A 143,610-nucleotide genomic window follows, 5' to 3' on the forward strand; every position below is an offset into this window, starting at 1 on the left:
CTCACACTCGAGGGCAGGCCAACTTGAGAGGACCCGTGTCTGCATGCAGCGCCGTCTCTGCCCCCAGCAACTGAGTGCCACCTGCTGAGCTAATATTTGCTGAGCCATCGAGTCATGGATTCCTTCCTGACAGCGTCGCTCAAGTGTTTATCGGCTCAAGGTTGCCCTCGTCTCCCCACCTCCCTCTGCAAACACCATTCAACTGCCAGCAGTGCCCTTGATGCCCCGTGTCCAGCTCCTCCGAGTGTGGCTTCCTGGCTCAGAGTTCCCCAACGTACGGCATTCCTTGTGGTGAACCACAGGGCTGGCCCAGGCTTTCTAGATGTCGGAGGAGGCGAAGATGCCACGTCCAGCAGGAAGCGCTGCACAGTGGCAGCCGTGTGTCAGAACGGCAGCTGTGGGGGGCTGTGGAGCAGGGGGCCGCCAGTGGGTTATTTACGATGAGCTCTGCAACTGTGCCCGTGCCTGTTTTTTTTTTTTCTTTAATGGAATGAAGCAAACACAAGAGTGCCATGTCCCTACAAGGACACAGTAGGGGTCTGGGTGATTTAGGGCCCTGGTGAATTCACACCCTCCAGGACACGAAGCCCTGTTTTCTGCACCATTTCACTGATGAGAAGCTTGAGGCTGAGAGAGGCCACCGGGGCAATCCGAGGGGAGGCCGGATCAGTGCTGAGCCCTGCGGGCCTCACTTCCCAGGCCACAGCCTCCCTCACTGTCTCTCCACACCCAGCCGAGGCCCTGGGTCCACCCCACATCCGAGTCATGCTCCAGGAAGGGGTCAGTGCCGATCTAGAGCCTGGCGACAGAGGTCCTGGCCCGAGGCCTCCGGGAAGGAGGGTATCTCCAGCTTGCCGCCCACTGGCTGACAGCGGGCCAGGGCATGACTCCCATGCGCACTCAAGTGCCGTTCTGCCTCTGTGCTCCATGAACACAGGTGCCCTGAGCGCCTCCCGAGTGCCATGTGCAGAGCAGGCGGTGCCATGGGGCCCACTGCCGTCCACAGGGCTTGAGGAGGATGGGTGCCTCCCAGATGCCCTGTCCGGGCCTGCACCCCTGTGCCAGGCTGAGGAAGCTGTGTGCCTCTTTGGGAGATGCCTGGGAGGTCACGAGCCCAGCCTGTGGGTGACCCAGAGCCAGTGACTGACAGTGGTGGGTGCGACGGCCACCCTGGCCTCCCCGGGACCAGCACTGGGGTGCGGGTCACCGCCCAGAGGCCCCGGGCACCGGCTGACAGGGACCCCTCCTGATGCCTGGTACTGCTCGCCTCGCCCCTCGCCCTCAGGTTTCTCCTGCAGGAATCCCCACGGGAGTGCTGGCTGCTGACGGACAGAGCTTCCCTCATGGGGGGCTACACGGTGAGGAGGGCTTTGCATGGTGGAGGCGGCAGAGGGAACGGCGCTGTGAAGGTGCTGGCAGAGTGAGAACAGGTCCACCGGGCGGGGGGCATCGAAATAAGTGGATGAAAAACCGATACGATACAATACAGTCCTTTAAATTATGCATCTGCAGCACTTTTATGACATGGAATCGTCTTAAGAAAATACCAGGTGACAATGAAGGACGCAGAACTGTGCGACCTCAACCCCGAGGAGACGCAAACACGGAGGAAAGCCCCAGAAGGCCGGTGGCCATGGTTTTCAGCTTCTTCCTTTCTCTCGCTGCCTCTTCCAGTTTTGTAGGGTTAGCACGCATTGCTTTCATAAAAAAAAAAAAGTGTGACGTAGAAGGTTCGACTTCTTGAAATGTTGAACTCTGGGTAACTGTTTGACTCTAAACTTGTTTCTGGAAATGATTTTCCTGTTTCTCATGAACTGCTCAGGTGGGCAGAGGCCACTTACAGTTGGCAAATGGCAGAGAGCCCGGGCGTGGAGCTGTGGCCAGGCTGGTAACGGGGAAGCTCCTCCGACTCCTGGCGAGGTTGTTCCCAGTGCATTTCCGGGCACGCCCACCTCCCTGAGTTGTTGAAACCTCTGTGCCTCCCCCTCAGGTGAAGCCCACACTGCACTCCCCTGTCAGCTCAGGTCCTGTGGTTTTTACCTGGGGTGAGCAGGGCCCAGCCCACCGCGTGGGTGAGAATTCGGTGAATTCCCTGTGTGCGGGTTTCTGCGTGCCCCACGTGCGTGCACCAGGGCCAGGTGCTGTTTCACTCACAGCCAGGAGCTCTGTGGCCCTGGATGGTAAAAGTGTGTTTCTCCCCAGGGCCTGACTCTGCCTTGAGATGCTGCCTTCCTCTAGGGGCCCCTTGGAGTCCCTGGCTGGGTCCCTATGTCCAGCTGTGGATGACAGAGCTGGGGGCTCAGCAGACAAGTGGGGGCGTGGTGGGGTGGCAGAGAGTGCCAGGGAGCGTGGCATCCTTGCCCTATCCTCCCAGGCAGGAGCGGTCATGTGGGCATGTCTGAGTGCCGGGGCACAGAAGCCATTGGCCCTGTGACGTGGGAGGGAGTTGGCGTGGCCAGCACGCTGCCTTGTTGCTGCACTGGCGCCCGAAGCATGGCTCCTGATCGGTGTAATAAATGCCAGCTGCCATGGGGAAATGTCTCTCCAAGTGTGTGCTTTGCTACACCCAAGAACAAGCCACTTTCTCAGACAAAAGGAGCATATCCCAAGCGTTTCAGCAGTAATTGGTCTCACGTCTACTCCTATCACATCTGCAGTGACTTCCTTCACGGAAGGCTGGAATCCCTCAAAGTCATCCATGAGGATGGGACTGAACCTCTTCCAAATGCCTGTTCATGTTGACACTTTGACCTCCTCCCATGAATCATGAATGTTCTTAGTGGCATCTAGAATAGTGAATCCTTTCCAGAAGGTTTACAATTTACTTTCCCCAAATCCATCAGAGGAATCACTAACTATGGCAGATACAGTCTTAGAAAATGTATTTCTTAAATTATAGGGCTTGAAAGTTGAAACGAGTTCTTGGGCTGTGCAATGGGTGTTGTGTTAGCAGGCATGGAAACAACATTTATCTCCTTGTTCATTTCTATTAGAGCTCTTGGGTGACCAGGTGCATTGTCGGTGAGCAGTAATATTTTGAAAGGAATCTTTTTTTCTGAGCAGTAGTTCTCAAGAGTGGGCTTAACATAGTCAGTAAATCATGCTGTAAATAGACTTGCTGACATCCAGGTTTTCTCATTGCATCTGTAGAGCAAGGCAGAGTAGACTGAGCATGATTTTAGGGGCCCTGGGATGTTCAGAATGGTCCATAAGCATCGGCTTCTAGTCAAAGTCACCACTGCACCAGCTCCTAACAAGAGCATCAGCCTGTCCTTTGAAACTCTGAAGCCAGGCACTGACTTCTCCTCTCTAGCTAGGAAAGTCCTAGATGGCGTCTTCTTCCAATAGAAGGCTGTTCCATCTACATTGAAAATCTGTTGTTAAGCGCAGCCACCTTCATCAATGATCTTAGCCAGATCTTCTGGCTGCGGAAGGTAACTTGCTGCAGCTTCTCCATCGGCACCTGCCGCGTCACCTTGCGTTTTTATGTTATGGAGACCGCTTCTTTTTTTTTTTTTTTTTTTTTTGAGACGGAGTCTCGCTCTCTCTCCCAGGCTGGAGTGCAGTGGTGCGATCTCCACTTACTGCAAGCTCCGCCTCCCAGGTTCACGCCATTCTCCTGCCTCAGCTCCCGTGTGGCTGGGACTACAGGCGCCCGCCACCTCGCCCGGCTAATTTTTGTATTTTTAGTAGAGACGGGGTTTCACCGTGTTAGTCAGGATGGTCTCGATCTCCTGACCTCGTGATCTGCCCATCTCGGCCTCCCAAAGTGCTGGGATTACAGGCGTCAGCCACCGCGCCCGGCCGGAGACTGCTTCTTTCCTTAAACGTCACACACCCACCGCTGCCAGCTTCCACTCTTCCTCTGCAGCTTCCTCACCTCTCTCAGCCTTCACAGAACTGAAGAAAGTTAGGGCCCTGCTCCGGACCAGGGTTTGGCTTAAGGGAATGGTGTTGCTGTTTTGATTGTCTATCCAGAACACAAAAGCTTTCTCGTATTAGCAACAAGGCTGGTTCACTTCCCATCATCCATGCACTCTCTAGAACAGCACTTGTGACCTCCCTTAAGAACTTTGCCTTTGTCTTTGCTACTTGTCTCACTGGTGCAAGCCTCACTTAGCTTTCAGCCTGTCGCAGCTTTCAACATGCCTTATGCTAAGTTTAATCTTTTCTGGGTTTTGATTGAAAGTGAGATGTGGTGGCTTTTCCTTTTACCTGAGCACTCTGCAGTCACGGTAGGGTTACTAACTGGGTTAATCTCAGTATTGTTGTGTGTCAGGGAACAGGAAAGCTTGGGAAGAGGGAGAGAGGTGGGGGAACGGCTGATGGCGGGCAGTCAGGACACACCAAACATTTATTAAGTTTGTGTCTTGTATGGGTGCAGTTCATAGCACCCCAAACAATTACACTGGTACACTGAAGACCCCCGATCACAGATTGCCACTACATAGATAATAATAATGAAAACGTTTGAAATGTGGCAAGAATCACCAAAATGTGACCCAGAGCCATGAAGGCAGCACATGCTGCTGGGAAAACGGCGCCCATGGAATTGGTCCACGCGGGTTGCCACAAACCTGCGATTTGTAGAAAAAGCAACATCCAGGCCGGGCGCGGTGGCTCAAGCCTGTAATCCCAGCACTTTGGGAGGCCGAGACGGGTGGATCACGAGGTCAGGAGATCGAGACCATCCTGGCGAACATGGTGAAACCCCGTCTCTGCTAAAAAATAAAAAAAAAAACTAGCCGGGTGAGGTGGCGGCGCCTGTAGTCCCAGCTACTCGGGAGGCTGAGGCAGGAGAATGGCATGAACCTGGGAGGCAGAGCTTGCAGTGAGCTGAGATCTGGCCACTGCACTCCAGGCCAGGAGACAGAGCGAGACTCCGTCTCAAAAAAAAAAAAAAAAAAAAAAAAAAAAAAAGCAACATCCATGGAGCAAAATCAAGCAAAACACCACAAAACAAAGCACGCCTGTAGTGCACTCTACAGATCTACATTTTAAATACATAGATCTATATAATTTATATAATATTTATATCTATGTAGTATATATTAGATACGCAATATTGATTACACAGAGCTACATGTAGATCTCTAAATTATATACATAGCCAAAATTTTAAAACATGTAAGAATTACTCTTTATAATGGCTGAAGACATAAACGTCTCCTCCTTTTCTATCTATGAATCTGGAATCTGACAGATAAACCCACCCTAACAAGCTTTCGTCATGTGATGGGCCTGGCTTCACCAAATCCACGTCTTACGTAACACTTACTGCCCACAGGACTTTCCTAGTGACAGTTAGCTGCCCTTCGAGTGGGCTGGCACCAGATGGAAACTGGACACAAGCTTTCGTGAGGGATCGTGCGCAGTTCCTGAGCTTTGTGTTACCAGACACTCGCTCATCTCAGACACTCGCTCATCTCAGACACTCGCTCATCTCAGATGAGGGTCGAACTGAAATTTCATTACAGAAACCACCAGTCACCACTGCTGAGGTTCAGAAGGAGTCCACCTGGTAAGGAAGGAGACCACTACTACTCCTACTGCCCTCCTCCCCCCACCTTGCCTAGTTCACAAGACAGGAGGAAAGAGAGAAAGCAAAAAGTCAGAAAGAAACAAAAGTAAGATAAGTAACCAGACAACCTTGGCACCACCACCTGGCCCTAGGAGTTAAAAAATAATAATAACATCAACCCCTGACTAAAACTACTTGTGTTATCTGTAAATTCCAGACATCGTATGAAAAAGCACATGTAGCCCCTAGTCACGTTCCCCACGCCTGCTCATTTATCGCAACCTTTTCACATGGACCCCTCAGAGTTGTAAGGCTTTAAAAAGGCCAAGAATTTCTTTTTCAGGGAGCTCGGCTCTTAAGACGCAAGTCTGCTGACGCTCCCGGCCGAATAAACCTCTTCCTTCTTTAAGCCGGTGTCTGAGGAGTTTTGTTTGTGGCTCGTCCTGCCACACTGGCATGGCGTTTTCTGGATCCATGAAATGCGAATTCAGTGAGTCAACTTTCAGGGTAACAGGATTTTAAGACATCTTCATTTATGGAAAAGAAATCTTATTCACTAACGTTCCATTCTCAGTTACTGTGTTCATTGTAAATGAGTCTTGTACAGTCAGTCACTACAGCATCGCAAAAACATTGGCGTCTGGTTTTCTCACTGATAGATATGCATGAAAGTCGTCTGTTTCAAAGATGCAGACAAAGATACAATGTTCCCTAATCCAGATTACATGTTAGCCTGATTAATGGATTATCACTAATTAGATTTTATTCTTAGTTTTGTTACACGCCAATTTATCTCAATGAAAAACAAACTCAACTAAATACTGTGCTTTACTTGCTCTCTTGGATAATAAGAATGTGGAGGGAAGGGTGAGGTTGCAGCAATGTGGGGATAAGGGAAAGGTGGTGGACAGACCTGGAGCTGGCAGAGGAGGAAGAGGAGGAGGAGGAAGTCAGAGAGGCCCCTCATCTTCCCTGGTGTCCTGCACGCGGCCTCAACTGTCAGCTCCTGTGGTCTGGGTGGATCCTGGGTGCACAGAGAGCCTGGGACAGAGGTCCTGGGGACAGAAGGTCCTTGTTTCAGAGGATCCAGGGTGAGTCTGCGGCAAGTTTGCAGCAGCTCACTCAGCACGATGGGGAACGGCAGGGCTGGCTCCCTTTCTCGGGTTGCAGCTTTTCCAGGTCATGACACTGGCCCACTGAGCACAGTTCACACAGAGGAGCGGCCAAGGCTCCAGGAACATGGCTGGGCACTGAGTCATTCTGTGTTTGGGAAAATATCTTTCTTTTCACAAGGAATGTGGTATACATGCACACACCCCCCCCTCCCCCAGCAATACATGTGTGTTAATCTGCTTGTGCTGCTGTAATGAAATGCTTCTTGCTGGGTAATTGATGAAGAACAGGTTTTTTTCTTGCACAGTTCTGGGGGCTGGGAAGTCCCATATCAAGGCACCAGCCTTAATCCACCCTCCACCTGCATGACCTAAGCTCCTCCCAAAGGCCCCACCCGCAACACTGTTGTACTGGGTATTAAGGTTCCAACACATGGATTTCGGGGGACCACTCAGACCACAGCAACATTCATACACACAAACTCCTACCCTTGAAAATTAAAAACCTCACATTGAACTTACGCCCTGAATCCTCTCTGCTCCAGACTCCACTCAGCTCAGCCTCAGCCCCAGGACTTCTCGCTCCCGGGGAGTTCAGTTCCCCTCCTCGCCCAGAATGGGCTGGGTTGCTTCAGGGCCTCCACGTGCTCGGCCATCACCACGCTTTAAGGAGTCTCCGGAGGTAGCAGGATGCATCGTGCCACTGGTCATGCAGGTTTCACCCTCCCCAGCCCCTAGAGCAGCGGCCCTAAACCACACTCTGTGCCAACCGCAGGCCCGGTGAGCACAGAACACAGGCAGCTCTCGGGACGAGAAGGAGGCTTTCTGGAAATGCCTCCCTGGCTGAGCCTGGTCAAGCGGCTGCCAGCCCATGCCAGGCAGCTTCCAGGGCCCAGGAACTGAGGCTGCATCTGGGACTCCTCCCGTCAGGAGGCTGATGCGGCCCCGCCTGCTGGCTGGCCACGTGCGGGAGGTCTCCGGGGGCTGCTGCCTCGTGTCTCTGCCCCTGCTTTTCTGGAGGACAGGCCCTAGACGGGCTCCTGAGATGTGGCCGCCGCTGCCCCCCTCACCCACCAGAGAGGACAGGCCCTAGACAGGCTCCTGAGATGTGGCCGCCGCTGCTGCCCCCCTCACCCACCGGAAGCTCACGGTCTGGAGCTCACCCAGAATCCTTGGGTGGTCTTCACCCACAGCCTGTAGAAAAGCCACATGGATTCAAGGCCAGGCCTCTGCACTGTGTCCTCTGTCCCTGAAGGCGGAGGGGACTTGGAGCCGGCTCCAGCATGGCCATCCCAGCTGTGCCCCGGGGCCGCCTTCTCACATCCAGTTGAGGGCCTGGCACCCCCAGCAAGAGCTACACAAAGAGCCCCTCTGGCCAGCCCTGCCCCCCACCTTTCCTTGTGGAGGGTCCTCAAGTCCAAGGTCCTCAGGGGTTTGCTAAGGCCTGTCGGGGGCCCTGCTCTGCAGAAGCAGCCTCCTCCTGTGGACAAGGCTAAAGGCACCCACAAATGCCAGAAAGCAGCAGACCCTGCAGGCCACAGAAGCCACGAGCCAGGGCAGCTGCAGGCACTCACCTGGTGACAGGAACCCTGATCCACCGGCATGAGATTCTCCTCCACACCTCCCCCCGTCCTCCTCATCTCCACCCATCCTCACCTCCCCCCGTCCTCCTCGCCTCCCCTATGTCCTCACCTCACCCCTCCTCCTTACCTTCCCTATGTCCTCCTCACCTCCCCTCCATCGTCCTCACCTCCCCTATGTCCTCCTCACCCCTGTCTTCCTCACCTTCCCTGTCCTCCTCACCTCCCCTCATCCTCCTCACCTCCCCCCATCCTCCTCACCTCCCCTATGTCCTCCTCGCCTCCCCTATGTCCTCCTCACCTCCCCCCATCCTCACCTCCCCCATGTCACCTTCCCCTTCACCATGCCCCCGTCCTCCTCCCCTCCCCCATGTCCTCACCTCCCCCCATTCTCCTCACCTTCCCCCTCACTGCGCCCCCTGTCCTACTCACCTCCTCCCATCCTCCTCACCTCCCCATGTCCTCCTCACCTCCCCCCGTCCTCACCTCACCTCCCCTATGTCCTCCTCACCTTCCCCCCAACTGCAACCCCCATCCTCCTCCCCTCCCCTCCATTGTCCTTACTTCTCCCCCATCCTCTGGGCTGTGACTTTCCACCCTCGTGGTCCTGGCCCAGTGTCTGGCCTCCCAGCGAGGGGCGAGGTTGAGAGAGGCTGACTGGCATCTCAGACATTAGTCAGCCCATTCAGTCCCTTTTCCAGGGGCCACACTGAGTCGGCCCATTTGGTTCCTTTCCCAGGGGCCACACTCGAAGTCCCAAGAGCCTTGATGTGTTGCAGTGACCGCCTGCTGCTAGGGCTGACTGGCTTGTGACCCCGGCACCTGGACGCCTGTCTCAGATCCAGCCCATCCTGCCCACCACATTTTCTCGACAAACCCTTGTCTCCAAGGAGACAGTGGCCACTGGTCCCTGAGTTTCTCAGGGAGTTAGGCCTGCCCTTGGGATCTGGAGGCCCCTGCAGCATGGGAGGAGGGGTCACCCCCAGTGTCACAAGGGAGGGAGCTCAGCAGGCAGGGGAGAACCTCGCAGAGGCTCGGAGCTGGGATGGGACGGGCGACGTGTGGCTCTTCACAGGCGACTGTGGCTGTTTGTTCATTTCAGAATATCCCTTAAGCAACTCTCCCCAGCAGGTGAATTATAAAATCAACACAGTGCTTTGAAGAAATCCCTAAAAGGACGACATGAAAGTGCTGTTTATTTATTTATTTTATTTTATTTTTTGAGACGGAGTCTGGCTCTGTCGCCCAGGCTGGAGTGCAGTGGCTGGATCTCAGCTCACTGCAAGCTCCGCCTCCCGGGTTCAGGCCATTCTCCTGCCTCAGCCTCCCGAGTAGCTGGGACTACAGGCGCCCGCCACCTCGCCTGGCTAGTTTTTTGTATTTTTTAGTAGGGAAGGGGTTTCACCGTGTTAGCCAGGATGGTCTCGATTTCCTGACCTAGTGATCCTCCCGTCTCGGCCTCCCAAAGTGCTGGGCTTACAGGCTTGAGCCACCGCACCCGGCCAAGTGTTGTTTATTTTAATCAATTCCGCTAAATCTGTGGATGGATAGAGGCCATGCTTTAAGACAATCTCCAGCAAATTAAGGCGAACAGTTCTGCAGAAGAATGAAGATCACGCCTAGAGTATACCTCTGAGGTCCTGGGAGTCCTGGGCACAGGCAGGACCCAGAGGACAAGGGTGAGTCCATCCACAGGCGGGTCTGGGCGCCGGTGAACCTCAGAGTGCAGGCGGTTCCCGGTGTCGTCTGGATTTCCAGGCTTTACTTTGCATCTTGCCTCCCTCTGGCCCTCTTGCTCCCAGTCTGGCTCTGGCTGCCCCTCCATGCAGCGCCGCCCTCTGTCCAAGGCTCTGAGTGGGGCTACCTGGAAGAGGAGCCCAAGGCCTCCTCACCCCTCCCAGAGCTGGCAGCTGGGGGTTCCATCCAACATCGCCCCATGGGCATCCTGCCTTCCTCCACCTGGTGAAAGTTCTGTGGGAGGCGCCCTCCATCCTGCCAGGCATTTATCATACCATGCTCTGGGCAATGCTTTTGTCAAATAAGATAACGTGAGCCCTCCCCAAGTTACCTGTCCTGCAGGGTGCAGGGTGGCGACGCACGCCCAGAGGAGTGACCTTCACCGGCTTGTGCTGGATCAGCAGGTGACTGTGCAGGACATCCGATTGTGCAGCTTAGGGCCAGAGCCGCTGTGCAGGGTGCTACCCCCAAGCCATCCCAGCGCATCCCGGCGTGGGGCAGGGTCACAGCTGGATTAAGGGGAAGGTGAAGTGGGGTCAGCGTCCTGCTCCCTGGACACACAGTGGGGGGCTGCTCCTGGGCATGGCTTTGGGGTGGGAGGGGCAGCTGGCTACACACACTGGCCAGGGGAGGACCCCTCTTCGCTTCCACACCTCACGCCCCCTCCCTGGTTTCTCTGCGTTTGCTTCCTGACCTGTGTCCCCCAGCACACACCTATCAGCTGGAGGGCAGAGGAGCCCTCTCCCCAGTAAGGACTCACCCAGGCCGAGCAGCCCAGGTGGACAAGGTTGCCATGAGCCGGGGCTTTCCTGAGTCCAGTCCAGTCCCCCTTCGGGGTATGTCAGCCTGGTGGGCAGAGCTCTATGCCCTTGAGGCTCACCAGGTTGGGAGGCTGGACAGGTGAGGACACCCCGGTGCCATGTGGCTGAGCAGACGTGGCAGGCAGAGCGAGGACAGAGGGAGGGACACATGCTAGTGCCAGAAGGAGGCTGCCCACGGCCAAGTGGCCGACACTGGTCTTCCCAGCCAGCACGGAGAGTGCCAGAGGCATCGGATGGCCCCTGGGGAACATAACTGGCCAGACGATGGGCTGGAGCCAGGGAAGGCCTGGGCGCCTGCCAGACCACCCTGGAGATTCCCATCATTGTGGCCTCCATTGCTGCATACTGGGCCCCGAGAGTGCCACACCCATGGCCATGGGCAGCCCCGGTGGATGGCGAGGGGCGGCCCACACTGTGGGCCCACGTCCCCCGTCCTGGAGGCAGCAACCATGTGCCGGGACCCACCTCAGGGTAGGCTGTGGGGGGCATGGGGTCAGGATTTTAGATGCACCTGGCCTCCAGACACACAATTTGGGGAATTCCTCTCGCTCACTGGTTTGTGTGGCTGGGCAGTTTGTCTGTGTCTTGCTGTGTGGGATGGGACCAAGAACCATGAGCACCAACTCAGTCAGCGGGCCACCTCCCTGGAGCTGGCGGTGCAGACCCTGCGCATCCTGCCCAGAAGGCACCAACTGTTGTGATGCCCAGAGCCCCGTTCAGGAGGCCTCTCCACCTTTCTCTCAGGCTCCCTGGGCAGTGCAGCCTGACTCTGAAGGGGACTGCAGGCATGGCTTTCCCAGCACCCACAGCCCAGCTCATTTTCCCCACCTGGGTGATGCAAGGTGTGTGTGGCTCTGTCTTTTTTGGAAGCTTTGGTGCTGGCCGATTCAGCTCGTCATAAAAGGCTTGAAACACTGGCTTGGGACAGCATCTGTGGACCTCCCCTCGGACTAAAATAGCATCTTGGGGGTTTAGCCCTGTCCCATCGATCCCCAGGGCTGCATGTTCTCCATTCTTCCAATGGGGGTCTAGGGGGTTAGAGATTATTCGTTTGGTGGGTTACAGGGACTGGAATCTAGGGGATTAAAGATTATTCGTTTGGTGGGTCAGAGGGACCGGGATCTAGGGGGTTAGAGATTACTCGTTTGGTGGATCAGAGGGACCGGGATCTAGGGGGTTAGAGATTACTCGTTTGGTGGGTTACGGGGACCGGGATCTAGGGGGTTAGAGATTACTCGTTTGGTGGGTTACGGGGACCGGGATCTAGGGGGTTAGAGATTACTCGTTTGGTGGATCAGAGGGACCGGGATCTAGGGGGTTAGAGATTACTCGTTTGGGGGGTTACGGGGACCGGGATCTAGGTGGTTAGAGATTACTCGTTTGGTGGGTTACGGGGACCGGGATCTAGGGGGTTAGAGATTACTCGTTTGGTGGGTTACGGGGACCGGGATCTAGGGGGTTAGAGATTACTCGTTTGGGGGTTACGGGGACCGGGATCTAGGGGGTTAGAGATTACTCGTTTGGGGGGTTACGGGGACCGGGATCTAGGGGGTTAGAGATTACTCGTTTGGGGGTTACGGGGACCGGGATCTAGGGGGTTAGAGATTACTCGTTTGGGGGGTTACGGGAACCGGGATCTAGGGGGTTAGAGATTATTCGTTTAGTGGGTTACGGGGATTGGGATCTAGGGGGTTAGAGATTACTCGTTTGGGGGTTACAGGGACCGGGATCTAGGGGGTTAGAGATTACTCATTTGGTGGGTTACGGGGACCGGGATCTAGGGGGTTAGAGATTACTCGTTTGGTGGGTTACGGGGACCGGGATCTAGGGGGTTACAGATTACTCGTTTGGTGGGTTACGGGGACCGGGATCTAGGGGGTTAGAGATTATTCGTTTACGGGGACCGGGATCTAGGGCGTTAGAGATTATTCGTTTGGTGGGTTACAGGGACCGGGATCTAGGGCGTTAGAGATTATTCGTTTGGTGGGTTACGGGGACCGGGATCTAGGAGAGATTGGTTGCCCCTTTTTGAAGGTGAACTGGGTCCTTTCTGTCCTGTTTTTAAGTAGCCTAAATAACACATGGCCAATAGGCACAATTTTCACAGACCCTTAACTTATGACAAACATATTTATTTTTTACTGTGTAGCTCTTTTCCTAGTTAAGGGAACTACATTTTAATTCTAGCTTGTTACCATTAATGGCTGCACAAACATCAAATTTTAAAGTTACTTGTTTGGGAATTTCTTTTTCTTCTGTTCTAGTTATTATTTTACTTGTATCACCAAGGAAAGGACCAGTTTTTAATTTTATTTTAAAAATGGTGGTTGCAGGGGGCTTGGATGGAATTTAACACACATCAGATTGGTCATTTCCTGGGCTACTGAGTGGTGTTATACAAGCATGTTCCTTTTAACGTTCCTGTACATTTATAATAACTATAGAATGAAGGGAGACAGCCCCTCCACGCCTGTGGGTATTTCTCATCAGGTGGGATGAGAGACTGAGAAAAGAAATAAGACACAGAGACAAAGTATAGAGAAAGAACAGTGAGCCCAGGGGACCGGCACTCAGTGTACGGGGGACCCGCACTGGCCCCGGTCTCTGAGTTCCCTCAGTATTTACTGATTACTGTTTTCACTATCTCAGCAAGAGGAACGCAGCAGGAGAGCAGGGTGACAGTGGGGAGAAGGTCAGCAAGAAAACATGTGAGCAAAGGAATCTGTGTCACAAATAAGTTCAAGGGAAGGTACTATGCCTGGATGTGCACATAGGCCAGATTTATGCTTCTCTCCACCCAAGTATCTCAGTGGAGTAAAGAGTAACAGAGCAGCCTTGCTGCCAACATGTCTCACCTCCCGCCACAGGGTGGTTTTTTAATCTCAGAACTGAACAGATGTACTATCAGGTTTTATACCAAGACATTCCGTTCCCAGAGGCAGGCAGGAGAGAGGCCTTCCTCTTTTACTAATCCTCCTCAGCATAGACCCTCCACGGGTGTCAGGTTGGGGGACGGTCAGGCCTTTCCCATCCCACGAGGCCATATCTCAGGCTATCTCAGTGGGGAGAAGCCGTGGACGATACCCAGCTTTCCAGGGCAGAGGTCCCTGCAGCTTTCCGCAGTGCATTGTGCCCCTGGTTTATCGAGAATGGAGAATGGCGATGACTTTTCCCAAGCACACTGCCTGTAAACATATTGTTCACAAGGCACATCCTGCACAGCCCTAGATCCTTAAACCTTGATTCCATACAACACATGTTCCTGTGAGCTCAAGGTTGGGGCAAAGTTACAGAATAACAGCATCTCAGGGCAAAACAATTGTTCAGGGTACAGATCAGAATGGAGTTCTTATGTCTTCCTTTTCTACGTAGACACAGTGACAGTTTGATCTCTCTTTCTTTTCCCTACGTTTACAAACGCCACAGTGAAGAAGTTTGTTGTAAACACATTCAGACTGTGAAAAGAACTCTGTGCGTAAAGTCCTTTCATTTCTTTGCCAGAGTTTTTTTGAGGCAGATTCTAGAATTGCTGAGTCAAACGGCAAATGCCACATAGTTTTGTTAGATGCTGCCAAATCCTCTTCCACGAGGCTGCAACGTTCTGCATTCCACAGTGAGGTATAAGAGTCCTTGTACCCCACAGCTTCATAAACAAAGCATGATGGCAAACCTGCACGTTTACCAATCACACAGGTAAGAAATTTCATCCTAGTTTCACCTTTTTTTTTGGTTAGCATTTTTATTACCAGCTTTTTTTTGGTGTAATGCACAGAAGGTAATGAACACATTCTACCTGCAAGCTTCTTCCTGTGCCTTTGGAATCTGCTCCTGCCAGTCTGCAGGAACCACGGATCTGCTTTCTGTCACACAGGAGGCATTCTTGACACCCTCTGTACACAGCATGCACTTTTTTATTTGGCTTCTCTTACGCAGCATAGTGACTTTCAGATTTATTCAAGCTGCTGCATGTGCCAACAGTCCACTCCTTCCTAGTGCTGAGGCCCCATCACATAAGCACAACTGTTTCCTCTGCGTGATGTGTTGTTCTCTAGCTGTGCATTGCCAAAAAAGGTATCATTAAAAAAAAATCTAAATATAATGTAAAACCTGCCTTGCCTTAGGAAAGTTTTTCTGGCAGTGGCTCACACCTATAATCCCAATACTCTGGGAGGCTGAGGCAGGAGGACTGCTTGAGCCCAGGAGTTTGAGCTCAGCCTGGGCGAGATGGTGAAACCCCACCTCTGTAAAAAAATATAAAAATTAGCCAGGCATAGTGGCTCACACCTGTAGTCTCAGCTCCTTGGGAGGCGGAGGCTGGAGGATTGCTGGAGCCCGGGCGGTGGACGTTGTAGTGAGCCGAGATCACACCACTGCACTCCAGCCTGGGCAGCATGGCAAGACTCTGTCTCTACCAAGAAAAAAACAAAAAATTAATAGAAGGAAAAACAAAAGGTTTTTCTTACCAAAAATACACTTTAAGGAACAAATTTATCATATTAAGTTGGTGCAAAATTGTGGCTTTTACCACTGAAAGTAATGGCCAAAACTGCAATTACTTTTGCACCAACCTAATACTATTTTCTAATGACAAACTTGGAAATAATTGTCATTGTTCTCTAAAAAGAACAGCCTAAAAATAAAGAAGCAGCCCATTTACTTCTATGCCAGTTCTTTTAGTATTTGGTTATTTAAACTGGCGGTCCCTAACCAGTAGATTTACGGCCTGGGAACTTAAAGGTATTTGCCGCAGTCTTTTCCGATAACAAATTCAACAATGTTCCACGTGCGCAACAGGGGACTGTAAATGGCGGCAGATCCCTAGAGTGGAACAGAGCGACGAAATGACCCTGTGCCAGATTCTCAGTGCTTTACAAAAATGCTCCCGTCATGAAAAGTGGGAGAACCCTTGTCTATACCGAGACACTGTATGTTTAAACTACCTACTTCCAGTTCAAAGTAAATATTTACATAGGTTGAACATCCCTAATGCAAAAATCTGAAATTCTCCAAAATCTGAAGCTTTCTGAGCACCAACATGACATTCAAAAGAAATGTGCTATGGAGTCAGATCTTCTGATTGGGATGCTCAGACAGTAAGTATCATGCAGATATTCCAAAGTCTGAACAAGCCTGAAATCCGAAACACTTCTGGTCCCAAGGATTTCAGAGAAGGAATTGTATATTAAAAATGCACACACAGGAAAAGGTAGGCACATACACAAAGAAATTTAAACCATAATGGGTCGTCTCTGGTTGTGAGCTCTTATTTCAATCTCTTTGTACTTTCTGAAATGAGTATGTATTTCTTGAAAAATCACTAAAACTGGCTGAGTGTGTTGGTTCATGCCTGTTGGGGAGGTCAAGACAGGTGGATCACTAGAGTTCAAGACTAGCCTAGGCAATGTGGCAAAACCCCGTCTCTACAAAACATACAAAAATTAGCCAGGCATGGTGGCATGTGCCTGGGAGGCTGAGGTGGGAGGATCACCTGAGCCAGGGGGAGGTTGAGGCTGCAGTGAGACAAGATCGACCCACCACATTTCAGCCTGGGCAACAGAGATGAGACTGTCTCAGAAAAACAAAAAACCCGAACCCGGAAACATTAAAAATAGACTTGTGCTAAGCGAGTGAGGTGTAATTTCTATATACGATCAGGAAATGGCCTTCATGATAAATTCTGAAAATGACCTACTGCCTGAGTTACAGACACACTAGATGATAGTGAGAGTCCACAGGTAACTTCCACAGACACAGATAAGTGATTATACGACTATCTCTTACAAGCTACGAAAAGCTTAAGGGTAAAAGCTTTCTATCTTCATTATTTCTGAATCTTAATGCCCAGCGGAAATGCCACACAGGTGAACTGTGCTTGTGTGGAACAAGGCTGCAACCCCCCTACCACACCCTTGGCTGGCTGTTCCCAGGACGCTGCTCACCACAACCCCTCTGCTCACCCCAACCCCTCCTCAATTTCTGCCCTTCCCTTCTCTGCTTGCTCAGTGCCCAGGGGATGCTAAGCGCTGCACCATATCCCCTCGGCTCCCCTGCAGATGCTTCCAGCTGGGCCAGCCCAAGGGAGGAGAGGGGAGGGGTCTCTTCTGGGCTCCCTTGGCTTGGGACTGGTTTCTGGTAGTGGCTGTGTGTCCCCACCCCACAGACGCTGACTTTCTCCCTAAGTCCACAATCCTCATCTCCTCCCCGCTCACCAGGCCTTGGACACTTGCTCCTGCCCAGTGACTTCCATCTGGCCCACACCACGAAGCAGCCCTTCCTTAAGGCTCCTCTGAACCACCTGCAGGCGCTGGATTCTGTTTCCAGCCAGAAGCCTGACTGCTGTCAGAGGCCTTTTTCAGTGGTGCCTCAAATCTGTCAGGAGTTGATTTAAATCTGGCCTGCTCCTCCCCGTTCACCATCAGCAAGGTCGGCCCGTGAACCTGGGCAGGGCCGTGCGCATTTTGGGTTGTGGTGAGAACGAGCTCCACACTGACCTTCCCAGTGCTGACGTCCACATAGGACAGGGTGTGCTTCCTCCAGTGCTCCTCAAAAGGCTTCTTCTGTTGCCCCTGGATGGGCTTGGAGTAATCGTACTCATCAATCCACACCTGAGGCCAGAAACACCATCACATATCTTATTACTCTAACAGAGCAATACAGAAAAAACACAGCAAACATTAAAATGATCTAAGAGACAGATGCCCTAGAACTCATTCCATTTCCACTTCAGCCCTGGCACCATCAACATGTTCAGAACCCACGGAGGCCACATGGCTGGTCGGGGGGTGTGCAGCCAGCAGTGAGTCTAGAGTAATCCGTGTCCGCACGTTCCCTTAGACACCCTCTATGTACCTAAGAGTTTACCAAATACTTTGTCTTTCTGCTGCATGCGCTGGGAGACTACCTACTACCTCAATCTTTTCTTTCAGCCTGTTTTTATTTAAAAACATTTTTTCTTTTGAGACAGGCTCTCGCAATGTCACCCAGGCTGGAGTGCAGTGGTGTGATCACAGCTTGCTGGAGCCTTGACTTCCCAGGCTCAATCATCCTGCCTCAGCCTCCTGCATGTACCACCACGCCTGGCTAATTTTTTGTGTAGAGACAGGTTTCGCCATGTTGCCCAGGATGGTCTAGAACTCCAGGCTCAAGTGATCTGCCTGCCTCAGCCTCCCAAATGCTGGGATTACAGGCGTGAGCCACTGCACCTGGCTTCTATTCTAATTAAAACTCATTGTGACCAACTAAATTTATACTACTGGCCAGGCGCAGTGGCTCATGCCTGTAATCCTAGCACTTTGGGAGGTTGAGGTAGGTGGTTCACTTGAGGTCACGAGTTCAAGACCAGCCCGGCCAACATGGTGAAACCCCAACTCTACTGAAAATACAAAATTAGCCAGGCATGGTGGCGTGCGTCTGTAATCCCAGCTGCTTGGGAGGCTGAGGCAGGAGAATCACTTGAACCCTGGAGGCAGAGCTTGCAGTGAGCTGAGATCGCGCCATTGCATTCCAGCCTGGGGGACGGCGACTCCATCTCAAAAAAATAAAAATAAAAGTGATAAATTTATCATTATTCTGTATTCTGGCAAACACGGATTCATATACTTCGCAGGAAAGACTCTTAATATGTACAAGGAGGCAAGAGCAAGTTCCGAGCAGTGATCACAGCCATCAGCATATTCCAGTGGAGGGTAAATCGGTGAAATTTCATGGTGAATAAAAATGATCTCCCACTCACCGCGCTCGGCGGGCTGGAAAGGTCACCAGCCGCCGCCCACACACGGTCCTGAACCAGCCTGCGTGCCTGCCTCGTGCAGCCTTTGTCCTTTCGCTGATGTGCTTCATCCTGAACCTGCATTTGTGCCCCGAGCTTCCCTTTCCGTGTTTTTCTGCTATCGTATGTGAGAAACTCTTACCAGGCAGAATCCAACACGTGTGCTCTGCACAAAAATCAGTTCACCTGAAGAACAAGTGACCACAGGGCAGGCTCTATAACACCTTTTCCAAGCCACAGGGCAGGTCTGAAACGGTGGCTTACTCGTTACTTAATAAACTGGCATTTCCTCCACAGGGCAGGTCTGAAACGGTGGCTTACTCGTTATTTAATAAACTGGCATTTCCTCCTTAGGGCACGTTTGAAACGGTGGCTTACTCGTTACTTAATAAACTGGCATTTATTTCCTGGTCATGCCACTCTGGCTGCACTTCTAAACTTGGCCTTCTAACAGCAAAGCACATTGGCTTGGAGATGCCACTGCTGCCATCAGTGGACGCTGACCCAAAGCAAGGAAAAGGTCACAGTGATCCAGAGGATGGCAGGAACCCAGGGATCAGAGTTACCAGGGGGAAAAAGGCGTTTTTTGGATTTACTTTTGGGGAAATGAAATAAAATGCAGAGAAAATGCAGGGGTGGGGCTGAGTCCCACCAGGTGGGAGGAAAAGGCAGGTGCAGGTGGGTGTGGCGAGAAGGCGCACCTTGTAGTCTTCCCTGGCGTGTGCGCCCCGTGACTCCTTCCGCGCCTCTGCTCCGTAGATGGTCTGCAGCGCACACAGCATCAGGTTCTGCAGCTCCAGGGTCTCCACCAGGTCCGTGTTCCAGACCATTCCTGGGGACACAAAAAGTTCCATCAGGGGCAGGCGGGACCCGTCACAGGGGCCTTCTGAGCTGTCAGCCTGGGCCTGCTAGTCCGTGGAGCCACTGGTTGTGGCTTTATGGCTGTGGATCCGGACAGCAAGCATGGAACTAAGTCAGCACTGACGGCACAGACACCAGCCCACCCTACAGAAGGCAGGGCCCAACACTGCACAGAGCCCGCTGTGCTGTCTGCTCACCCCGGTCAAACGTCTTCAGGTGCTTCAGGTCTCCGTAGAGCTTGCTGATTTTCCCACAACCTTCTTGCAACACGCTTCCCACACGGAACACGGCAGCATGATTTTGCATTGACTGTGACACAAAATATTATTGGTAAACTTTTAATTCATAGAAGCAGCCACACCAAGAACTGCTTAACTTTTAGACTTAACTGTTGTTTTGCATTTCATTTAAAAGTTACGTAAATTAAACAGAAAAATTAGGAAATTCAGATGAGTTTATTACTCTGAACTTAAAAATGAAGTTTTGACTAAAGCTTCTGAATACTGTTTCTATTACATACGCATCTTAGACCCAGACACATCCTTTCCAGTGGGATACAGCCAGGCTCCAGGACTCCAAGCAGACTGCCTGTGAGGTACCATGTTCCACATGGCTCTGCGGCCAAGCAGGAAACGCTGCCTCCCCACGCCCCTGGCGGGACTCCTGACGTGGGGTCTGGTGGTGAACGTGACACAAGCCAGCAGCCCTGTGGTGACACACACTAGGAGGAGCTCAGCAGAGCCCTGGTGATGGTGGGGTTGGAGCCAAAGGTCTTCAGTGAGAGGGAGGGGCGTGGGTGGCTGGGGCCCTTGGCCCATCTGGCTACTGTCTTCTGCCTATTTTGTAGAAGCTTCTTGTACACTGACTTCCTTCATAGTTTTACTGTGACGAGAAACGTGCCATGCAGTGGACCTGAAGTTTACCGTAGGTGTGCTGGCAACCGGGCGTCAGCTTTTGCTTCCTGTGGGACAGACAGATACCACCTCCGTGATCCCTCCTCCTCCTTGCTTCTCCCTCTAACTCTGCTTTGCTCCACTGACCCTAATTGTTTCCTCCTCTACCAATGCACCTTCATGGTTTAATTTGGACATTTCATCTGATTTTCCTTAGACTCATACATAATCATGACACTGCAATGCACATCAACCTAATGGTTTTTCAGGAAGAACAAATGAAAAAAGTTGCATCTCAGAATCTAGTATTACATTCTTTCATGTCCTTTAGCAGCCACGTTTTCATATCCTTTCTTGTATTTCTGGTTACATTATTTCAAGGCATTTTTAATTTTTTGTTTAAAATGTGAATGAGATATTTACTGATGTCTGAGCAGATTACTGCTGGCACATCGCAAAGCTACTGATTTTTAGATACAAATCTCTTATCCAGACACCTTACTGCATTCTTGTTTTGTTTCTGTTAATTTTTCAGTTTATTCTCTGGGAATTTTTTGGAAATTACATCTGTAAATAATAGCAATTGTATTGATTCCTTTTCAATATTTACTGCCGAGATCAACTCGGTTGGGGAGACCCTAACCCAGCAGCACTAGAGGAATTAAAGACACACACAGAAAATAGCATGTGGAGTGGGAAATCAGGGGTCTCACAGCCTTCAGAGCTGAGAGCCTCAAACAGAGATTTACTCACATATTTATTGACAACAAGCTTATGACTATAAGATTTACTAAAAGTATTCCTTATGGAAAACAAAGGGATGGGTCTGGCTAGTTATCTGCAGCAGGAACATGTCCTTAAGGCACAGATCGCTCATGCTACTGTTTGTGGTTTAAGAAACACTTAAGCGGTTTTCTGCCCTGGGTAGGCCAGGCGTTCCTTGCCCTCATTCTGGTAAACCCACAACCTTCCAGCGCGGGCGTCATGGCCATCACGAGCACGTCACAGCGCTGCAGAGATTTTGTTTATGGCCAGTTTGGGGGCCAGTTTATGGCCACACTGGGGGGGCCTGTTCCCAACATGTCCCCCTTCTTTGTTTTGCAAAGCGATAAAAGCAAAGGCTGCTCTGTCACAGTGAGCTACTTCTCGCAGGCGTCAGGATCTGCAACTGCAGACTATACAGACAAACAACACAGATTAAAAGCACAATCAACACTGAAATCACAGAGCTTCCAAGTGGTTTTATCCATTTTAATGGATTACTAGCTGCTAATCTGTCTGCAGCTCCTTCAAGCACTCCAGTTCCTGGCAGTAAGGTCAGGTGTGCCTGGGATGCTTCAACTATTTGTTCTTTTAATTTTGCAACATCCAAAGACAAGACTGTAGAGTGTCCTTCTAGATGCTTTTTTATTCTTTCCCAAATTCTGATCTTATTAAAAGCTATTAATAGTTTCCACAAATCCTTATGTTTAGCTCCTACAGTGGGCCATATCATTTGAGGTTGAGGTGCCACTACATCGCCACGGTTCCAGATAATAGGAACTCTTGCCGTATTTCTAACCATTTCTACCATCTGACCATTGTGTTCAGACCAGCTGAACACAGTGTGGCCGGGGCACGCAGACTGAGATATGCAATTCAAGCTACACATCCCCTTAGGGGACCAATCAATAATGATTCCATAGGAATCATTGTGCAGCACCTCTGCCTATTTTGCAAAGCAATCTTCCCAAATAAGCATGTTCATTTTCTCTGAGCGGGTCCAATCCTGTTTACAAATAGGTTTTTGAGGGTGGTATGCCCCAATTATAGGAGATTTATTAAGCATGTGTAACTGTGTCATAGAGTGATTACATCCAGGCACTACTGCCAGCCGAGATTGATAAATATGCCCAATAAGTACAGTTGTTCTCTGTGTCAGCCCTGGCTGAAGGAATACTCACAGCAATGGTGATCACCGCTGTCACAGCTACCATTAAATTACTCATTGTGACTGGCTGTCCCGCTTTCCTCAGGGTTTCTTCCGCCATCTGTGACGGCTTCTTGATCTGTTCTGAGGTGGGTGGCTGTGTTTGACAGGCGTTGCTCGTGACAGTTGGGGTCCTCCTCAGTGTCAGTCTCGACATGGCTGCAACGAGGGGGTCCTCAGGATCCTCCCAGAATCTCTTCCTCAGCATCGGCTCATGATAAGGTTTCAAGTGTCTTGATGGTTCAGTCCTGGAGAAACAGAAGAATAACCTCTACCCCAAGTTACTATTTTACCTATTTCCCAACTTTTGGTTATCAGGTCTCTCCACCAAGCCAGTCGTTCTGCTTCCGTCTTTGCGGCTGGTTTCTGTAGATGCTGTTCAGCTGCTGATAACATCTGGCCTTTAGGCAGGCTCAAAAAATTTAAAGTTAATACTGTGATTCAGTTGCATGTGGGGTGTCCCGTAGTCCCTGTTTTCCACCCTCTGCTTTTGCAACTGCTGTTTCAGGGAGAGATTCATTCTTTGCACTATGGCTTGTCCTTGAGAATTACATGGGATACCAGTAACGTGTTTAATATTCCATGTAGAGAAAAATGTAGCTAGAGCTTGAGAATTGGGTTCCAATCCTTGAGAATTAACTCCTCCTGTAAAAGATGAGGAATGTACCATTTAGCAAGTTGGGCATCATTGGTAATAGCGTTAGCTTCTTTCTGGGTAATGCTGTATCTGCGTTTGAGACCAGAGGCATTAACGTGGGTTACATTGTGAAAGTGTCTGGCATTAGATATTGCAGTAGCAACTAGGCGATCGGCCATTTGATTCCCTGCAGTCAAAGGTCCTGGAGAGGTGCATGAGCCCTAATGTGAGTGATGTAAAAAGGATGCGTTCTACTCCTAACTGCTGTTTGCAATTGGGTAAATAAAGTCATCAGTTGTTCATCTGTATGAAATCGTAACTGAGAATTTTCAATTAACTGTGTGGAGTGAACCACGTATGAAAAATCAGAAATCACATTAATAGGCATATTAAAAGCAGTCACTACCTCAATTACAGATACAAGCTCCTCTTTTTGAGCTGAAGTATAGGGCATCTGGAAAACCTTACCTTTCGAGCCAGAATAAGAAGCTTTACCATTACTAGACTCATCTGTAAAAACATTCTCAGCACCTTCAATTGGTTTAAATTTAGTTATTTTAGGGAGAATCCAATTAGTTAATTTCAAAAATTGAAAGTTTCATCTTAGGAAAATGATTATCGAGAATACCCACAAAGTCAGCTAAATGGGTTTGCCAAGTAAGACTATTTGCAAAATCTTGCTGTATTTGTGCCTTCATGAGAGGGACAATAATTTTTCCAGGATCATATCCATGTAATTTAACAATCCGAGTTCTCCCATTTCCTATCACAGTAGCGATTTGATCCAAATGAGGGGTCAGAGTCCGTGAATTAGGATGTGGAGGGAAAGCCGCTGTACTCCGCAGATCGGGACGCGGGGGGCGGTGGGGGAAGCCGCTCTACGCCGCGGGGGAAAGCCCCTCTACACTGTGGATCAGGGTGCGGGGGGAAAGCCGCTCCACGCCGTGAATTGAGGATGCGGGGGAAAGCCGCTCTACACCGTGGATCAGGACGCGGAGGGAAAAGCCGCTCTACACCGTGGATCAGGATGTGGAGGGAAAGCCGCTCTACAAGATCTTGCTGTTGGACACTAACACCAGCAGGTGAACGCGAGTTGGAAAAATGAGCAAATCGAGAGTCTTCTCTGGATCTGTTCTATTTATTTGAGCTTTATGGCCTTGCTTTTCGATTAGCTGCAGCTCTGCCTCAGCTTCTTTCGTTAATTGCCGAGGGCTAGTGTGACTAGGATCTCCTCTAAGGATAGAACATAGATTACTCATGGCATAGGTAGGAATGCCTAGAGCAGATCGTATCCTGTTAATGTCCCCTAGTAATTTTTGAAAGTCATTTAATGTTTTCAATTGATCCCTACATATGGCTACTTTCTGTGGCACAATGGTAGTGTCATTTACTAAGGTCCCCAAGTAGGAGTAAGGAGTAGTAATCTGAATTTTGTCAGGACCTGTAATTAAACCAGCACCAGAAATTGAATTTTGCAAGTGATCATAACATTGGAGTAATATTTCTCAAGTGGGGGAAGCACAAAGTATATTGTCCATATAATGAATAATGTAACACTGAAAATTTTTTAAGAGTAGGTTCAATTGCTTGCCCTACATATGTCTGGCAAATTGTTGGACTGTTTAACCTGACTTGTGGCAACACTTTCCAATGAAAACGCTTAGCAGGCTGCAGGTTGTTTATTGCAGGAATTGTAAATGGAAACCATTCACAGTCTTGCTCAGCTAAGGGGATAGTAAAGAAACAGTCTTTTAATAAATCTATGACTATTAAAGGCCAATTTTTTGGAATCATAGCAGGAGAAGGCAATCCTGGCTGTCATGTCCCCATAGGTTGTATAACTGAATTAATGGATCTTAAGTCAGTTAACATTCTCCATGTACCCAATTTTTTTCTTAATTACAAAAACTGGAGAATTACAAGGGGAAAATGTTGGAGCTATGTGTCCCTTTTCTAATTGTTCATTAACTAAGTCCTCTAAAGCCTCCAGTTTCTCTTTACTTAGCGGCCATTGTTCTATTCAAACTGGCTTCTCTGTTAACCATTTTAAAGGTATAGGTTCTGGTGGCTTAACAATGGCTGCCATCAAAAATGATACCCTAAACCTTGGCGGGAACTTTGTCTTCCCGCTTCAAGCAGTTCTTTCAAAGCTTGGAAATGTTTTCCTAGTCCCATACCAGGGACATACCCCATTTCATGTATCATATGCTGACTTTGAGGGCTATGTAATTGTTCTGGAATTAGAACTTGTGCTCCCCACTGTTGTAATAAATCTCTCCCCCATAAATTTATAGGTACAGAAGTTATAATTGGTTGAGTAGTCCCAGGTTGTCCACTGGGCCCTTCACAATGTAAAATATAACTACTTTGATATACTTCAGGGGCTTTACCAACTCCAACTATGTTAAAGTGAGCAGGTTGAATTGGCCACGCGGACGGCCAGGGCTGTAGAGAAAGGATTGAAATGTCCGCTCCTGTACCTACCAAACCTTTAAATTTCTTTCCCTGAATAGTTATTTCACAGGTAGGACGTTTAACAGTAAATTTGATTCACCCCATAAGCTGCTCTGCCTTGTTTATTTGTGCTTCCAAATCCTCCTGTTCATTTAGTTTCACTTTTCCCCGTTCCCACATACGGCACAATCAGGAGCTGTGCTATGCGCTCTCCTGGTGCAGCTTTCCAGGGAACAGAAGTAGATATAATAATTTGAATTTCCCCATTGTAATCTGAATCAATGACTCCTGCATGTATTTGTACCCTTTTAAATTTAAACTAAATCTTTCTAAAAGTAATCCTATCGTCCCCACTGGCAAGCGTCCACAGACTCCTGTTGGGACCTTTTGCAGGGGCTCCCCAGGCAGAAGGCTCACAGCTATTGCGCAGCATAAATCTACTGCGGCACTACCGGCTGTGGTGGGGGACAGACATTGTACAGGGCTGAAGGAGTGGCCTGAGCCGGAAATGCCCTGGTTTGGAACGGAGCCCAGGACGGGCTCCTCATGGCATTTCCCGAAATTGGGTTCCCATCTTTATCAAACTTAGAGTGAGTGATTAGCCCAATGTTTTCCTTTTTACATTTTGGACATATTTCAGGCTCTGCAGTTTTCTTTTTTCCCCTATCTGGCAGCCTGATTCGCTGATTTTTTCTACTTTCTTGTTTAGTATGACCACGCTTCCCACAGTTAAAACAAGCTCCAGAGAACAGAGGATTTCCTTTATCCACTCTCAGTCCTGTCACTGCCTGTGCCAACAATGTAGCTTTAACTTTATTACCTCCTATACCAACACAGGCCTTGATATAATCAACTAAGTGTGCTTTCTCTCTAATAGGTCGCAGAGCAGCCTGGCAGCCGGGATTAGCATCGTCGAAAGCAAATAACCGCAAAACTATACCATGAGCAGCCAAAACTGCAATCACCTTTTTAAGAGAGTCCTATAACTGAGCTATAAAATCTGCATACGGTTCTTTTGGTCCCTGTTTTAACTGCACTAAAGGAAGGGTACTGCTCTCCACCTGAAGTGATTTTTTCCCAAGCTCTAATGCACACTCCTCTAAGCGGCTCTATGGCATCATCCTGCATGACCACTTGTACATCTAAACCAGCCCAGCTGCGACCCCTAAAAGTTGGTCTGCAGTCATATTAATTTGAGGTTGGGCCTGGGCGTTGTGAGCAGCCTGAATGGAAGCTTCATCTGCCCACCAAGCTTTAAATTGTAAGAACTGAGCAGGAGTTAGACAGGGTCGAGTAAGAGCATCCCAGTCAGTAGGAATCATCCGACTGGAGACAGCAGCATTCTTTACCAGTCCCGTTACAACAGGAGAACCGGGTCCGTGCTGATTGACAGCCTGTTCAGACTCTTCAAGTAATTTAAAGGGAAAGGCTCAAATGTAGCTAAAATATTTCCCTGTTGACCTGTGGGGTGTGTTCTGACAGGGAACTGACAAGCTTCTGTATCACCCTCTCTTCTAACTTGCCGAATTCCTGCCTGAATAGAACTGAGAGCGGTCGCTCGAGGCGCTGCTCGAACAGTCACTGGAGCAACTACTTTTCGCCCAGTGTCCTCCGGAAAATAAAGATCTGGAGGGTCAGGTCACTCTTTTTCTTCAAAATAAGAAGGGGGTGCAGAAGGGTAGGGATGAACCTCTCCCTCCTTTGCCACTTTAGCTTTAGCTGGCAAACAAACCTGCTCTGTTACTTCTTCTGCTACTTCGTTCTACTCTCCTTCCCCCTTATTATTAGCGTGAAAAGGTTCCAAGGTAACGAACCAGAGCCCACACTTGTCCCATTGTTACCATGATGCTTCCGAGCTCCCCTTCTTATTCACCATGGGGATGGCTTAAGAGTACTCGGGTGTCCTCTAGCTTAGTTGCATGTTCTCCGTTGCTCCGGTGACCCTTTGACCTGGGTCTGAACCCCACATATGGGTGCTGCTTGCTGAGACTAGCTTGGTCGTGGAGACCCTAACCCAGCAGCGCTAGAGGAATTAAAGACACACACACAGAAATATAGCGCGTGGGGTGGGAAATCTGGGGTCTCACAGCCTTCAGAGCTGAGAGCCTCAAACAGAGGTTTACTCACATATTTACTGACAGCAAGCCAGTCATAAGATTTACTAAAAGTATTCCTTACGGGAAACAAAGGGATGGGTCTGGCTAGTTATCTGCAGCAGGAACACGTCCTTAAGCACAGATCACTCATGCTACTGTTTGTGGTTTAAGAAACACTTAAGCGGTTTTCCACTCTGGGTGGGCCAGGTGTTCCTTGCCCTCATTCCAGTAAACTGACAGCCTTCCAGCGTGGGCGTCATGGCCATCACGAGCACGTCACAGTGCTGCAGAGATTTTGTTTATGGCCAGTTTTGGGGCCAGTTTATGGCCAGATTTGGGGGCCTGTTCCCAACAATTTACCTCATTTCTTTTTTTGATTCTTACTATTAATAGCCAGAGTCAGCAGAAAAATCCCTTCCCCCAACGAAACGCACTTCCACAAGCACAGGAAGCTCTGTTTGTTCAGTGCTGACTCCAGCATCTCACGGAGCCTGCGATACAGCAGGCACCAAGACACACCTTGTTTGGTGAGAATGTTTCTAGTATTCTCACTTCAAACTGTCTCACGGATTTGCCATTTCTGTATCCTAAGGCATGTTCCCATTCTCTAATGCAATGGTTCCTTCTCTCACAGCTGGCCTCCAACCCTACAAAAGTACTGCAGGGCATCCCTTAGCCTTCTGTGCCTTAGTCACACCGTTCTCACCGTTTCACAAAGCCTCCTTCAAGCCCAGCCTCACTTGAAGACCGAAGGGCACAGGCCTCTGAAAATGTCAGCAGGGAACCTGTTCTCTTGTGTCTTAACACCAAACGCCTTTCAGAATAGGACTAAAGCAATGGACTTCTTTTTAGAAAATATGCAGAAATTCTTCCAAATAGTAGACAAGAGATCTCATTCATGGACAAGAATCCTTGTTATTAGAGGAATTCAGTTTCTTAGACTGACTATATATCAAGTTCTCCACAGCCCTCTGTGGCTAATGGCTGCCATACTGGACGGCAAACACTCGGAACATTTCCATCGTCACAGACGGTCCCACTGGACCGACTCCCAGCAGCACAGGCCACACACATCAGTTTCCACCTGCTGCCCACTCTCCCTCTCTTCTGAGTATATTCAGGGGCAGCCACAGGCCCAGCTTAAAGACATTTCCAAGCTGCTGGAAGTCAGGCATGATGACACGATCAATATGTGGGCCTGAGATATAAGCACCAGTATTGTGTTGAACTCCAGGAAACCTGCAAAGAGAAAGCTGCCCTGCTGGGGACTGAGCTTCTCCCGCGGTCCTGCTGCTCCCTCTCTTCCACGCTGTGACTCATCCATGACAGCCTGCAACGGTCAGGGCACGGAGGTCATGCCCAAGCACACACGAGTGAACCGGAGAAGGCTGTCCTGGATGCTAAGCAGTCACTAATTCTGCCCTAGCCTGCTGACCTTCTATGTGGAAAAGTGCACTTCTGTATAGTTCAGGCCTCCTGGTCTCTTTCATATTCTTGATACAGTGAGGAGTACATCCTACTGCTGTTTACCTCGATACTGGTGCAGCCTCGTATGTTTATCGCAGCACTAGTCACAATAGCAAAGTCATGGAATCAACCTAAGTGCCCATCAATGGATGACCGGACAAAGAAAATGTGGTACATAAACACCATGAAATACTCAGCCATAAAAAAATAACGCAATCATGTCTTCTGCAGCCATGTGGATGGAACAGGAGGTCACTCAGAAGGTCAAGTGTCACATTCTCACTTGAAGTGGGAGCTGAATGGTGAGTACACGTGGCCACACGGAGTGGACTAACAGAGACTGGGGGCTCCAAAAAGCGGGAGGGGTGGGGATGAGCAATTACCTGCTGGGTACAACATACATGACTTGGGTGATGTGAAAAGCCCAGACTCCACCACCTCATGGTACATCCACACAAACTGCACCTGCATCCCCCTAAATCTATTTTTAAAAAAACAAAACCAGTGCAGGGCCAGGTATGCAGCCAGCCTGCTCACTCCAGAGCGAGTCCAGGCTCTTACCTTCTGCATGCAGAGTCGAAGTTCCGACGTTCTTACGCTTCCGTCAGCAAATCTCAATTTGTCAAGATTCATGAAGATTCTTCCCCAGCATTTGGTTTAATTGGAGGGAATTTATCTCCTAAAACAAAACAAAAAAGCTAGAATTTAACTTTTCAAAACCGTTCTAAAAAACCAAATGGATTTAGAATGACACAAAAATACGTAGCCCGGCCGCTCAAGGAGCTTGGAAACTGTGAAAGTCCCCTCAGCTAACACACTGCCAGCCCACCCTACATCTGAGGCCATCTGTTGAGTTGGGGCCAATTTTAAAGAACATACATAAAGGCAAAATTGTTGGCACACAGTAGATATCCATTAACTTATCTTAGAGTGAATAAACTAGAAATCATCTCTAAAATTAAAAAATTAAATGAAGGCCAGGTGCGGTAGCTCTCGCCTGTAATCCCAGCACTTTAGGAGGCCGAGATAGGTGGATCACTTGAGGTCAGGAGTTCAAGAGCAGCCTGGCCAACATGGCAAAACCTCATTTCTACTAAAAACACAAAAATGACCTGGGTATGGTGGCACGCGCCTATAATCCCAGCTACTCGGGAGGCTGAGGCACGAGAACTGCTTGAACCTGAAAGGTGAAGGTTGCAGTGAGCTGAGATCGCGCCACTGCACTCCAGCCTGCACAACGGAGTGAGACGCTGTCTTTAAAAAAAAAAAAAAAAGTATACAAATTTATACATATTAAGTGTATATAAATGTGTGTATATAACGGGAATAAGTGTATATAAGGGGAAAAAAAAAAACCACCTTCCAGATGGTGGTCCCAAGGGGCCGGCCACCCCACCGTCCTTCGCATAAGGGGGAGGAAGGTGGCTGCTGTGTGCTTGAAAGTCACCTGCTGATTTGGACTCTTGTGTGCTCTCACCTACACTTCAAGATTTGCAATTTTTTTTTTGAGATGGAATTTTGCTCTGTAGCCCAGGTTGGAGTGCACTGGCACCATCTCGGCTCACTGCAACCTCCACCTCCTGGTTCAAGCAATCCTTCTGCCTCAGTCTCCGGAGTAGCTGGGACTACAGGAGTATGCCACCATACCTGGCTAATTTTTGCATTTTCAGTAGAGATGGGGTTTCACCATGTTGACCAGGCTGGTCTCAAACTCCTGACCTCAGGTGATCCACCTGCCTCGGCCTTCCAAAGTGCTGGGATCACAAGTGTGAGCAATGTGCACAGCTGAGATTTGCAACTCTTGTGTTTCTAAGATGTCTTGAAAAAAGTTTTAAAGTTCTTTTTATAATATTATATATATTTTCTTCAACAGGTAATACATGCAGAAGGTAGGAGGTATGAAATGCAGGAGTCAAACAGGCCCCGCCCCGCCCACCGCCTCCCCAGGGGACCAGGGTGTGGGTCTCTTGAGGGCCTGCTCAAATGCTTCTAGGATTGCTGGTGTTTCTTTTCCTTTTGATTATAATGCTTTAAAAATTGATCATTCAGTAAAATTGACTTTTTTCTTTCAGTGGACCGTTCTACAATTTCTTTTTTCTTTTATTTTGAGACAGCGTCTCCTCCCTCTGTTGCTCAGGCTGGAGTGCAGTGGTATGATCTCGGCTCACTGCAACCTCCGCCTTCAAGGCTCCAGCAATCCTCCCACCTCAGCCTCCCAAGTAGCTGGGACTACACTGGTGTGAGCCACCATGCCCAGCTAATTTTTGTATTTTTTGCAGAGACGGGGTTTTACCACCTTGCCCAAGCTGGTCTTCAACTCCTGAGCTCAAGCAATCTGCCTGCCTCGGCCTCCCAAAGTGGTGGGATTATAGGCATGAGCCACTGCGCCCAGCCTCAGTTCTACCAACTTTAACACATGTATAGATGCATATAACCACTTTGGGAGGCTGAGACAGGAGGATCACTTGACGCCAGGAGTTCAAGACCATCCTAGGCAACACAGGGAGACTCTGTCCCTATGAAACATTTTTAAAAATTAGCCATGTGTGGTGGCGTGCACCTGACCGTACCACTGCACTCCAGCCTGGGCGACAGAGGGAGACTATCTCTAAAAATATGTATTTTTGGGGGTGGGGGGGTGGGGGAGAAGTAGTGATGCTACAAGCATTTTTTCTTTCCTTTCCATTTTTAAAAATTAAAGCATAAAGATAGAGTAAAATAAACTCATCATTTTTAGTATAGGGTTTTTCAAATTTTGACACACACAGAGCTGTGTCTGTATTAGCACAATCAGGAAACAGCCTCTGGCAACCACCAATCCCTTTTCTTCCCTAGATGTGCCTTTTCCAGAATGTTGTATCAAGAGAGCCACAGGTGTGCAGCCTTTTGAGTCTGACTCCACAGCATTCTGCGTGAGATGCTGCATGCGTGAGCGGTTTCTCAGATGTAAAGTATAGGGTATTCTTACAAAATGTTCTTTTTTGCATTTTCAAAGAAAGAGAAGCTCAAAATTTCTACATTGCTCTGAAAGAAGTGGTATCAGTCCCCACTGCTACAAAGTGCAGGGCTATGGAGTGAGACAAGCACAACCTGTGGCATCAGGAACGATGGACCTGAACTCCGCCTTCGTCCATGATTAGCAGCGACTTGGGGTAAGACTCCAGCTCTGCATGTGCTGGCCTCCCGAGCTGTGGTCAGATCCAGAGACAGAGTGGCTGAAGTAAGCTACCCTTTTAGTACTCTCTGTATTTTCTAACTACAGATATAAAAGGGGGCATGTTTATAAGTTACGGCAGTCCTAGCTTTTATTTCACTTGAATCCATACAAAAACCACCTGTTCTATAAACACAGCAGAAATGATGCCAAACAGTTAACATGAGAGAAAGGTAACGGGAACAATGTGGGCCTGGGGTCCCACCATCCTTGCCACACAAACATCCACCGGTGCCCCATCCACCTCACACTGTTCTGAGCACACGAGGCTGGATAACTACCGGGAAGATCTCTGGAGGTGAGAGTGATGCTAATTGTCCTGTTCTTAGTGTACATGAGACTCACACTCCCACACATGGTATTTCTTCTCCTACACATTATTTGATGCTATCATGAAAAGAAAACCAGCAAGTGAAATCCAATCTGTCCGTAGAGAGTGAGAATCCTGTTCACTGTAAGTCATCCTTTCTCCTCTAATAGAGGCTAGCTGTACTTTGTTTTTAGAATGGCCTAAATTATTTTTCTAAGTACCAAGTTACATATTTGTTCATGACATGTTATTTAAAAAATTTCATTGCAAATAAGTGATTTTTATCAGGCAAGTAATATGTAATGAACTTCCCCTAAAAATAACAACTTCCTAATAGTGCGTTTTCTAAGCAGAACATAATGACTACAAAATAATTAAAAAAAAAAAAGTAACCCCAAAAATGTCACCTTAACTGTTAAGATCCCCAACCAGCCTCTATCTAGTCTCAACATTACCACCATATAACCTCCGGATTTCTCAGTTTAATCACTTCTAGGGGAAAAAACCCAGACTACCTCTATATGACCACTAAGCAAATTTCCAGTAACAAATCGAGGCTTTGTAACCTGGCTGGGTGCCGTGGCTCATGTCTGTAATCCCAGTACTTTGGGAAGCTGAGGCAGAAGGACTACTTGGGTCTAGGAGTTCAAGACCAGCCTGGGCAATATTGTGAGACCCTGTCTCTACAAAAAAAAAAAAAATTTTTTTAAATTAGCCAGGTGTGGTGGTGCACATCTGTAGTCCCAGCTACTTGGGACTCTGCAGGTGGAGGTGTTGAGGACTGCTCGAGCCCGGGAGGTTGAGGCGGCTATGACTGTGCCATGGCACTCCAGCCTGGGCTGACCTGTCTCAAAAAAAGGAAAAACGACTGTAACCTCCTGCGCCTTCTCGAACAGTCTGGCTCCTGAAGAAAACACTTACCAGGCCTGCACGACTCTTCGATGCTCAGGGCACATGCCCGACCAAAGACGACCAGGTCCAAGAGGGAGTTTGCCCCGAGCCGGTTGGCACCATGTACCGAGGCACAGGTGGCCTCCCCACAGGCGTACAGCCCGGGCACAATCTGATCCTGGCCATTCACGTGCCTCAGGACCTGTGGAAAGGAAGATTTCAGGTGAAATGTCAAGGTGCCCATACCTCCACCAGCCCACCTCCCCCAACAGGGTGTCTGTGCTGCAGACCAGAGAAAGAAAGGGAAGTAGGCCAGGCGCGGTGGCTCACGCCTGTAATCCCAGCACTTTGGGAGGTTGAGGCGAGTGGATCACCTGAGGTCAGGGGTTCGAGGCATGTTTGGCTAACATGGTGAAACCCCGTCTCAACTAAAAATACAAAAATTAGCCAGGCATGATGGCAAGTGCCTATAATCCCAGCTACTCGGGAGGCTGAGGCAGAAGAATCGCTTGAACCTGGAAGGCGGAGGTTGCAGTGAGCCGAGATTGCGCCACTGCACTTCAGCCTAAGCAACAGAGCGAGACTGAATCTCCAAGAAAAAAAGAGGGAAGGAAAGACCATATCTAAGAGGGAGGTAAGGACCATAGCTCCTCTTCTTCAGAGGGAAGCTTCCGAATGTCCCCCCGTTTCCCTCTGCCCCGAGCACCTGCTGTGACCAGTAGATCAGAGGACCCCCAATGTCGGCATCTGTAACTGTCCCCAGGTCCCGCATTCCTGAGGCCCTCACCACCTGTGCTCTGATGCTGTTACAAGTAGGTCAGAGGACCCCCAATGTCAGCATCTGACACTGTCCCCATATCCCACGTTCCCGAGGCCCTCACCACCTGCAGAGGACCCCCAATGTTGGTACCTGCGACTGTTCCTGTGTCCCACGTTCCTGAGGCCCTCACCACCCACAGAGGACCCCAAATGTTGGCATCTGCGACTGTCCCCGTGTCCCACGTTCCCGAGGCCCTCACCACCTGCAGATGACCCCCAATGTCGGCATCTGCGACTGTCTACATGTCCCATGTTCCCGAGGCCCTCACCACCTGCAGAGGACCCCCAATGTCGGCATCTGTGACTGTCCCCGTGTCCCATGTTCCCGAGGCCCTCACCACCTGCGCTCCAGCTCAGACCCGGGAGCACGGCAGGTGGAGGAACATCAGTAGGTGACACTGATGTTCCAGACTCTTCTACCCCCCGTTCACCTCTTCATCTACGTAGGGAAAGTAACAGCTGCCGCCCACCTCGCCCAACAAGTAGCCTAAGTGACTGACAAGCTCTGTGTGAACCGCAAACTACTCAAAGGTAGGAATTAGAAAGATCCCTTGATGTACAAGATCATTAGAAATAACACAAGATCATATAGGAAAGTAATTATAAAATGGAAAAAGCTGCAAATGATGTATCTATGACAATTTACTAAGGAGGAATAAATTATTAAGCCCCCTCCATCCTCCAGTAATAGAAATTTAAAGTACAATCTAGAAAACAAGACAGAACTTTCTTGAAGAAAACATCTGTCTTTTCATCTAAGATCAAAAGAGACAACTGCAAGGTGGGCCCCGTTGTCCCAGCCTTCTTTCCAGCTGTGGGAGGGCAGCCAGCACCATCACCTGCCCCTTGTAGTTGGTGGGAATGCCGCCCATGTTATAATGCACGGTGGGGAGGACAGGGATCGGCTCCTTCGTGACGTCCACACCAGCGAAGATCATGGCTGTCTCTGAAATGCCGGGCAGGCGTGTGGCCAGCTGCTCCGGAGGCAGGTGGTGCAGCTGCAGGTAGACGTGATCTTTCTCAGGGCCACAGCCTCTGGGAAGACAGAACAAACACCATCACATAAGGCAGAGAACGGCCTCTGGGAAGACGAACAAACACCATCACATAAGGCAGAGAACGGCCTCTGGGAAGACAGAACAAACACCATCACATAAGGCAGAGAATGGCAACGGCAGGAGACCTCAGAATACGTCATCTTGGAAGCATGTGAGTTTCAATATGTTTTGATACTGAGGAAAATTTCCCCTCATTTATGCTCACCCTCTCATCAAATCTTTTCTAAGCATCTACTGTGTGCCAGGGACAATCCTAGGTGCTGGGACACAGCTGAGACCCAGAACAAAAACTCTGCCCTCCCTGAACTCACACTCGTCTCAGGGATCACAGCCTGCTGCGGCTGTCCTTGGTAAGTGCATTAGAAAGGGCTCTATGCCAAACACAATCGTCCCTGCGTATCTGTGGCAGGTTGGATCCAGGACCCCCATGGATACTAAAATCCGTGGATGCTCAAGTCCCTAATATAAAATGGAAGAGTATTTATATATAACCTATGCACATCCTCCTCTATACTTTACATCATCCTCATTTAAAGTTTTACATTTAAGCTTTACAACAACTCCAGGATTACTCACAGTACCTAATACAATGTAAATGCTACGTAAATAGTTGTTAAACTGTTGTTTAGGGAACAATGACAAGGAAAAAAAGTCTGCATATTTGTAAGGATGCAATTTTACTTTCAATACATAGCTGGTTGAAACCACACATGTGGAACCGATGTGTATGGAGGGCCACCATATTTCTTTTCTTTTTTTTTTTTTTTTTTGAGACAGAGTCTCGCTCTGTCGCCCAGGCTGGAGTGCAGTGGCGCGATCTCCACTCACTGGCAAGCTCCGCCTCCCAGGTTCACGCCATTCTCCTGCCTCAGCCTCCCGAGTAGCTGGGACTACAGGCGCCCGCACTGCGCCCGGCTAATTTTTGTATTTTTAGTAGAGACGGGGTTTCACCATGTTAGCCAGGGTGGTCTCGATCTCCTGACCTCGTGATCCGCCCGTCTCGGCCTCCCAAAGTGCTGCAATTATAGGCGTGAGCCACTGAGCCCTTCCAGGCCACCATATTTCAAAAAAAAAAATTGACTTTTCTTTTTTTTTTTTAATAGAAAAATGTAAAACCTCTAAAGGCCATACCAGCAGATATTACATTAAAGAACAGGGTCAGGAATGAAAGAGCTGCAAACTGTTTTACTGAAAGCCAAGTAACCCACACCCTTTGAAAAGCTGCCAAAAAACACCTGTGGGCATCAGACACAACACCCAAGGCTCACGTGCCGACTTCAGATTGCGTGTGCGTCTCTCTCTCCCGTACTCTGTCACATACTCACCCACACTAAGAGAAACTCTGTTCCACAGATCTGAGAAAGAAACTGGCTAAAATTTTTAAAATGTAGGTCTTTAAGAAAATACCACAGACTAACAGACGCCTGTCAGCAGCTGAGAGAGGTGGCTGTGCACGTGTGCCTGCACACGAAGGTGAGGGCGAGCGGTGCTGGAACTCACAGAAGCAACCCCGGCCCGTGTGCCCACTCAGACAATGCTGGTGGTAAATCACACGGACCTTCCTTCGCGGATCTCCAGAGTCATCGACCGAGACACCACATCTCTAGACGCCAGGTCCTTCGCCACCGGGGCGTATCGCTCCATAAACCTTTCGCCTTGACTGTTAATGAGAATGCCTCCCTCTCCACGACATCCTTCCGTAATGAGACAACCGGCACCATATATGCCTGCAAAAAACCACAAACATTTATAACCTAACAATTGCTAGGACTCTATTTCAAATGCATTATTTTTTTCAAGATTTTTTTGGGGGAGAGAGGAAAAAGATATGCAGAAGGCATTATATGCAAAACTGAATAGAAAGAACAGTTAAGACACAGTAGAAAGTCTGGATAACAAAAAGCACTGACGAGGCTGACAGCTGCAGCAGAGGTTGGGGCAGAGCAGTGTCCCCAGTGAGGAGAAAGGCCAGCCCACAGACCTCTGGCTGATACTCTGATTAACGCTGAGTGTACGTTGGATGCCTCAAATTTTGTTTTAATTTTGGAACATTCTTTGGTACTATGATACTGTGGTGACTAGTTAAGAATACGAGCTTGGATAATTCATATCTAAATTACCCAAACAGTGGCAAGGACAGTAATAATGATTTAGTTAATATTCACACTGCACTTGCTGGGGCAGTTCTAGCTGCTTTCCACATGTTAACTCATTTAAGTCTTACAACAACTCCGGGTAGTACTACCCGCTTTCTCAGTGACAGCAAATTACCGCTTGGTAACATCCAGTCATGCAGTTGAGGACACAGCTCAAACCCAAACCTGGGCAGTCCGGCGGTCTGTGCTCCAAACAGCAGCTCTGTGACTCCTCAAGGCGATGAGAAACAGGGCATGCCTAGCTCTCGAATTTTAACAAAGGAGATCAAAAACCCGAAAGTAAACGTATTTCAAAAGCTACAATTTTTATTAGTATACAAAAAGGGCAATCTTGCTTTTAAAACGAGAATGTGATTCTTGCATCTCACCTGTCTTTTGATTTTCTAAGTTTCAATGCTCTTTTTTCTGCAGATTACTTCTCACATACTGAAGACAAAGCATGAGAAGTGGAGCTCTAAGCAAATTACAGAGAGAATTCAGGGACTCAGTGGCATTCTATTGATTAAAAAAAGTAATAAAAAAATACAACAGACCAGGTGCAGTGGCTCATGGCTATAATCCCAGCACTCTGAGGGGCCGAGGCAGGAGGATCGCCTAAGCCCTGGAGTTTGAGACCAGCCTGGGCAAAACGGTGACACCCCGTCTCTACCAAAAACAAAACAACCCTCAAAAATTAGCCGGGCATGGTAACGCATGCCTGTAGTCCCAGCCGTTTGGGAGGCTGAGGTGGAAGGATCCTTTGAGCCTGGGAGACAAAGGCTGCAGTGAGCCAAGACTGCTCCACTGCACTCCAGCCTGGGCAACAGAGCAAGACCCCGTCTCTAAACAAATTAAAAAAAAAAAAAAACCTACAACAAATTCATTTCTTATTTTCATCCCTTCCAGGGATCAGAAAGCTGACACTGACAGAGAAAGAGAAGGCACGGGTCTGGTTCTTTAGCACCACTTCAGGGGTCTCCATCGTCCACAGGTCAGAAAAGCAACCCAGAGAAGTCCAGGACGAGTCACTTCAAACAAGAGGCAGATGTGTGTGTGTCTCTCTCTCTGACTCATTCTGAAGAACCTCCCCCAAACTCAAGACTTCAACTGTCATTTCTGTGTTAATGTCTCCAAACTGCACATTCGTAAGCTCAACCGTCAGACGTCCCGAGATGAGCGCATCTTCCTCACAACAAGCTCCCTCAGTGGTCATGTGGGCGGAGCCCCAACGTCCGAACGTCACACGGGGTTCTGTCACGGCCGTGCCCTAACTTTACACCCCATTATCGCGGAAGCTCCGTGTTCTCCTACAAAGCCGGAATCTGCCCGTGCTGCTTCTGGGTTCCACGGCATTCTCCCAGCTCTCAGAACGCTCACTCATCAAACCCTGATGGAGACCCTGCCACGTGCTGGGCATGGGCCACCCCAGCTAATGAGAAGACCTGCCTGCCCGAGGAGCTGACGACCTCGTTGCGAAGAGGGACACTGAACAATCCCTGCTTTACTTTTTTTTTTTTTTTTGAGACGGAGTCTTACTCTGTTGCCCAGGCTGGAGTGCAGGGGTGCGATCTTGGCTCACTGCAACCACTGCCTCCCAGATTCAAGTATTCCTCTTGCCTTGGCCTCCCAAGTAGCTGGGATTACAGGTACATGCCACCACGTCATGCTGATTTTTGTATTTTTAGTAGAGATGAGGTTTCACCTTGTTGGTTGGGTTGGTCTCAAACTGCTGACCTCAGGTGATCCGGCCGCCCTGGCCTCCCAAAGTACTGGGATTACAGGTGTGAGCCACCGCGCCTGGCCTCAATCCCTGCTTTACTGCTGGCAGAAGTATCACCAACGTAGGGTTTAGGGCTCTTCAGAAATGCATAAGATGCTGGCCCAAACTGCCTTAGGGGAAAGAAAGTGTGAGAAAAATCTCCTTAAGGAAATGACATTGAAGTGAGGACCTGAGAGCTGAGAAAGCTGATCTTCAAAACCACGTTACCACATAAAACTATGGAGGAGCAATGAGTAGTTGCTTACAACTTACAAGTACAGCTTATAAGACACATGTGAACTGAACGCCTGCCAGGCAAGGTGTCCTGCCCTACCTGTGGGGTGGAACTGAACAAACTCTAGGTCCTGGCAAGGAAGGTCTGCCCTGGTGATCATGGCCATGCTGTCACCAGTGCTGGTGTGGGCAGAAGTAGGTGCACCCGTAACCTATGGAAACGACAGACAGCAGTGACTGCACACAGCGGCCCACGTCCGGACCTCTTGTCTGGTGAGATCACAGAATGGACACAGCAGTCCCCGGGCACCATCTTCTCAGTGCTGTCTGTGTGCACACAACCCTCTACTCACGCACACCCCACACACATCACTGGGGGCCATACCAGTGGTGCTGCTACACTATGCAGGTAGGATAGAAGCCTGGGATCAGAGAAGGGACTTCCATTTGTATTTTATTTATTTATTTTGAGATAGAGTCTAACTCTGTCGCCCAGGCTGGAGTACAGTGGCTCGATCTCGGCTCCCAGCAACTTCCGGCTCCCAGGTTCAAGTGACTTTTCTGCCTCAGCCTCTCGGGTAGCTGGGATTACAGGTGTGCACCACCATGCCCAGTTAATTTTTGTATTTTTAGTAGAGATTCGGTTTTGCCATGTTGGCCAGGCTGGTCTTGAACTCCTGACCTCAGGTGATCCTCCCACTTCGGCCTTCCAAAGTGCTGGGATTACAGGCATGAGCCACTGCACGCCTGACCCTATTTGTATTTTAGCTTTGTGCTGTTCAAAAGATTTCCCCAATAAGCATATACTACTTTTATAATGAAAATTTTAAAATTTTTATGGATTTTGCTTTTTTTCCCCCAGATTTACTGAGGTATGATTGATGAATTAAAATAAAAAACAAAAGTGTATATATTTAAGGTGTACAATGTGATGATTTGATATATTTTGTGAACTGATGACACAATCAAGTTAATACACATCCATCACCTCATACACTTATCATTTTTTTGGAGATACAGACGCTTAAGGTCTACTCTGTTTGCAAATTTCAAGTTATAATATTAACTCTAGCTACCGTGTCGTATAATATTAACTATAGCCGCCATGCTGTATAATGTTAACTCTAGCCACCATGCTGTATACTATTCACTATAGCCACCGTGCTGTATAATATTCACTATAGCCACCATGCTGTATAATGTTAACTGTAGCCACCGTGTTGTATAACGGGCGCGGTGGCTCACGCCTGTAATCCCTGCACTTTGGGAGGCCGAGGCGGGCGGATCACGAGGTCAGTAGATCGAGACCATCCTGGCTAACACGGTGAAACCCCGTCTCTACTAAAATACAAAAAATTAGCCGGGCGCGGTGGCGGGCGCCTGTAGTCCCAGCTACTCCGGAGGCTGAGGCAGGAGAATGGCGCGAACCCGGGAGGCGGAGCTTGCAGTGAGCCGAGATGGTGCCACTGCACTCCAGCCTGGGTGACAGAGTGAAGACTCCGCCTCAAAAAAAAAAAAAAAAAAAAATTTTCACTCTAGCCACCGTGCTGTATAATACTCACTATAGCCACCATGCTGTATAATGTTAACTGTAGCCACCGTGCTGTATAATATTCACTATAGCCACCGTGCTGTATAATATTCACTATAGCCACCATGCTGTATAATATTCACTATAGCCACCGTGCTGTATAATATTCACTATAGCCACCGTGCTGTATAATATTCACTATAGCCACCGTGCTGTATAATGTTAACTGTAGCCACCGTGCTGTATAATATTCACTATAGCCACCGTGCTGTATAATACTCACTATAGCCACCATGCTGTATAATGTTAACTGTAGCCACCGTGCTGTATAATATTCACTATAGCCACCGTGCTGTATAATATTCACTATAGCCACCGTGCTGTATAATATTCACTATAGCCACCGTGCTGTATAATGTTAACTCTAGCCACCGTACTGTATAATATTCACTATAGCCACCGTGCTGTATAATACTCACTATAGCCACCATGCTGTATAATGTTAACTGTAGCCACCGTGCTGTATAATATTCACTATAGCCACCGTGCTGTATAATACTCACTATAGCCACCATGCTGTATAATGTTAACTGTAGCCACCGTGCTGTATAATATTCACTATAGCCACCGTGCTGTATAATACTCACTATAGCCACCATGCTGTATAATGTTAACTGTAGCCACCGTGCTGTATAATATTCACTATAGCCACCGTGCTGTATAATATTCACTATAGCCACCGTGCTGTATAATATTCACTATAGCCACCGTGCTGTATAATATTCACTATAGCCACCGTGCTGTATAATATTCACTATAGCCACCGTGCTGTATAATGTTAACTGTAGCCACCGTGCTGTATAATATTCACTATAGCCACCGTGCTGTATAATACTCACTATAGCCACCATGCTGTATAATGTTAACTGTAGCCACCGTGCTGTATAATATTCACTATAGCCACCGTGCTGTATAATATTCACTATAGCCACCGTGCTGTATAATATTCACTATAGCCACCGTGCTGTATAATGTTAACTCTAGCCACCGTACTGTATAATATTCACTATAGCCACCGTGCTGTATAATACTCACTATAGCCACCGTACTGTATAATATTCACTCTAGCCACTATGCTGTATAATATTCACTATAGCCACCGTGCTGTATAATATTCACTATAGCCACCGTACTGTATAATATTCACTCTAGCCACTATGCTGTATAATATTCACTATAGCCACCGTGCTGTATAATATTCACTATAGCCACCGTACTGTATAATATTCACTATAGCCACCGTGCTGTATAATATTCACTATAGCCACCGTGCTGTATAATGTTAACTCTAGCCACTGTGCTGTATATTCACTATAGCCACCGTACTGTATAATATTCACTAGCCACCATGCTGTATAATATTCACTATAGCCACCATGCTGTATAATGTTAACTCTAGCCACCGTACTGTATAATATTCACTATAGCCACCGTACTGTATAATATTCACTATAGCCACCGTGCTGTATAATATTCACTATAGCCACCATGCTGTATAATATTCACTATAGCCACCGTGCTGTATAATGTTAACTGTAGCCACCGTGCTGTATAATATTCACTATAGCCACCATGTTGTATATTAGACCTTCTGAACCTCACCTGGTAACGAGAAGTCACACCTTTCATCAGCATCGCTGCAGTCTGCATTCCCCCAGCCCCTGGCAACCACCGTCCTACTCTGTTTCCATGAGTTTTGACTTTTTTAGATTCCACATATAAGTGACATGCAGTATCTGTCATTCTGTGCTTGGCTTGTTTCACTTAACATAATGACTTTGGGTTCATCCCTGTTGTCACAAATGACAGGATTCCCTTCATTTTCATAGCTGAGTAATATTCAGTTGCGTATACACACCACATTTTCCTTAAACACCAACACATATTTAGGTTTTTTCCATATCTCGGGAACTGTGAACAACGCTGCAATGAACATGGGGGTCCAGGTGTCTCTTTGAACTTCTGATTTCATGCCCTTTGGACATACACCCAGAAATGGGGTTGCTGGAGCACATGGTAGTCCTGTGAATTTTGAGGAACCTCCAGAGTTTTCCACAATAGTTGTACTAATTTACGTTCCCCCCAACAGCACACAGGGTTCCCTTTTCTCCACATCCTCACCAACACTTGCTCTCTTTTGTCCTCTTGGTAACAGCCATTCTACCTGGAGTGAGATGAGATGATGTCTCATTGGGGTTTTAATTTGCATTTCTCTGGTGCTTAGTGATGTTGAGCATTTTTTCATACATCAATTGGCCATTTGTTTGTCTTCTCTGGAAAAATATCTATTCAAGTCCTTTGCCCATTTTTAGTAGGGTTGTTTTTTAGTAGGGTTTAGTAGGTTGTTTTTAGTAGGGTTTTTTTTTTCTATTTTAGATACTAAAATATTATTAGATATAAGGTTTGGAAAATATTTTTTCCCAACCTGTAGTTTTGCTGATTTTTTCCTTCGCTGTACTGACAGTTTTTACTTTGAAAATGGTTAAAGTAACTGACAGTGTATAAAATTAAAGTTACTTATTTTCGTTACGTGGAGAAGAAGGACTTACCCATCCCAGGAATCAGTATTAACACAGTACCCACTAAAACAAGAGGGATTTTGCCAGAAACCCCATGGGACTCTTCGGGCCGCAGTTTCCTCATCTAAAATCGGGAGAGGTAAGCTGTGAACCTGACGGCAGCCACCGCCGTCTACTGAGGGCCATGCTTTCTCGCCGCCTGAGGCAGGTACACCTGTCCTTACCCTTTACAGGTGAGCAACCACGGCTGGGAGAGGCCATCACCCTCACAAGGTTATATCAAGGCCTGTGTCTGAACCGTTATTCTACAATGCCTCTATTTTCATTAAAATAAAGAAACTCTAAATGAAAGTTATTCATTTTTATAAATGAAATGAAGTAGAAATTAGAGTCCTACCCTGTGGCAACAACAGTGTTCTTTGCTCTTATGCGATGGATGGACCCGTCCTCTATGCACAGTGCGATGACACCACGGCACTCCCCGTTCTCCATCAGGAGATCCAAGGCAAAATACTCCACAAAATAGCTGGTATCGTATCGCAGAGACTAAAAGAAAGAAAAAAAAAAGGGCAGGAAGTGTTAAGCCAACCTGTAAGGTTTTAAGGTGGTATTTGTTCGTGTGAATAGGTGAAAGAACCTGATCCAAATGGACCAGGTAAATCCAAGGAGATCAGCAACAGAGTCAAGGACGCTGTCAGCGCCCGAGAGGCGTTCCACACCGAGCAGCACAGACAAGGCAGTGCACTAGAGAACGCAGCAGCAACAGCTCCTACTTTGGTGACACATTTCCTATTTCTACACAACCCGAAGAGGCACTCCACACCGTCTGGTGGCCACAGGCAGCTCCGCTTAGAGTTTGGTGCCAGAGTGAGGTCCACAGACCATGGGGTCACAGCCCAGGTGGGAGCTGCTGGCAACACACAACCACTAAATTAATTAAAATAAATCAAACGTTCAGCTCTTCAGCTACACCTGCCACATTAGCAACAGCCACATGTAGCTGGCAGCTCCCAACGGACGGTTGCAGACAAGCAGATTCCAGCACTGCAGAAAGGTAGGCACTGGACAGCGCTGCCCGCCTGGACCTGCTGTTCCCTCAGCCAGTGCGAGTTGCCCTCGTTAGCCTGGGCCAGCTCCCCCCATTACAGCTCCTGCTCCGGACGGAGCTGCTTTCTCCTCCCACCACACACTCGTCCATGCACTCAGCCACAGAGAAGGCACTGGTGTTCTAACAACTTGCAAATTAATGGTCTGTCCCCATTCATCAGAAAACAACAAAGTTCAGAATACTGAATACTCTGAATCAATACTGTTCAGAATATTATTTGGCCATGCCAAAGTTGACCTTGATTACCCAATAACTATTGTCACCTCAAGTCTTTGTCCAGTGATAACAATTAATATTAAAACAATCCATGGCTGGGTGTGGTGGCTCATGCCTCTAATCCCCGCACTTTGGGAGGCTGAGGCGGGTGGACTGCCTGAGCTCAGGAGTTCGGGACCAGCCTGGGCAACATGGGAAACCCTGTCTCTACTAAAATACAAAAAATTAGCCAGGCATGGTGGCGTGCACCTGTAGTCCCAGCTATTCAGGAGGCTGAGGCAGGAGGATCGCTTGAACCTAGGCGGCTGAGGTTGCAGTGAGCAGAGATTGCGCCATTGCACTCCAGCCTGTGTGACAAGAGTGAGACTCCGTCTCAAAAACAAAGCAAAACAAAACAAAACAAAAAACAAAACCAACCCATTCAGGAACTCAGAGGTGGTAAAACAGCCTTAAAATACTTCTTTTTCTTTTTTTGAGACAGGTCTCCTGTTGCCCAGGCTGGAGTGCAGTGGTATGAACATGGGTCACTGTTTCAAGTGATCCTGGTCTCAAGTGATCCTCCTGCCTCAGCCTCCTGAGTAACTGGGATTACAAGCATGTACCACCATGCCCAGCTAATTTTTAAACTTTTTGTAGAGACAGGGTCTCGCTATGTTGTCCAGGCTGGTCTCAAACCTCTGGTGTCAAGTGATCCTCCTGCCGTGGCCTCCTAAAGTGCTGGGATTACAGATGTGAGCCACTGTGCCTGGCCTGCTTGCTCTAATATTTTGAGTATCACATATCCCAAGTTAAAAACCTAGTATATAAAATTATCAATTCAACTTTCCAAAATAGATAAAGAAATAACATATTGCCTTAGGGACAGCTTCTCACAGCACATGCCTGGTCCTTTCACATCAACAGTTGCTGCATGTCCTACACCGTTGTTCTCTGTTGCTTTTTACATAATCTCTGGCGGACTCACTGGGCACGTTAACCCATTCCCCCCTGTCACCATAAGCCCCAGCACTACATGTCCTGTCTCAGCTGGACCGGGGGCGGCCTTACTCTTCCATATAAGGTGTGCAATAGTGAGGGGCCGGTCCGATCAGCCACACAGCAGCACCGATGGGCCTGCCCGCCCTTTCCAAACTTGAGGCTCTGTCCACCAAATGCACGCTGATAAATCTTCCCATCTTCAGTTCTGCTAAACGGCATGCCGTAATTTTCCAGCTGTGAAAGATAAAAACAAACAAAAACCTTATTACCTTAAAGGAGTCAAGATATTCATAGCTCATCTACACTGAACAACTTCAACACAAATCTGCAAACCCAAAGTAACCTATTTTATGAAAATGTCAACACTTCATCAAAGAGAAGTCTTCTTGTTACGTGTAATGCACAGTTCGTGACGGAAAAAGACTCCTCTTGTGAGCTTTGCTCATCACCATTCTTTCGGCCGGCCACATCTGCCTCAATTGCTTCCATCCTTCCCAGGACTCTTTTTGACTAGAAACAGACCACGAGGGCGCCCAGAGCCTCCCGCCCATCACCTCGACCACGGCGGCGGGAGCCTGCTCTGTCATGTAGTGGATGGCATCCTGGTCCCGCAGCCAGTCGGAGCCCTTCATGGTGTCATAGAAATGCCACCTCCAGTTGTCCTCCTCCATGTTCCCCAGAGCAGCGTTGATTCCTCCCTGGAAACACCAACCACTCCTTACAAGCCACAAACAGGAGCCCCAGCTTTGTCTTCCAGGCCCAAATCCACCCACTGGGGGATTCAGAGAAAGCCAACTCCCCACAGGGTGACTCCCAGTGAGGGCTGACCTCAGCAGAGGAGCAGCGAGGCCCGACAGATTCTGGGTCACGACCCTCCCCCGACTCGCCCGGTGATTCAATCCCTTAGCCTCAGTCTCCTCATCTGTGTGGTGGAGACAGAGGGAACTCCAGGAAGGGCTGACTGGAGCAGTGAGTGAAAGGCTACCTGTAATATGCTTATTACCTAACATATCTGGCACAGAAAAGGTACTCAACAAATCTTTCCAGATAATGTTATTAACAAATCTTCCCAATGGCATTTGCGGGCATGTGTTAAAGCCCAGAAGTACTTCCTGCCAAGTAATAAGCTCCACACTCAGAGTTGCACTCCCCTGTACCCCTGCTTCCTTTGGCTGTGTGTGCCCACCACCGTCTTACTCCTCAGAGAGTTCCAGAGGACAGCAGCACGGGGACAAATAAAACCCTTGCCCTTTCCTTCCCCACCCTAAATTCTGATTCCTCCTCTTTAGATGATCTCCTTTTCTTAAGGTGTTGGGGCGGTGGGGGTGGGTGGGGAGGGAAGCAGGCGAGAAGGTCAAAGAAAACCCAAGTGTGACTGGAGTCCCAACTAGGAGTGACAACAAGGCTCCAGCCCTTCCAAGTCTCCAGGGAAGAGGCTCCAGGGAAAGACCGCTGAGAGGGTGAGCTGAGTGAGCAAGGCACAGCAAGAGGCCATGTGGCTGGAGCATGGGGAGGAGGCAGGAGGCTGCCCAGGTAGAAAGCGCGAGGCTGTGCGGGACCTGCACAGAGTGGGAGCACGGTGGGGCACCTTTCTCTTACCTGTGCCGCAACAGTGTGTGACCTGGTAGGAAACAGCTTTGTAACACATGCTGTATTAAACCCTGCCTCAGAAAGGCCAAATGCAGCTCGCAAGCCTGCCCCTCCAGCGCCTACCACCACCGCATCAAATTCATGATCCACTACTGGATACTGAGCAGAAATCTGGAAAAGAAAAACGCACCTGTCAATCACGTGCTCCACTATGCCAACCACGAAGACTCTTGTTACAGTGAAGGAGCTTGACAAAGACAAAAGGACCAACTGCTAGGCACACAGGGCCTCCATCCTGTCCTGGGGCTGAGCCCTGAACAGTGCAGGGAGAAGTGGGCACATTCGCATGTGGAGAAGGGACTGACAATCAGATTCTATGAATGGTAGAGGGTCTGTCCCATGGATCAGACTGAGGACCACAACTCTACTTCAGGGCCACGCCTCTGCTTATGCCTGAGAAGGTGCCAAGGAATATTCAGTCGCTATCGTGAGCTTACGAGAAAAGAACTTCTCAGCAAGTTTCAGTTTTCCAACAGAGAGAACAGGCACGCCAAATACCAAGGAACCCACACCTGAGTGGCCCACAGTCCTCATTTCAGTAGGAATTTTATCATCTATCACAGCAGATACTGTTCATTTTATTTTATTGCTTTACTTGATCTAAATTTAGATCTAGTTTATAGATACATTAAGAGATATAAGTAAAAATGCTAACATCTATGTTTGTGTTTGTACTTGCAATTAAGTATTACTACACTGAAAATAATTTCAGCATGCATTGGACACCTATGAGAAATTTTTCTCTTATGTCTATGACTCATATGAAAAGAAACTGGTACAGATCCTTACCCCCAAGCCAAAAAAAATCATTTAATATGGAACAAAAAGCATGAACTTACGGAATCTGAAACGTTAGCAGATGCCCTCTTGTTCCCATCAACAGTGAAGTGAAAACCTCGGGTTCCTGTTTGCAACACTGCTGGCCACTGGTGACACAGAAGACGCAGACGCAGAGGGTTAGTGTCCTGAAGGAACAGATGCTATGGGGGACAGTAATTTAAACTTCCCCTTGCAAACTGTTCCCCTTCTTAGGTACCCAGGTGCTCCTGTGCACCCAGGGAGCTCAGCTGGGACTCTCCACTTAACCCTGAAGGGCAGCCCAAGGGGCGAGGAAGGATGGAGCCCCCGGTCCTCCTTTCCGTCCCGACTCAGCACTCTAGAAAACCAGGATGACGCCTGTTTCCAAACAGGACGCTCACGGACTCAGATGCCACATGAAAAAGGCACACTTCCTCTGTAAAGTCTTACTTATCTACTTAGTGGAGAAGGGAAGACACCTATATCGTATTACTGTATGTGGTATTTAGCAAATAATGAAGCATTTTAACTGGCTCCAGCATAGCCCTTTCCACATTACAGTTCCAGTCGTCCATGAGGGCTTGCGGTCAGTTCAAAAGGCACTGGACACTGAATCAGGAGATCTGTATTCTGGAGCAGTAAAAGCTGACAGCCCAGAGGGAGGAGGTGTCATCCCTTCATCACACAGGAGGATGCTGGATGCACACTCTCCCCTGCCTGGCTGCTCCTGGCTTTTTCCTGGCCAATGTCTACAACTTGATACATCTTGCTGCCTAAATTTTCCATCTTAGAAACCTGGTTTTAGCGTTTAGTTTTTAGCGGCTGTGTGTGAGAGGTGACACTGTCCATACGCTAAGGTTGGCCAGTCATTTAGAGGATACATTTTCCATTCTGCTGGGTGCATTTTAGAAGACCACTGAATAGTCTCAGAAATATCATACAGAATAGTTTTAGGGGCTGGGCGCGGTGGCTCCTGCCTGTAATCCCAGCATTTTGGGAGGCCAAGGTGGGTGGATCACCTAAAGTCAGGAGTTCAAGACCAGTCTGGCCAACATGGCGAAACCCTGTCTCTACTAAAAATTAGCCGGGCATGGTGGTGGGCACCTGTAATCCCAGCTACTTGGGAGGCTGAGGCAGGAGAATCGCTTGAACCCAGGAGGCAGAGGTTGCAGTGAGCCTAGACTCTGCCATTGCACTCCAGCCTGGGCAGCAGAGCGAGACGTCTCCAAAAAAAAAAGAAAAGAAAAGAAAAAAAAGCTTTAGGAAATAAATACACTCAGCAATCAGAAGAGGGGATGTGAGGGATGTCTTCGAGTATTTAGAAATACTTGCAATTCAGAAATTACTTGTTATGTGGAATAAAAAATTATTCTCCATTTCTCCAATTTCTAGTCTCTGTTTTTATTGACATAAGCTAATTCAGTTTTTTCTTTTTTCAGAAAATAAACGAGAAAGAACAAATATTCTTCTACTTTAACATAATTTTTGTCATGGTAAAATCATATTTTAAGAAATAAGTCTTTGAAATAATCTTAATACAAATGTTCTTGAAACTTTTGTAAACTGCCCTATTAACACAGGTAACAGCACCAATAACAACAGTGTATTACACCAACTGTAAGTAGAAACAGTGAGATCACTAAATGTTGATTTGTTCTTTCTAGGATGCTGACGTGGAATGCCCACTGCCCACCCCCAGTCACACACACACAGAGCCAGCTTAAAAGGGGCAGCTCCCATAACACAACTGTGAACAAATTATCACGCCATCCCCTTGGGGACAAGGACACTCACCCTCTGCGTCTAAATCTAATCTGGGGCAGAGTTTTGAATGTGAAAGCCCAACTTTAAGCCAATTTCAGTCTTTAGATAAAACTGAAAACTAGTTTTGACACAAGACTAGTCTTGTGTGCCAATTACTAATTTTTTAAGGAGAAACTATCAAACATTTCCTCTAAGAAAAAAATGGGGAACATATAAAAGGAATATTAGACTTTGCTTAACAATATAGAATTTCAGACGACTGAATTAGGAGGTGGAGGGGGAAAAGAAGTGCAGAGACATTAATCCCGAAATCTAGCAAAGTGAGGGGTCCTCATCTAATCAAATGCAACTATAAATCATGAGAAACAAACTAATCTGCATGTACAACCCATACAATCACAAAAGCAGCCAGCGAAGAACCTAAACATGCATGACTGTATCAGGAAGAAGCGGAAGTAGGGTAGTTTAAGTGAACTAAATCCCCTCTCCAGGCAAGAAGTCTAAAACTGATAAAAATGCACCTGCACAACCTGCATATCCGCTAAAGAAACAGAGGTCTTACAAACACCAGGAGTCAATATCAGAAACAGGAATTGCTTTCATGGAAAATGAACTGGGGGCGGTGGTATACTCACTGATTCTTTTACAACTACATGTAATTATTCTCACTAGAACGTCAGTGTTTATTATTTTAAAAACAGGGATACTTAAAATACAATTCACACATGGCTACTGTGCACAGGCTGTGAGCCCTGGTTCACAAGAGCACCACCAAAGGTTTCAAACATTACCCACAGAATCCCCACTAACCCCACAGAAAGACGGAACCTCAGAGAGGATTCAAGTAGGCCGGCTGCCTCTGGATCCTGGACTTGGTCCCTATCTAAAGACCCTTGGGAAAAATCTCTGAGACTCCCAACTAATATTAATATCCAGGTTTCATATCAAAACCAAGTCACGATTTTTCAAATAAATCAGGAAAAACATCATGAAGAATGCAGAATGGAATGCCATTGTTGTTACAATTATCCCAAGAAGCAAAGCAAATGTTTACTACTATAATGGCCTAAATAATGTATTTCTAGAACACCATTAAACATATGCAGAACAAACCATTCAAAGAAATGAATCAATTTGTCTTAGAACAATATATTTGATGTTCATGCTCACGGATTTGAAAAACTTCACCTGAAGTAAGCAGTTAACCCAGTAACTATTTAAGTTTCTTGGTTTTACTTTTCCTCTGATTAAACTGCTTTGGAACAGTTTGCAAGCTGTGTCAGTGCACCGGGACATAAAAAGAAACCAAAAACTAAGTCTGATAAGCTCGTCACTTGAAAGCAGCTGTAAATACAGAATGAGCAATACACCACAGAACTGGCCAAAATAAGATTAAAAAATTCTCTCTGGACTTCACTAAAATTATCCTCAGCATCTATTTTCCAAACACATTTCTCAGTTGGCTATCATTAATTTCTTTTTTTCTGCTAATCTGATTATGTTGTTACTTTGTAAACTCCAATTCTTCAGGAAAAAAAAAAACCTCTCTGAAATGCCGATAAATATACTGCTTGCAGGCAGAATTTCTGTAGGAAACGCTAACTTCAAGATAAAAAGACTTTTACAAAACCCAAGACTAAATTTTGGTTCCATTTTGCTATCTTGCCATCTTGTCTGAGGTGCCTCCGCCGCTGGCGGGGTCTTAGGCTGCAGAAGGAACACTGGGCACTATCTGGGTTGAGGGCAAAGGCACCAGCCCTAGCTTTTCTCCAATCACAAGCCAACATTTCCCCTAAAAAGTCCCACTGACCATGGGCTTTACTTCCTGCCTGTGGACGCCCTCCAAGCAGCTCTTAAAAGCCCAAGATGCGGCAGGGATCTCTGCTCAGTCAGCACCAATCACAGCAACACACTAGAACGTTTACATGCTTTCTGATGTGACAGGATGGCTGTATGACTAATCTTCACATTTAATTCAACGACGTTTTTAATAACTATTTCAAAAAGGAGAAAATTGCACAATTACAGGCATAATTCAAATCAATATTGCTGAATGCCTTGGTTCCTATTGACATTTTTACTCTGCAATTTAAAATTACTTCGTAACTAAGGAGGTGGGTGGGTAAGTTCATTCAAAAGAACCAAGCAACGAAACCTATCCAATTCAGCTTGATGAACTAAAACCCTAGAAGGCCGATTCTGAAGATGCAATCGTGGAGGGCACATTCAGACAAACTCAGAGAGCGAGGGCTCAGGGAAGCATAACCCTGACCGTCATCCTGGACTAAGCCGAGCCCGGCCCTCGAGGCACTCAGCGCACAGGCAAGCACCGGTCCCGCGTCCTCGCCCGGTCAGTGCGCTGAGCTCTCCGTCTGATTTTTAAAAACTGGCACAGCTGCTTGTAAACACCGACACATTTTCAGTGGCACAAGGGCCACCAAACACGACCCAAAGTTGACACCCTTAACTTACAAGGTCGCGAAGTGGACACGCACAGATTTGCGCTTTTCTGGAAAGCGGAACTGCAAGCCCAAGCTCGGGCGCGCAGCTCTTCCCACCGGCCGCCCACTGGCCGAGCCCGGCCACTCCTCGCACCCACCCGGGCGGTTTCACCCGCCCCGCCCGCCACACCCACGGGCTGCGGGCGGCCCCTCGGGACAACCCGCACAGAGGGCGGCAGAGGCCCAGCCCAGCCAGGACGGCCACCGGCCGCTATCCGCCCGAGTGACCTTGGGCAGACACGACTCCTCCCCGAGTCCACCCGCCAGGCACTGAGGCGAGGCGCCACCTCAGCCCGCGGAGTTCCCGGACCCAGGCCCGGACCAAGGCGGCAGAGGGGACGACCAGCAAGCCCGCGGGGTCGTGACCTACACCGGGACGCGGACTACCTGCTAAGGACCCAGCTCCCCGGTTCCCCGAGTGCGCCCCGCGGCTCCCCCTCGCACCGGCCCAGGGCTCTCCCAGACCCTTCCCGATCCCGGGACAGGGGGCGCGGGGACCCGGCGCCCGCTCCGCTCGCACCCGCTGGGGACCATCCCGCTCCTACCGCCGCCTCGGCCCCCGCCTGTCCCGCCCCGGTCCGCGGTACGGGCTGACCGCCTTGGCCAGCGCCAGGCGCCGAGTGCTCAGCAGCCCCGACAGTCTCCGGACCCCCGACATGACTGTTGACGCCGCCACGCAGCCCCGCCAGTCCCTGCGCAGACTGCGCCTGCGCACCACGCCGGGGTCGCGCTAGGGGGATATCGCGCCTGCGCACCACGCCGGGGTCGAGCGGGGCGGTAGTGGGGGACATCGCGCCTGCGCACTACGTCACGCCCGGGCGGGGGGGCTGAGTGGGGGCGCCGCGCCTGCGCAAAGGGGACTCGCGGACGGAGGCGTTGCGAGGGACGCGGAGGTCCTGGGCTCCCCGACCGAGGTAGAGCGGGCCCTATTTTGGGGAGGTGTTGGGCACTAACATTTTTAAAACGCCATGGGTGGTTCTGCGGGATCGCCCAGAGGGCACCTGAACGTCCAGACCACAGGGAATGGGGTCGGAGGGGCTGCGCTCGCCCGCGGAGGTGGGCGGGAGCGACCCGGGGCCTCCGGCCTCTACTGAGCGGGAGTGACCCTCGGTCTCCGGCCTCCGAGGGGCGGGAGCGATCCTCAGCCATGTCCCTAGCTTCTGGCTTCCGGCTAATTTTTAAATTTTTTGCAGTGGCGGGATCTTGCTGTGTTGCCCGGGCTGGTCTCAAACTCTTGGCCTCAAGCGATCCTCCCTCCTCGGCCTCCCCAAGTGCGGGGATTAGGGGCGGAGCCACCGCGCAGGGCCGTGGTCAGCTTTTAAAGATGCGTAGATCCCTTTGGCTTATACGCCTTTCTGCTAGCTTACCCTGATTTTGCTTAAGGTTCAGAGAGTATTTTAATATTTCTAGTGTGTCTTTTTGTAAGATATCTGAAATCTTTTTGTGGAATGAAGTGGCATGAAAAATAAACCAATAATCATTAGTAATTTTGTTTCCTGTTTTTTCACTTTAAATTATTAAAATCTTTCTCTTATGCGAGATGTTTAACAATGTTGAGTTATTTTAGTAAATTTGCAATGGTTCAGTCCCATTTTATTGATATTTGGGTTGTTTCCCATTTTTACTCTTAATAAATAACACCGTACAGAACATATTTGTGACCGTAACTTCATCTTTAGGATTATTTTCTTGGATGTATGCCCCAGACGTGGCCTTTATTGGCTTGCAGGGAATGGACATAGTACCTCCTAGACATTTTTTTTAGTTATGCAGTTTTGGTGCTGGGTTAGTTATCTATCTAATTTTGTTTTGTTTTGTCTGAAATGGAGTTTCGCTCTTGTTGCCCAAGCTGGAGTGCAATGGTGCGATCTCAGCTCACTGCAACCTCCGCCTCCAGGGTTCAAGAGATTTTCCCGTGGACAGCCAAGATCACACCACTGCCCTCCAGCCTGGGCAACAGAGCAAGACTCCGTCTAAAAAAAAAGAGAGATTCTCCCGCCTCAGCCTCCCAAGTAGCTAGGACTACAGGCCACCCCCACCACGCCCAGCTAATTTTTGTATTTTTAGTAGAGACGGGGTTTCACCATATTGGCCAGGCTGGTTTCAAACTCCTGACCTCAGGTGATCCACCTGCCTCAGCCTCCCAAAGTGCTGCGATTACAGGGGTGAGCCACCGCGCCTGGCCTTAATTTTTTAATTCTATAATTACCACAAACCCCTTAGTATTAAGCTCCGAGACATATTTTTGTCATACCTTTATTGCTTATCATAATTTTCTATCTTTAGATGTCAAGTATTTGTTGAAAATCCCATGAAAAGTTTTCAGAAATTGGATTGGATTTCTTGTTTATTATACATCCCTTGACTATTTTGTAATCGTGTGTATTTGCGGAGGTCACATGTAAACAAATTTAAAGTGACTCTACTTTGTGAAAACGTGCAACCTCGTGTAGGTACTCAGTAAATTAGTAAATTCTTATTAAAGTTAGCCCCCCAGCCTTGCTATAGAGGGTGCATGCTGAGCCCGAAGCAGAGAGCTCTGTCATCTCTGCATTCATCACCACCACACCAGGAGGCCTGAGAAGCTTCTAGCACTGTTTGCACCTTCCCCACCACATCACCCCTCCCTGCCTTCCTCACAGTCTTCCTCCTGATGAGAAGACCCTTTCCTTCTTTCTCTGCCTGTCAGAATGCTGCTCACTCTTCAAACCCTAGCTCATAGGAAGTGTCTGGTGTGAGCCCACTTCTTTCGAATTGATTCTGTATCTTTGATACAACTGTATGAGGTTCTCCAGAGAAACAACCAATAGAGGGGAGAGATGTAAGAAATTGGTTTAAAGGTTCAAATGCTAATCTCATCCAAAAACTCCCTTAGAGACACACCCAGAAATAATGCTTAACCATGTATCTGAGCACCTCGTGGTACGTCAAGTTGACATACAAAATTAACCATCGCAGCAGCCATACATTTAAACATATTTGTACTAGAGAACTTACCTGATTCTTCAGATGCTTCTTACCTGATTCTTCAGAACTTACCAGATTCTTCAAGCACTTCAGATGCTTAAGACATGTCTGTTTTCTCCACTTTCCCCAACCGGATTGTGAGTCACTTTCCTCTAAGTTCTTGGTTTTTTTGTTTGTTTGTTTGTTTTTGAGACGGAGTCTCGTTCTGTCGCCAGGCTGGAGTGCAGTGGTGTGACCTTGGCTCACTGCAACCTCCACCTCCCGGGTTCAAGCGATTCTCCTGCCTCAGCCTCCCGAGTAGCTGGGACTACAGGTGTGTGCCACCACGCCCGACCCTGGTCTTGTTTTTTCCTTCTTTGAATCCCGTAGGGCCTCAGTGCTGTGCACACATAGTTAAAACTGAAAAACATTTCTTGAATAAAACTAGTTAACGTTTTTATTCTTTACTTCAAGGTATATCTCCATGAATAACCTAAATGATCCCCCAAACTGGAATATCCGGCCTAATTCCAGGGCAGATGGTGGTGATGGAAGCAGATGGAATTAAGCCCTGTTGGGTCCAAAGCTGGGACTGGCTGCTTTTCGTAAGTCATGGTTTTCTTAAAATTCATGTTTTCCAGTCTGAGAGTGTGGAGCCCCGGTGAGGGAGGCAGCATGATGTGGGAGCCTGAAGGCCGTGACTTTGGGACCTGTCAGGGACAGCGGAGTTTTATCCCATGCAGTGAACCGTGGGCAAATCACTTAACCTCTGAACCTCAGTTTTCCTGTTCACAGGAGATGGAGAATCATACTTAACCTCAGCACATTGCGAGGATTAAGTCAGCCAAGGCGTTTCAAAGCATTTTGTGTGGGGTGGGTTTTAATAACTAAGTTCCCTCTCAAGGCTTTGCAGCTCTCAAGTCGGGGGGGCGGTTCCTTGTTTCAGGTGCTTTCATAAGGACTGATGGGAGAAAAGAACGGGTGTAAAGGAAACCAGTGGGCTGGGTGTGGTGGCTCACACCTGTAATCCCAGCACTGTGCGAGGCCCAGGTGGGCAGATCGCATGACCAGCATGAGTAACACAGCAAAACCCCGTCTCTACAAAAAGTAGAAAAATTAGCCAGTCGTGGCCATGCACACCTGTAGTCCCAGCTCCTCAGGAGGCTGAGGTGGGGAGATCAGTGGAGCTGGGAGGTCAAGGCTGCAGTGAGTGGAGCTGGGAGGTCGAGGCTGCAGTGAATGGAGATGGCACTACTTGCCCTCCAGCCTGGGCAACAGGGTTAAAAAAAAAAAAAAAAAAAAAAGAAAACCAGTTTTGGAAAACCAGTGATGTTTAATGTTTAGGAAATCAATCTTTGGGAGACTTCATCCAGGAAATCTCTGCTTGGCCTGGCCAGAAATTCTCTCTAGTTTAGATTGACTTGGCACCACGTTGGGGACCTGTCAGTCACATGCAGACTTATATCTCCACCACACAATCAATTCACTGATGCAGAGGAGTGCGTTTTGTGTTTCTTCAGGTTCCATGGTTCTGGGCTGGCATTTAGGAACATGAGAGACTGAGTAATTGAATGGAAGAAAGGCAAAACTGCCCTCTAGCTGTAGTGATACATTTTACGTAGAGGCTTTTTATCTGCTTCTGTTGGCGTGTTTCCTAAACAAAGGAATGAACACACAAGACAACACAAGACAAGACAAACATGGGGCTGCCTCGAATGGCGGGCTCTGCTTTATTTTATACAGTTTGTGGAATGTTGCCAAGTTACAAGACACATTGTTGTTTTTCTGACATTTCCCTGACTTTCTGGATTTTCAAGATATTTACACATAAACAAGCCCCCAGGGTCTGCTGTTTGCAGCTGGCTCCTTTGTCCTCCCTGTTTACAGGGAAGGAACACCCTGCTTCATTTGCAAGAGCAGGACTTATCGGGAACGCCTGGTTTGCCAGCACGTAGTCCTCTACATGCTTCCATGTCTCAGGTTAGAAGTTTTGCTGTAGAGGAAGAGGAGGCTGGTAAGAGCAGTTGGTTTTTATGACTCAGTGATCTGCACAGTGCTTGCTTCTTGGTGAAAGACAGGGCAGGTCCACATCCAATGCTAAGGGGCTGCCATGTGAAAAGCTCACTTGCCTGCAAAAAAAACCCACAACACTTGGAGAGGCTACTGTTGCCTGTGGCTAGGGTGAGTGGATTGGAAGGTTAAAAATTACTCTTACTAATGTAATAATTAATTGGCTTTGAGGCTGGGAGAGGCCATGAAGTGACTCATTTTCCATTTGTTTTTCAGACTCATCTCTAGCTTTTATAGCCTTTCATGATAACTTTCACTTTTGAAATTCTTACCTCCCCTTCTTGGACTTTTGAAATGATGCTTTCTGTCCCTGAAAAGGGTTGAAGAATATTTTTTCTTCTTGGTTTTTTGCTGAGGTAGTGTGGTGAGAGATAATTGTTAACTTGGCATTCTTGTAAGGATTCTCCAAAGGTGTGTTATGATGTGTTTGAGGTTCTGTTGCACACAGGAGTGTAGTCTAGAAGAAGAGGCAGACGTATGAATACTTCATAAGCGCCATTGATTGATTTATTGATGAGAAGCCAGTTTTGTCCTGATCACTTATTTCATTTACTAGATTTTTTTTGTTTTTTGTTTTGTTTTTTTGAGACGGAGCCTTGTTCTGTCGCCAGGTTGGAGTGCAGTGGCGCATTCTTGGCTCACTGCAACCTCCGACTCCCTGGTTCAAGTGATTCTCCTGCGTCAGCCTCCTGAGGACCTGGGATTACAGGCACCCACCACCATGCCCGGCTAATTTTTGTATTTTTAGTCGAGATGGGTTTTCACCATGTTGGCCAGGATTGTCTTCATCTCCTGACCTCGTGATCTGCCCACCTTGGCCTCCCAAAGTGCTGGGATTACAGGTGTGAGCCACTGTGCCCAGGCCATTTACTAGATTTTTACTTAATATAACATAGAAATGTGTGTAATTGTGCTTGCCTGAAAGAGCAGTCCCTGGAGAAATTCTTACCCTGAGTAGCTCCCCTGGGAGACTATTCAGTATTTCAGCACTCCAGTGGGCTTCTCTCTCTTCACACCTCCTCTGTCATTCTGCTTTCCCCCCTTTTCTCTCAGTCTTCCTGATTCCCCTTTCCCCATCTCTCTCTCCGTGCTTTTCCCATCTCTCCATGCTTTCTCCCCTCTAGCGTTCCTGTACCTCCCGTTTCCTCTCCTGACCTAGAAAACACATAGTCTTAGAGCTGAAAGGGACTGGTTGAGTTCACTGCTCACTGAGAGAAATGAATCTGAGACAGGTCTCAGATTTTTTAGAAAGTTCATTTTGCCAGTTTAAGGATGTGCCCGTGATGCCTCCACAGGAGGTCCTGACAACACGGGCCCAAGGTGGTCGGGGCCCACTTGCTTTTACACACTTTAGGGAGGCATGAGACATCGATCAATATGTGTAAGATGTACATTGGTTCAGTCAGCCCAGAAAGGTGAGACAACTTGAAGAGAAGGTCAGACAGGGGACTTCCAGGTCATAGGCAGGTAAGAGACAAACGGTTTCATTCTTTTGAGTTGCCGGTTACCCTCTCCTGATGAGGCACTCAGATACGCATTTCTCTCGGTGAGCAGACGGGTGACTTTGGACAGAATGGGAGGCGGGTTTGCCCTCAGCAGCCCCAGCTTGACTTTTCCCTTTAGCTTAGTGATTTTGGGTCCCCAAGGTTGAGTTTCCTTTCATAACATCTAACATGTTTTCCTATGAGCATTAGTTATTCATTGTGTATTTTATTGCACAAATACGGCACAGATTTTTTTAAAATCATCAATTCAGACACTTTACCACACACGGGCTCCTCAGGGAACTCAGGGAATCCTCACAAGACTAAAACACCCGCATGGACGGAAGGTGAGGGAAGAAGCCCCAGGCCGCCCTGGGAAACCTCGAGACACATTGCCGTGGTCCCTGTGAGGCAGAACTGAACCTGGGATTCCATATTAAAGAGGAGTGAAGGGGGCCGCACCTCCCAGCAAAGGAAACCTTCCAGAAATCAAGTGGGGCGGGGATGGAAACACGACTCCCCTGAACACCTGCCTGCCCCTGGAGCTGCACCTCCCACCCGGCTACAGGGGATGGAGACACAGAATGACTCTCCTGAACACCTGCCTGCCCCTGGAGCTGCACCTCCCACCCGGCTACAGGGGATGGAGACACAGAATGACTCTCCTGAACACCTGCCTGCCCCTGGAGCTGCACCTCCCACCCGGCTACAGGGGATGGAGACACAGAATGACTCTCCTGAACACCTGCCTGCCCCTGGAGCTGCAGCTCCTACCCCAGCTACCGTCTGGGCATGGGGGTGCACACCTGTAATCCCCACTCTTTGGGAGACTGAGGCAGGACGATTGCTTGAGCCCAGGAATTCCAGACCAGGCCTGGGCAACACAGGGAGACCCTGTCTCTTAAAAGAAACAAGCAAAAACCCGGCTACCTGTACAGCTGGGGAGACCCTGGACCCAAAGAAATGATGCAGACCCTCACATTAAGGCTACACATGGACCCACAAAACAAACAAAAATTACAGAAACATCAAGGAAGTTGGTTACTCTGTGTGGGCTTGAGCAGGAAAAACAATCAGCTATAGACCACCCTCCCAAGGACTTCAAACACACTGTCAAGTAGCTCCACGTCACAAATACCTAGCACTTTTCAATAAAAACATGTTCTTAAAACTGAAGACTATCATATGAAATATTTGAATACGGCTGGGCGTGGTGGCTCAAGCCTGTAATCCCAGCACTTTGGGAGGCTGAGGCAGGCGGATCACAAGGTCAGGATTTCGAGACCAGCCTGGCCAATATGGTGAAACCCCATCTCTACTAAAAATACAAAAATTAGCTGGGAGTGGTGGCAGATGCCTGTAGTCCCAGCTACTCAGGAGGCTGAGGTGGGAGAATTGCTTGAACCCGGGAGGCGGAGGTTGTAGTGAGCTGAGATCAGGCCACTGCACTCCAGCCTGGGAGACAGAGCGAGACTCCGTCTCAAAAAAAAAAAAAGAAATATTTGAATAAATAAAGGATGGAATCACAAAAATAAATAAGCAGTGTCTATCAGAAACACCCAGATGTGAAAGTAACTAATAATTTAGAAATTTTAAATATATGTCATCTTTAGAATTAGAAACTGAGGCCGGGCGCGGTGGCTCAAGCCTGTAATCCCAGCACTTTGGGAGGCCGAGACGGGCGGATCACGAGGTCAGGAGATCGAGACCATCCTGGCTGACACTGTGAAACCCCGTCTCTACTAAAAATACAAAAAACTAGCCGGGCGAGGTGGCGGGCGCCTGTAGTCCCAGCTACTCGGGAGGCTGAGGCAGGAGAATGGCGTGAACCCGGGAGGCGGAGCTTGCAGTGAGCTGAGATCCGGCCACTGCACTCCAGCCTGGGTGGCAGAGCGAGACTCCATCTCAAAAAAAAAAAAAAAAAAAGAAACTGAAAGGACAGGTTAAACAAACAGTACATTAACAATAATCAGAATAAAGAATAAAGCAAACAGACACGGAGAGACATGAAAAGGTACAGAGACGGGGGGAGAGGGAAGAAAGGGCCTACGCTCATCTAAGTGGAATTCCAGAAGGGAGGAAAGTGATACGGACCCACAGACAAAGGAAACACAAGTGGGTACCCAAGCGGGTCGGATACAAAGAAGCCCAGGCGTGTCCGTCTGCCGATATTTACATATGATCGACCTGACAGTCACTGGATTAAAGGGAGTCCACGTGCCTGAAAACAAACAACAGGAGTTAAAGTAAAAGGAAAATCTTTGTGGGACAGTGAGTTCCTTGTCTATAGCTGGAGGCCCCGGGAAAGGCAGTAGGGGCTCTAGGGTAGTGGTTTTCTAGACACTCCAGGTGACGTGTCAGCTGCCGTGACTCCTGGGAGGAGCCAAAGCACTGCCTGGTGGGTCACACCCTGCTGAGTATGGGAGTCCTCCGTGGCCTGCCAGACCTCCATGGCCGCCCACAGTCATCGTGGCTGGATGCGCACTCTTATTTAACAGATAACCAAGAAATGGTTCTGTATCATTTTACACACGGAATTTTTCAAGGATGCACCCACCAGCCAAGTTAAGAAGTTTGCACTTTTGTTAGAGAACTTCACAAATTCCCATTTCAGAAAATCCATCGTCAAGGCCACCACTGCCGGCAGACACCTGAGCACAGCTCGGTCGCTGTGGCATTCACACTAATTCTACCGAAAGGTGCAAGTACCAGACCCCTCCTTCCGTTCTCCCTCAGCAATCATCCCAAAGCACGGTGAAGACATCCATCACCACACTGCAAACATTCCTGACAAATTACGGTCTGGGCTTTATATGATTTTCCCTGAAACTGAATAGGAAGACTGTGCTATCCTCGGATTCGCTGCAGAATCTGATACCCTTGAGCGCTCACAGCCATTTACCAACTATGAGGGTGAAGATTCACTGATGACCTTCACACACAAGAGCCTATTTTCAGAGTGATCTGTGCCTTCAATAACTTCCATACTCACTGAGAATGAACTAAACATATTGTCAATGTCAGGAAAGACCAGTGGCTCTCCTCATGCCCCATCTGTATTAGACACACAGTTGTTTTTTCTATGCACAAAATTGCCACAGTCCTGGGCAGCACACAGGGACAGCCCCCGATCTCAGAGAACAATGTCAGGCTCCCGGTGGAGCACGCGCGGTGGGGTCTGCTGGCACGGTCCCTTAGGCCTCTACGAGTCATCACTCTGGGCTCATGGGGCTCCTCCTAGTGCCATGCCTGCTCTCACCTGAAGTGCGTCCCCTCCTAAGACGCACGTACCCTCCCCTCCAGCTCCTTCCTTTCCTTCCTCAGGGAGCCTTCCACGGGGGTACCATGTTCTCCCAGCCCAGAAGTTAAATCCGTTTACTCTGCCTGAGCACCTCCCAACTTCCCCTTGGGAAGATCCCACCCCCCAGCAGTTATGCAGGGAAGCTGTGCTCTTCCCACAAAGGCAGGTGCACCTGAACCCTGAACCCGTGGCACACACACAGCAACACTCCACGAGCATCTGTTAGGCTGAATAGAGTGATAATCTGCAGGAATACGTTTCTGCAGGCTTTACAGGTAGCTGGAGGGAGAGTAGGCAGGCATATGTATATAAAGGTATTCGGAAAGGTCAGAATTACTGGAAACTAGTATTACAAAAAACAAAGATAAGCTACAGAGAACCCACAAGGCAAAGAAAGAGGAAAACTCTAAACACCAAGGAGCATCCCTGCCTCACCCAAATCCATCTGGTCTTCCCCCATTCTTCACTGCTGTATACAGGAACCTAGTGTCTGCACACAAGGGTGACCTGCTCTGACCCAGTGCTGACAAGAAGCCCCAGGAGCCAAAGCCCCTGGAAGCCTCCTGGGCAATCAATACTCTGTCTTCGTGCCATGAGGTTCTTCTCCTCTGTCTTCTGCATCCGTGGCCCTGGACTGTGTGGACCTGGATGAGACCTAAGTCCTCAAGTGAAGGCTGCACTGTGAGGTGTCCTGATCATAAGTAGAAGCTTCTCTGGGCCATCTCAGCAAATAACATGACCAAACAAGTTTTAAACCAAAGCAACACAGGTTCAAACACAAGCAAGATGTTAACCCTGCAGCGCAGGCATGGGGAAAGCTCAGGTGCCGTCTGGATGGGCGCGCATGGAGAGTGCAGAGATGGTGCATTCCTGAGAGCTGGGGTCCAGGAGGAACCGGACAGCTGTACTGGGGTCTTCTGGAGTATTCTAAGAACTGCCCAGGAGAGCAGAGGTTGCCCTGGGATGAATCAAGGATCAGAGAGAGGCCGCCGCTCCACTAGAAAGGGCTCCTGAGGGATGGACACTCCTGCTATCTCCACTCACCTTCCTTGCCAACCACAGCAGGGTCTGGCTTCTCCACAGAAACCAAGAGAGAAACCAAGAGAGAACCACCACAAGGCCTAACTGCCCGTAACAAGCTGAAGCATCGTGGCGCACAGACATTTCATGCCTCAGTTACATTAGGTGCTAGACATACCTGGGCATCCGCCTGAAAACCTAAGTAGATGCTGTGCTTGGCCCCAGGTCATGGAGTCACTTGTCACCAAATCCCAACCCTTCCCCTGAAGCCCTGCCAAGGTGAGTTTCTGGTGAAAGCAAGCATGAAAGACTGCATGGGGGTCCCTGAGACCACCCTCCAACTTGAAAGGGTACAGACTAAACCAGCCAAGGGAAAGGGCTGTTGGGGAAGCCAGGTGCTTCCAGAGCCCCTCCCAGCGGAGTCACACAGGGTGCACTGGATTCCTCCAGCAAGGAGCTAGGACAGCTAGTGCCATGGTGCGGACCAGGGAGGCTCTCCTGAACCTGGGGGTCAGTCAGGGAAGTTCCAGCCACCCACAGGGAAAGCAGGTGTTTGCCATCCATCACCTTGTTGGTCAACTACCCAGGCAAAGTAGTGCAACATGGCTCAAGTCTCTCTCATCAGTCAGAACACTGCAAGAGCTCAGTTCCCAGGAGCCAGCCAAGGACCCTTCCTGGGAACGTGCAGGGTCTGAGCAATCCAGGCCTGTTGAGTTAGCCCCTTCCCACACAGGCAGATCAAATCTGCTCCATCACCGGGGCAACAAATACCATCACCCACATCCCTGGGCCCATGTGAGGGAAGGACAGTGATGGGACTGGACATGTGCTTCACAGGGCACTGTCCTGCCTCTGAGATCTGATTTGTCTCAGTTCTTTTTAATGTGGGATCTCCAAGAGAGCCTCAACTGTATTTGATTTAAAAAAACAAAACAAAACAAAAAAACCGGCCAGGCGTGGTGGCTCACACATGTAATCCCAGCACTTTGGGAGGCCAAGGCAGATGAATCATGAGGTCAGGAGTTCGAGACTAGCCTGACCAACATGGTGAAACCCCGTCTCTACTAAAAATACAAAAATTAGCTGGGCATGGTGGCGCGCACCTGTAATTCCCAGCTACTCAGGAGGCTGAGGCAGGAGAATCACTTGAACCTGGGAGGTGGAGGTTGCAGGGAGCCAAGATCGCGCCATTGCACTCCAGCCTGGGAGACAGAGTGAGACTCCGTCTTAAAGAAAAAAAAAAAACTTCAAAAGAATGTAAGAAATATTTCTTAAAGTACAGCTTTAAAAATGCCCCTTAAAAATACATCAATGTTATATTAAGGCAAACCTACTTCAGAAGCACAGAGACTTGAAAAAAGTTAATTTCTTGTAATTTCAGGATGTTTTGGGAATGAGAAACAAGCACAGAAAATGGGCTAGGAGGACAGTGGATGACACCGATGGGCTGATCACGGTTCCAGGATGGTCTCGCCATGGAGGTGACAGGGTGAATGCTGCAGTGCAGGACTGGGGGCGCCACAGGAACGGGCGCTCCAGGTAGGGTGTCGTCCTGGAAGGATGAGAGTCCTGAGAACAGCTGGGTGGAAGCAGGGTCCGCCGGCTGCACGGGGGTGGGGAGGGTGCCATGAGGGCCTGAGAGCAGCGAGGCAGGGGAGGAACCCTAATCCCTCATCTGCATGAGACGTCAGGCCTGCCAGAGCCCCATGGAGCTCGGAACGGAGCTGGGGAGGAGCATTTGCCAGGTCTCCCATCCCCTCCTTCTGCCCACTGGGATTGCTCCTGAAGGAAGAAGAACCCATCAAGTCCTTGTAAATGTGCTGGGAGAGAACCCCTGACAGTGCCTGGTGCTCACTCCTGGGGAGCCACTGTCGCAGGTGAAGTTTCTGGGCTCAGGCCCATGGCACCTGGAAAATGTCGTGTTTCAGTGAAATGATCTTCAAAGCCCAAGAGGAAATGTTCCAGGCACCCCTCAGAGACCCTGTGAGGCAGGAAGGACAGTGGGGCCATGAGGGTCCCCAGCTTCTCCAGCTCGACCTGTGCCTGGAAATTACTCCCTGAAATCGTGAGCAGAGCTGGATGCTGGGTCAGTTCTGTGATCTGTGGGACTCTACCCTTAATGGCTTCATTTATTTACAGGGATCTAACCTTATATTTATCTATGTAAAGAATGAAATTGGTCATTTCTTAGATTCACCTGTGCTTGAGATACCTTTTTAAGAATATTTTCCTAGCCATTAAATAAGTCAATTTTCTTTTTTCATTTTCCTGTTGCTATGTGACAAAGGTAATATTCTATACTTTTTGTATTAAAGGACTTCAAATTATTGATACTTTAGATGACTTCTAAAGTTCTTGCCATATTCTGAATGAAGAATGTGAGCCCCAGGTTAAAAACATCAACATGATGTGGACTATTCTGAGCTCAACAGAACTGACTGAACTAGCAGGGTGTGTTTTTGCTGCTTCGTCCACTCACACACTGTCTGAGACCCATTCATGTCTCTGGAGGTCCCTCACCTTGCGCTGGCTGACTCCCCTGAGGGACTTGCTGGGACGTCCTCATCCATCTGCTGTGAACGACCATTTGGATCTCTTCCCACTCGGGTTTGTGCGAACAGTGACACCAGGTGCATCTGAAATATGCCACATGCCCAGGTGCACGTGGGGTGTGTGCAGCTCCTTGACCCCTCTGCGGCGGGACAGCAATGAGGCCCAGGGCGTAGCGGGGAGGTTTGGGTGTGGGAGCAGGCTGGGGTTGGAGAGAGGACACTGGATTCTGGACTTTATCTAAGGGCTGAGCAGCAGGCGTCATGGCAGATCGGGTCTGGTGTTGAACTGACCTGACTGTCCCAGAGAACTGATGTTCATGGTTTCTCTGAATAACATAGAAATGGATCCTTGTGGTCTTGAAACTTGAGAACGTGACGTGTCTTATTTGAGTTCCTTTCTCAGGAAACTGACCATCAGGCCTCCCGGGTAGTGTGAAGGAACAGAGACTCAGCAGATCACGGCATCTGGTCAGTGAGACACCAAACCCTTCACCCATCATGATTGTCTGATCAGCCACCTGCCTCCTCCTGACCAACTCCTCTTCCTCTCTCCCCCTAATTCCTGTTTTCCTTACACATAGTCACATTTCTTCCCTGCTATACAGTCAGTCAGGAAAATGCATTTGAGGCTGACCTCCCATCTCCTAGCCTGCAGCTCCTGATGCACGCCTTCTTCACTGGCAGTAACCATCGTCTCAGTGACTGGCTTTCTGTGTGCTGAGCAGTAGGATCTGGAACAAACCCCTGCATTTTGGAAACATGGAGAGCAGCCTCAGCAGGCCCCCGGCCCCGAGTGCAGTCATGACTATCAAGGACCCACACCAACCCCCAAAGGTGAGTGTGGACAAGAAGAAAAGGCTCCTGAGGATCCAACCAGGAGAATTCCTGCAATGTCATGGAGAATCACTGCCACCCAGCCCATTCCCCCATTGAAGGGCAGCTGCAAGATTCAGCTCATTTGTCTTCTTTCCTGGACATGTTCAAATCTCTTTCAACACAACCTTGTGATCCTGAGATTCCATCAAGATGTGCATTGTTTTACAATATTGCTTTAATTTACTCTGCCAGCTATCTGGGGAAATGCAACCTCATCAGCAGAAATTATTTCCTCCCTGCCGCTTTTGAAATCTGTTATTTCCTATAGCCAGGTACTGAGCCCTTCAACTGAAGTCTAAACCCTCCACCCTCTCCCTCCGGGGTCGCCAAGCCGGTGGTTTGTTCCATGCTCCCAGGCAGATTGTGTCAACTCAAAGTCCAACGTGCTTAAGAAATACTTAATTTTAGGAGGTTTTTTTTTTAAAAATGTTTTTGTTTCATGGAGGTGACACCCTCTGTCTTTGACTTGTGGGCGCCTTCCTCCTTCAGTCTGCATGTACTGAAGCCAGTGTCTGCTGTACAGCCTCTCAGCCGCAGCCCACAGTGAGGTGCAGGTGCTCAGCCTTCGCCCCAGAGAGCGCCTCCATTCGCCCCTCCACCCGTAGCCCCTTGAAACCACTGCCCTGCTTCCCAACACGGTAGCACTGTCTTCTCCAAGGTGTCATGTGGCGGCATCCTTCGGCCTGTGCCCACTGAAACTAGCTTTCTTCACCAGGCATATGGCCTGGGAGACCTGGGGCATTTTGGGTGTATGTTTCCACTGCTGGTTGGTGCCCCCTGTGTGGAAGCATCCGCGTTGGTTCACGCCTTCTCCTGCCGATGGACAATTTGTTTTCTTCCAGTTATTGGCAATGAGCAATGAGGCCTAAACACTTGAGTGCAGGTTTGTGTGTGCACGTTTAAGTTTTCTCTTGGGGGAAATTTCAGGAGTGGGGTTGCTGGATGACGTGGTAAGGATGTGCTTAACTCAATAAGAAACTCCCGGACCACGTTCCAGCATGGCGGGATCCCTCCCATTCCCACTGCCGCTTATGAGGGTCCCGGTTCCTCTGCATCGTCACTAGAAGCTGGGTTGGCCCATGGTTTTTGTCTGTTTTTAGCCATTTTAATAGATTTGCAGAGCTACTGTTGACTGGCATTTCTCCAGCATCTCTATGATGTTAAGCCTCTTTCTCGGGCAATATGCCCTCCTTATACCTTCCTTGATGAGGGCTCCATTAAAATATTTGCCTTCTCTTTAATACTGGGGTTTTTACTTTCTTATGGTTAAGTTTTGACGGTTCTTTGGATATTCTGCGTGCCAGTACATTGTGAGATGTGTGATTAACCAGTATTTTTTTTCTAGCCCATAGTTTGCATTTCATTCTTTTAAGATTTTTATATTGCTTTATAGAATTATAATTTTAAGTTATGACTAAATTTAATTTGTCAATCTTCTATGAATCATGCCTTTGGTGTCATGTCTAAGAACTTTTCACCTAACCCCAGGCCATACAAATTTTCCCCTGTGTTTTTATCTAATGGTTTTATAGTGTTGTGTTCTCCATTTAGGCCTGTGATAAATGTTGAGTAACATTTTGTGTCAGCCACGGCCATACCTTTTTCCGTCTCTGACAGTATCTTGGGTGTTTGCAGCTCCCAGTGCCCTGTGCAGTTCTCGTCTTCTTGGTCCGCTCTTTCTGTGAGTTTCAGGGCGTGTCTTAGTGCTGACGCTGTCCTGGCCCATCAGGGGGTCCCATGGGCTTGTCCGTGTGGGAAAGTCGGGACTGTGATGTTGACGGGATGCCGTGAGTTGGGAGGTTCTGACGGGGGTTTCCATGTAGGAGAGAGAGGTGTTTGGTTTTCCGGATGGGGCAGACTTGAGAGGGGACAAACTTGAGAAATGCCACCAAGGGGAAGCCCAGGCAGAGCAGGTCTCGGGGCCGCCCAGTCGTGTGGGCGCCAAACGTGGATGTGTCAGTGGCCATGCCAGGAGGTAAACCCTCACCCACGGGCCTCTGGGTGTCCACGGCCAAGTCTTGTTCAAGAGGTGTGTTCAGCTGAGCCAACCATGGCAGAAATGCACAGGGGAAATCCCATGGTTCCTCTGTTTAAATCCCCTGCTAATCCCACCGACTCAGAGAAGCAGCCAAGTCCTCACAGCAGCCTGCAACCCCCACCTGACACAGCCTCTTCTTGGCTCTGATTCTCTCTCCCCTCCTATCCCTCTCTGTCTCTTCTGCCACCAGAGAGGAGATCCTCCATGTTCATCCTGGTGGATTCAAACCCATGTTTGCCACACAGATAGTCACCAGAATCAATAGGTATAATCTATAAAGAGTCCTTTTGAAAAAGAAAAAGGCAGGCTGGACATGGTGGCTCACGCTTGTAATCCCAGCACTTTGGGAGGCTGAGGCAGGAGAATCACCTGAGGTCAGGAGTTTCAGACCAGCCTGGACAACATGGTGGAACCCCATCTCTAGGAAAAATACAAAAATTAGCTGGGTGTTGTGGCGTGCGCCTGTAATCCCAGCTACTCAGGAGGCTGAGGCAGGAGAATCACTTGAACCCAGAAGGTGGAGGTTGCAGTGAGCTGAGATCACGCCACTGCACTCCAGTCTGGGTGACAGAGTGAGACTCTATCTCAAAAACATAATAATTGGAATAATAAAAGAAAATGCAAAAATTCAAACAACAGAAACTGGGCAAAAGAGCTGAACTGGCCCTCCACGGAAGAGGAGATGTGGAGGAACGGCTAATGAAAACACGAAGAGGGGCTCAGCCCAACGGGGAGATATCATGTGACACCCACCAGACTGGCAGAAATCCCACAACCCAATCAATGCCAGTGTTGGGGAGAAGGGAGAGTAGCAGGAACACCAGGCACTGCTAAGAATGGTTATGAAATATATTTTTGTTACGCTTGTATATGAAAGGGGGTGTGTTGTGGGTTATGAGGAAAATTATATTTCTTACCTGGGATGAAATTTTAAAACTTGAAAGCTACTGACCCGAAGAAACTTGCACGTGTGTAAAAAGAAATGCCCAAGAACGTTCCTAGCAAAACACAGTCCTAAGGGCCCCAACCTGGCCAAACACTCACCCACAGGGAAATGAAGACATTTCCCGTGCTCCCCTCAGGCGACGGGAGATCACGCAGCAATGACAATGAATCATGTCAGTGTGGGTGGGTCTCAGGGAGAGAATGGAGATGGGAGATCACGCAGCAATGAAAATGAACCACGTCAGTGTGGGTGGGTCTCAGGGAGAGAATGGAGATGGGAGATCACAAAATGAAAATGAACCACGTCAGTGTGGGTGGGCCTCAGGGAGAACGGAGATGGGAGATCACACAATGAAAATGAACCACATCAGTGTGGGTGGGTCTCAGGGGGAGAATGGAAGACAAAAACAGACATTGAGCAGATGCTCAGAGCCATGCAGCATAGGAGCAGCCACGCAGGAGAATTTCCTCACATCAAAGTTCAAAACTACAGCCGAGGCAACAGAGCAAGACCCTGCCTCAAAAAGAAAACAAAGTTCAAAAACTAAATGGCATATTTTTTGGGATGTACACATACGCGGTGAAAGAAACGTACTGTGAAGAAAAGTACGGGAACAATAAAGACTAAAGCAGGAAGTGATTCCCTCTGTAGGAGAAGGGAAGGGACTGGGACTCAGGCAGGGCCTCCAGGGAACATCTGAAGTTATGTCTCTTCAGATTCATTCCCTAAACTTGGTGGAGGTCCTCTGTGTCCAATGTGTCGATATTCTTTATATTTTACCCATATTGTACCAATGCTTTATTTCTATTCAATATTTAGAAGACAGTTATAAACAAGATGCATTAAATAGCAAGATGGCCAATGAACATCAGGAAGGAACATCCATGAGGTTCCATCCACAGAACCTCACCATGGATACGCTTGTGATCAAAGGCCTGGTCTCCCCTCACGACACAGAGCAGAGGCCGCACCATCATAGTGGAGCAGGAGCAGCTGGGACAGGGCCCTTCTGTGAACCTGCTGCATCGCCAGGCTGTGCAAACGGACTCAGCGGCCAGAACTCACAGAGTATCAGTATCAGCACCGAAACCTCACAGGAAAAACGGTAAGTTCTAAGTTTCTCCATTAATAGTAACTCTCAGATTAATCTCTGTCATCCATCGCTTCTCCAAGAAATAACTTTTTATACCTTTGCATGGGTCTATTTTTCAATTTATATTTTATTTTACTAACTGATTGAAAAGATATATATTGTGTGTGGTGTCTGATTTTGTCTGTCAGGATAATCATAGTTTAATTTCTATTATTATGATTATAGCAAAATCACTTAGTTTTTTTTAAGCTTTTCAATTCCTGAGGGTATTAATCAGGGTCTTCCTATCTCATGAGACAAAAAACAAATCCAAACTGTGTAAAAGAAAAAGGAATGTAATGATCACGAGGACTGAGAAGCTCCCAGGCTTAACTTGCTTGGGATTCAGCTACATGTACAGTTTCAAGTGGGGTACTGTAACTCTCTCTCTCTCTCTCTCTCTCTCTACTTCCCCAACATCAGCTGCATGTTTAGCTCCACAAACTTTAGACTTAAACAGCATCACTGGCTCCTGACCAGGATTCCAGCTCCACGAACCTCAAACTACAACACCAGCCTTCCTTCTCCTTAGGGCTCCAGCTCCAAACCCTAAGACATCAGTGGCAGTACCTACTCCTCCTGGAGGCTCCAGCTCTGACAGCCTCAGACTTGAACCGCAGCACCAGCTCTTCCCCGGATCTCCAGCTCCACCACCCTCAGATTTAAACAGCAGCAGCACCAGCTCATCTGTGGGTCTCTAGCTCCACGACACTCAAACTAGGACAACATCAGCTCATCCCCGGGTCGCCAACTGCATGACAATCCAACTAGAAACACACCAGCTCCTCCCTGGGTCTCCAGCTCCACAAACCTCACACGACAAAGGCAACACCAGCTCCTCCTCAGGTCTCCAGCTTTACAACCTAAGACAGTGGCAGCTCCAGCTCCTCCCAGGGGCTCAAGCTCCGAGCCTCTCAGACTTGAACCTCAGCACTAGCTCTTCCCTGGATCTCCAGCTCCACGACCTTCAGATTTACACAACAGAAGAACCAGCTCCTCCCTGGGTCTCCAGATACACGACCCTCAACTAGAACATCAGCTCTTCCCCAGGTCTCCAGCTCCAGGGCCGACAAACTAGAACAACAACGCTCCCCCCTATATCTCCAGATCAACAAACCTCAAATAGGAATGCCAACACCGCTCCTCCGCAGGTCTCCAGCTTCACAACCCAAAACTAGAAACACCAACACAAGCTCCTCCGCGGGTCTCCGACTCCACGACCCACAAACTAGAACAACGCTCCCCCCGTATCTCCAGCTCTACAACCCTCAACTAGAAACACCAACTCCGGCTCCTCCGTGGGTCTCCAGCTCCACGACCCTCAACTAGAAACACCAACTCTGGCTCCTCCGTGGGACTCCAGCTGTATGACCCTCAATGAGAAACACCAACACCGTCTCCTCCGTGGGTCTCAAGCTCCAGACCCTGAACCAGAAACACCAACAACAGCTCCTCCACAGGTCTCCAGCTCCGCGACCCACGAACTAGAAAACAACGCTCCACCCTGTATCTCTAGCTCCACAACCCTCAACGAGAAACACCACCACTGGCTCCTTCACAGGTCTCCAGCTCCACGACCCACAAACCAGAAAACAATGCTCCACCCTATATCTCCAGCTCCACAACCCTCAACGAGAAACATGAACTCCAGCTCCTCCACGGGTCTCCAGCTCCACAAACCACAAACTAGAAAACAACGCTGCACCCTGTATCTCCAGCTCCACAACCCTCAACAGGAAACACCAACAATGGCTCCTCCGTGGGTCTCCAGCTCCACAACCCTCAACTAGAAACACCAACACCAGCTGCTCCGCAAGTCTTCAGCTGCACGATCCTGAACTAGAAACACCAACAGCGGGTCCTTTGCAGGTCTCCAGGACCACGACCCTCAACTAGAAACACCAACAGTGGCTCCTCCACGGGTCTGCACCTCCATGACCATCAACTAGAAGCACCAACAGCGGCTCCTCCGAAGGTCTCCAGCACCACAACCTAAACAAGAAACACCAACACCGGCTCCGCTGCAGGTCTCCTCCTCTACGACCTTCAGCTACAAACACCAACACTGGCTCCTCCGCGAGTCTCCAGCTCCACAACCTACAAACTAGAAAACAACACTCCACCCTGTATCTCCAGCTCCACAACACTCAACGAGAAACACCAACAACGGCTCCTCCGCGGGTCCCAGTTCTACAACCCACAACTAGAAACACCAACACTGGCTCCTCGGCAGGTCTCCAGCTCCACGACCCTCAACTAGAAACATCAACTCTGGCTCCACCATGGGTCTCCAACTCCACGACCCTCAACTAGGAACACCAACTCCAGCTCCTCAACGGGTCTCCAGCTCCACAACCCACAAACAAGAAAACAACGCTCCGCCCTGTATCTCTAGCTCCACAACCCTCAACAAGAAACACCAGCACCGGCTCCTCCACGGGTCTCCAGCTCCACGACCCACAAACTAGAAAACAATGCTCCACCCTGTATCTCCAGCTCCACAACCCTCAACAAGAAACACCACCATGGGCTACTCTGCGGATCTCAAGCTCCACGACCCACAAACTAGAAAACATGCTCTACCCTGTATCTCCAGGTCTACAACCCTCAATGAGAAACACCAACAACGGCTCCTCCGAGGGTCTCCAGCTCCACGATCCTCAACTAGAAACACGAACACCATCTCCTCTGTGGGTCTCTAGCTCCACAATCATCAACTAGAAACACCAACAATGGCTCCTCCACGTGTCTCCAACTCCACGACCCTCAACCAGAAACACCAACGACAGCTCCTCCATGGGTCTCCAGCTCCATGACCCACAAACTAGAAAACAATGCTCCACCCTGTATCTCCAGCTCCACAAACATCAACTAGAAACATCAACTGCAGTTTCTCCGCGAGTCTCCAGCTCCAAAACCCTCAACTACAAACACCAAGACAGGCTCCTCTGCAGGTCTCCAGCTCCACAATCCTCAATTAGAAACAACAAAACCGGCTCCTCCGCGGGTCTCCAGCTCCACAAACCACAAACTAGAAAACAACGCATCACCCTATATTTCGGGCTCCACAACAGTCAATGAGAAACACCAACAATGGCTCCTCCACGGGTCTCCAACTCCCCAAACCTTAACTAGAAACATCAACACTGGCTCCTCCGTGGGACTCCAGCAACACGACCTTCAACTACAAACACCAACACCGGCTCCTGACGTGTCTCCAGCTCCACGACATTTAACTAGAAACACAAACAGCTTCTCGTCAACAGGTCTCCAGCACCATGACGCTCAGCAAGAAAAAACAACACTGGATCCTCTGCGGGACTCCAGCTCCACGATCCTCAACTAGAAACATCAACAATGGCTCCTCCGCGTGTCTCCAACTCCAAACTTTCAACCAGAAACACCAACGACAGCTTCTCCATGGGTCTCCAGCTCCACCACCCACAACCTAGAAAACAACGCTCCACCCTGCATCTACAGCTCCACGACCCTAAAACAAAGACACCAACAGTGGCTACTCCGCCAACGCCACCTCGATGACCCTCAACTAAAACACCAACTCCGGCTCCTCCATGGGTCTCCAGTTCCCCGACCCTCAACTAGAAACACCAACTCCAGCTCCACCACAGGTCTCCAACTCCACAACCCACAAACCAGAAAACAATGCTCCACCTTGTATCTGTAGCTCCACAAGCCTCAACGAGAAACACCACCACCGGCTCCTCCACGGGTCTACAGCTCGACGAAACACAAACTAGAAAACAACGCTCTACCCTGTATCTTCAGCTCCATGACCCTCAAATAAAAACACCAACAGCAACTACTCCGCCATCTCCACCTCGATGACCCTCAACTAGAAACACCAACTCCAGCTCCTCCATGGGTCTCCAGCTCCACGACCCTAAACTAGAATCACAAACTCCAGCTCCTCCACGGGTCTCCAGCTCCAGTACCCACAAACTAGAAAACAACTCTCCACCCTGTATCTCCAGATCCACAAACATCAACTAGAAACACCAACTCCAGCTCCTCCACGGGTCTCCAGCTCCATGACCCACAAACTAGAAAACAACGCTCCACCCTGTATCTCCAGCTCCATGACCGTCAAACACCAACAGTGGCTACTCCGCCATCTCCACCTCGATGACCCTCAACTAGAAACACCAACTCCAGCTCCTCCATGGGTCTCCAGCTCCACTACCCTCAATTAGAAACACCAATGACAGCTCCTCCACGGGTCTCCAGCTCCATGACCCACAAATTAGAAAACAATGCTCCACCCTGTATCTCCAGCTCCACAAACCTTAAACAAAGACCCCCACAGCGGCTATTCCGCCATCGACACCTGGATGACCCTCAACTACAAACACCAACTTCGGCTCCTCCATGGGTCTCCAGCTCCACGACCCTCAACTAAAAACACCAACTCCAGCTCCTCCACAGATCTCCAGCTCCACGACCCACAAATCAGAAAACAACGCTCCACCCTGTATCTCCAGCTCCACAATCCTCAACGAGAAACACCACCACCGGCTCCTACATGGGTCTCCATCTCCACGACCCACAAACTAGAAAACAACGCTCCACCCTGTATCTCCAGCTCCACAATCCTCAACGAGAAACACCACCACCGGCTCCTCTGCGGGTCTCCAGCTCAAACACCCACAAACTAGAAAACAACACTCCACCCTGTATCTTCAGCTCCACAACCCTCAACGAGAAACACGAACAACGGCTCCTCTGCGGATATCCAGCTCCACTATCATCAACTAGAAACACCAACAATGGCTCCTCCGCATGTCTCCAACTCCATGACCCTCAACCAGAAACACCATCGACACCTCCTCCACGGGTCTCCAGGTCCGTGACCCACAAACTAGAAAACAACGCTCCACCCTGTATCTCCAGCTCCACGACCCTCAAAGAAAAACACCAAAAGCAGCTGCTCCGCCATCTCCACCTCGATGACCCTCAACTAGAAACACCAACTTCACCTTCTCCATGGGTCTCCAGCTCCACGACCCTCAACTAGAAACACCAACTCCAGATCCTCCACGGGTCTCCAGCTCCGTGACCCACAAACTAGAAAACAACGCTCCACCCTGTATCTCCAGCTCCACACACATCAACTGAAAACACCAACTGCAGTTCCTCCACGAGTCTCCAGCTACAAAACCCTCAACTACAAACACCAACATGGGCTCCTCCACAAGTCTCCAGCTCCACGATCCTCAATTAGAAACAACAAAACCGGCTCCTCCGCAGGTCTCCAGCTCCGCAAACCACAAACTAGAAAACAACACATCACCCTATATCTCCAGCTCCACAACAGTCACCGAGAAACACCAACAATGGCTCCTCCACGGGTCTCCAACTCCCCAAAGCTCAACTACAAACACCAACACCGGCTCCTCCGCGGGTCTCCAGCAACACGACCCTCAACTACAAACACCAACACTGGCTTCTGGTGGGTCTCCACCTCCACGACATTCAACTAGAAACACCAACAGCTTCTCCTCCGCAGGTCTCCAGCACCATGACCCTCAGCAAGAAACACTAACACCGGATCCTCCATGGGACTCCAGCTCCACGATCCTCAACTAGAAACACCAACACCGACTCCTCCGCAGGTCTCCAGCTCCACAGTACTCAACTAGAAACACCAACAATGGCTCCTCCGCGTGTCTCCAACTCCAAACCCGCAACCAGAAACACCAACGACAGCTCCTCCACGGGTCTCCAGCTCCACGACCCACAAACTAGAAAACAACGCTCCACCCTCTATCTCCAGCACCACAACCCTCAACGAGAAACACCCACAACGGCTCCTCCGCAGGTCTCCAGCTCCACGATCCTCAACTAGAAACACTAACAATGTCTCCTCCGCGTGTCTCCAACTCCCAACCCTTAACCAGAAACACCAATGACAGCTCCTCCATGGGTCTCCAGCTTCAAGACCCACAAACCAGAAAACAACGCTCCACCCTGTATCTCCAGCTCCACGACCCTCAAACAAAGACCCCCACAGCGGCTATTCCGCCATTGACACCTCGATGACCCTCAACTAGAAACACCAACTCTGGCTCCTGCATCGGTCTCCAGCTCCACAACCCTCAACTAGAAGCACCAACTCCAGCTCCTCCACAGGTCTCCAGCTCCACGACCCACAAATCAGAAAACAGCGCTCCACCCTGTATCTCTAGCTCCACAATCCTGAATGAGAAACACCACCACCGGCTCCTACACGGGTCTCCATCTCCACGACCCACAAACTAGAAAACAACGCTCCACCCTGTATCTCCAGCTCCACAATCCTCAACAAGAAACACCACCACTGGCTCCTCTGCGGGTCTCCAGCTCAAACACCCACAAACTAGAAAACAACACTCCACCCTGTATCTTCAGATCCACAACCCTCAACGAGAAACACCAACAAAGGCTCCTCCATTGGTATCCAGCTCCACGATCATCAACTAGATACACCAAAAATGGCTCCTCCGTATGTCTCCAACTCCATGACCCTCAACCAGAAACGCGATCGACAGCTCCTCCATGGGTCTCCAGGTCCGTGACCCACAAACTAGAAAACAACGCTCCACCCTGTATCTCCAGCTCCATGACTGTAAAACAAAAACACCAACAGTGGCTACTCCGCCGTTTCCATCTCGATGACCCTCAACTAGAAACACCAACTCCAGGTCCTCCATGGGTCTCCAGCTGCACGACCCTGTTTTCTGGTTTTTGGGTCATGGAGCTGGAGACCTGTGGAGGAGCTGGAGTTGGTGTTTTTAGTTGAGGGTCGTGGAGCTGGCTCCTACACGGCTCTCCAGCTCCATAACCCACAAACTAGAAAACAATGCTCCATCCTGTATCTCCAGCTCCACGACCCTCAAACAAAGACCCCCACAGCAGCTATTCCGCCATCGACACCTCGATGACCCTCAACTAGAAACACCAACTCCAGCTCCTCCATGGGTCTCCAGCTCCACAACCCTCAACTAGAAACACCAACTCCAGGTCCTCCACAGGTCTCCAGCTCCATGACCCACAAACCAGAAAACAACGCTCCACCCTGTATCTCTATCTCCACAATCCTCAATGAGAAACACAACCACCGGCTCCTACACGGGTCTCCAGCTCCACGACCCACACACTAGAAAACAATGCTCCACCCTGTATCTCCAGCTCCACAACCCTCAACGAGAAACACCACCACTGGCTCCTCTGCAGGTCTCCAGCTCCACGCCCCACAAACTAGAAAAAACGCTCCACCCTGTATCTCCAGCTCCACAACCCTCTACAAGAAACACCAACAACGGCTCCTCCGCGGGTCTCCAGCTCCAAACCCTCAACCGGAAACACCAATGACAGCTCCTCCACAGGTCTCCAGCTCCACGACCCGCAAACTAGAAAACAACGCTCCACCCTGTATCTCCAGCTCCACACACATCAACTAGAAACACCAACTGCAGTTTCTCCTCGAGTCTCCAGCTCCAAAACCCTCAACTACAAACACCAACATGGGCTCCTCCGCAGGTCTCCAGCTCCACGATCCTCATTAGAAACAACAAAACCGGCTCCTCCGCGGGTCTCCAGCTCCGCAAACCACAAACTAGAAAACAACGCATCACCTTATATCTCCAGCTCCACAACAGTCACCGAGAAACACCGACAATGGCACCTCCATGGGTCTCCAACTCCCCAAACCTCAACTAGAAACACGAACACCGGCTCCTCCGTGGGTCTCCTGCAACACGACCCTCAACTACAAACACCAACACTGACTCCTGGCAGGTCTCCAGCTCAACGACATTCAACTAGAAACACCAACAGCTTCTCCTCCGCAGGCCTCCAGCACCATGACCCTCAGCAAGAAACACTAACACCGGATCCTCCACGGGACTCCAGCTCCACGATCCTCAACTAGAAACACCAACACTGGCTCCTCCGCGGGTCTCCAGCTCCACGATCCTCAACTAGAAACACCAACAATGGCTCCTCCGCGTGTCTCCAACTCCAAACCCGCAACCACAAACACCAACGACAGCTCCTCCATGGGTCTCCAGCTCCACGACCCACAAACTAGAAAACAAGGCTCCATCCTGTATCTCCAGCTCCACGACCCTCAAACAAAGACCCCCACAGCGGCTATTCTGCCATCGACACCTCGAGGACCCTCAACTAGAAACACCAACTCCAGCTCCTCCATGGGTCTCCAGCTCCACGACCCTCAACTAGAAACACCAACTCCAGGTCCTCCACAGGTCTCCAGCTCCGTGACCCACAAACCAGAAAACAACGCTCCACCCTGTATCTTCAGCTCCACAACCTTCAATGAGAAACACCAACAACGGCTCCTGTGCGGGTATCCAGCTCCATGATCATCAACTAGAAACCCCAACAATGGCTCCTCCGCATGTCTCCAACTCCACTACCCTCAACCAGAAACACCATCGACAGCTCCTCCACGGGTCTCCAGGTCCGTGACCCACAAACTAGAAAACAACGCTCCACCCTGTATCTCCAGCTCCATGACCCTCAAAGAAAAACACCAAGAGTGGCTGTTCCACCGTCTCCACCTCGATGACCCTCAATTAGAAACACCAATTCCAGGTCCTCCACGGGTCTCCAGCTCCATGACCCACAAACTAGAAAACAACACTCCACCCTGTATCTCCAGCTCCATGACCGTAAAAGAAAAACACCAACAGCGGCTACTCCGCCGTTTCCATCTCGATGACCCTCAACTAGAAACACCAACTCCAGCTCCTCCATGGGTCTCCAGCTCCACGACCCTCAATTAGAAACACCAATTCCAGCTCCTACACTGGTCTCCAGCTCCATGACCCACAAACTAGAAAACAATGCTCCACCCTGTATCTCCAGCTCCACAAACATCAACTAGAAACACCAACTGCAGATCCTCCGCAAATCTCCAGCTCCAAAACCCTCAACTACAAACACCAACATGGGCTCCTCCGCAGGTCTCCAGCTCCACGATCCTCAATTAGAAACAACAAAACCGGCTCCTCCGCGGGTCTCCTGCTCCAGAAACCACAAACTAGAAAAGAACGCATGACCCTATATCTCCAGCTCCACGACCCTCAAGTAAAAACAACTCCAGCTCCTCCACAGGTCTCCAGCTCCATGACCCACAAACTAGAATACAATGCTCCACCCTGTATCTCCAGCTCCACAACCCTCAAACAAAGACACCAACAGCGGCCATTCCGCCATCGCCACCTCGATGACCCTCAACTAGAAACACCAACTCCGGCTCCTTCATGGGTCTCCAGCTCCACGACCCTCAACTAGAAACACCAACTCCAGCTCCTCCACAGGTCTCCAGCTCCACGACCCACAAACCAGAAAACAATGCTCCACCCTGTATCTGTAGCTGCACAACCCTCAATGAGAAACACCACCACCAGCTCCTACATGGGTCTCCATCTCCACGACCCACAAACTAGAAAACAATGCTCCACCCTGTATCTCCAGCTCCACAACCCTCAACAAGAAACACCACCACCGGCTCCTCTGCAGGTCTCCAGCTCCACGACCCACAAACTAGAAAACAAAGCTCCACCCTGTATCTCCAGCTCCAAAACCCTCAACAAGAAACAGCAACAATGGCTCCTCCACGGGTCTCCAGCTCCACGATCCTCAACTAGAAACACTAACAATGGCTCCTCCGCGTGTATCCAACTCCAAACCCTCAACCAGAAACACCAACGACAGCTCCTCCACGGGTCTTCAGCTCCACGACCCACAAACTAGAAAACAACGCTCCACCCTGTATCTCCAGTTCCATGACCCTCAAACAAAGACACCCACAGCGGCCATTCCGCCATCGACACCTCGATGACCCTCAACTAGAAACACCAACTCCGGCTCTTCCTTGGGTCTCCAGCTCCACGATGCTCAACTAGAAACACCAACTCCAGCTCCTCCACAGGTCTCCAGCTCCATGACCCACAAACCAGAAAACAACGCTCCACCCTGTATCTCTAGCTCCACAACCCTCAATGAGAAACACCACCACCGGCTCCTCTGCGGGTCTCCAGCTCCACAATCATCAACTAGAAACACCAAAAATAGCTCCTCCGCGTGTCTCCAACTCCACGACCCTCAACCAGAAACACCATCGACACCTCCTCCACGGGTCTCCAGGTCCGTGACCCACAAACTAGAAAACAACGCTTCACCCTGTATCTCCAGCTCCACGACACTCAAAGAAAAACACCAAGAGTGGCTACTCCGCCGTCTCCACCTCGATGACCCTCAATTAGAAACACCAACTCCAGCTCCTCCATGGGTCTCCAGCTCCACGACCCTCAACTAGAAACACCAACTCCAGCTCCTCCACAGGTCTCCAGCTCCATGACCCACAAACTAAAAAACAACGATCCACCCTGTATCTTCAGTTCCATGATGGTCAAACAAAAACACCAACAGCGGCTACTCCGCCGTCTCCACCTCAATGACCCTCAACTAGAAACACCAACTCTGGCTCCTCCATCGGTCTCCAGCTCCACTACCCTCAATTAGAAACACCAACTGCATGGCCGGGCGCGGTGGCTCAACCCTGTAATCCCAGCACTTTGGGAGGCTGAGGCGGGTGGATCACGAGGTCAGGAGATCGAGACCATCCTGGCTAACATGGTGAAACCCCGTCTCTACTAAAAATACAAAAAACTAGCTGGGCGTGGTGGTGGGCGCCTGTAGTCCCAGCTACTCGGAGGCTGAGGCAGGAGAATGGCGTAAACCCGGGAGGCGGAGCTTGCAGTGAGCCGAGATCGCGCCACTGCACTCCAGCCTGGGTGACACAGCGAGACTCCGTCTCAAAAAAAAAAAAAAAAGAAACACCAACTGCAGCTCCTCCACAGGTCTCCAACTCCACAACCCACAAACCAGAAAACAACGCTCCACCTTTTATCTGTAGCTCCACAAGCCTCAACAAGAAACACCACCACCGGCTCCTCCATGGGTCTCCAGCTCCACGACCCACAAACTAGAAAACAATGCTCTACCCTGTATCTTCAGCTCCACGACCCTCAAACAAAAACACCAACAGTGACTACTCTGCCGTCTCCACGTCAATGACCCTCAACTAGAAACACCAACTCCGGCTCCTCCATGGGTCTCCAGCTCCACGACCCTCAACTAGAATCACCAACTCCAGCTCCTCCACGGGTCTCCAGCTCCAATACCCACAAACTAGAAAACAACTCTCCACCCTGTATCTCCAGCTCCACAAACATCAACTAGAAACACCAACTGCAGTTTCTCCGCGAGTCTCCAGCTCCAAAACCCTCAACTACAAACACCAAGACAGGCTCCTCTGTAGGTCTTCAGCTCCACGATCGCCAATTAGAAACAACAAAACCGGCTCCTCCGCAGGTCTCCAGCTCTACAAAGCACAAACTAGAAAACAACGCATCACCCTGTATCTCCAGCTCCACAACAGTCAACGAGTAAGACCAACAATGGCTCCTCCACGGGTCTCCAACTCCCCAAACCTCAACTACAAACACCAACACTGGCTTCTCCTCGGGTCTCCTGTGACATGACTCTGAACTACAAACACCAACACCAGCTCCTGGTGGGTCTCCAGCTCCACGACATTCAACAAGAAACACCAACAGCTTCTCCTCCGCAGGTCTCCAGCACCATGACCCTCAGCAAGAAACACCAACACCGGATCCTCCGTGGGACACCAGCTCCACGATCCTCAACTAGAAACACCAACACCGGCTCCTCCACGGGTCTCCAGCTCCACGATCCTCAACTAGAAATACCAACAATGGATCCTCCGCGTGTCTCCCACTCCAAACCCTCAACCAGAAACACCAACAACAGCTCCTCCACGGGTCTCCAGCTCCACAACCCACAAAGTAGAAAACAGCGCTCCACCCTGTATCTCCAGCTCCACAACACTCAACAAGAAACACCACCACCGGCTCCTCTGCGGGTCTCCAGCTCCACGACCCACAAACTAGAAAACAAAGCTGCACCCTGTATCTCCAGCTCCATGAACCTCAAACAAAGACCCCCACAGCGGCCATTCCGCCATCGCCACCTCAATGACCCTTAACTAGAAACACCAACTCCGGCTCCTCCATGGGTCTCCAGCTCCACGACCCTCAACTAGAAACACCAACTCCAGCTCCTCCACGGGTCTCCCAGCACCATGACCCACAAACTAGAAAACAACACTCCACCCTGTATCTCCAGCTCCATGACCATCAAACGAAACCACAAACAGCGGCTACTCCGCCATTTCCATCTCGATGACCCTCAACTAGAAACACCAACTCCAGCTCCTCCATGGGTCTCTAGCTCCACGACCCTCAAATAGAAACACCAACTCCAGCTCCTCCACGGGTCTCCAGCTCCATGACCCACAAACTAGAAAACAATGCTCCACCCTGTATCTCCAGCTCCACAGTCATCAACTAGAACCACTAAATGCAGTTCCTCTGCGAGTCTCCAGCTCGAAAACCCTCAACTACAAACACTAACATGGGCTACTCCACAAGTCTCCAGCTCCACGATTCTCAATTAAAAACAACAAAACCGGCTCCTATGCGGGTCTCCAGCTCCACAAACCACAAACTAGAACACGACGCATCACCCTATATCTCCAGCTCCACAACAGTCAATGAGAAACACCAACAATGGCTCCTCCACAGGTCTCCAACTCCCCAAACCTCAACTAGAAACACCAACACCGGCTCCTCCGCGGGTCTCCAGCAACACGACCCTCCACTACAAACACCAACACTGGCTCCTGGCGGGTCTCCAGCTCCACGACATTCAACTAGAAACACCAACAGCTTCTCTTCCGCATGTCTGCAGCACCATGACTCTCAGCAAGAAACACCAACACCGGATCCTCCATGGGACTCCAGCTCCACGATCCTCAACTAGAAACACCAACAACGGCTCCTCCGCGGGTCTCCAGCTCCATGATTCTCAGCTAGAAACACCAAAAATGGCTCCTCCGCATGTCTCCAACTCCAAACCCTCAACGAGAAACACCAACGACAGCTCCTCCACGGGTCTCCAGCTCCACGACCCACAAACTAGAAAACAACGCTCCACCCTGTATGTCCAGCTCGATGACCCTCAAACAAAGACACCAACAGCGGCCATTCCACCATCGCCACCTTGATGACCGTCAACTAGAAACATCAACTCTGGCTCCTTCATGGGTCTCCAGCTCCACGACCTTCAACTAGAAACACCAACTCCAGGTCCTCCACAGGTCTCCAGCTCCATGACCCACCAACCAGAAAACAACGCTCCACCCTGTATCTCTAGCTCCACAACCCTCAATGAGAAACACCACCAGCGGCTCCTACACGGGTCTCTAGCTCCACGACCCACAAACTAGAAAACAGTGCTCCACCCTGTATCTCCAGCTCCACAACCCTCAACGAGAAACACCAACAACGGCTCCTCCGTGGGTCTCCAGCTCCACGATCCTCAACTAGAAACACTTACAATGGCTCCTCCGCGTGTCTCCAACTCCAAATCCGCAACCAGAAACACCAACGACAGCTCCTCCACGGGTCTCCAGCTCCACGACCCACAAACTAGAAAACAATGCTCCACCCTGTATCTCCAGCTCCACGACCCTCAAACAAAGACCCCCACAGCGGCCATTCCGCCATCGACACCTCGATGACACTCAACTAGAAACACCAACTCCAGCTCCTCCATGGGTCTCCAGCTCCACGACCCTCAACTAGAAATACCAACTCCACCTCCTCCACAGGTCTCCAGCTCCACGACCCACAAACCAGAAAACAACGCTCCACCCTGTATCTCCAGCTCCATAACCCTCATCGAGAAACACCACAAACAGCTCCTCCACAGGTCTCCAGCTCCACGACCCACAAACCAGAAAACAACGCTCCACCCTGTATCTCCAGCTCCACAACCCTCAACGAGAAACACCACAACCGGCTCCTCTGCAGATCTCCAGCTCCACGACCCACAAACTAGAAAACAACGCTCCACCCTGTATCTCCAGCTCCACAACCCTCAACGAGAAACACCAACAACGGTTCCTCGGTGGGTATCTAGCTCCACAATCATCAACTAGAAACAACAAAAGTGGCTCCTCCACGTGTCTCCAACTCCACAACCCTCAACCAGAAACACCATCGACAGCTCCTCCACGGGTCTCCAGGTCCGTGACCCACAAACTAGAAAACAACACTCCACCCTGTATCTCCAGCTCCACGACCCTCAAGAAAAAACACCAAGAGTGGCTACTCCGCCGTCTCCACCTCGATGACCCTCAATTAGAAACACCAACTCCAGCTCCTCCATGGGTCTCCAGCTCCACGACTCTCAACTAGAAACACCAAGTCCAGCTCCTCCACGGGTCTCCAGCTCCACGACTCTCAACTAGAAACACCAAGTCCAGCTCCTCCACGGGTCTCCAGCTCCACGACTCTCAACTAGAAACACCAAGTCCAGCTCCTCCACGGGTCTCCAGCTCCATAACCCACAAACCAGAAAACAACACTCCACCCTATATCTCTAGCTCCACAACCCTCAACGAGAAACACCACCACAGGCTCCTACACGGGTCTCCAGCTCCACGACCCACAAACTAGAAAACAATGCTCCACAACCCTCAACGAGAAACACCACCACCGGCTCCTCTGTGGGTCTCCAGCTCCACGACCCACAAACTAGAAAACAACGCTCCACCCTGTATCTCCAGCTCCACAACCCTCAATGAGAAACACCAACAACGGCTCCTCCTCGGGTCTCCAGCTCCACAGCCTAAGTCATGAGAGGCAGCACTGGCTCTTCCCGTAGATTCCAGATCCGAGACCCTCAGATTCGAATCGCAGGACCTCTTCCCCACTAGATCTCCAGCTGCACAATACTCAAACTGCAACAACATCAGCTCCTCCTAGGGTGTCCAGCTGCACGACCCTCAAACTAGAACAGCTCCTCCCAGGGTCTTCAGCTCCACGGCCCTCAAACTATAAAGACAACAGCTCCTGCCTGCATCCCCAGCTCTACAACCGTCAAACTAGAACACCAGTTCCTCTCCAGGTGTCCAGCTCCACGGCTCTCAAAGGAAAACAACATCAGCTCCTCCCTAGTTCTCCAGCTGTACGACCCTCAAATTGGAACATGAGCTCCCTGCCGCGTCTCCAGCTGCATTGCCCTTAAACTGGAACATCAGCTTCTGGGCCCTGAAACTGGAACATCAGCTCCCACCGGGTCTCCAGCTGCATCGCCCTCAAAGTGGAACATTGGCGCCACCCTGAATCTCCAGTTGCACGGCCCTCAAACTGGAACATCAACTCCCCCACGGTTCTCCAGCTGCACGGCCCTCAAACTGGAACATCAGCTCCCCTCCTGGTCTCCAGCTGCACGGCCCTCAAACTGGAACATCAGCTCCCCTCCTGGTCTCCAGCTGCACGGTTCTCAAACTAGAACATCAGCTCTCTTGCCATGTGTCCAGCTGCACGGACCTCAAACTGCAACATCAGCTTCCCGCTGAGTCTCCAGCTGCATGGCGCTCAAACTGGAACATCAGCTCTCTGCCCTGTGTCTACCTGCACGGCCCTCAAACTGGAACATCAGCTCCCCACTGGGTCTACAGCAGCACTGCCCTCAAACTGGAGCATTAGCTTACCCCTGTGTGTCCAGCTCCCCGGCCCTCCAATTGGAACATCAGCTTCCTGATGAGTCTCCAGATGCACGGCCCTCAAACTGGAACACCAGCTCCCCCCCGGGTCTCCAGCTACACGGCTCTCAAACTGGAACATCAGCTCCCCCCAGATCTACAGCTGCACGGCCCTCAAACTGGAACATCAGCTCCCTGCTGGGTCTCCAGCTACACAGCCCTCAAACTGGAACTTCGGCTCAGTCCTGGGCTCCAGCTGCACGGCCCTCAAACTGTAATAGGAGCTGCCCCACCGAGTTCAAACTGTTCCAGTTTGAGGTCCGTGCAGCTGGAGACCCGGCAGGCAGCTGACGTTCCAGTTTGAGCGCCATGCAGCTGGAGACCCGGGGGTAGCTGATGTTGCAGTTTGAGGGCCGTGCAGCTGGACACATGGCAAGAGAGCTGATGTTCTAGTTTGAGAACTGTGCAGCTGGAGACCAGGCGGGGAGCCAATGTTCCAGCTGGAGACCCTACAGGGAGCTGATGTTCCAGTTTGAGGGCCATGCAGCTGGAGACCAGGAGGGGAGCTGATGTTCCAGTTTGATGTTCCCCCCCAGGTCTCCAGGTGCAGGGCCCTCATACTGGAACATCAGTTCCCCGCCCAGGCTCCAGCTACACGGCCCTGAAACTAAAACATCATTTCTCCCCCGGGTCTCCAGCTGCACCGCCCTCAAACTGGAACATCTGCTCCCCGTCAGGTCTCGAGCTGCACGGCCCTCCAACTGGAATATCAGCTCCCCGCCGGGTCTCCAGCTGCATGGCCCTCAAATTGGAACATCAGCTCAGCCCGGGGCTCCAGCTGCACGGCCCTCAAACTCGAACATTGGCTCCCCAAGGATCTACAGCAGCACGGCCTCAAAATGGAACATGAGCTCCCCGCTGGGTCTCCAGCTGCACGGCCCTCAAACTGGAACATCAGCTCCCTGCCAGGTATCCTGCTTCACGGCCCTAAAAATGGAACATCAGCTCCCCGTAGGGTCTCCAGCTGCACGGCCCTCAAACTGGAACATCAGCTGCCCCTCGGGTCTCCAGCTGCACGGCCCTCAAACTGGAACATCAGCTGCCCCTAGGGTCTCCAGCTGCACGGCCCTCAAACTGGAACATGAGCTCCTCTCCAGTTGCAGGACACTAATACTAGAAAAATGCCAGCTCCTCCTGGGTTCTACAGCTGTGCAACCCTCAAACTAAAGAAACGCTAGCTCCTCTCTGGGTCTGCAGCTGCATGAACCTCAAACTAGATCACCTCTCCCCCTGGATCTCCAGCTCCACGACCCTCACAGAGGAATAGCCACACCGGCTCCTTCACTGTCTTCAGCTCCACAACCTAAGACATCAGTGGCAGCACCAGCTCCTCCGTGGACCTCCAGCTCAACGACTCTCAGGCAGACTTAAAGGCAGCGTCGGCTCCTCCCCAAGGCTCCAGCTCCACCACCTTCAGATTTGAACAGCGGTAGCACCAGCTCCTGTCCGGGTCTTCAGCCCCACAACCCTCCCTGAACAATCCCTTCTCACGAAATTCAGCAGTCAAGAAAACTGCAGCAGAAGTAAATGAATAAATGTTTTGTTTTCAAATCTGTATCTCTTTTATGTTCATGAGTTAACTTTTCCACTTTCCATTAAACTTGTAATCTACTTATGTCCAATGTGAGATAGAAACACAGCATTTGAAATGACGTTTAAAAACTTAGAAATATTTTTAATATAATCAACACACAGCCGTAGACGCGATCTTATTTCTCTCTGCCTGTACAGAAGTCTTGTGAAAATTAAAACTATGAATTTACTTTGTTGAGATTCCCAGAATACACATTAATCCCAAATGTTACTCCCCTCCTTAAAATTTTTTAACATGTTCCCATCACTCAAGCATAAATGCCAGCTCCCATTCACAGCCCAAGGTATCCAGGATGGCCCTGCCCTCTGCCCTGGTCTGTGGATTCCCCTCTTACGTGCCAGCACCCATCCACAGCCCACAGTGCCCGGCACAGCCCTGCCCTCTACCCTGGCCTATGGTCTTCACTCTGGTGCCCAGCCCAGCCCTTCACCCCCCTGTCCTGGCTTATGGTCTCCCCTCTTAAATGCCAGCTCCCATCCACAGCCCACAGTGCCCAGCACGGCCCTGCCCTCTGCTCTGGCTTAAGGTCTCTCCCCTCTGCCATTCCCTTCCTGCCAGACAGGCCTCTGTCAGTTCCCCAAACCACAGACTCAGGCCTGACTCCGAACCTTTCCCCTGCTGTGCCCTCTGCCTGGGGTGCCTTTCCCCGGCTCCACATCCTCCTCTTAACTCACTCAGCTCCAGCCTGCTGGTCGCCCCTCAGGTGGATGAACACATGGTGTCCTCCCGCCCCACCGGCCTTGGCATAGGCTCTTCTCTGTGCCAGACACACTCCCCCTCTCACTATCAGGGTTTACTCTCTAAATAGCATTCATCCTTGGAGTCTCCACTGAAATATCGCTCCCTGCCCACCCCCTCACTGGGACTTAACCTTGGTTAGGTTGCCAACCCATCTCCAGACTCCAGGAAGCCAGATGCCATCCTAGCACTTGGAACTTCCCCATTGCCACATTTTGCACACCCGTGATTACTGTGTTAGGTTGGTGCAGAAGTCATCGAGATTTTTGCCATTACTATTAACGAACTGCAGCACCAGCTCCTTCCCACTTTTTTTTTTTTTCCATTACTTTTAATGACTGCTGCCCCAACTATTAGCATCATTTATATTTATCTATCCATCATCTGCCTTCCCCTCTAGAAAGGAAGCTCCATGAGAATAGAGGCCAAATCTACTCAAATCACTCTAGCTTCCCAGCACACTGCTTGTCATAATCATTTACCGACTGACTGACAGAGAAATGCCGTCACTGTTGCTGGGATGAGGCACACGACACGCCCCTTTGAAAGCCACTGTCATGGACAGTTAGCGTTTGCTCTTCACTCCTGCACCCGTGGCGTGGCTGGGCTTAGGCTGATCTAGTCTGGGCTTGACTCCAGGCTGAGCGTGGGAACCATGTGTGCTCCACACGCCTCTCATCCTGCAGCCAGAGCCGCTGTTCCCCGGGGCACACGCATCTCGTGGGGAAAATCAAGAGCCTTAGAGGGCAGGCCTGGCAGCACCTCGTGGGGAAAATCAAGAGCCTTAGAGGGCAGGCCTGGCAGTGCCCGCACATTCCAGGCTTCTGCCCGTGCCGTGTCCGTGCAAATCTCGTTGGCAGAAGTTAAGTCACCCAGCCACAAGCAACACCTGTGGGATGGATAAGTCCATCCACCCTCCCTCGGGCCCTGGCTAGGCTGCAGCTGCGAGCTGTGTCATACTCTTACAGGAGAGTGAAAAATTGAGGCCCAACATTAAATCACCCATGGCAAGAAATGTCGGCCTCTGTGTCCCCACGCTGGAATCATTCTTCACCAGCGGGTTCGCCTGAGCTGACTTCCCTTTGCAATGGTGTCTGCAGGTTTAGGCCAATGCTGTTCCCTGTGGAGGAGAGAGAAGCCTCAGTGGGCCTCTGTCTGTTGGGAAGAACAAGATATTAGCTTGGCGCAAAACCACCACAAGCCCCAGGGGGCCCACGCCTTGTGTGACAGGAGAGGGGAAGAGAACTGTGGGAACTCAGGCAAGCTTGCGTCCCCAGCCTCTCCCCCGTGTTCTCAACCCCTCCCCTGCATCCCCAGCTCCCTCCCCTGTGTCCCCAGCCCTCTCCCCTGCTTGCCCCATCTCTGCTTTCTTTTTTTCATTTTCTTTACTTTTTTTTTGAGACAGGGTCTGGCTTTGTCACCCAGGCTGGAGTGCAATGGCACGATCTTGGCTTACTGCAACCTTCACCTCCAAGGCTGAAGCAATTCTCCCTCCTCAGCCTCCCCAGTGGCTGGGACTAGATGCCTGCCACCACACCCAGCTAATTTTTTTTTTCTTTTGGTAGAGACAGGATTTGCCATGTTACCCAGGCTGGTCTCAAATTCCTGAGCTCAAGTAATCCTCCCACCTGTCTCCCAAAGTGCCGGGATTACAGGCATGAGCCGCCGAGTCCAGCCTGCTTTATTTTTCTTTACAGTACTTGGAACCTTCTAATGTACTAAGGACACGTGTATTTTATTTTTTGTCTTCCCTAGAACAGGAGCTTAACGTGGGCAAGTATTTCTGTTGATCTCATTTATTACCCTATCCCCAGTGCCTGGAACAGTGTCTGGCACATGAATGGTGTGTTCTAAATAAGTATTTTTAATAGATAACTAAATGAAATATCCTACAAGAGAAAGCTGGTATTTGGAACTCACCCATCAACAGAACCTAAAAGCCAAAGACCTTTAGCCTGTCTCCGCCTCTGAACACACCCAGCCCGGGAGGAGCCAGCAGAGGAAAAACAGGAACAAAGGTGGGGAAGGGAGCAGGTGGCGCCCACCAAGTAAGGACCCCTGAGGCTTAGGCCAAACCTGAGCTGGAGAAAAGACTAGTCTAGGAACTGGGTGTGAGATTAAGTTTAGATTTGTCTGGTCTGGATTTTGTAACACCTAAACAAGGGTTATTCCATTATCATTTTTTTTTTTTTTTGAGATGGAGTCTCACTGTCCCCAAGGCTGGAGTGCAGTGGTGCAATCTCAGCTCACTGCAACCTCTGCCTCCCGGGTCCAACTGATTCTCATGCCTCAGCCTCCCGAGTGGCTGGATTACAGGCGCACACCACCATTCCCAGCTAATTTTGTATTTTTAGTAGAGATGGGGTTTCACCATGTTGGCCCCCTGGCTCACGCCTGTAATCCTATCACTTTGGGAGGCTGAGGTGGGCAGATCACAAGGTCAGGAGATTAAGACCATCCTGGCTAACACGGTGAAACCCCATCTCTACTAAAAATACAAAAAATTAGCTGGGCGTGGTGGCGGACACCTGTAGTCCCAGCTACTCAGGAGGCTGAGGCAGGAGAATTGCTTGAATCCCGGACGTGGAGGTTGCAGTGAGCCAAGATCACGCCACTGCATCCTGCCTGGGCGACAAAGCGAGCCTCCGTCTCAAAAACAAACAAAAAAAAACCTTCAAAAGAATGTAAGATTTTTTAAAGTACAGCTTTAAAAATGCCCCTTACAAATACATCAGTGTTATATTAAGGCAAACCTACTTCAGAAGCACAAAGTTAATTTTTTATGATTCCAAGAAATATGTGAATGTTTAAAAAAAAAAAAAAAAAAACCCAAACACCCGAAAGGGATCGAACTCAAGATAGTTTGTAACATTTTATTGCAAAAAGAAGGGCAGAGAACAGTTTTCTTCTTCATACCTGTTTACCACAGACTTCCCTGAGAGCAGTAATTTTTAGCAACTCTCCTGTGCAAACAAGTCTCATCAAGGAATCAGTGTATGGGCCACAAATACCTTCTCAGTGCAGTTTCACCTACAATACAAACACTCAGAAGCACAAATTTAACTGAGGTGAGAAACCAGGCCATTTTGTAGCTTCAGTTTTTCTACCAGTAATATATTAATTTCTTGAAATAGCCTAATAATTTACTTCTACTATCAAAACAGAAGCCCAATCTGGGAGAAAAATTTTTATAGAAGTCACACTAATTTCAATCACATTAGTAGAGAAATTCATATTAGTATAGGCTGAGGCGGGACGATCACTTGAGCCTAGGAGTTTGAGACCAGCCTGGGAAAGACAGTGAGACTCCATCTCTAATTATTTTTTCATATAAAGAAATTCAGAGAGGAGAAGGAAGTGGATATGTGTCTGTCCAAAGACAAATTTTGTGTGCCTGTACATACAACACAACTATGAACCTTCCTTCACGCAGCTCACAATCCAGTAGTGAGAGGGAACTATGAAAACATGAGACCCCACGATGAGGAAAAAGGTGCGCATCAGAGAAAAGAAAAATGCTGCGATGACCCAATGGCAGGAGCAGCACGCATCCACTTTCTTTGTTTTTTTGAGATAGGGTTTCGCTCTGTCTCCCAGGCTGGAGTGCTGTGGCTTGATCTCAGCTCAATGCAGCCTCAACCTCCCAGGCTCAAGTGATCTTCCCATCTCAGCCTCCCAAGTAGCTGGGACTACAGGCGTGCACCACCACACTGGGTTCATTTTGTTGACTTTTTGTAGAAACAGGGTCTCACCTGTAATCCCAGCACTTTGGGAGGCCGAGACGGGCAGATCACGAGGTCAGGAGATCGAGACCATCCTGGCTAACACGGTGAAACCCCGTCTCTACTAAAATACAAAAAAAAATTAGCCGGGCGAGGTGGCAGGCGCCTGTACTCCCAGCTACTCGGGAGGCTGACGCAGGAGAATGGCGTGAACCCGGGAGGCGGGGCTTGCAGTGAGCTGAGATCCGGCCACTGCACTCCAGCCTGGGCAACAGAGCTAGACTCCGTCTCAAAAAAAAAAAAAAAAAAAAGAAACAGGGTCTCACGATGTTGCCAAGGCTGGCATCCTGAAGGGTGGGTGGGGCTTCATCCTACAGAGATGAAAGGCAGAAGCAGCTCAGAGCCCAGAGCAAAGGGGTTGGGGACAAGGGCATCCAGAACAGAGTGGCTCGGCTGAGACATCCAGTAGGATGCCACCAGGCAGAGGTGTGGTGGAAAAACACAGGGCCACAGGGTGAATGCTCACACGTGAGGAGCAAACCACCACAGAACATGAAAGAAACACGGTGCACTACATCAGGCTTCAAATCGCAGCCCTGCAACTTGAGAGCTACCACAGGCAACCGGAAAGGGAGCACGGACAGCACCGCCCACTGCCTGAGGCTGTGAGACGACCAGAAACCTGTGCTCACTAATGACCCGCCTTATTCCAGAAGGAACTCAGGAAACACAAAGACACAGTACAGCAAAATAAAGTAAATGTTAACCATGTTGGCTGAGGAGAAAGTGAAGAGGTCTAAGACTGTCATAAAGTTTACCTCTACTCTAAACTCTCATTACTGGCGAGCCACCAACCAGACTTTAAATTTTCCAGCAGCTAAATTGAAGAGGAAAATGTAATCAAGTAAATGGTTTATAAGATGCAAACAAAACAGCCACCACAGCTGCTGAGCACACATTGCAGCTCCAGCTCCAGGGAGGAACAGGGCGGCCATCTCCTGGGGCTGCCCCGCAGCAGGCGTGTGAGCCCCAAAGCCAGCGTCCCTCGGGGTGGACAGTGACTACGGGCTTCATGGGGCCACATGCCCCCAGCACAAGCTGAGGAAATCTCCCAGGGCAATTCAAGGAACAGGGCCTCACAATGTTGCCCAGGCTGGTCTCAAACTCCTGTGCTCAAGCGATCCCCCTGCCTCGGCCTCCCAAAGTGTTGGGAGGTCAGGCGTGAGCCACTGCACCTGGCCCGGCAGGCACTTTAGAGAAGAGGGCTTTGCATCCTGAAGGGCAAGTGGGCTTCATCCTACAGAGATGAAAGGCAGAGGAAGCTCAGAGCCCAAGGTAAAGGGGGGTGCCTAAGAAAAGTGACTCCATTGGGAACACAGTGAGAGGTCCCGATGCACAGCTTGGGTTAAGCCAGACACTCATTTCAAAGTATCTCAGGAATGGGGGACTCAGCACCTGTCAGGCAATTCTCTCTCTCAAGCAGGCTCCTGGTAGATATTTAGTAGCAGCTGAAATCAACATTATGTTCTGATAGATACTTGCTGATGATTAAAGAGCTATAGATGCTTTGAGGACCAGCTGAAGTGGGGCAGGACTAACACCCTCTGGTGAAAATACGGGAACCCAAACACACAAGTCAGAGCAGGAGGTGTCTGCCCCCACCCCCAAACAATAATGCTGACCCTGGATTTGGGTTAAGTGCCTAGCCCAGCATGTGAGTGTTCAGTAAGTGGAAACCATCACCATCATTAGGTGACGGAAAACCATCAAAGCTTTGAGCGGGCTTGTTGGCCAAGAACAGTGGTCGTGTATTAGCCACTACTAATAATCGCAGCTGACAGTCACTGAGCACTTGCTCTGTGCCAGGATCACGGGAAGCACCTCGCATGCATTTCCTCAATATTCCCTCCCAGTAACAGGGAGGACACAAAACTGGTAGAGCCAGGACTGGAATCCAGGCAGGCCCCAAAGCACTCCAGTGGAGCCTGCCAAGGTGGGCAGGCTTTCACGCTAATGAGGTCCAGTATTTGACCACCACTCCTAGGTGAGCAAGTTTAACAGAAAACCTAAAACTAAACCTAAAATCTAAAAACCTGAGCAAACGCATAAAAAGCAGGCTGTTAAAATGGATCATAAATCTTGCATCACTCACTGGAAAACCACTCAAAATAAATGTCTCCGCGACATGGCCTCTGGGGAGGGCACTCTGTGTGGCTCGTACCACCCTGGTGACAAACCACTTGAACCTGGGTGGTCATCTGACCACATTTCACAGATGATGCACAGAGCCATCTGCATCCACTGTGGTCAACATTTAGGACGTTTTAAGCTAAGATTTGCCAAATTGTAGCCTACTGGATTCCAGGTTCTCTTGACATCTTTTTCCAGTAGCCATGTCTTGCACTTCCCAAGTATAAAGGAACCGAGATGCAAATTTAAAAAAGGAGGATTTAAGAATAATGAAAAGAGAAAAATCAAGAAAGCACAATCACTAGAGCAGAGATAACAGAATTTCTGAATTCCCTGAAAACAATCTATATAAATGCATGTGAAATAATACACCAGCATCTGTGGCCCACACGTCACGTATCAGGAACTGATGTCAGAATATAAGGTAAACATGTTACTGTGAAAACACAAATCCTCACAAATCATTAGGCAGTAAGGCTGAATGAAGCATCCCCCCAGGCACAGCGCAGTGAGGCAGTGTCCAGCAGCCGTAGTGCTCCCCGCGCCCCAGTCCAGTCTCTGGCAACATCAGGTACTTCCCACTAATAACGAGGAGCCTTTCAACATTTTCACAACATCTCAAAACCGACCCCTTTTCTAGCTTAAATGGCACGGATCTGGAAAGGGAAACTATACACAGAATCGGAAAAGATGACTGCCCCTGAGGGATTACAGAAAAAGCCGCAGTCAGGTGTTCAATGAAGTAAAACGTGATCTTCCCAGGGGAGGGGGGATCAATTGAGCTGAAACTGGCAAGAAGGTAACTCCAGGGAGCTCACAACACCCAAGGACCCGGATTTCCGCCGCCTGAACGTCCAGTATTCGCACACTGATAAGAACACCTCCCCATAATTCCCCTGCCAGCGCCTCCAACACCCCCAATCCTTTCCCCAGGAATGCAGTCCCCGTGTTTGCGGCTCCTGTAACAGCCACGTTCCCACACAAGTGCTGCCTGAGCTCCCCAAGCCCTCCAACCACCACCCCCCAATGCCCTCGAAGGTCTATTCAGAGAAGTCACCAAGATGCAGTCACCGAGGAAATTCAAGGACCTCCAACTTACCAAAAGGCTTCCGGCTGTACAGAGCTAAGCTTCCTATTCCCCTCCTAAACCTACAACCTAGTTTTCATTTCACAAGAAGCCTTTCCTTGTGCTCATGCACGCAGTTGTCAGCCGGCTTGGTGAGGCACTCCAAATAACAGCGGCAGCCACAACAGAAACCAGAAGCATCTCCACCATGAAGCAGTAATAATACTTTGTCCTAATGATCCCTTTGTCCTTGGAAAATGAACTTCAGAAAGAAAGTTATCCACTGCGAGCAGAGCAGCCTTCTGGGTCCGGACCCAGGTCCCACGGGCCCACTCAGCGGCTTCTGGGTCCGGACCCAGGTCCCACGGGCCCACTCAGCGGCTTCTGGGTCCCGACCCAGGTCCCACGGGCCCACTCAGCGGCTTCTGGGTCCCGACCCAGGGCCCACTCACCGTTGGAGAGAGCTTGCTGAAGCTCGGTGTCCGATATCACTCCACTCCTGTCTTTATCAACCCTACAACATCAAGAAGACCAAATAAGCTGGCGATCCAAAGTTCAGGAAAAGCAAAACAAACGTCTCCTGTCAACCCTGCACTGACTCTGGAAGGCTCGGAGCCTCCTGGAACCTCCGCCTCCCCCATCCCGCTGAGGAGGACACGGGAATCAAGGAAGTGCCGCAGGAGCCCACGTCCAAGCGGGGTCTTCCCCTAAGAGGCCAATCATCTTTCTCTCTCAATCCTTCCCTTCCTTCCTCTCCTGGCCTGTCTGAATTCACATTTGCACCAGTTTCCCTTTTTCACACACAAGATTCCGTCAGATAACTAAGGCATTCCCTGGCCATGAGTCACTACAGTTTCGGTCATTCATTCCGTGGAAAAGCGACCGGGACAGAAGGCGCCGCCGGAAAGGTCACCTGCCCCGAGCAGACGCCAGGTCGCTGCTGCTTCCTCGGCTGCTGACACTTAACAGCGCCCAGACATTCTGTCTCTGCTTTCCCCGAACAAGCACCCCTGGAGACCCTCCGCCCGGCGGCTCCTGAGGCGAGAAAAAGGGCCTAGCCTGGGAGCCGGTGGCCGCGACCTCGGGTCTGCAGCGGCTACTCTGCACCTCTGGAAGGGCCCAACGCACAGGGCAGGGACCGGGCAGGAGGCGGGGGCGGCCGCAGGGGACCCACAGGGGACCGGGGAGACCGCAGGGGACCCGGCAGGGGACGGGCGCGGCCGCAGGGGTCGGGGCAGGGGACGGGGGCGGCCGCGGGGGTCGGGGCGGTCGCCGCGGAGGCGGGAGGTGCCCGGGCGGTGCCAGGCCGCACCTCTGGAAGACATTCCACAGAAGCACTGGCCCGGCAGCGCCGCGCCCGCAGCAAGCCCCCGGAGCGGTAGGAGCAGGCGGCCAAGGGCCAAGGGCCAAGGCGCGCGGCCGGGCTGAGGCGCCTGAGGCGACGGGAGATCTCTCAAGGCGATTCCGCTTCCGCCTCTGCCGGGGGCAGGGCCTGGCGTTACCGCCACTTCCGGGGGCGCTGGAAATGCGTGTGCGCGGGATGCTCCGGCGCGGCCTTCTGGGCGCGGTGCGTGAAGGCGCTTGGGGAAAATGCCCCGCGCCGCGATGCGGGGCGGGAAGTGATGGAGCAAGGACTTAGCCTTTTAGTTCTTTTATAGAAAGAAGTTTTGACGTGAATGTGATTCAGGCTAACAGTCGGAAACTCTGGGCGGGGCGCGGTAGCTCACGCCTGTGATCCCTGCGCTGTGGGAGGCCGAGGCCGGTGGATCACCTGAAGTCGGGGGTTCGAGACCAGCCTGGCCAATATTGAGAAACCTCGTATCTACTAAAAATACAAAATTAGCCGGGCGTGGTGGCGCACGCCTGTAATCCCAGCTGCTCGGGAGGCTGAGGCAGGAGAATTGCTTGAACCCGGGAGGCCGAAGTTGCAGTGAGCCGAGATCGGGCTATTGCACTCCAGGCCTGGGCAACAAGAGAGAAACTCTGTCTCAAAAAGAAAAAAGAAAAAAAAAAAGGTAAAACACAATTCGGGTGGGAAGGGCAGTGTGCAGTGTTGTCTGTTCCGCCCCCAAAAGCTTCCCTCTTTTAGGTTTAGCCTGCGCCCCCACGCTCTGCATCAGCGCCACCCCCGACGCAGGCGCCCAGTGCAGCTGGAAACACTGGGCGCCTCCCTGCCTGACCCCTTCCCGCCCCTGGTGGTGGTGCAGCCCTGTCTCCCCCGAGACAGCACTGCCTCCGTGCTGGACACAGTTCTGCGGTGGAACCTGGAGTGCCTATAGCACCAATCGCCGGAATTGGGAAGTGCCCAGCTTTGGGCCACTGTGATCCCTGGGTTTTCCCGCGCGCGTACTCCGTGCTGCCTTCCACCCCAGTCCTGTGATCTGTGCCCCGGTTCAGGATACTACAGGCTACTACAATTATTCTCATTATTTCATGGGGTTATTCCAGCTTTTCAGGTTCTTCAGTGCCTCATTCCAAGAATGCTAACATTTTTCATCCTCGTAGTTCCTAGGATTGTCTCTGAATTTTCACCCAGTTGCCTACCAAGATGTTGTCTGTGTCTACTGCAGGGGACGGTGCAGGTCTGAGTATCTTACACACAGCTCACCTTTTTGGTGCCTTTGATCCATGTTAGGAATTATCCACATGTCTCTGGGCAATATTCTACTTTCTTTTTACATAGACCCAATTGTTTTACTTCTTTGGTGTGTCCTTTCTCCTAACACATATGGGTTCACTTTGAAACCTTGAAACCCACATTTACAAAACATTTTTGGTATGAAACATGGTTCCATGACTCATTAGTGGAGTACCATAAACATTTACATTTCCAGACCACCCACTTCCCAGTGGTTTTCTTGGTCTCAGTACTCATGAAAACGGTCTGAAGGTTTGTTTTGGGTTCCTAAGCAGTAGACACACACACAACACTGCCTGTCAGCTATTTCTTGGAAACTAAATCAGCCTTCTGTTGCCATCCTATCATGCTTCAGGGGTGCCTGTGCTAGTTTTTAATTCTTTGTCCCGACACTTAAATGTCTGCTCAAACGTCCATATTAATACTTCCTCTTAGTTTACAAAAGGATTTACTTTCTTACTGGTTGGGATGAAGCTGTCTGAGGTTGCCACCTGTTATTATTCCTTCATTTATTGGACAATGTCTGCCATTGGAGGTTTTCAAACTGTGGTCCCTGGACATGTTAGAAATGCAAATTCTCAGGCCGAATCAGGACTGAATCAGAAGATCTGGGGTAGGGTCCCCCCAGGACTGAATCGGAAGGTCTGGGGTGGGGTCCCCCACCAGGACTGAATCGGAAGGTCTGGGGTGGGGTCCCTGCAGGTAATCCTGTTACACAGGTTAGAGAACCAGGGCATTAGGGGTGGCAATTTGACAAATTTTTTTTTTTTTTTTTTTTGAGACAGAGTCTTGCTCTTGTTGCCCAGGCTGGCTGGAGTGCAGTGGTGCCACTCTCAGCTCACTGCAACCTCCACCTCCCAGTTCAAGCGACTCTCCTGCCTTAGCCTCCGGAGTGGCTGGGATTACAGGCACCCACCATCATGCCTGGCTAATTTTTTGTATTTTTAGAGATGGGGTTTCACTATGTTGGCCAGGCTGGGACAATTCTTTTTTTTTTTGTTTTGTTTTTTTTAAGACGGAGTCTCGCTCTGCCGCCCAGGCTGGAGTGCAGTGGCCGGATCTCAGCTCACTGCAAGCTCCGCCTCCCGGGTTCACGCCATTCTCCTGCCTCAGCCTCCCAAGTAGCTGGGACTACAGGCGCCCGCCACCTCGCCCGGCTAGTTTTTTGTATTTTTTAGTAGAGACGGGGTTTCACCGTGTCAGCCAGGATGGTCTCGATCTCCTGACCTCGTGATCCGCCCGTCTCGGCCTCCCAAAGTGCTGGGATTACAGGCTTGAGCCACCGCGCCCGGCCGTTAATGTTAGCCAAAGGGCATATTTTAGGATATTTAAGAATTTCTTTTTTTTTTTTTTTTGAGACGGAGTCTCGCTCTGTCGCCCAGGCTGGAGTGCAGTGGCCGGATCTCAGCTCACTGCAAGCTCCGCCTCCCGGGTTCGGGCCATTCTCCTGTCTCAGCCTCCTGAGTAGCTGGGACTACAGGCGCCCGCCACCTCGCCCGGCTAGTTTTTTGTATTTTTTAGTAGAGACGGGGTTTCACCGTGTTAGCCAGGATGGTCTCGATCTCCTGACCTAGTGATCCGCCCGTCTCGGCCTCCCAAAGTGCTGGGATTACAGGCTTGAGCCACCGCGCCCGGCCGACAATTCTTAAACTGTCATTCTTTACTCACTTATTTGCAGGAATTCTTCTGTAAAGAACTTTTCCTAATCAACAAGGTTTCCCTGAATTGCAATTTGTAGAGAAAAGGCAGGAGAATCGCTGACCTTCCTTCAAGTGTGCATTCCCAGTGTTAGTGTTAGTGCCCTAGTCACCTCCAAGAAGGACCAATTACATGTTTTAGTTTGGTTGGTTTTGGCTTTGAAACCATCACTAGGAATTCATGATTTTCATGTAGTAGGGACCACAGTCTAGGTGCTTGATGTATCTACTGCTCCTGGGCAGAGCTAGGAAATGTGTCTGTGAAAAGAACAAAGGAGCTTGCGCTTATATTTCTATTTCAAATTTAGTATATAGTTTTACACCTTTTTCTCACAAAAATCTTGTTTCATTTTTTGAGATGAAGTTTCATTCCTGTTGCCCAGGTTGGAGTGCAGTGGTGCGATCTCGGCTGACTCCAACCTCCGCCTCCTGGTTCAAGTGATTCTCCTGCCTCAGCCTCCCGAATAGCTGGGATTACGCCATGCCCAGCTAATTTTTGAATTTTAGTAGAGATAGGGTTTCACCATGTTGGCCAGGCTGGTCTTGAACTCCTGGCCTCAGCTGATCTGCCTGCCTCGGCCTCCCAAAGTCCTGGGATTACAGGCGTGAGCGTACCGCATCTGGCCAGAAAAATCTTAGTTTTAGCATTAACATATTAGTTATTAGCTTTAACTCCCACCCCACATAATTTCAAAGGATTAATACCAATAAGACGAGTAACAATGAGATGATTGATTGAAATTTAGGATTTCAGTGGCTCTATTTGTATTTAGACTATGGCTCACTAAATTTGCACACTTGAAGTGCTGTGTTCTAGTGATGTTCTGATGACACATGAAGTAATAGGCTGCGTGACTGTCACCAGCCTGATGTGCACTTGGGTTGCAGAAACCTGTGATGCTGCCTAGCCCAGCCAGCCCCAGGTCACTCCTCAGACTCCAGCTGGATTCTGACACCACAAGCACCCGGGTCTCCAGTACTTTATTATACTTAAAGTATAATAAAAAAATAAAAACATACAAAGAGTCAATAACAGTTAATACAAACTTGAGGAAGAGCAAAGTCAGAGGACTATCACTATTGGGTATTGAGCCTTAATTTAATGTTACAGTAAATAACACAAGGTGAGACTCTTGAAAGAAACATGGACCAATGGAACAAATAGAGGCTCCAGAAACTTACACAGATAAATTTGATTTATGCCAAAATTAGGAACTTCTGTTCTGCACTAGCATGGCTAAGATGAGAAAGGCAGAAATACCAAATCATGGCCTAACTGTAGAGCAGTGGGTGCTGGGGTGGGTCCTGCAGCTGGACACAGGGGACTCAGTGAGGCAGTGACCCAGTATTGCAGACCCTAGCACATGCCCAACAGAAATGTGTATGTAAATTCACCAGAAGACAATCATCTGAATGTTCGCAGCAGGTGTATTCATCGCCTCAAACTGAAGGCAGTCCAAATGCCCACTGACAGCAGAATGAATGAGTAAACCATGGTGTGTTCACAGGACAGAATCCAACAAGGCAGCAACAGTAAACGAGCTTCAGGTGCAGCCGCAGCAGGGTAATGCTGGTGTGATGCGGGTGTGATGCCGGCGTGATGCTGGGAGGAAGGAGGGCACCAGTGCCTTCTGCTGGGCCCACGTGCATGGAATTCAGAACTGGGCAGTCCCAATTGGCATCTGGGTCAGGACAGTGGTCCCGGCAGGGGTCGGGGAACAGCTCCACAGAGGGGGTTGCCAGGGTCCGGTTTTTGATCTCAGTCCTGGTTACATAGGCAGAAACCAGAGAGCGTCTGAGACAGATCTCCATCAGTTTTGAAATTTACTTTGCCAAAGTTAAGGACATTTCTGGAAAAGAGGAACACAAAACCACAGGAACAATCTGTGGTCCCTGCCTTTATCCAAAGACGATTTTGAGGGCTCTGAACTGTAAAGGCGAAAAGTGGGCTGGAGCGGAAAGAGGGAGGGTGTGGCCCCGTTATGGAATCCACGTGTTGCAAGAGAAAGACAGCGGGCAGGGCGTTGCCCATGGTGTGTCCCTTTTGAGCTCATTACCTTGGCACTTTATGGAGAGCAGCTACCGGTGGAGATGCTTTTATCCATAACCCTCTGCTTAGAACAAAAGGAAAGGCCACTTCTTGCATGATTCAGCTTCCAGTTTAAATTTTTCCTTTTGGCAGAGTGCACTGGGGTCCCACCCAAGATTTTATTATCCTTTCACACAGCTTTGTTCACAAAACTTACTGCATTACATACTATTTGTCACAAGCCAAGAAGGTTTTCTTAAAACACAACGATGTTATAAAAACAGTCCCGGCCGGGCACGGTGGTTCACGCCTGTAATCCCAGCACTTTGGGAGGCCAAGGCAGGAGGATCACTTGAGGTCAGGAGTTCGAGACCAGCCTGGACCACATGGCAAAACTCTGTCCGAAATACAGAAATTAGCTGAATGTGGTGGTGCATGCCTGTAATCCCAGCTACTCGGGAGGTTGAGGCATGAGAATCGCTTGAACCCAGGAGGCGGAGGTTTTAGTGAGCCAAGATCACACCTCTGCACTCCGGCCTGGGTGACAGTGCGAGACTCTGTCCTAGAAAACAAAAAACAAACAAACAAAAGACTCCCACTGAAATGCACTCACGACACCTAAATAAGCAGTTTAAAACCAACCATTATTTTAAAATCACTCTGCTTTTAAAGACATCTCAGTGGAAGTCAACCTGTTTCGATTGATGGCATCATTTGCTAAACTCTGGATGAATGTGTTCTCTCTGCTTGACCAAGCTCCTGGGTGTCGAAGGGCAGATGGGTCGATGAGATTGCGTTTGGCACATGTTATCTCACACACTCACAGCCCGATAGTGTTTGCTTACAGGAAGGCCCCCCATTCCCTTGCGGAACGGGGAAGATGGTCAGAGCGGGACCAGCTCCCTGCGAGAACGGCCTGCAGTGCCCATCCATAGCAACCTTTCTGGATTTTTTTGTCAACTTCATCCTCATTCTCTGCAGAACACAAAAGTATCCAGAGTTTTGTGGAAAACAGCTGGGGACAGGCTTCCTGCTCTCTGTCCCCACCACACTCTCTTGCAGGCTCACCATGAGATGGCTTTGCCATGGTGCAGCGGGAAGATGGTGGAGTCCTGTGCCCAGGTCGCCATGATCCTGAACCAGAACTGTGTAACGGGTGGGAAAAATATACCAGAAGAATGTTCCCCCTGGATTTCTGTTTTTCTGTTATAACTAGACATGCAAGGCAGAGAGCCCTTGACACAACCCTGTGTGCACATGGGTCCAGTCCTGACAAACGCGTGGTCCTGTCGCCAGCTGCTGGTGCTGGGTGGAGGGCTGTGAGCCTCCTCTTTTATCCTCCTCTTTTATCCTGCACACACATGTGGGGTCACTGCTTTATCGTGAAGCAGAGTGATCCCTTGTTCCCGTTACTCTGAAGGAGCAAAAATGTGTCTCTGGAAACCCTCAGAAGGTTTTCTCTGGAGTCATCCATGCTCATGGGGTACAACTGATGAAGCCTCATGAGTGATGCCCGAGTGGCCTGAACGGGGGCAAGATGAAAACACCCACCCGTGTTTCTCCTCTGCTCTTACACCTCACAACAGCAGCAACACAGACAACGACTCTGCGAGCAAATGTGCGGCTCTTCCCCGACAAAGAAGCAATAGATTCTGCAGTGGACGCCAGCTGGGCTTTTCCCCGTCCCACAAATCCCTGGCCAGCTCTCAGTTCTCGCATAGACATGCCATTTCAGTGTACATTTATTTGAGAGCAAGGCCATTGTTAGTAATTTTCCCAAATAAAGAAATGCAGAGTTAATTTGATATTTGAAATTCCTCAGAAATTGAGATCTGTACCCCAAGAAGAGCAACCTCCTCTCTTTCCCTCCTGCATTTTCATCTGTCTCCCTGTGTTTCTTGGTGCCTCTGCCCCTCTGCTCTCATTGGCAGGCATCTAGCCTGGGCCTGATGTGTGGCTGCGATGACAGTAACTGGCTGTGCGACCAGATCCTGACATTTGATCCGTCACCATCCAGCAAGGGTGGATGAAGGCCGCCTGGGACTTGCTGTGCAGAGGGGACGGGAGTCAGGAGCCGGCTCCCAGGCTGACCGTGGCCTTGCAGGTGATATGGGAAAAGTCGCTGAATCCAGCCATCCAAACACCACACACCCATTAAGCCCGGCAGACACAAATGGTGGATGTTGGTGATGCCAGTAGCCGGCTTCACGCTGGCCTAATACCTGGGAGGGGGACTGGCTGGGACACTGTGGACCTGAATCTTCCTCAGATGTGTTCATTGCAGAACGAAATTCAGAAGAAAGCTGTTCTGGTGACTTGGCCAGCCTCACCAGCCTGTCCCCCCTTCGAGTGCACACCTGCCCTCACTCTGCACTGTCTCTGGGACGGGGTTACATTTGGAGCTGGCCAGGCCTCTACCTGGTTTCTGATGGTCTGACCTCTGGGAGGACACTTCTGTCTGCCTGACACACTTGTGAAGTGGGGACAGTCATGACCCCCCACTTGTCCTGGCTGCAGTAAGTTTCCTGAGACTGGACAGTAGCCCCATCCATGCCCGGGAAGATTCCAGGCTCCCTTCAAGACTCCTGTGACCGCTCCAAGTTCAGGTCCTCAAAGTCATCCTGACTCCAACCCCTGGCTCTGCCCCCTGGCTTGGTTCTGCTGTACGAAGACCCCGACCCCAAGCCTGGTCCCACAGTTTTCCCCAAGTTCAGAATTCGGTGACCCCACCGAGGGCGGGGCCAGGGAGCAGGGGCGATCACGTGCAGGAGACCTTCAGGGAAGGGGAAGACATGGCTCCCGACTCAGCTTGCTGCTATTTTAGGGCTGAGCTGCTACCAAATGCAGCTTCCAACCGAAGCGCCTCAGCCGCTGATTCCCTGCAGAAGGTGGTGGAGTCACCGCATCCTGCTCTTAGCACCTCTGCTCCCCCCGCCTGCCCGAGGGGTGTCCTTGGGGGGGACCAGTCTTCAGGGAAGCGTGGCCGGGCTGCCTGCTCCCTGTGACTGCCTGCCCACTGGGCAGAGACTCTCCCAAAGGAGGAGGGTCTGAGGGTCCCCAAGCTCTCCTGGCAAATACTGGGGTCAACAGAGTTGGCACGTATCCCTCTCAGCTGATTTCCTCCTATTTTTTAATGGAAACAAAAAAGACATAATTTCTAGACAAAAAGGCTTTTTCCACATAAAATTATGAATGTTGCAAGGTTTCACTTCTTGTCATTCTAGGAGCGGGTACAGAGAACTTGCAATACCTCCCCCCGTAAAGCCAGCCAGGGCTGCCTGTGCTGGTCCTGCCCATCTCCATGACAGGGAAACTCCTGGGATATCACAGGGCTGCAAAGAGGGTTCCCAGGGTGCCAGCTGGTGCCCACCTGCCAAGACGGAACTGCAGAGCCTTGGCCCCTGGGCCACCAGCTTCCCTCTCCCAACCACTGCTCACTCCGGCACAGACGCAGCCCCGCGTCCCTCTGCTCTTGCCGCACGGGTCTTATTTTGGGTGATGTGTCTCCAGGCCCTCAATTTGTATTTATCCCCTGTTCCTAGAGTTTCTGCAGGATACTGAAACCAGCCCCCTGGTTTTGGGGTGGCTGTGAATCAGTGTCTTCTGTTCCTTGGAGCGCCCCCTGTGCTCCCCAGGAAGCAGGAGGTGGAAGCCCCCACTTTAATTCTCCCAGGGCAGCCTCACTTTTACCTACGTTTATTTGTCCGTGTGTGTGCTGACATCCTCTGTCAGCATGGCTGGGTGCAGGAAGTCTAGTTCCACTCCCTAAGCATGGGTGGCCCTGGCTGGCAGAGGGGGCGGAGGCAAGGTCCAAGACTCTGCCCTCCCTGAGGTTCTGGGACTCGGGCTGCTGGAGGCGGTGCCAGGCTGGATGGAGGCATCCAGGTGCCTGGGCACACATATTACCCTCAGGGAGGGGACCAGCCTGGGGGGCCACACGGTGGTATTATGGCCTGCTTGCACCCCATTGGCTGGAGCCTAGTCATATGTCATTTACTGCAAGGAATGCTGGGCTGGTCACATGTCACTCACTGCAAGGAATGCTGGGAGTGCAGCCATCCTGTGGGCTGGTGAGCAGCCGGGCATCTTGGCCACTCTTCTGTGGCGGGTTAGGTATGGACAAAAAGTATTTGGTGAAAAGAGTTTGAAACCAACAATGAGACCCTCCCCAGCTCTGCCCTTTCTACCTCCCACATAAGATGCTTTTCTTTTAGTAAAAGGGAGGGGCCTGGGCTAGCCTGGCCGCCTGCTGCTCCCACAGCTCCAGGACTCCTCCACAGGCAGGGTGGGGGAGCCACCAGCTCTTCCCAGCAAACTGTGGGCACAAGGGCTGGGGGTCAGGCTGGGCTGAAGCAGCTCCTATGCCTGCTCTGTGACCCAGAGACCATAGTCCTGGGGGCTGTGGGAGGCCACCCGACTGGGTTCAGCGGTGACCTGAGTGACACACAGACCCTTTGCTTTGAGCCAGTGGGAGGAGGGTGTTACTGCAGCACAGTCCCCGCCTTGGTGATGCCACCAGCGTGTGTGGCGCTCACCTGCACTGCAGGACCACTCCCTCTGTAGAACCACCTGCGTCCTTGCCCCACACACAAGCCCTCGGGGGCACCTCTTGGCCCTTGTGCCTGTGCGGATCCTGATGCCTATTTGAATAAATTATTGGAAAAATTATTAGGTGAGGCCAGGCGCAGTGGCTCATGCCTGTAATCCCAGTACTTTGGGAGGCTGAGATGAGCGGATCATGAGGTCAGGAGATCAAGACTCACCCTGACTAACGCAGTGAAACCCTGTCTCTACTAAAAATACAAAAAAAGTAGCCAGGCGTGGTGGCAGGTGACTGCAGTCCCAGCTACTCGGGAGGCTGAGGCAGGAGAATGGTGCGAACGTGGGAGGCAGAGCTTGCAGTGAGCTGAGATTGTGCCACTGCACTCCAGTCTGGGCGACAGAGCGAGACTCCGTCTCAAAAATAAATATACGTATATATATATACACGTGTATATATACACACATATATATACATATATGTATATACACATATATATACACACATATATATGGTGAAAGGAGCCAGACACGAAAGCAACCATGTGTCCTGAGATGGCGTTTATATGAAATGCTTGGAATAAGCTGCTCTATGGAGGCAGAAAGCAGATTGGGGGCAGCCAGAGCCTGCGGGGAGAGGGAGCTGGGAGTGAATCCAGGGCTCCTTTTCAGGGTGATAGAAATGTTTTGTAATTAGATCCTAGTAACGCCAATATACTGACAGCTACACCTCTTTCAGATGCTGCAGGTGGACAGGTGACAGGTGGGGAGAGATCCCTGTCACTCCTGTCGAGAGGGCACAACCCTCTGTGCTTAGGCTGGGGGCATCATGGCTGCAGACAGTCCTGCCCCAGCAGAGGCCGTTTCTTCCCAGACTCCCTGTGGCCCTGAGTCACCGGGGATCAGAATGAGCATGAGAATGTGGATTCGGGGCAAGGCTGAAGCTGGTAGCTCAGAAACTGGAGCTGGCTGTCCCCGTGGAAACACTGCCCAGTGACAGGGGCTGTATGGCCTGGGGCAGTCCAAGCAAACCATCCAAGAGTGGAGGAAAACTCTTCTGAAGCCTTCCAGCCTCCAGTGAAATTCCTTGGATGGGAAACCCTGGGGAGGGAAGGTCCCCATTCCCCCATCCCAAAGGGACCCCTTTGGGCCACTCGCCCCTACTAGGGAGTTTCCCTGGGGACGTCCTCGGACCCGCCCTAGGTACTCAGATATTTAGAGGATGTTCTGACATTCAGTGATTTTCAGAGTAGTGGTGTTAAAGTTACACATACATATGCAAAAATAAGAAAATAAACGAATTCCTATTCCTCCACCTAGAGAACACTACCCATTTTACCTTTTTTTGGTGTTTCCAAATACAGTTTTCAAAGGAGATCATGCTGTTCCTGCTGTTTACTTACTTTTAAGTCTCTCGATGTCTTAGAGCGCCTTCCTGTTTGAAGGAGCGCCTGACGCTGCGTTCACGGGCAGTTTTACAATGGGATGCCGCAAATGCACTTCAAGGCATAAAACCCAGCTCCACAGCACCCCGCAGGCAGGTGGATCTGATCTTCCTCCTGCAGAGTCTGCTGAGACCGAGCTCCACGGCACCCTGCAGGCAGGTGGATCTGATTTTCCTCCTGCAGAGTCTGCTGAGACCGAGCTCGGCCGCACCCTACAGGCAGGTGGATCTGATCTTCCTCCTGCAGAGTCTGCTGAGACCGAGCTCCACGGCACCCCGCAGGCAGGTGGATCTGATTTTCCCCTCCTGCAGAGTTTGCTGAAACCGAGCTCGCCCGCACCCCGCAGGCAGGTGGATCTGATCTTCCTCCGCTGCAGAGTCTGCTGGGGGCTAAGGGTGAGAACCGCGGCAACGAACTAACGCGCTGCAGTGTGGGGAAACCCGGCCCACAGCGCCACCGTGTGGTCTCCGCGTCCCCAGCCGGGACGTTGTCCGGAGCCACGGCCTCCGCGCTGCTGACCCTGAGCCTGTTCCCTTGCTGCAGTCCCCAGGAGCTGACGCTATTCGGGTTTGTTTTTAAACACTCCAGCTGCACAAGCATCTTCTCAGGACGTCCTGCGTGCTGCCCACCCTCTCTTGTGGATGGTCCCCCGGCTCCGGCCGAGTCCCTCCTGGGAGGGCTTCCCCAAGGCCTCCCTCCGTCCAGGGCAGTGGCCGGGCCCGCAGGAGCCTCAGAGCTCTGTCAGGGCAGGACGGACCGCTGTCCTGGCCAGTGCAGGGACAGAAGGGAGGACGCCTTGGAGGGAGGTAGGGACCAGTCGTGAGCATCCATCCCTGAGGAAAGCTGGTGAAGGGGCAGACATCCATCCTGCCAGCAGGAAGCCGCGCCCAGCACAGGAATGCTCAGCCTCAGTGATCCCGGCGGGAGAGACCGAGACAGAGATTCTTCTCACACCCACCAGGCCGCCAGATCCAGCCAGCACCGGGGCATGCGGACCCAGGGCCGTCTATACCTGGGCTTTCCTTCCCAGCTTCCCCGCTCTCAAATTCAGTTGCAAGTGGGTTTGTAAGAAATCATGTTTACAAGCAAAAGCCACCCTCCAACCTTCTGTCATAGGAGTTTTAATGGTGTGAGGTTTCTAGCCCCCCTCTCTCTCTGCAGTAGAAGCAGCCTTGCACTTTCCAAGGTAATGGCACCACCACCCTGCTTGGCGCCCGCCAGCATCTCCCCGTCACTTGAAAGGCAGTGTCCAAACCCCGGGCCCTGTGGGTCTATCCCGGCAGCTCGCCTGCTGTGGTCTCCTCAAACAGCCTCCTATTCCCCCAAATCCCAGACTCAGCCCCTCGGAGGCCTCCAGGTATGAAGGCTCTGGCAGGCTCCAGGAGGAGCAGATAGAACTTGGGTGATCAGCCACTGGGCGCGGTGGCTCATGCCTGTAATCTCAGCACTGTTGGAATCCGAGGTGAATAGATCACTTGAGGTCAGGAGTTTGAGACCAGCCTGGCCGACATAGCGAACCCTGTCTCTACCAAAAATACAAAAAAAAAAAAAAAAAAAAAAAAGCTGGGCGTGGCGACCTGCACCTGTGGTCATCTCAGCTACTTGGGAGGCTGAGGCATGAGAATCACTTGAACCCGGGAGGCAGAGGTTGCAGTGAACTGAGATTGCACCACTGCACTCCAGCCTGGGTGACAGACTGAGACTGTCTCAAAAATAAAAGGTAATCAGGAAGTTCTTGTTTTTGCTTTTTGTTTTTCCCCCTGTGGAACCCTTTGCTCTGCAAAACAGAGAAGCGTTTCTGTGGTGGGATGCTCTGCTGCTCCCCTCTCCACCGCCCAGAACTGCTGATCCCACCCTCATGTCTGCATTCTTGAGGTGGTCCTGAGACATGGCGTTGAAAAACATTGCTTGGGCCAGGCGTGGTGGCTAATGCTGGTAATCTCAGCGCTTTGGGAGGCCGAGGTGGGAGGATTACCTGAGGTCAGGAGTTCAAGACCAGCCTGGTCAGCATGGTGGAACCCCATCTCTACTAAAAATACAAAAATTAGCTGGGCATTGTGGTGCATGCCTGTAATCCCAGCTACTTGGGAGGCTGAGGCAGGAGAATCGCTTGAACCCAGGAGGCAAAGGTTGCAGTGAGCCAGGATTGCATCACTGCACTCCAGCCTGGGCGACGGAGACAGAGACTCCATTTAAAAAAAAAAAAAAAAAAAAGAGAAAAACAAAGATTAAAAAGCTTAGACTTTTCCATATACCTGTTGGCCACTTGTATGTCTTCTGTTGAGAAATGATCTTTTGTCCACTTTCTATGGGATTATTTATTTATATATTTTTTCCTGTTTGATTGTCTTGTCTATTCTGGATACTGGCCCCAAAAAGCAAGCGAAAAAATGCTCAACATCATGAATCATTGGGGAAATGCAGATCAAAACCACAATGAGATATCATCTACCCCAGTTCAGATGGCTTTAATTTAAAAATACAACCTAAGTAGACAGTTGGGTAACATATTTAAAGTATAGTACTGAAAAAATCCAGCCTGTCCACCTGGAATTCTATACCAATGAAAATTATTTTTAGATAATGATGGTGAAATAAAGATGTTTTCAGATATACAAAAAAATATGGCCGGGTGCGGTGGCTCAAGCCTGTAATCCCAGCACTTTGGGAGGCCGAGGCGGGCGGATCACAAGGTCAGGAGATCAAGACCACAGTGAAACCCCGTCTCTACTAAAAATACAAAAAATTAGCCGGGCGCGGTGGCGGGCGCCTGTAGTCCTAGCTACTCAGGAGGCTGAGGCAGGAGAATGGCGTGAACCCAGGAGGCGGAGCTTGCAGTGAGCCGAGATCGCGCCACTGCACTCCAGCCTGGGCAACAGCGTGAGACTCCGTCTCAAAAAAAAAAAAAAAAAAAAAAAAATATATATATATATATACAACCATAACAAATGCTGGCAAGGATGTGGAGAAACAGTACCCACGCACACTGTAGGTGGGAATGTAAATGAATACAGCTGCTACAGACAACAGGATTGAGTTTTTAAAAAATTAAAAATAGAGCTACCCTATGATCCAGCAATCCCCACTGATGGGTATTTATCCAAAGGAAAGAGAGTCCTATGTGAAAGGGAATCTGCACCCCCCTGTTTACTGCAGCACTGTTCACAATGGCAAATATATGGAATCAACCTGGGTGCCTATCAATGGATGAATGGATACAGAACACGTGGTATCTGTACACAATGGAATACTCTGCAGCCGTACACAAGAATGAAATCATGTTTGCAACAACATGGATGGAATTGAAGGCTATCATGTTAAGCGAAGTAAGCCAGGGTAGAAAGTCACATATACCATGTTCTCACTCATCTGTGGGCACTGAAACAGTGGCTCTCACCGAGGCAGAGAGTTGGCTGGTGGTTCCCAGAGGCTGGGCCAGGTGTGTGGGTGAGAGGCAGACATCAAGTGAGGCTGGTTACGGGGCACAAACATGCAGTCGGGGGAAGGAGTAAGTTCCAGTGTTCCATAGCACAGTTCACAGACCAAAGGCAACAATCATTTACTGTATATATATTTTTTCTTTCTTTCTTTCTTTTTTTTTTTAGACAGAGTCTCACTCTTGTCACCCAGGCTGGAGTGCAGTGGTGTGATCTTGGCTCACTGCAACCTCCGCCTCCTGGGTTCAAGCGATTCTCCTGTCAGCCTCCTGAGTAGCTGGGATTACAGGTGTGTGCCACCATGCCCAGCTAATTTTTGTGCTTTCAGTAGAGACGGGATTTTGCCATGTTGGCCAGGCTGGTCTCGAACTCCTGACCTCAGGTGATCCACCTGCCTTGGCCTCCTAAAGCGCTGGGATTACAGGCGTGAGCCACTGCACCTGGTCCATGTATATTTCAAAATAGCTAGAAGAACTGGAATCTTCCCAACACCAAGAAATAGATGTTCGAAGTGATGGATATACTATGTATCCTGATTTGATCACTACGAGCTGTGTGCACAATAAAAATATCACAACTGCCCCATAAATATGTACAATTATATCTCAATAAATGCTTTTCAAAAAAATTTAGATTTGGTTACAAAGACATTAAAACCTGTAATACTTCAGAAAACTCCATAACAAAACAAGCAAAATCCAACAAAAACCGGAAGCACGCTGTGACAGTTTTGACATCTGATGTCCTCAGTATCTAGAGGTCTTACGGGAAGAGGGAAGGCACAATGGAACGAAGTTAGATGTGGAAATAGAATCACAACCACCCAGGAAGATGCAATTTGAGTTTTAACGATGAATTTAGCAACCTGCTTAACAATAGTAATAGTCAGTGTTGGCAGATATTCAGAGGAATACGCATTTCCAGATACTATAAGCAAAAGTAGCAATTAGTATAATTTTGTTCTGGAGAGGAGTTTGGTAATATGCACCCAAAGTCTTACAATTTGGCAGACCTAGTAATCCTACCTTTAGGATGATAAACTGGCAAGTGGTCCAAGTCCGCTCTGTGGCCTGTTGCTGCACGGCCAAGAGCTCAGGGTGGTCCGTGGTTCCGTTGAAAGGGCTGTGAAAGCAATTCGCGGATAAGGAAGAGTGTGTGGTGGAGACCACCTTCCCCGCCCCCGCCCCCAGCACAATTCTGACTCCAGCTCTCTGCAGAGCACGTCTGCAGACCCCTGATCCATGTGGAGGAGTGAACAGGTAAACAACAAGGCGGTACAGGTGTTCATTTTGCAGCATTTAGAAAATGTTGGTAAAAATAAAATAAAGAAATAAAGGGCCTAAATGTCCATCTTTCCAACCTCATGGAAGTAGGTCAATCAATTCTGGCCAATGCAAATCCTGTCATGTTCGGCAGCCACCACAGGCAGACGGTGCTGCCGAAGAACTTCGGTAATGTGAGAAAACATGAGAGGGTCGTGCTGAGCGAGAGCGTTGAGTTGTACAGACAGCTTTATTCCGATTTTAATTTGAAGGTGTATAAATAGAAAGAAATTCAAAGAAAATACTTGAACGTCTTAATTACTGGTTCTTCATCTGGCGCGTGGGGTAGCAGGGGCTGCGGGGGAGGGTGGTGGGGGTGTGAGGGGTTTGGAGGTGGGTGGGAGGGGATCCCTAAAGTGACAGAGTCCTGGGAGCCCAGGGCCTGGAAGCTCACCACCTGGCAGTGCAGCCGTGGGACCCAGCCGGCCTCGCTGGACACTGAGGGACCGTGAGGGCTGGGGAGGGTCCTGGGGAGGACAGGGCCAGAAAAGGGTGGGGCTGGGGAGGGTGGGGCTGGGGAGGGTGGGGGCTGGGGAGGGATGAGGCCTGGGGAGGGGTGAGGCCTGGGGAAGGTGGGGCTGGAAGAGAGTGGGGCTGGGGAGGGGTGGGGCTGGCGGGAGGGATGAGGCCTGAGGAGGGGTGAGGCCTGGGAAAGGTGGGGCTGGGGACGGGTGGGGCCAGACAGGGCGGGGCTGGGGTAGGGCAAGGCTGGGGAGGGATGAGGTCTGGGGATGGGTGGGGCTGGGGGGGGGCAGGCCTGTGGGGCAGGGCCTATGGGGGCACAGGGCCTGGGTCCTCGGGACCTGGGGCAGTGTCACTCTTCCCTTCCTTGGCTCATCCTATGACCGGCAGAGCCTCTGCCAGGCCCTGGGCTCCTGCTGAGAACAAAGCAGCCTGGTTTTTCTTTGACCTCCTGCCCCCAAGGTTGATGAGGGGATGGAGGGTCTGGAGCAATGGCCCAGACAGGGTGGAAGTTCCCTGGGGAAGAAGTGGGTACCTGGAGTGGGTGGGTGGTCAGGGACATTTCCAGAGGAGGGGCAGGTGCTGGGCTAGGGGAAGGCAGGGCCTATTCTTAGGAGAAGCCTGAGGGTGGAACAAGAACAGATAAATTCTCCAAGGGAATGGGGTCCCTTGCCATGGAGGGTCCTGGAACAACCCATGGAGGCCTGTCTCTCTCCCTACTCCCACCCCAGTTCCGTGCTTCTCCAGAGGGCCAGGCTGGCCATGCTGTCACTAACCCACTCCAGGGACCACATGAGTGTAATGTGGATGTTGGAGAGAGCCAGGGCTCGGAAGTCCATGATCTGGCCATGTGGCCATGGGATCCGGACAGCCTCGCTGGACGCTGTGAGGTGGGGCGAGGGCCGGGTGCAGGGAGGATGCTGTGGGTCTCCCAGGTGCTCTGTGCAGGACAGTAGCCAGGTGCTCCCAGGGGCCACCCTATGTCACACCCAGTGTGGGGAGCCCTGAGGGCAAAGGGTCCAGGAGAGGACATCAAGAGGGCCCTCCATGTTGGAGGTTGGACTGGCCCTCCTTCCCCACAACTGGGTTTTAGGTTGGGGCAGGAAGGAGGGACTTAGGAATGAACACAGTCAGAGTAGCCTCTGCTCCTGCTTCCCTTGGGCCCCCACCAGCTTGGTGACTTGCTGGGGGGACACGAGGAAGATGGGGCGTGTCTGAGGCTTGGGCGGTGGGGAAGAGCCGGATTGGGCTGGTGTCTCTCCATGAGGGGAGGGACCCACGCCAAGGCCTCACAAGGAACTTGTGGTGGATGCTTTTCTAAAACAGGCCCTTGGCATTTGGGTGACAGCCAGGCAGAGCTAGCCCGGTGGGGGAAGCCACCGACAGCGCCGGTTTCCTGACGAAAACTTCACGTTTGTGTTTTGAGACGCTAGCTGGGGAGACTGGGATCCGGGTCCTCTCCGAGTGCCAGGTCAGCCAATGGCCTATGACCTCAGGTGTGGGGTGGGGTCCCCTGTCCAGCGGCCTGAGCTTCTCATGCCTCTGGGCCCTCCGTGCTCCAGCGTCCTCAGGTTCTCCTTTTTGCGGGGGGGAGGAAACTTGTGGGGGCCACACTTCGCCCCTGACTCCCCAGAGGGCTGGACCTGGCTGCTGCCTCCCCCTCCCCGGGAAGCGGCCGTCCAGTGCACCAGGGAACACAGCTCTCTTTCCTCTGTCTTCCTCCATCGGGCTCCGGAAAAGCTTTCCCCAGAGAAGACGCCAGACAGCAGGGGCTGCCTCCCGTGCCTTTTGTGGCCCAGCCTGTTTCTCCACCCAAGCGGCATCCTCTGGATGGGGGTGTCTGCACCTGGGGTGTGTGTGAGAGAGAGTGAGCGAGGGGTGTGCCTGTGCCTGTGTGCGTGCATCTGTGTTCCTGCGGGCTGTGCCTCGGTGTGCACGTGCGTGCAGCCATGCATGCGTGTTCACACGTGTGGAGTGTGTGCGTGTGTCCATGCCTGGGTGTTGCAGGTGGTGAGGCTGGCAGAGCGCCCTGACCCCTCCGGCCCCAGGCCTTGTCCCTGCGCTCAGTGTCCCAATCTTCCTTCAACCGCCCGCTGCGCCCCTGCGTTTGGCGGCCTGGAGTCCCCACATCTCTGGGTACCAGGGCGCCGGGCAGGGCGGGCACTGACGGGCAGTCTATTGGGTCAGGATGACTGAAAACAGGCCCTGTCTTCAGTTTAGGCTCAGACGGAAACCCCCCGGGGGCCTCTGGGGGTGCGGTCGGTGCCGGAGTCCCGGGCAGCTGCCTGAACACGCGCGGCGGCTCCCGCCCCGCAGCCTCCGCCCCGCGCCCGCGTCCTCGGGCCGGCAGCGCCCTCTGGTGCCCCCTCGGGTCTGTGCAGGGCCGGGCGGGCTGCGCTGAGCACCTGCGGGCGCCTCCATGGGTGACAGAAGACAGACGGGCTGACCAGGTCTTCTACAGACCAATGGGCCATCAACAGCTGGACGCGTAGCAGGGGGCATCCAGGTGGCCTAAGAGAATTCAGCAAGGCCGACTGCAGGCCGAGGGTCACCGGGAACTCACCTGGAAGGAGTGGATGTGGCCGCCCCAGGACCACTCTGTTCCAGGTGCCCGGCCCTGGCCATGGAGCCATTGGACTTACCTGTTTCTTTGGCTGCAGTGAGCGGGGTCCCGGTGCTGAGCAGAAGCCCTGTGCTGCGGTCCCTGTGCTCCCTGGCAGCTGTGGGAGGAACTCTGACTTTTGGGGCCCCTGGGCACCTACCCTGTTGATTCCTGCTGCAGGCTGCCGAGGGCTGGGTGCTGTGCTGTGTAAAAGGCCATATGGACAGGGCTTCTGTGTCCCCTGAGTCAGGCACTGCACCCTTATGCTCCCCTCAGGGGCCACACCACCTGCAGTGGTTCCTGGAGAGCAGAGGGAATGTCCCCCTGGGCCAGATGGGGGCAACTGGTGGGCGTCCTGCCCACTGACTGGTGGGGGGGGCCTGGCGCTGCAGGAATGGGGGACCAGGGCTTTCCTTCCAGGAGTGGTAACAGATCAAAGAATATCTACCCCAAACCAGACCAGACTCAGCACACACCTTACCCAGGGCTCCAAAGACACCAGGGTGGGGAGTAAAGAGAGAAAGAGACCAACAGAGACAGACAGAGGGAGAGATTCAGAGCAAGGCAGGGCGGGGCGGGGACAGGAGGAGAGACCCCAGCCCTTCTCACCTCACAGACCTCTCTGGCCAACTAGGCCCCACCCCCACCATCCACCCTCCAACCCCCCCCCACCCACCCTCAGGGCTGAGCAGAGACCTCTGGGACACGGTCACCCACACACAGAGGCTGTCTCAGAAGGCAGGGCCGGTCCCTGCCCCAGCTTCCGGCTGGCAGGGCTGTGTCAATGACTTCCTGGTCAAGCGACCCCAGGAAATGGCATTCTGTGGAGTCAGGTGGCTCCTCAGGGCCTTTTCCCGACTTTTCAGGTACAGTCATGACAGGCGGCATCAGGCAGTGTCCCACATCCTCCCTACAAGCTCAGGGGGAGGCCGCCTTTACTCACAGGGCCAAAATGTGGGTACAGGCTCCCCTCTGGACTGGAAGTGCTGAGGGCACGCCCAGGCCCTGGCCCTCTCAGCCACATCAGAGCAGCACACAAGGCTGGGTGAGGGTGGCCACCCCTCCACCACACCAGGCATGGCTCGGAGCCAGGCCGGAGGGAGGGCGTCAGCTCTGCAATGCATCGAGTAGTTTCCACTCTTGGCTGTGAAGAGCAGCATTTCCTGACAGAAGTTTCTAGCACATGTGTGCTGGCGAGGATGCGGTTGCCTACTTGCTGCGCACACACTGTGCCAGGCCCCTAAAGATGTACAGCCCCTCAAACCTGTGAGTGCTGCCTTAGACGGCAACATGATGACGGGTCTGGAGCAGGGGGAGTCTCCCGGGACACCCACCGGCACCCTGTGCTGGGCCAGGTAATGCCCCCACCCACCCCAGATTCACATCCCTCCCCACATCTCAGAATGAGACCCTATCTGGAAATAGGCATTGCAGACGTGATTCATTAAGACGTGGTCATCCTGGAATATGGTGGCCCTGATCTACTATAACCTGTGTCCTATGAGAAGAGGAGACAGAGGGAGGAGGGTGCCATGAGGAGAGAGGCCCAGTGGGGCCAGGAGCCCACCGAGGGCCACCAGGGGCTGCCGGCCACACCAGATGCTGGAAGGCACTGGCCCGACTCTCAGCCTCCAGGAGGCACCAGCCCTGTTCACGGCTACGGATTCCAGACCTTGGCCTCCAGAACTGTGAGACAACAAGCATGTACTGTTGTAAGCAGCAGGTGTGGGTGGTTTGCTGTGGCTGCCCAGGAAACTCACACAGGACCTCACTGCAAAGACAATGTCCTTGCAAGAGGGAGGCAGGAGAAGGCGGCCGGTAACCGAGCATGGAAGTGGAGAGAAACTGGAAGATGCTGCGCGGTGATTCTGCAGGTAGAATCAGCTGCTTCTGTGGAAACTCCTTTGAAGAAGGCTTTTCGGAGCCACCTCTCTTTAGGGACACACCGTGGTGTGACTCATTTCCTGTGCAGCAGCTAAGGTGACCCTCAATCCTTCACATTCCCACTGCATGTCTGGGTTTACAGATCCATCAGCTCTGGCCCGGCCTGCAGGTGTGGGCCACTCCAGCCCTGCCCGATGCCCGCAGCTCCTCCATCCCCTCTGGTCCAGCCTGGGGCTGCCCCCGTCCTTCCTAAACATGCAGCCCTCCTGTGCCATGGCCCAGAACCGAAGCCACTTGCCCAGGAGGCGCTGTGGGCAGAAGGCGGGGGCCCATGGTACTCTTAGGGGCCTCCCAAAGTGCATCCATTTCTTTTAAAATAAGAAAAATATAAACTTTTAGGTCAAAACAATGTTTTACTCTAAAATAACATTTCATCTTTATACTATGGGCGTCATTGCGCACCGCGCTCCCTGTCTGTGGTGCTGGGGGAACCGTAAGTCACGGCGCGGCCCTGCCCAGAATCTGCCTCCCACCTGCGGTCCTGGCCTCACTGTCCTGTCCTGGCGAGGGCTTCTCAACTCCCAAACCTCAGCTGAGTCTCTCTTCGGTGCCTGTGGCTGCCATAACAACTAGGATTAATTCTCTCCCAACCCTGAAGGCCAGACGTCCAAAACGAGGATGCCACGGGGCTGGTTCCTTCTGGAGACACTTCTGTGCAGACTCAATGTCATCCTCAGATTTGCAGGTTGAAGCCCCCAGCCCCCAAAGTGATGGTCTTAGGAGGCAGGGCCTATGGGGAGTCACGAGGGCGGAGTCCCCAAGATGGAATTTGTGTCCTTATAAGAGGAGGTCGACACCAGGGCACTCCCTCTTTCTCTCCCCCCACCCCTCTGTCTCTGGCTCTCCTTCTCTGTCTCTGGCTCTGTCTGCCATGCGAGGACAGAGTGGGAAGGTGCCTACCCCAAGCCAGGAAGAAGGCCCTCACCAGGAACTGAGTGGGCTGGGACCTTAATCTTGGAGCGTGCAGCCCCCGGACTGTGAGAAGCCAGCCTCTGTTGTCTGAGCCTCGGGTCCGTGTTTGTTGACGGCTGGAGCTGATGGAGATGCCTGCGTGCCTCTCCTAGCCTCTGGTGGTGCCAGCGGTTTGTGGCGCTCCGTGGCCGTGGCTGTGACTCTGCCTCCGCCTTCTTGGCCCCCTTCTCCACGCATCTCTTCACGTCGTCTTCACTCTGTCTCTGTTTGCCCCTCTGGTGAGGACACAGCTGTGTCTGGGTCCCAGGGCTGATCGGGGGGCCCACATAACAGACGGTACTCTCTCGCTGTCATGCTGAGGTCACGGTGCGGGCAGGACCATGACCCTCCACAAGCTCCAGGGAGTCCCTTCCCTGCCTCTCCCAGGCCCTGGTGCTGCCAGCTGTCCTTGGCGGGTGGACACCTGCCTCAGGTTGGGCCCTGGATCAGTTGCTGTTTGGAAAAATAAGTGAAGCTGGAATCTCACCTCCTGAGCAAACCTTGTCCAGCCCCCCGCGTGGGGCACATGTGCTAAGTCCCCTTAAAACCTCGTATCTCTTATTTTTATTTTCATTTTATTTTACTTTTTTTTTATTGAGACGGAGTCTCACTCTCTTGCCCAGATTGGAGTGCAGTGGCATAATCTCAGCTCATTGCAACCTCCACTTCCTGGGTTCAAGCAATTCTCCTGTCTCAGCCTCCCAAGTAGCTGGGACTACAGGTGCCCGCCACCACGCCCGGCTAATATTTGTATTTTTAGTAGAGATAGGCTTTCGCCATATTGGTCAGGCTGGTCTTGAACTCCTCACCCAGGGTGATCCACCGACCTTGGCCTCCCAAAGTGCTGGGATAACAGGTGTGAGCCACCGCGCCTGGCCAAAACCTCGTATTTCTAATTCCCGTGACTTGGGGTGTGAGTTCACCCCTCCTAGGTGACAGCGTACCTGCTCCACTTTGCAGAGTATCAGGATTGAAGGGTGTCCTTTCTGCTTCGTAATTACCCATGGACTCTGTTGTCCCACACCATGTTTGCGCAGCGAACACGCCTGTTAATGCCCATGTACTTCTGTTCACGCACAAAGGCTTAAATGGTTAAACATCTAAAACAAATCTGCTCAGCGAATGGAAATCAAACCTATTTCCTTTTAATTTCAGAGTTGTCCAGGGGAAGCTGACTTGAAAGACGTTGAAATTGGATAGGTGATTAATTCACGTGCACCTACACGAGAAAGCAAAGAATGCGCAAATTATTTGTAACATTTTGTAAGCACTGAAATTAATGTAGTGTGAATTTGTCATTTCTACCAAAAGTTACAGATTTTCTATATTATAATTTAATCTTTTTAATGTAAAAAGAATAGAAATTTTGCCCTTTCTGGCCTCTCGGGAAGCAGGAACTAGTGTATCTAATTATCTGAACACATAAGAACATAAAGGAATAGCAAGTAGTGGAATTATAAATCGGCTGGAACAACTCCATGTTTTCTGATTAAACTCTCTTTCTGGGGCCCTTAGCAATCATGTTGCCCCTATGTTCATAGTAATTGCATGTGTCAAAGCTGAGGCTTTGTGTAAATGGGACCGAACGAGTTACAATTTTAATTTAGAAGGAGATAACTGTGTCCACGGCTAGCAGGCCAGTAGGCAGGTTGGGAGTCTGGTGGAGTGTGAGGGCAGAGGCCCCAGGGCGCCAGGTTGATGGCTGCAGAGATCTAATCAGGCCACATCACAACAGCGGAATTGTTAAAAAAGAGAAACGCAATTTACCAACACAAAACCAGCCACCTGCTCTCTTGCCTGCGTTATCCATGTAAAGGAGGGCATCTAATTTTTTTCATAGCTCAAGGGCAATGAATTTTAACAATGGATACTGCCTTGATCATCAAAACGGTAACAGGCTTAAAACGAGATCTTTTGGATAGCCTGGAATCTTAGAAACAAAGCAAAATTCTGTTTTAACTTTTCAAATGCTCACAAAATGCAGGGGAGTAGCCACTCCTTTACAATTTTTTTGAGGAATCTCAGGTCCATGGATGTTTGTCTCTGAGGTTGCTTTTTACGGAAGGGCATGCTCGATTCTCCCAAGCAGGGTGTGCTGGGAGTGATTCAAAGGAAAAATCCAACAGGCAGGAACACCTCTGCTTCTGAACCCAGAGCGTTCTCTCTCTAAGGCTGGAAGGATTCATAGCAAAGTCTCTATGGGGAAGCACCAGCTTAGTCACAGGTGGACCCAGTGATGCTGAGGCTGAGCCTCCGCCCGCTCCTGCACCCTGTGGCCCGGAACTTACCGCCACACGTGTGTCCTTCCCGTGGGCTCTGAGCACAGCCCTCTCCCGGGGCAGAGAGGGTGGCCGCGAGCCCATGGGTGCGCTGGTGCCAGCTGCTCTATTCCGAGCTCCACTCCCGCCTCTTCCAGCTCAGCTTTCCTGCTGGCGTGAGGGCCAGGAAATGAACAGAGGGCTCTCTCTGCAAGGCCGATGACTCCACACACCACCCTCCTCTCGTGAACAGACCTCTGAAGGAGACGGGTGACGGCTTCTCCCTCTCACTGACAAGGGAGCAACCATTTGGACGGGTCCTGTGACTGACACAGAGCACCCAGGAGGGCCTGAGCTGCAGGACTCCCAGCCAGAGGCACCTGTGTCCCTGCAGATGGGGACTGAAGCTTCCCCAAGGCACTGGCCCTCACCTGCTCCTGGTTCAGGATCTGGAGTTGGTTCTGGACCCCCAGTCTGCCCTGGGTTCCCAAGGACCCTGCCTGTCCCCATCCCCTCATTTCAAGAGCCCCCACCGTCCTATGGCCAATCCAGTCATGGTGGAGGAGGCAAGATGTGAGATCTTGTCTTTCTCACACTGGCCCACAGCCAACATGCCCCCATGTGTCTGAGAGCCTCTGGCTCACAGCCACAAGGAACGCACAGTGCAGACGCCCCCGGTCAGGGTTGCTGCAAGCTCATCTGGATTCATTTCACTCGGAGCTTTGGGATCAGAGGTCCCATTCCCTACTTGGTTTCAGCTTCCGAGATGGCCACAGGCTCCTCCTACCTGTGGTGATGCATCCAGCACCCGGCCCCTTGGCCACTGGACGAACCCAGCATGAAAGCTCTTCACCTTCACGCTTTTAGACTCGGATGAGATCCGCGTGATTGTGGAGGTTCAAGCGCATCCTGGGCCGCCCGCCCACATCTCTTCTTAGGCACCAGTGGGATGACATAGAAATTCAAAGAAGATTTGAGTCATTCCACGAAGACCCTGGCTCTGAGATGCACAGGTGCAGGTTAAAGGAACACCCAGGGAAAGGTGAGAGGCCCAAGGGGCTTCTGCTGGGTCAGGCAGAAACTGCAGGAGGCCTTCTCCGATGCTCCCTTTCCCGGCCACTTTGGGAGGGCGTGAGCACCACGCAGCTGCTGTAAGGTCACTGCTGCCCCGGCCATGCGACCTTCCCCTCCTCTCTGCTGGGAAGACAGTGGCGGTGCCTTGGGCCAGGTGTGTTTGCTGGGAGAAGTTTTTTTTTTTTTAATTGAGATGGAGTCTCACTCCGTCGCCCAGGCTAGAGTGCAGTGGCCAGATCTCAGCTCACTGCAAGCTCCGCCTCCTGGGTTCCCGCCATTCTCCTGCCTCAGCCTCTCGAGTAGCTGGGACTACAGACGCTCACCACCTCACCCGGCTAGTTTTTTGTATTTTTTAGTAGAGACGGGGCTTCACCGTGTTAGCCAGGATGGTCTCGATCTCCTGACTTCGTGATCCTCCCTCCTCGGCCTCCCAAAGTGCTGGGATTACAGGCTTGAGCCACCGCACCAGGCTAGAAGTTTGTTTATGTGTGTGGACCCTTGAGACAGGCAGAGCAGCTCAAGGACCCAGGACGGGGCCACTCGGGGAGCGGGTTTCCAGTGCTGAAGGGAGGCCCGCACCAGCCCAGTGCAGGCCGCGGCAGATCACCAGCACAAGGTCACCTCTCTCTCATGTGCCTCAGGAAACTAGAGCCCGGGGACAGCTTTAATGAACGGGCCAAAAACTGCAGCGTGGGCCGAATGCTGTTTGTTCCAGGGAGAATGTTCCGCTTGGAATCCAGGTTCCAACACCCCTTCCTGGGGAGTGCTTGGGCCTGGGAGGCCTGGAAGGTGTGGGTGTTGGGAGAGCCTCTGCCGCCTCGTTCCCGTGGGCACCCAGTCGGCACCCAGTGCCTGGCGCAGGTGCCTTCAGAGCCGTGTGTGTTCCGTTGTCTTCATTTGGGGGGCGTTCACTGTGCCCGTCAATCCGGCACCAAGTCATTGCTGATTCTGCCTCTGGATTTCAGAAGCATTTATTGACATACCTTCTTCCCTGATTTGAGTTCGTGACTGGTGAACAGCAGAAAGTGCAGCTTCTATTTCCCAACCAAAGTTTGAATCTTCCTTCCAACCACACACTCGAGGCTTATGACCTTTGTTCTATGACCTATAGTTTATTTTCTAACTGATCTTATCTGGGTATAAAACTAATACATGTTCTGGTTGCAAAACTAATATATATTCACTGTAGAAAATTGGGAAACTATATAAAGAAACAAGAATCACTTGCAATTTCGTTGTCCAGAGGTAGTCCTGGTCCCTGTAACCCCCTCCCTGTGTTTCTCTGTGTCTGTCTCTCCCTCGCCTCTGTTGCACTTACATATATTATTGTTGATGTGAGGATGACCTCATGTGGGAATCACAGAAATCTTCCTCATTTATCAAGAGCGGAAAATTGCAAAGTTCCATCCCGAGTACTATCACCTTTCATTGCATTTCATTCTCTCAGCATCAAGACAGTGACCCCAGCCCCTCTCATAGATGAAGACTCCACAGCCCAGAGAGGTCCGGGACTTGGCCAGTGGCACAGTAAGATACGGGCCAAGGCCCAAGCCCCAGACCTCTGAGCTCTGTGAGCACAGCATGCGGGGGGCCTTGGGCAGCATCTCAAAGTCGGGGCCCCAGGATATGGTGAACCAATTCCTTTTTCTTTTTCCACATAATGCTGAAATCCATTATGTGCCATATCTGATGATGTCTGGGGGCAGAGGGCATGTTCAGGTCTGGATGTGGGACGCGGGTGGTGCTTGCTTCTCTGGGAGGCAAGGTGGTTGGCTGGAGCCCCTCATCTCTATGGTAGAGGTCTTAGCTAGCCTGAGCCCCTCAGCTCCATGGTAGAGGTCTTAGCCAGCCTGGGGGTTCATGTGCCAGGAAGATGCCCTGGCATTTCACTGCAGGAGCTGCGGGTGAGGCTGTGATTTATGGACAGAGTGGCTGACAGGTGTAGCCATATCCCAATGCATATTTTGGTTTGATGTGTGAAGCTTGCGTCTGATGCAGAAGCTGTGTCACGCTGAGTGTGTAGCATTGATCTAGTAATGGTTTGGCTGTTTTGGAGGTTGTGTCAATGGGCTGAAAATGGCACAATGGCAGCCCTAAGTTAGAGATCATTCCATTCTCCTCTCTGTTGACAATTTTATTTTCATTGTAAGGTCTGATTTTATTTCTTTATGTGTAAAAAAAAGAGAAAGATTTTAATCAAATATATGATATCGTCAGTCATGGGGGACCTTTGAACTCCACACTAAAGAGCCAGTGACCTATTTCTGTGTGGCTTCACCATGGCATGAATCAGTTGGATTTTCTGAGGGTTTCATTAGCACCCGTCATTGAGTTTTGTGTGGCATACCTGAAATTCGGCATCCCAGCCAAAGGTGGTATTTTGCCTTCTGAAGGAGCTGGATTCTTCTTAATGGAAACTAAGAGCTGAAGTGCTGGAGAAGGCACACTGGCCCCGCTCAGGACTCCACCCGAAGGGGTTGCTGATAAAATGCCTGAGTGTCCTGTGACCATCTCATTGCAGAGACACAGGTGGGTCCTAGGAACTCACGAAGTTCTCCAGCTGTTCAGTGATGGGCACACGGGTGTCGTGTTGAACGCAGAATTTTGAACCAAATAGGCCTGGATCCAAATATTAATTCTTGAACTTACCAGTCGTGTAGCTTTGGAAAGATCATTCTGTTTGTATGAGATTCTGTTTCCATGCTCATAGAAGGAGGGCATGTTTTATAGGATTGTGGTCAAGATTGGGAACAATAAACCCGAAACCCCTGGCACACAGTAGTGTCTAAATCAGTAGCAGCTATGATTGTTGGGAGTGCATATATATGGATATTTAAGATTTACTAACTATGGTTGTAAAAACCTTGATGGTTGAAATCTTATAAATTATTCAGTAAATCAAGCTATTCATCTGCAACTCCAGCAGTTGCTCTGGGAAGGAAGCGTAAGGACTGTTACCACCTGGAGATCCTGGGCTCCACTGGAGAATGTCCTAGAATCTTGGAAACCATGAAGGGGCTGCCCGCAGAGCCTGGCGACGCTTCTAAAGGAAGGACCCAGAGCAGAGCACGCTTTTGTTTGGGAACGTGCAGTAGAGGTCCAAAGGGCAGAGGATTCCACGGGGAGTGGGAACCAAGCCTGAGAAACACCTCTGAGGACCAGTATGGAGGGGTTTTCAGTGCCCTCCGCCCCAGCCCCAGGGCCTGGGAGGTGGGGATGGCAGGTGCAGGTGTCCCAAGGGGGCAGGAGGGGACACTTTGTCCCTCCAGAGGGAGCTCCGGGCCCAGGGCAGCAGCCAGGGGAGGTAGGAGGAGCCAGGGGTGAAGTCGGTGTGGAGGGGTTGATGAGGTCTGGAATTCATGCTTTCCTGTTCTGTGCGGTGGTTCCTGCCTCCCTTATCCCTCTCCCTCCATCCCGAATAGTCTGTGACTCACAGAGGGAAGGCCCAGTTGAGGGCTCTCCCACTGGAGGGCACAGTAGAGGAGAAGCAGCCGGCTGTCCACTGAGGTTCGAGGGGGTGGTCAGCGTGAGCAGATAGGAGCTGCAGCTGGGAGCTGGGAGCCAGCGGTGGGAGGACGCACAGGCTCCAGGGCCCTGGGGACACACTTCTCATGAACATAGGTTTAAACACTAACGAATTGGGAAAATTGGGTCCAATAACATTTTAAAAGAATAGCACATCTTGATAGGAAATCTAAAAAGCATTTTAAAAAATCAATATATAGTCTTGATAAAAATTCTTAGCAAACTCGGAATAGAAGGAAACTCTTCAACCCTATGAGCTTTGTCTATGACAGACGTGCAGCTACATCACACTTCATTGCAAAGACTGAATGCCGTTCCCACAGGCCCAGGGCAAAGGCAAGAGCAGCTGCTCTTGTAACCGCTAAAGGGAATCCTGCAAAGGGAGCCAGCGCCTCCTTTGGGCTGTGCCTGAAATCACCACCTACCTCTTTGTTTTCAGTCTTTGGGGCAAATGGAGACAGAAGATAATGCAAGTAAAACAGGCGAGAAACAGCAGCTTACACAGATTTCAGGCCAGAAGCCCACAACGAGTGTCACCAACCCCAACTGAGGTGCCGGCAGGGCCATCCCCGGGCCCATCTGCTCCCTGCCCGGGCAACTCTGGTGGCCGCTGGTGTCGTTGCTGGCGGCTGCACTGTTGCGTCTTCAGGGCCAGCCCCTCTGCTCCATCTTCACACCCCCACCTCTGTGCACCAAATCTCCGGCCTCCCTCTTCTGAGAGACCCCTGCGATGCCATTTAGGACCCCCAGGATCAGCCAGGTGGTGCATTCGGGGTCCTCAGCTGCACCACATCCGCCAAGGCCCCTCTCTGCAGTGTCCACAGGCTCTGGAGATCAGGGCGTGGGTGTCTTCAGGGGCTGGTTTTCAGCCTCCGCAGGCATCGCCCACAGGCTGAGGTTCACCAACGTCTCTGGAAAGGAAACACCGTCCGTGCTGGGATTCTGACCCCAGTGCTGCTCTCTCTCATGTGTGGTTCACAGGGTTTGTTCTGAGCTCACGGCCCTGCGCAGGTTGGGGGAAGACCCCCCACTTCTCTTCCCAGAACTGGAAATGTCACCGACCATCAGACGAACTCTGTGTTGTCTGCTTGTCCTGCCCTCTGTCACCCATCATTCTCCTTCTCTACTTGTATTTCCCAAAGATTCTGAGGTACCTGGAATCATTAAGGGCAGTGGGAGAATACAATTAAAACAAGACAAATCGTATATATAAATTATTCAAGGAATTGTTGGCCAAGCTGGGGGCTGCCAGACACGTCTGAGGTCCCCAGGGCAGGTCACAGGAAGGCCAGGCTGGGGCGCCCCGGCAGGAGCTGTCTGCAGGTGCGGCTTCCTCTCTCTCGGGGACACCTTGGTCTCGCTCTGCAGGCCTCCCACGGTGGCGCAAGGGCCCCCACACGCAAGAATTCTCCCTGACTCGAAGCTGCCGCACTGGGGTTGTCATTTCCACCACACAGCAGCCCCACAGCCTCACCGGGGAGAGTTTCATGCTTCGTAGGGTGCCCCGGCCCAGCCACGCTGATGTACAAGACATCATAGCCGATTTCCAAAATGCAGGTGTCTCCTTACCCTGCACCCCCTCACTGTGATGCCAGGGATAGGCAAGAACAATTTTTCTCCTTATGACACGTTTTCACAGGCACATCTGTGGGAGGTTCAGGAAGCAGAGGCATGTACAGTGTTCAAGGCAGGCGGGGAGGGTGGCAGGCAGTCAGGCGCTGCTGCGGGGGCCGGGAGCTGCCTCCACAGCCTGAGGCCACTGGCTCAGTGTTGCCCACAGGGGCTTAGGCCTTCATGGCCCACAGGCTGCACAGCCCTCCTGCTTCCCTTCCTGTCTGCCTTGCAGCCCCTTCTGCCCCATAGGGACTGCCCCGGCTGCTGCCAGCCTCACAGCTCGTGGCCTGTAAAGGCTCTGAACCTTGGTTGGCGTGTTGCCTGACACACACAGGGTCACCTTCCCTGGGCGGCCCTAGGTTCCCAGTGTCCAGAGGGGCATGGTCCGCCTCAGCCCAGGTGCCTTCTTCTGTGGCATCCACGTTCCCTGGCTTCACGCCGCACAGGGGCAGCTGGGCCTGGGGAGGCAGACATTGGTTCTGGAGCTTGGAGGGAGGACGGGAGGCCTCCCATGATCATACTGGGGTTTGGGGGCTTGGGGAAAACACAATTCCAGTGCCTTGGCTGCTTTGCTCCCACATCCTGGGGTAGCAGGGGGGGCAAATGCCTTCCCAGACTTCTGTTTCTAACTCCGCTGAAATGCAACTCTCTGCCTCCTTTCCCTGGGACTTTTAAAATCCTCTGTCCTTGGATGAGAGGGTGTGTCTTCCACATCTTCCTCTCCATCCGGCCGCAACAAGGACAGCCAAAGGGACAGCATTCTTGTCGTCCTTCGATTTTGAGGGAAACAGGGTAAGGGTGACCGTCTGCCATAAACCAGGGATGAGGAGCTCCCTCCCAGCTGCCCTGTGGCTGCACCCCCGGCGGGGGGGGGTCCTGGGACATTCACTCTTCTCCCTCTTTGGCAGATTCCAGCTCTTCCTGCTCCTTCCTCACAGGGGTCCCTGGAGGGGCTTCTCCCCACCGTCACTTCCCTAAGGAAGGATTCCCACGGGACCTTCACTCACAAGAAACGCTCCTGCAGGGACCAGAGTGACAGTCGGAGCTGCTGCTCCGGGGTCAGTAAGCTGAGGCCCTCCCAGGAAGCCAAAGGCTCGAGGCTGCAGGCTTTGACGGAGACCGGTGTGCAGGTCCGGACTCAGATGTCTTCCACGTCCAGGGCCACAGCCTGCGGGGGCAGCAGGCGGTCCCAGGTTGAGCGCTTGGGATGCCAGCAGGGAGACGGCCCCTGCGGGGCTTTGGCAAAGTGGCCTGTCTTCTCTTCATGCTATTACCATGGGCTACACTGGCCGCATCTCGTTCCATTGTGTCACGTCAGGAGACACTAAGATCCCTTCACATTAAGATTCTAAGATTTGATGAATTTCCTGCTGAGTTTCTTGAAACACCATTTTGTTCTGAACCAAAAGACCTGTGTTTTATTTCTTCAAGGAAGGTAGACACAAAAGTAACAGCGGGAGGGAATACTTGTCTACGCAGGTTATGTCAAGTCTACGGTTGGCTCTTTGTCACTCCACTGACTGGACATGACAGCCACAAAGGTGTCAATATGCCTGCTGCACTAACGCCATGATCCAAGAGCACAAGGCTATTGAGAGGGTCTGCCTGTCTGAGAGAATGATTCTCATCGGCTCTGTCTTATAGCAGCCATTTGCTAAAATATTGTCATGTTATATTATGGTGTTATTTTTAATAATTCCTCAGTCCTCAATACAAACAGATATTTACTAAGCCCTTCCTGGATCAGCTCATGTAATCCCCAATCTCAGGGAGGAAACACTGTGATTGTCCCCAGCTGAGGCAGGGAGGCCTGAGAAACATGCCTGAGTTTGCCGTGGGTGGTGGCGGAGAGGGGCTGCTGAACCTGGCAGTCTGACTGCCAAGGGTGTCCTAAAGCTGCTGCACCATGCTGCCTTGCCATGGCAACAGTTACCCCAAACGTCCCCTTTGGGAGTGCAAGGTCCTCAAAGCCAGGGACTTCTTTTTCCAGTTTTATGCATGCTGTACCCCCCACAGAGCTTTCTACTGTATAGTGAGGGCTGCAAAAACATTTGGTAGTGAATGAATGAATGAATGAATGAGTGTTGGTTCATGGGCCCCACTGCAGCTGAGTTGCAAAAGGCGGCCTCTTGCGTTCCATCTAGTCAAGCTGTGCTCGTGCTGAGCTGGGTCTGCCGAGGAAGGGGCAGCTTCCAGTGAAGGCAGCTGGTTTTCTCAGTGGGTGGTGGCCCCAATGACGCAAACGGGAGCTGCTTTGCCTTGAGACATCCTCTGGCCTTGTTGCCTGAAGATGCTCTGTTGCTTCTGCTGACAAGAGAAGGAAGCATGCTGAGACTGGTGCTTGGAACCCCCAGGGATGGAGGAATGCCACAGGCTCCTCTGTATACTGACCATACCCTGTCCTGCCTGGCCCTGCAACTGTGAGGAGTGCTCACCATCATCATGGCAGCCCTTCAGGAACAGGGTGTCTGGACTCTGTGCTGAGGGCGGGAGAGCCAAGGGAAGGGCCAGATGAGAGCGTGGAGGTCCTGGAGAGAACACTCAAGTCCAGGTGAGAAAGTGGAGGTCCAAGTGAGTATGTGGAGTTCCAAGTGAGAAAGTGGAGGTCCAGGTAGAACAAGGGGAAGTCCAGGTGAGGATGTGGAGGTCCAGGTGAGGATGGGAGAACCAGGTGAGGATGTGGAGGTCCAGATGAGGATGCAGAGGTCCAGATGAGGATGTGGAGGTCCAGGAGAGGATGTAGAGGTCCAGGTGAGGATGTGGAGATCCAGGTGAGGACAAAGATGTCCAGGTGAGAACATGAAGGTCCTGGTGAGAACGCGAAGGTCCAGGTGACAAAGTGGAGGTCCAAGTGAGGATTGAAGGTCCAGGTGAGGATGTGGAGGTCCAGATGAGAATATAGGGAGGTCCAAGTGAGAACGTGGGGCAGTCCAGGTGAGAATGTGAAGGTTCAGGTGAGGATGGGGAGGTCCAAGTGAGGATGTGGAGCTCCAGGTGAGAATGTGGGAATCCTGTGTCAGGTGTCTCCCACAAAGTGGCTGGCCCTGGGCTGCCCCTGGAGGGTCCCTGGTCTCCTTGTGAGATGGGGGTGTCCAATCTTTTGTCTTCCCTGGTCCACACGGGAAGGAGAATTGTCTTGGGCCATACGTAAACTATACTAAAACTAATGATAGTTGATGAGCTTAAAAAACATTGCAGAAAACCTCATAATTAATTTTTAAATTTTATTTATTTTTGATTTGTATTTTATTTCAATATGTTTTTTGGGGGACAGGTGGTGTTTGATTACATGAATAAGTTCTTTCGTGGTGATTTCTGAGATTTTGATGCACCCATTGCCCAAGCAGTGTACACTGTACCCAATGTGTAGGCTTTTAACCCTTGCCATGCCCCACCCTTTCCCACGAGTCCCCCAAGTCCAATGTATAATTTTTTGCCTTTGTGTACTCATAGTTTAGCTGCCACATATGAGTGAGAACATACGATGTTTGGTTTTTCATTCCTGAGTTACTTCATTTAGAATAATAGTCTCCAGGGCCGGGCGCGGTGGCTCAAGCCTGTAATCCCAGCACTTTGGGAGGCTGAGACGGGCGGATCACGAGGTCAGGAGATCGAGACCATCCTGGCTAACACGGTGAAACCCCGTCTCTACTAAAAAATACAAAAAACTAGCCGGGCGAGGTGGCGGGCGCCTGTAGTCCCAGCTACTCGGGAGGCTGAGGCAGGAGAATGGCCTAAACCCAGGAGGCGGAGCTTGCAGTGAGTTGAGATCCCGCCACTGCACTCCAGCCTGGGCGACAGAGCGAGACTCCGTCTCCAAAAAAAAAAAAAAAAAAAGAATAATAGTCTCCAACTCCATCCAAGTCGCTGTGAATTCCATTATTTCAGTCCTTTTCATGGCTGAGTAGTATTCCATGGTATTTATATACCACAGTTTCTTTATCCACTGGTTGGTCGATGGGCATTTGGGCTGGTTCCATATTTCTGCAGTTGCAAATTGTGCTGCGAGTATCTTTTTCGTAAATTGAGTTTTTTTTTCCTCTGGGTACATACTCAGTAGTGGGATTGCTGGATCAAACAGTAGTTCTACTTTTAGTTCTTTAAGGAATCTCCACACTGTTTTCCATAGTGGTTGTACTAGTTTATGTTCCCACCAGCAACCTCCGCCTCCCAGGTTCAAGTGATTCTCTTGTCTCAGCCTCCCGATTGGCTGGGATTACAGGTGCCCGGCTAATTTTTGTATTTTCAGTAGAGATGGGGTTTAGCCATGTTGGCCAGGCTGGTCTTAAACTCCTGACCTCAACTGATCCTCCCACCTCGGCCTCCCAAAGTGCTGGGATTACAGGCATGAGCCACCATGCCCGACCGAAGTGTTTCTTTTTCAAATGCATCCACGCCAGCATCTATTATTTTTTGATTTTTTGGATTTTGGCAGTTTTTGCAGAGTAAGGTGGTATCACATTGTGGTTTTGATTTGCATTTCCCTGATCATCAGTGACTTCGAGCATTTTTCCATATGCTTGTTGGCCATTTGTATATTTTCTTTTGAAAACTGTCCATTCATGTCCTTAGCCCAATTTTTGATGGGATTGTTTGTTTTTTTCTTGCTGAAAAAATCTCATAATGTTTTAAGAAATTTACGAATTTGTGTTGGGCCGCATTCAGAGCCATCCTGGGCCGCATGCTGCCCCAGCGGTGGGCTGGACAATCGTGTTCTAAGGGGAACTCTTTATAAAGCAGGGGTAGGCAGGGTGGAGCAGGAGCAGAGGGTGTCCCCGTCCAGCCCGGACTGGTTGAGACGGGCGGATCCCGTGTCTCCTGCCTGCCTGTGGCACCTCCTAGAGTGCAGCACCTTCCAGCCCAACTCCGCGGCTGCAGGAAGGGGCGGGCAGCGGGAACTCCAGGGTCCCTGGGCTCCCGGGCCTCTAAAGGGCGCTCCGCAGGCGGCAGGCGGTGGCCCCGGGGCTGCTCCGAAGGCTGCGTCTCCCACCCCCACCCTGCGCCCCAACCCAGGCCGGGGTCAGACTCCGCTCCCTGGCGCTCTTCCCCGGACTAAGACGCTGAGTCCCGGCCTCCCCGTGGCGCCGCCATCCCCTCCTCCGCTCCCCAGCGGGTCTCGCCCCAGCGGTGCGGTCTCCGCGCCCGCCGAGCGGTGGCGCCGTTGCCCTGGGAACCGGGGACTGTAGCCGCGGACTTCGGGGTCTCGGCTCCGGCCCCCGCAGGACCGAGGGCGGGCGCCGCCCGGGAAGCGAGGCCTTTGGTTCTGAGGGGTCCGAGCTGCTCCCGGAGGTGCGGGCGGAGGTGGGAGACTCCGGCGGGGCGGGGGCGCGCGGGGCGGGGGCGCGCGGGGCGGGGGCGCGCGGGGCGGGGGCGCGCGGGGCGGGGGCGCGCGGGGCGGGGGCGCGCGGGGCGGGGGCGCGCGGGGCGGGGGCGCGCTGTCTCCCTCCGGGCAGCCTCGTGGGCTGTAGGTGCAGCCAGCGCGTCAGTCAAAGCGGTTCGGGGCGCTGGGAAGAGGCGGCGGTGACCCTGGAACCGGAGTGGGCCCGGTCGAGCCTCAGTGGGGGTACGGCGTGTACGCTGGCCTCGCCCTCCCGCCGCGCTTCTGGGCTTTTGTTTTGTTTTGTTTTTTGAGACGGAGTCTCGCTCTGTCGCCCAGGCTGGAGTGCAGTGGCACGATCTCCGCTCACTGCAAGCTCCGCTTCCCAGGTTCACGCCATTCTCCTGCCTCAGCCTCCCGAGTAGCTGGGACTACAGGAGCCCGCCACCACGCCCGGCTAATTTTATTTATTTATTTATTTATCTATCTATTTATTTATTTATTTATTTATTTATTTATTTATTTTTAGTAGAGACGGGGTTTCACCGTGTTAGCCAGGATGGTCTCAATCTCCTGACCTCGTGATCCGCCCGCCTCAGCCTCCCCAAGTGCTGGGATTCCAGGCGTGAGCCACCGCGCCCAGCCCCTTCTGGGCTTTTGCTCCAACTCTCAGCCGCCGTGGGGATCGCAGGGGGCGAGGGCCAAGCCAGGGATTCCACTGTACCCGGCCTCAGGAGAGTGTCCCAGGAGTCTATGCCAGAATTTCCCCCTCATCCTGCTGTGGGAGAGGTGTCTCACCCCGGATGGAACTCCGAGTTCCCACCTCCAGGTTCTTCCCCAACCTCCACCTCTGTACCCTGGACAGGCGGGTGTTCTCCCCGGCCCCGGAGGCTCCTGTACCCCAGCATTTGCGCGGCCAGGCCTGGCGCTGGTCTCCCGACTCCCAGCCCTCAAGCGCACGAGCTTGCAGAGAAATCTCTGGGTTTGGAGGCCTTAAGTCTCTCTTGGGGCCTGGGCTCCCTTTTGCCCTGTCTGCAGGGCGCTCTGCAGGTTTCTCGCGCGGGTGATCCAGGGGGCGTGGCCCAGCCTGGGGTTGTGGTGAAAATGGACTTTTCAGTAGGGGTTGGGGCAGTGCCTGGAATAACCCGCAGTGCTCACATCTGCCTGCGGGGACCTTCTGCAGTCTTTCTGGACACCCTGGGGGCGAGGGGAGGACAGGGTTGGGTGGTCCTGGGTTCTGTGTCCTCCCCAGCCTGGCCTCTGCCTGCCTTGCAGGTGCAGTGAGCTCTCCTGCCTGAGAGAGAGCAGGTGTGCAGGGAGGCGTCGGGGCTGGCCGGTGTGGGGGCTGCATGCAGTGGCTGTGCTGGGGGAGGGGGTGAGAGTGTGACCCATGGAGCCCCGCCCGCAGGAGAGGGTGGTCTTGACAGAGCAGAGAGTGTGGGGGTGTCTAGCCAGTGAGGACATCAGACTGTCAACGAGCTCCGAAAGCTGGAAGGTCACTGTTGGCCTCCGGAGAGGAGGGCCAGAGCTGGGGACCGTGGGACACAGGAATGTGTGCAGAGACCCAAGCTCAGCCAGGGCAGTGAGCAGCTGTGGAGGAAATGTTGAGGCCCCCACGTCCCCACCAGTGTCCCCAGCTCCACATTGAACCCCTCTCTGTGATGAGGTGTCTTCCTGGATGGGTGCTGTGGGCATTGTGAAAGGAAATAAATCTAGGGTCCCCACATCACTAAGCTAAAGGGAAGAGTCAAGTTGAGAACTGCTTGGAGCAAACCTGCTTCCCATTCTATTGAAAGTCGCCCTCTGCTCACTGAGATGAATGCAGATCAGATTGCCTCCTTTGGAGAGGCTCATCGGAAGCTCAAAAGAAGGCAGCCACTTGTCTCTTACCTACCTTTGACCTGGGAGCCCCCTCCCCGAATTGTCCCACCTTTGCTTCGAATTGTCCCACCTTTCCCGACCAAACCAATGTTCATCTTCCACAAGGTGACTGATGTCTTATATCTCCCTAAAATATATAAAACCAAGCTGTGCTGACCTGGGGTACATGTCGGCAGGACCTCCTGAGGTTGTGTCACAGGCGTACGCCCTCAACCTTGGCAAAATAAACTTTCTAAATGGAGACCTGTCTCAGAATTTTGGGGTTCACAGCATGCAGCCAGCAGACCTGGTGACGAAGGAGGCTAAGATCTGATGACATGCGTCTGAGGCCCACGTGTATCTGAGGCATGACGAGCCAGCAGGGTGGGGACAGGGCTTGTGCAGGAGAGCTGGGATGAGCTTGTGGGCTTGTGTGAGTGCCAGGGCTGGGGGCATGGTGAACCATGCATCCCGGGTATGTGGCAGTAGGGCAGTGACTTCCCTGGCCCTCCACGCCTCTATAGGGCCTCAGCTATCTGGTAAGGGCTGTGTCTGAGACAGACCCCTGACCAGGGTCCTGCCCAGCCTGTTCCCGTGGACCCTGCCTGCATCGGGATTTCTTGGCTGCCTAGTCAGTACCACACCTCTCGGAGGAGAGGACAGGGAGGGGCCTGGGGTCTACAGAAGGAGGTTTCAGCTAAAAAGAAGACTCGTGCCACAGAGAACAGCATGACAAAGACAGCCGGGGTCACCAAGCTCTGAGAACACACATCTGCAGAAGCCCAGCAGCTGCACACCAGCTCTCTCCAGCCCTTTCCATGGCACACAGAGAGCCAGGGGGTTCCCAGGCCTGGAAACAGGACAGAGTGTGGACCCCCTTTCCTCAGGCCAGGGTTTGCCTGGTCGTGTCCATTGTCTAAAGCTGAGGATAAGGGTTAAGGGTAAGGGCTGAGTCCTGTGGAGGCTCTATCCATCAGCACTCTCAGCTGGAGAAAGGTGTTGAGCAGGGCCCATCCCCCATTCACCCCTAAACCCCAATTGTCTGCCTTGGACCTGGCCAAGGCAGCTGGGTCAGGCACAGGACTCCCTGGGTGTTTGAAGCTTTCCGCCCTCAAGTAGGGGCTGTGAGCATGGCAGGCTTGCCAAGCACAGATATGCACCGCATGGAGTGGGAAGGAGACAGTGTATAGAAATCTTCAACTAAATTCTGTTCATCTCAGTATAAAGATGGCCTTGTGCTCAGGACACATAAGTCACAGGGAAAGTTCAAAAGCTGAGAATGTAGGTGTCTACTTTGGAATTCTATTATCTTAAGTGAAATCTAAAAGCAAGACAAATGCTTACAGCAGGCTAGCAGCGTGAAAGAAAAGGGAAGCTTCTTGAGGAGAGTTGGGATAATGATATTCTCATTCTGTGGTCAATTTTTACTGCCCTTACAAAGGAAAAGAAACACAGACAATAAATAGTGCCAAATGCAGCTAGTCACACAAGTGTGTGGCTCCCACACATATGCACTCACCCCGTCAGCCGACCTGCCCACCACCCTGGGAGTCTAGTCTACAGCTGAAGGCTCATTTGCAAGGGGAAGAGGTTCTGGTGATGGTGACTCCGCTATTTACAGAAGATGAAGTCTTGACCACACATTGAGACATTCACGACACTTTTCCATATTTCCAAATCCATTGTCATTGGTACATAATTAATTGTGACATTGCTAACCCTGGAAGAAAAAGGAGTTTCCATAATTTATTCATAAGACAAAGAAGTCATCTGTTTGAAGAGCCTTGAGATACTCCATTGAGGGGCTCTCTTTTGAGCATCTTCTTTTTCCCAAAGGTTGGAGGACAAAAGAAGTTTCCTTTCCAAATTTGGAAACAGTAGAACTTAATCCTCCCTGAATGTGTTCTCCCTTCCTGGGACCAGTAGAAGGACCCAGGTAGAAGCAGTAAATGTTTTCTGGGAAATGTAGACCCCTTCTGATTCCTGATTCCTGAGAGATGGAAGGCGGGCGGGAATGGGGCTAGCATGGAGGTATGCATGGGGTGGATACTTGGCTCTTCTGCAGCCCTTTGGGACTCCTCCTTGGGCCAGGTTTGGCTCATACATCAGCCTTGTAAGGGGGCCAAGAGAGAATTCTGTGTTTGGTGTGCAGAGATAGAGATGAGGCTGTCTCGTCGTCATTGTTCAGTGAATTGCCCAAGCGTGGACTGCATGGTTAGGAAAGATAGAGAAGCTTTGAATTCCTCTGTGACATTGACCAGTAATGTCATAAACCTGAGCTGGAAGAGTTTTCTTGATTTCATGCTTGAGGTACCAGGCACAGCATCTGGCCACAGCACCAGAAGCACCAGCTCCTGCCCAAACAGGCTCAAGGCCTCATAGGTTGAAACTGGAGGGCATTTCTGTTTTCACGAGCCAGCCATATGCTGGAGAAACTTAGGGTGGCTGATGGATTTCATTCATGGTGCTTCTCTTAAAGTGATTGCTTGAAAACGGATGGTGCTGTGTCCATGGGAGGCACCCCAGAGTCTCGGGTGAGGGGCATGGCTGCCCTGTGACGGTGGCATCAATCCCCATGTTAAAGCGTTAAAAAGGACTCAGTACATATTATCGCCACTAAAAAAAAAAAAAAACTTGTCACTAAAATTTACTTTATAGTAGTTTTATTCTTATGCTTTCATTTACGAACCGTTGTCAAATGTTGACCCTCTAGTTTTTAAATTCAATTTAATTTTATATTTCCAATGCATGAGGAAGATCACCTGGGCTCTCAACATATTTTCTTAGTGTACTCCTGTGGTGTGATTGTTAACACTGAGAAACTCTGTGTCTGGGGAAGACAGCCCTGCTCCGCAGTGTGCGCTGACTGCTGTGGTGTAAATACCCCCACCCTGGCTGATTTCAAGCTGCTGCCATGACGTCGCTGAGCGAGGAGTGGAGATGAGGGTGTGCATGGGGGTCTCTCAGGAGCAGAGGGGTTGTGCCACACCCAGCTTCGCGGGCAGAGAGCTGCTTAGACTCAGGGGATGTGCAAGCCCTGCCCATAACTGCAGGCCCCGGGGGCATGTCACCTTTTCTTTTCTTTGTGGTTACAGTAGAGCCTTATTTTCCAAAAAAGGACTGACCATAGAAAATCTGGCTGCATCAGCACAAGTCAACATTATCCAGGGGCTGAGGGAACAAAGTAGTCGGTGAGTGAGGAACTGTCGCTACCCTTTGCCACACAGGGTGATTTTTATTAGCTCACTCACCATCACTGAAAAGTATTTGATTCTTTTTTTTTTTTTTTTTTTTTTTTTTTTGAGACGGAGTCTCGCTCTGTCGCCCAGGCTGGAGTGCAGTGGCCAGATCTCGGCTCACTGCAAGCTCCGCCTCCCGGGTTCATGCCATTCTCCTGCCTCAGCCTCCCGAGTAGCTGGGAGTACAGGCGCCCGCCACCTCGCCCAGCTAGTTTTTTGTATTTTTTAGTAGAGACGGGGTTTCACCGTGTTAGCCAGGATGGTCTCCATCTCCTGACCTCGTGATCCGCCTGTCTCGGCCTCCCAAAGTGCTGGGATTACAGGCTTGAGCCACCGCGCCTGGCCGCATTTGATTCTTTTTAAACAACATAGTAGATTGCAGAGAGTCTGGTGTTTTGGGGTGGCCAGACGCACCAGGATTAAAATTCGGCCTCTGCCATCTAATAGCTGCTTGACCTTGAGGATATGACATGAAATGCCCAGCCTGGAATGCCTGTCTTTCATGGTGCTTCGAAGGTCATTAATGCGAGCACCTAGCCCGGGCCTGATGTGCACGCCACACTCAAGGAGCCAGTTTGCATCTGCAGTCTGCCTTTTTCCCCAGGGCCTTGGACAGCTTGTAGAACTCACTCAGAGCACCTAAGAAGGATGTCCATCCCTCCCTCGCTGCCAGTTGCCTGGTGGAAGGGAGTGATGGGTATAGAGGCATTGGGAAGCACGCAGGGTGTGGTGCTGAGTGGTCTGTCAGTGGGCGCAGAGCTCAGGGCTGCCCGAGGTGCAGGGACCCCCTGGGCAGGAGGAGTCATAGCTGCTGTGTGTGTGATGTATGCAGTGGGTCTCGCGGCAGGGGTGGCATCTGTCAAACGGGGAGGGAGAGCTACGCTATGATAAAGAGTTTGAGGTTTATTTTTCAGATAAATTTTTGGGATTTGGGGCATATCTTATAAATGTTCACACAGAAACCAACGTGGTTTTCTTTTTTTAAACAGTTAAGTATGCAAGAACAAGAAGTTTAGATGTGAATTCTTCAAATTCCAAGCAAAACATACTGAGATGAGGAGCGGTATTTCACTTTTCTGAGAGCTGTTTTTCATCACTCCGTCACTGTGACGTACTGTGGCTTGAGGTGAGCAGCAGGAGGCAGCCCCTGTAAACTTTAAAGGCCGGGGACGGACACACAAGGCTGGTGAGGGACACGGAGGGCCGAGACGGACACGCAAGGCTGGTGAGGGACACGGAGGGCCGGGGAGGGACACACAAGGCTGGTGAGGGACACAGAGGGCCGGGGAGGGACACACAAGGCTGGTGAGGGACACGGAGGGCCAGGGAGGGACACACAAGGCTGGTGATGGACATGGAGGGCTGGGGAGGAGCACGGAAGGCGGTGAGGAGCACGGAGGGCCGAGGAGGAGAGCAGAAGGCCAGGGAGGAGCACACAGGCCGATTTGTTCTGTCTTCTGCCAGTTCTCGGCCTCCCCTCCTAATCCATCTCCCCATCCGTCCTGACACTTCCGTGCCACCCTCTGGTGACATGCAGGGAATCCCGTGTGCGTTTCTTGGTCTCAAGCTCAGGTATTCCCAGCAGCTCTTGCTTTTCGCACGCTTGTTTGGCGCTCTCTCACCTTCGGGCGGCCCTCTCATGTCTCTTCAACTGTGTCCTAAACATCGTCCAATTGTAATTAGAGCAGCTGGAGTGAGTCAGGCCTCGCCACTGGGAGAACCGAGCAAGCATTATCTCACCCAGACCACAAAAGACAAAGTAAAGTTTCTAACATACAAGGAGTTTTGTGGACATTAAAGTTAAAAAATGAATTATGAATTTAACAGAAATATCCCCTCTTTTATGAAATACTTTTGAACTATCTAGAGAAATAAAGTCCTTTTTTATTACCACTCTCACTGTGAAAAAAAAAAAATATATATATATATATATATGTTTGTTTGTTTTAAAATTGAGACAGGGACTTGTTCTGTGGCCTGGGCTGGAGTGCAGTGGTGCAATCACAGCTCACTACAGCCTCCATCTTCTGGGCTCAAGCAATCCTCCTGCCTCAGCCTCCCAAGTAACTGGTTCTACAGGCACATGCCACCATGCCTGACTAGTTTTTTTTTTAATTTTTTTGTAGAGACAGGGTCTCTCTAAGGCTCATCTCACCCAGGCTGGTCTTGAACTCCTGGGCTCAAGTGATCCCCCCGTTTCAGCCTCCCAAATTCTGGGATTACAGATGTGAGCCCCTGTGCCCTGCCCTGCCTCCACTCTCTTTTTTTTTTGAGATGGAGTCTCATTCTGTTGCCCAGGCTGGAGTGCAGTGGCACAATCTCAGCTCACTGCAACCTCTGCCTCCCAGGTTCAAGCGATCCCCCTGCGTCAGCAACCCCTAGTAGCTGGGATTACAGGCATGCGCAAGCATGCTTGGCTAATTTTTGTATTTTTAGTAGAGACGGAGTTTCGCCATGTTGGCCAGGCTGGTCTCGAGCTCCTGACCTCAGGTGATCCACTTGCCTTGGCCTCCCAAAATGCCTGGATTACAGGCATGAGCCACCGTGCCCAGCTGCCTCCACTCTCTTTGTATTCTGAGTAACCTGAAAACACACAGCTTTGTACAACTAAGACTTCCTAAATACAGGCCCTTAAGGAATCCAGAAATTGCAAGTATTAAACATGGATTATAAAATTAAAAATTAAGAACAGTCTTAACAATATTTGCAGGAATCAGGAAAATTTTTAAAAAAATAGATAATTTGCAAAATAATTAAGTAGAATTTCCAGAAATAAAATGTTAAAAAATAGCAAAAATCCTCAATAGATGGGTTTAACAGAAAATTAACACAACAGAGAAGAGAATTGGCAAATTGTAAAATAGGCCAAAATGTTCCCCAAACAGAAATATTTTAAAAGGACACTGTAGAAGAAGAGGTAATTTGCCCAGGAGGGTTTAGGAAATAACAGATTTGTCTAATGAAAGAAGGGCTAAGAGAAAAATGAGGCAGAGAAAATATGTGAAGAAATGAGTGCAGAAATTTTCAGAACTTTTAGAGACACCAATACAGACATTTAAGTATCCCAGTTATCACAAGAAACATTTAGACAAGAGGAAATCCATCCTTAGACACATCAAAATGAAGCTTTAAAACAACGAAATCTGAGAAAATCCTAAAAAGGAATTAGTAAAAATAAAGATTAATTGTGTTCAGTTTGCTTTGAATCCTTGAACATGTTCATAAGCGCTTTTTAAAAGTGCTTGCCTGCTAATTCCACTGCCTTCGCCATTTCTATTGACAAAGAGATGTTGCTAAGGTGGGACAAGGAACAACTATCAGAAGTGCACAGGGCTGGGACAAATTCGAGTTCTGACCAGGCAGGGTAGAAATACTTTGTTGAATGCCTAGGACTTTTAGTAAAGATCCCAGAAAAGGCATGCCTTAGTACCAGTGCCAAACCAGACCTAGGGTGAAGGCTAATCTATCTCCAACTCTATAAAGCCTAAAGTCAACCTTCAAAGGATGCACCTGGTCTACAAGTAAATTAACTTCCTTCTGGGGGAAATGTCTTCAACATGTACTAAAGGAAGCTGTGAGATGCAGCCACTCAGCAGTGTAATAATCACAATGCACATCACCCAATAAAAATTGTTAGGCAAAAGATCAGGGAAATTTGACCCAGTCCTTGCAGAAAAAGATCCAGAAATGACAAAGATGATTAAAATAGCAGATAAGCAGTTGAAAATAACAGTTAGAAATAGGTCCAAGAGGCCGGGCCTGGTGGCTCATGCCTGTAATCCCAGCACTTTGGGAGGCCGAGGTGGGAGGATCACCTGAGGTCAGGAGTTCGAGACCAGTCTGACCAACATGGAGAAACCCTGTCTCTGCTAAAAATACAGAATTACCCAGGCATGGTGGTGCATACTTGTAATCCCAGCTACTCAGGAGGCTGAGGCAGGAGAATCGCTTAAACCTGGGAGGCAGAGGTTGTGGTGAGCCAAGATTGTGCCATTGCACTCCAGCTTGGGCAAGAGGAATGAAACTTTGTCTCAAAAATAAAATAGAAATAGGTCCAAGAACTTAAGGAAAATTGCACATAATAAACAGGAAAAAAACTATATGAAGAAATAATATTACAGAGGTGAAAAATAAAACATTATTTCTTTATAATAATATAAATATAAAGAAATAATATTACAGAGGTGAAAAACAGATCCACTTCATTGTAAGTTGAAAACATTGTAAATAAAAAATGCAATAAATGCACCTAACCGCCACACATAATAGCTTAGCCTAGCCTGCCTTCAATATGTTTGGAGCACTTACATTAGCCTAAAATCATCTATCTAGCACAAAGCCTGGTTTATAATAAAGTCTTAAATATCTCATGTAATTTATTGAACACTGTACTAAAAGCCAGAAAAGAGAAGGATTGCTTAAGCACTCAAAGTCCGGTTTCTACTGAATATATACCATTTTTACACCATCGTAATGTTAAAAAATCAAGTTAAACCACCATCAGTTAGAGACGTTCTATATGAAATAAAACATTTACCTAATGAGCTTAAGAGCAGAGTAGAAACTGCAGAAGAAACGTGAACTTGAAGACTGATCAATATAAATTATCCAAACAGAGGAACAAAATTTTTTTAAAAGGCTGAAAAAAGATCAGATTTTCTTTGACTTGTGGGCTAATATTAAGAGGCCTAACGTGTGTAGTGAGAATACAAGGAAAAGGGAGAGAGCAGAAAATATTTGAAGAAATAATGCCTAAAGTTTCTCTGGATTTGGAGAAGATATATACCCATGGATAAAGAAACTCAAAGAACAAAGAAAATCACACCAAGGTCCATTTTAATTAAATTACTGACAATGAATTATAAAAATCACAATCTTAGAAGTAGTCTAGGGTAGGCAAACATATTATATACAGAATAACAAAGACAGAAATAATGACAGACTTCCCATCAAAAACAATGTAAGATAGGAGACAATGGAATTCCAACCTGAAGTGCTGATTTAAATAATGTTTTTAATTGATGCATCATATTTATACCTGTTTATGGGGCACATGTGCTATTTTGATGCATGCATAGAACATGTAATGATCAAGTCAGGGTTCAGAATATCCATCACGTCAAACATTTATCATTTCTTTGAATTGGGAACATTTTAAATCTCTTCTAGCTATTTTGAAAAATGCAACATATTGTGTTAACTATAGTCATCCCCCTGTGCTATCAGACATTAGAACTTATTTCTTCTCACTGTATATTTGTACTCATTCACCTCCCACTCTTCATTCAACCCTTCCCAGCCTTGGTGACTATCATTCTGCTCTCAACCTCCATGAGAGCCACTGTTTCAGCTCCCGCATATGGGTGAGAACATGTAATATTTGCCTTTCTGTCTGGCTTATTTCACTAAACACAGTGACCTCCAGTTCTATCCATGTTGCCATGAATGACAGGATTTCATTTTTTATGGATGAATAGTATTCCATTGTGTGTATATACCACATTTTCTTTATCCATTCATCTGTCAATAGAGACTTGGGGTAATTCCATATCTTTGCTATTGTGAATTGTGCTGCTGCTGCAGTAAACACAGGGGTGCAGATATCCCTTTGATACACTGATTTTCTTTCCTTTGGATAAATACCCAGTAGTAGGGCGGCTGCACTAATTTACATTCCCATTAATAGTGTATGAGTTCCCTTTTCTCAACATCCTCACCAGCATTTGCTGTCTTTTGTCTTTTTTTTTTTTCCTTTTTTGAGACAGAGTCTGACTCTGTTGCCCAGCCTGAAATGCAGTGG

The 143,610-nt window shown here is 50.5% G+C and overlaps 2 protein-coding genes and 2 long non-coding RNA genes across 4 annotated transcripts; 1 reads left to right on the forward strand and 3 right to left on the reverse strand.

Annotated features, from left to right (window-relative positions):
• Positions 1-6,262: 6,262 nt before the first annotated feature.
• On the reverse strand, positions 6,263-8,294 carry LOC114678732 (uncharacterized). Its single transcript, XR_003730203.2, has 2 exons — positions 7,156-8,294; positions 6,263-6,576 (listed from the first exon to the last, which is right to left on the reverse strand). It is a non-coding gene; the product is annotated as an uncharacterized LOC114678732 (long non-coding RNA).
• A 1,125-nt stretch (positions 8,295-9,419) lies between these two features.
• On the reverse strand, positions 9,420-53,166 carry LOC723069 (succinate dehydrogenase [ubiquinone] flavoprotein subunit, mitochondrial-like). The gene is given in 19 exon segments (XM_078004593.1): positions 9,420-10,077; positions 10,282-10,459; positions 15,056-15,179; positions 17,263-17,376; positions 19,241-19,371; positions 19,598-19,709; positions 29,478-29,551; positions 29,554-29,595; positions 33,362-33,533; positions 34,990-35,185; positions 36,767-36,935; positions 39,437-39,548; positions 43,844-43,893; positions 43,896-43,992; positions 45,818-45,982; positions 46,303-46,446; positions 47,348-47,509; positions 48,238-48,324; positions 53,057-53,166. Coding segments are annotated over 19 exon segments (2,196 nt in total). The 5' UTR covers positions 53,120-53,166; the 3' UTR covers positions 9,420-10,073.
• Positions 53,167-57,110: 3,944 nt separating this feature from the next.
• Positions 57,111-103,351, reverse strand: LOC144341362 (uncharacterized). Its single transcript, XM_078004536.1, has 11 exons — positions 103,290-103,351; positions 101,714-101,957; positions 97,170-97,307; positions 96,771-96,892; positions 96,310-96,371; positions 66,469-66,565; positions 65,803-66,299; positions 64,617-64,885; positions 61,138-61,182; positions 57,750-57,934; positions 57,111-57,536 (listed from the first exon to the last, which is right to left on the reverse strand). Exons 1-8 carry the CDS (start codon positions 103,349-103,351, stop codon positions 64,734-64,736), a joined length of 1,374 nt encoding a protein of 457 aa, XP_077860662.1. The 3' UTR covers positions 57,111-57,536; positions 57,750-57,934; positions 61,138-61,182; positions 64,617-64,733.
• Positions 68,496-88,100, forward strand: LOC114678731 (uncharacterized). Its single transcript, XR_003730202.2, has 2 exons — positions 68,496-70,799; positions 71,262-88,100. It is a non-coding gene; the product is annotated as an uncharacterized LOC114678731 (long non-coding RNA).
• Positions 103,352-143,610: the final 40,259 nt, after the last annotated feature.

Source organism: Macaca mulatta, chromosome 6 (assembly GCF_049350105.2).
Source record: "Macaca mulatta isolate MMU2019108-1 chromosome 6, T2T-MMU8v2.0, whole genome shotgun sequence".
Taxonomy (NCBI): Eukaryota; Metazoa; Chordata; class Mammalia; order Primates; family Cercopithecidae; genus Macaca; species Macaca mulatta.

Bases quoted from the DNA above. Each gene is read 5' to 3' on its own strand.
- LOC144341362 (XM_078004536.1), bottom strand. From the start codon at position 103,351: ATGGCGACCTGGGCACAGGACTCCACCATCTTCCCGCTGCACCATGGC. The intron at 97,308-101,713 runs GTTGGATTCTGT...TCGCCTTGAGAG, and splicing joins TCGTTTACTGTTGCTGCCTT to ATCTCCCGTCGCCTCAGGCG. The intron at 96,893-97,169 runs GTGCGGCCTGGC...TTCTCGCCTCAG, and splicing joins CTGTGGAATGTCTTCCAGAG to GAGCCGCCGGGCGGAGGGTC.